Source organism: Cyprinus carpio, chromosome B6, assembly GCF_018340385.1.
Source record: "Cyprinus carpio isolate SPL01 chromosome B6, ASM1834038v1, whole genome shotgun sequence".
NCBI classification, from domain to species: Eukaryota; Metazoa; Chordata; class Actinopteri; order Cypriniformes; family Cyprinidae; genus Cyprinus; species Cyprinus carpio.
In genome coordinates, this window is record NC_056602.1 from 25133335 (window position 1) to 25277513 (window position 144179).

Consider the following 144179-nt stretch of genomic DNA (forward strand, 5'->3'; position numbering starts at 1 on the left):
TTCATGCAAACTTTATCAAACGAGACATTATTCTGGCCTACAGCTGGTAGTACATTTTAGCAATTCCCATTTGCAACACCTCACTAATCCTGCTTTGCAATAAATTCCTGTGAAAACTGCGGAAAAAAGCTTCATTAGATTATATGTTAGGTCAGTAACAAATGTTACCGCTATGCAGCTTTAAATAAAATCCATGTACAGCACCTGGACCTTTTGAAGTTAAAACGAAGCAGAATGATTCGCTTACCTTTTTCCCCTCCCCATAAATCAGTGGGAACTTGAGATCATCTTCTACAATTGTCTTATATGCCCTGAAATAATAACAGGTAATGATAATGAATGCAATAAAACCAAAGACTTTTATACAACTTTTATATATATTTAAATAAAATAACAATTTACTGTATGTTATAAAATTAAGCCTGCTTTAGAATTACCAGCCAGTCATTGTGTGGTCTCTAAAAAGCATCTTCTTGCCGAGTTCACTGTGTTGGATACGTCTGGGGAATTCAATATGTGTAAACTCATTCCCAAGCAGCTCCGGTTTGAGGAAGCCCTAGACAAAAACAGCACAAACGCAATGGAAGGGTTACAGAATGGAAGATCTAATAGAAATGGAGCACAGTAAATGAGTGAACAGGGTTTAGAATGAAGCTAGAAAAGGAATGGGAATTATATTAGGACAATAACACCAGATGACTCACCAGGTACTGTAGCCGCTGTCTTTCACTTTCTGGTGTGAATTCATAGGACATTGGGATGACCTCATTGTTTCGGACAATTATGGCTCTGTGGGAAAATTACACTGGGAATTTTACAAGTGTTTCTAAGTAGCTTTTTTAAAAAAGGTTGTATGATACAGTCAATAGCAAGTTCTATATGCTATTTTAAGTTCCATAAAGTACCTATTGCAGTTATTTTCTCATTTATTGCTAAAATCCCCAAGATTATCATTATGGGTAACTGTCACAGTAATTGAGTCATATGGCCAACATCTTTGGAAAATCAACATGGAATACAATAGAAAGCAGAAGTCTCCTTAGAGACATATTTATGTCATCTTTTCATTTCAGGCAACAACAATTTCCTCCATATTTCATTAGACAGACATTTCAGTGTTTACTGAGGCTAATATAATACAATGTCCTTTTGTAACAAAAATACCTCACACTCAATAAACTCTCATGATATACAAGTTCACACTTTAGAATTTGCATCTTGGTAAGATTATGGTCGACATTCAACCTCATTTATTTAGTATCCTTAGATTTTTACTAAAATATAAAGACCTTTTTAGATTGCTAATGTAACATGCACATTTAATAGCTGTATCTTTTAAGTCCTCCTACCTGCTGTCTCCAGCATTTGCTACATAGAGTTTCCCCAACAAGTGAATTGCAATCAAGGCACAACAGCCGCCAGAGATGCTGTAAGATTCCTTCTCCTTCTCTATCAGGTCGTCCTATAGAGTGGGACACACAGACACACACTCAGTTTTCTCTTCTGTTTGCTCACATCTGCACAACATTCAGCAAAATCACAATATGAATTCTATGTATAATGCCCAGTCTTGATGTTTTAACATCTGTGCCAGTAATACTGTATACAGATGTTAGGTCCAAAATACCTATTTAACATGAATTCATGTTTAAAATGTCTAAATCAAATGTTCATTTGCTGTGAACTGTGTGAACTGTCCAATAGCATCTTTTTAACTCAACTGGTGAAGAGGTAAAGAAACACAGCTGGCAAATGCTTTAGAATTATGCACTTTAAATGTTGCATTTAAAATTAAATACCAATTTAATATTTGCTGCATCTAACAACATGACTTCATGAATTCAATAAATTAAATATTTTTATTTTTTACTAATAAATAATTCAACAAATTGTTTTAAATATTTGTTAATTTAAACAATGATTATTTTTTTTCATAAGCATTTTTTTAAATAGATTGATCATTTATTTTATTATTTTAATGACACTAAATGCATAATAAATGTTGCACAGTTATATATAAATGTATTATTTGTTACATTTAATATAATTTAAACATGAATTAAATAATTGTTTCAAATGTTAATTTAAAAAAATGATTAATTTATTTATTTACAATTGTATTTTTGAATAAATTAATAATTTCGTTATTTAATTTTAAGTTTGGTACACCTAGTCCTCCATTAGAAACATCCACAGGCTTATCTTATCTTTCGCAGTTCTCACCATCTGTCTGAAGGCGGTCTCTATGATCCCCATCACCAGGCTCTCCACACTGATGTCTTTCTCCATGTGGAACCGCGGCTCATCCAGGAGCACATCCTGCTCCTCTCCATCTAGGCAGGCCCCTTTCTTCGCCTCAGCCTGAAAGGGGCTCCCATTCTTAGCCAGACAGATAGGCGGAGGGTTGTTTTGATTTTCAAGAAGATGAGTCACATCACAAAGCCGATCACGGATGATACGGTGGAGAAGTTTGGATGCCATGAGGGCAGCACCAGAGCCGGCGTGTCCATCAAACACTCCCCAAAAGTGCATGGGAATGCCTGTGGTGTCCTAAAGGGATGAGAAAAATGACAAGGTGTGTCATTTCTTTACCATTAGTGGCATGAAACAGAATTGCACACTATGTCATTGTTCAAATAAATAGGAAACTTGTCTAATGCGATTGAGTATTATATTAAACATTTAATAATATAGCAAATATAACAACAACAATTAAAAAAAAATTGTATATATAATTTAATATAATACACCCAATTGGATAAGTTTGGGACTGGCCTACCTGATTGATTAATTCATTGATTGATCGATTATTTATTTATTAGTTTGTAACAATTTATATAAACTATATAAAAATATAATATATATAAAAATGAATTAAATTATATAAATTATAATATAAGTAAATGTAAGTTAATAAAAAAAAACAACAACATAAAATTAGTTTATTCAGAATAAGTCAGGTAGCCTATCCCAAACTTATGCAAATGGGTACATATTAAATATTTGGTTATTTGAACAATTTATCTATAATGATGAATGAATTTATTTAGTTATTTATTTGATTGTTTGTGTATATAATTGATTATTATTAGTAATTATTTATATAAATATATAAAATATAATATATAATACATAAAAATATACTTTATATATTATAAATATTATATAATATAATATACATAATTATATATATATATATATATATATATATATATAATATATATATATTTGCCATAGCAAAGCTAGTAGTAGCTAGTAGCATTTAGAAAATGTTTGCCATAGCAAAAAAAAAAAAAAAAAAAAAAAAAAATAATATATATTATACCATATAATATAAATATAAATATATATATATATATATATATATATATATATATATATATATATATATATATATATATATATATTTTTTTTTTTTTTTTTTCAATAGACCAATCAGTATAAAAAAGCAAAGCAAGATGGCACAATAGCATGTAAACCCTTTTCAAAACCACATGGGGGCATCTGGACCCATTCCATAGCTTTTCTAGAAATACTCTCCAGTCTCAATTTCCTGTCATTACCTGTTGACGAGATTAACTCAGAGAGCTTACACTCACTCAGTCATGTAAGATCAACAGCCAGCTGGGAAGGCCTGTGGCAGCAGCAAATGTTTGTGGCTGGATCTCTGATTCTAAAGAGCAAGAGGTCCGAGTCAAGTGAATATATGGCCTTGCTATCCTTTTATCGGCCTGTTTGTCTGTATATAGACTCTTGCAGACAGGCAGCGCAGCAGATGACAGGATGATGTAATTGATTTAGAGGAGTTGAGAGGGGTATTAAGTGGGGGAGGGCAACATCACGTGATACAAGCAGAAGCGAAGGGAAGAGAGGAGAGAGGTCAGTGTCCTGGTTAACAACCTCACGTGAGTAAACACTGCTGGAGATTACCAGTCCATATCAGATTGTCGGAAACTACCTGTGATTCTGCAAATGAGATCTCGTCAATGAACTGAACTGTTTCTCGTACGCATTAATGAGATCAAATAGAGAGCAAATGTCTTCGCAACCATAACACAACATGATAATAAAAGTTCCTGGCTACCATACAGCATCATGATCAGAACACATTAGCAACACCCAAAATCTAGTTCTATACCTTTTACTGTCAACAAAACCAAATACAGATCAACCATTGCCTCATTTTTAAGTCATCCTGTGCAATTTTACTAGTATATTAGATACTTGAACACAAGTGAGAAAGGTCAAAGTGGTCCTATTACTTGATTTAGTTTTTTGGGGTGTATTATAACAGGTTTTAATGCTCAGCTGTTCCATAAACACATTAATTTTCATGTTTTACATTATTGCAGCATCCAGTCTGTCTCAAACACACCAATTACTTCTTGTTACGATGAAGCCACTCCCTCTGAAATATGAAATTTGTTCTGAGAGGTTAGCTGGCCCAGTGCGTTGTGATTGGCTAACCGCATAGAGTGAGTTCTGTAAATGTTGCACCAATGTCCACCATAGACTGTATAAAAACATGGACATAGTGTCCGTGACGTCACCCGTAGTTTTCTGAAGAGCGTTTTTTAAAGCTCAAAGTAGGCGGAGGCAGCCGACGCTATCTTGGCAGCGCGTCACTGTGTGACACTCCCAGATCATCGAAAATGGGCAAAAAGGCGGGAGCTGGTTACCGAAGCCACGCCCACATAGTTCGATTACAGTGACAGTAGCAGCAATCCACCTGTCACTCAAGTGGCCACGCCCTTAATTATGCTGAACTTTAAGGCTTAATATAATTTAAACGGATGAGTTCACCCCCCTCACAATTGTCATGAAGGCCAAAATTAGCTATATAGACCAAAATAATTTTTTAGTTCCAGGCTGTAAACATGTTATTATTGCTGTAAAGTTGGCCATTTTAACATGGGGAGTCTATGGGACTGACTCCCTTTTGGAGCCAGCCTCTAGCGGCCAGTCGATGAATTGCAGTTTTAATCACTTTCCTTGTTGGCTTGCTGCTTGGGAGCCACACATGACATGCAGAGGGAAAAAAGTAATTCCTGCACACTATATATATATATATATATATATATATATATATTTAAGTAAACCATGTGCTCTATATAATTCGTTCCTTCATTTTAAAATAAATTGTGTGCACAAAATAATAATTCGTTTCTACTTCTTGTCTCACCTCTCACTTAAAATGATTCCATGCAATTAAGCGATTCCAACAAATTATTTTGAGCAAATTATTTACTGAGGGAATGAAATATTAAATCGTGTGCATGATTTAGTAAGCTGAGGGAACGTATTAGTAAACCAAGGGAATGAATTAGTAAATAATTCATGCATATAATTTACTTTTTTCCTGCATGTCACGTGTGGGGCTTTTTACACCCAAATATGATGCTCATGACCTGCAAAGTAAAACCAAAACATCTTGATCGCCATCTGGTTGCTGACTGCAGTATAGATCATAAACTGCCCTCTCCATGTAAACGAATGGGACGTGAGCCAAACTAAATCATCAAATTACACTTCAATTACATTTTTCCCAAAGATGGTTTCGGTCATTTTTGGTGGTTCTTGCCATGCTAAAAAATAAGTTAAAGTGTTCATTTTTCTATCCAGTTTGCTTTTAGTTAGTTATTTAATGGTGTAAAAATGGGGTGTGGTGTCATGATTATGAGCTTGCGATTGGGTCTGCAGGAGTGTGGGCGGGACTTTGATACCGCGGCTCCACCTCACGATCACTAATGCGCAGAGTCAGGCTCCAAATGAATCACCACTGAGCAGACTCTGGCTCCAAATGCCATCATTTTCGTTTACTGTTTAAGAGAATATCTCTTAGAATGGACTCTGAGCTTTGTAACATTGCAGATCTTTTTTATTCTCAAACAGCAACATTAAAGTTTAAAAAAAGAGTAAGTGCATAATAAGACCCTTTTAAGAGAAAGAAATGTAACAGGGAGGATTTTGTCAGATTGCACAATACCAAAGCCTCTGAACAGACGCCACAATCCTCCTTTTTCAATTGTCACTGCAAGGACGTTTTCCACTTTTGCACTGGATTATATGTTATTATGGGGTAAGACGGTCGTAAGTGTCAGACTGAAGCTGAGGATCAGAGAGATCAGTTTTATGCCCACATACAAACACAAACACACTTTGAAGAATATAAGTCCAGGACTGGTGAAAACACTGCCTATACCACATCACATGATCAAAACTCTCACAAGGAAAAAAAAGAAGTTTCACTTCAACATGCTTGCTGAGACACAAAGTCCTTCTGAATGTCAGTGTGTCTGGTATTGCAAACTTCAGCTTCATTTATATCTTTCTAGATCAACAAATATGCAATGAAGCACAAGATGCTGTTCTATATTTTGTTGTAGTTTTGAATAATTGAGTTTCCCATGATAGCTATGAGCAGGGTACTGACCAATCAGCAACTAGAACCAGAACTATACATTTTATAACCTATTAGGGCACAAACTCCACTTATGCAACTGAGTTAGCTGATGTTTACTGGTGGATTGGTGCATTTCTATGGAAGCCTGTTTCTGCCACTGACTAAAACATAAAACAAGGTAACAGTGAATTTTTATCTCACAATTCTGACATTTTTTCTCAGAAATGCATGATGTAAATATAAACTTTCTAAAGTCAGAATTGCGAGATATAAACTTGCAATTCTACCATTTTTCTTGCAATTGTGAGTTTATATCTCACAATTCTGATTGCTTTTCTCAGAACTGTTTATGAGTTATAACGTCTAACTCTTAAGTAAAAAGGGACTATTTTCTTATAAATGCTAGTTTATAACATGCAATTCTGACTTTATAACTCACAATTATGAGTTTATATCACTCAACTATGAGAATAAAACGTCGGAATTGTGAGATGTAAACTAGCAATTGCGAGAATAAAAGTCTGAATTGTCAGAATGCTTGTTGAAAGCTATTTTACCTTTCATAATGATTACCAAGGGGTTCGGTTCAGAATTGAACTTTGGTAAATTTCAAGAACTTTATTGTTCTGTAATGTTTCAAAAGTCAGGCCTTCCAAGTACTGTATATCTGGATTTTCTTTACAGTTAGATTAGGTTTCAGCAACAGATGCCTGAGCTTAATGGGATCTCCAGGATCAGTCAGTTCAGTGCTCTGTCAGCAAGCTAAATCTTTCATAATCTTACCCGAGACCAGTTTTTCCCAGTTCAATTGATCCACAACAGTTCCATTAAAAAGTAGATTATGGATCTTTTTTATAGATGTTTCAGTGGATTCATAAATATTGATACCAATAATTGAAGCGCAGTGAAGACTCGCATTACCATTGATTTCAATAGAGTTTGGCGTTAGCAATATTTTCATGCAAACAACATTCTTCATCCTGCATTGGTCTTTTTAGGATGTAGTGTCTAAGACTTACTTACCCCACTGTCCTCCTGTAACATGGAGCAGCGCTGCTGCTTACTACTCATCTTCCTGATATACAGCAGCTCACAGGCAGCCTGGTCTTCATTCAGCATGCTCTTCCCAGCATTTATCACCCTGAAAAAATTAAATTTAAAAATGTAATTTAAAATATTATTTCAACTTAAAGTAACTACTTTCTATTTGAGTATATTTTAAAATGTAATTTATTCCTAAGATATAAAGCTGAATTTTCAGCATCATTACTCCAGTCTTCAGTGTCACACGATCCTTTAGAAATCAGTCTAATATGCTGCTCAAGAAACATTTCTTATTATTATCGGTTGTGCTGCTTCATTTTTTTTTTCGAAACCATTTTAATTTTTTCAGGAATTTTTTTTTTATGATGAATAGAAAGTTCAAAAGAACTGCATTTATTTAAATATATAATTTTTCATTATACTAATTTGGAAAGTGTTATCTTTAAACAGTCTAAATAATGCTACCGTATGGAGTTTTCAAATGTAAGGATTTCATTTACCACAGAAGAGAGGGAAAAGAGTATCCCAGAATGACACAGTAATCTGACCCACCAGGCAAAGCTAGCAAACCTGATCCATATATGAGGGCATAAAGTGAGAGATTAATGGATTTTATACAAGAGTATAAAAGAACAGAAGATGTCAGAGGGTTCATGATCAGTGCTACACTGCAATTCTACACAGTATAGTCTCATAAATTGTAGTATAAAGGGTGTTTGTTCTGTAATGATGAGAAAAACATGTAAAGTTTGCCTCATCAGCTGCATGAAAAAAGATTATGTTTTATTTACATAGAGAACAGTTAACGTATGATGCAGTGAGCGACACAATGACCTTCGCTGTTTGACACAACCATGCGTCAAAAATAAACAGTTAACATTCCATTGTCATAGGGATTTAGTAGTTTATAATATTTCAGGATCTATCTAATTTGTATAACTATTTGTAATATATATATATATAACTTTTTTACAGCTTTTTTTCATCCAAAGCAGAAATATTTATCGTAAATAACTGAACAATAAGCACTTGTCCCTATTTGTAGGTGCAACTAATTAAACAAAATAATAAAAAAAATATAACTTTCAGATCTGAGAACACCTATTATGCAGCTAAATATCACTTCTAGTATGACGGCAGTCTAACATGAGGAGAAGTTTAAAGCCATTTCCCAAATTTATTTCCCAAATCTGGATTATAAAAAGCCATTCTCTTCCTAATCTGCTGAGAGCAGTAAGACGCTTCAGGCCACAGTCATGACCCAGCAGACTTGACAAGATATTTAGAAATGTTAGAGGTCTTTTCTTCAAAAGCTTGTTACTATTACTCAATATTTCTTCTACAAATGTAAGCTCTGACAATAGAAAATCATCAAAAGCATTACCAGAAAGCAGGCCAGTCTTAGGTATACAACAGTACTTGTATCAAACAAGTTGACACATCTTCTAAATTAAAAATGCTAATGATTTTTAAACAATATAGCTACAATAAGTATATTACTGTTATTATTATAATGTATCAATATTGATTTTCTGTAAAGCTGCGTAGAAACACTATGTATCGTGAAAAGTACAATACAAATAAATGTAAACTGAATAATGCTACACATGGTTTTACATTCAGATTCAGCTGATAAAGTGCCACTATAAGCTCCTTTCAAAACAGGAAGCGTCTCCTAGCAGCAAGTTCCTCCTTGTGAAGTTACTTCACTTCTGCCACATAAGGTTTCAAAACAGTGCAATTTCTTTAAATGAAAGTACCACTTAAAATGGAAAATTGTGATTTTCAAGAGAAGCCAACCGTATGTGTACTGTAAAGGAAGCAGAACTAAAGTCACTGTCTGTGGAAAATACAGAGTAGAGCAATGAGCTAAAGCCACAAACTGAACCGTTTATTCGCAAGGCTCTTACACCAGTCAAAAAAAGTCACAACTATCATTTCAGTCTCGGGTGACTTTGGTAAACTGACAATGGTTTTCTTTCTTCAGAAGAGCAGTCAGTATTCCTCGTGCTAAGTCTTCTGAAGGATCCCCATTTCTAACATTAGAAAGGGGCTGAAGTTCATTTTTAGGAACATGTCAGCATGATGTTAACAGTTTGTGCAGCTCACATTTAGTGCAACTTGATTTGTGAACCCATCACAATCAAAAACAAAACAAAACAAAAATGGTTTGGTTGGTTAGCATGGGCCTGCTGGTGGAATGGTAGAACTACAGGAAAAATTATTTCTCTCCACTGACGACATTTCAAAATTAGTTGTATATTTTGCAAATTTTGGTAGATTTTTATTTTTTTTCGCTAGTGAATATATTATGATTTTACTGAGTGATTGATTACATGGCATTTTAAAAACTGAACCCAGAATGTTGTGCACTAAATAGCAAATTCCAAATGAGAACAATATCAATATCATAGCATGAACCAGTTATCCTGCTGGGGGAAAAATTATCTCATTGACGGCAATTCTAAATTAGACATATATTATGAAAAAACTAAATATTTCCTAGAAACCATCTAGGAAAATCATATTTTGGTAGATTGCTAGTGACCATATTATGATTTTACTGAGTGATTCATTACATGGCATTTAAAAAAAACTGAAGCTGGTTTTGTGTGTAAAAAACCAAATGAGAACAATATCATGTTTCACATCATTGATCTGACACTCTCAGAAGAGTTTCAATAATGCAGTGCATCTTCAGGCTAGACTATATGAACATAACGTCTTTATTTAACGACATTCAAATGTCCATTTTATCAGTTACATAAACTGAGTTAGCATAATCTTTGTCACACAGGAAATGTGTGCTCAACAAATATCCTTCTTAATGCGATAAAAACGACTGTAGAGTTTTCTTAATCAAACCCAATGATCACTTTCTGTGTCTTTTTAAAGTATGCGCATTATATAATTGTGTATAGTTTTATCTTCACATAGCTGTGAGCTCAGGAGAGGGATACAGCTTCAATATAACTCGAAAAACCTGATGAGCAATTCTTCACCTCCACCCACTGTGTTTAAGAATAGAGAATAAATGAAATCCTTTTTATGGCACTGTGTATCTTGACTTGTGCCTGCTGACTTAGTTGTCAAGTAGATTAAGAAATCTAATAGGCAGAGAAACGAAAGTATATCCCACTATTTGGATAATTAATATTGTTTGCACTGACCTTCAATAGCCACAGAAATGTGTCACGTAAACTGTTCAGGTCAAACTGAATTGATTTTGGAATTGATTCTTCAATGCAAAAGTGCATGTTTTCAAAACTGACTAGGTTTTACCATACAAATGAAACGAAGAGCAGTGTAAAATGCTAATTAAAGCACCGTCGCTTCAGATATCAAAACTGAAATATGAAAGGGAAAAAATCTAGATAAAAAAGTCTAACTCACTAATTGACTAGTTGGATGACTAAATGACTAGTATCAACCCATCCCTACAGAAAACCAAACATTATAATTTACTTGCAATTGACAGGAACTCATGTACTGTGGCGTGGGTGCTTGCTGCAGCATGAATCTGTTTAACTTTGCCAGCTTGGCAACACCATGTTCATAGAAAGCCAATCTCCTTGATCCACTGTGGATGACTCAGCAATATCTTATAGATAATAAGTGTGTGTGTGTGTGTGTGTGTGTGTGTGTGTGAGAGAGAGAGAGAGAGAGAGAGAGACAGACAGACAGGAGTTGGGCAATCTGAGGAGTCTACACTGCTGCCATTAATCTAAAGTCTTAAGAGTCTGTCAGAATTTAAAAGAGACTTTTCCCTCTCATGTTGTTACAAACCTTTAGGAATTTAATTAATTTCGGGAACAGAAAAGGAAAAATTCTGAAGAATTGCGCTGGCTGCAATTACAATGAAACTTCAAAAAGAGTGCAAAAGCACTATAAAGGTATTATAAAATATTATTTTGTGCTGTAGTCTTATGAAGTCTTACAATAGCATGTGTGAGAAACAGATATTTAAACCACTATTTGCTGGAAACTTTATTTAGACTATTTTGAATCCAAAGAAGCAGCTGATTCATTTTGAATTATTCATTTTTGAATCTAACTGATCTGACTCCCAACCCACTGATTCAATGATCTGGTTAACAGCTCATCTCAGGATAAGATTATCTATAGACTTTAGTCAGGATAGAGCCATATTTCATTTCTGACAGGAATGAAAACGAGGCTGTGAGTAACAGAAGTCCAGTGTATTCAGTGGTAATCTGTTTTTTAACAACATAATGAAGTTTGTTCACGTCTTTCAGAAAAAGCTTTCAGTTAAAATGACATGATCGAGGACCTTTATATAATTGGTGCCATTGTAAAAATGGCCTCATAGCCTCGTTTTCATCCATGTTAAATTCGATAAGGCGTCTAACCTGATTAAGGTCTATGAAGATTGTATTTTGGTGCATTTAGTCTGTCTTCAAAACATATCACAGAAGATATATAGAACACTTCCATGATACTTTTATGGTGCTATTGCATCTTCTTTACAGCTTCAGTTCTCAATTCATTGGAATTGCATGGAAAATGGCTAAGTATACAATCTTTTGTTTTTCTAGTTGCATATTTTATTCTGAAATACATCACATTAGAACTAAAATGATTTTGATGACTGTTTCATGTGGACTTAAACTTGCAGTTTAAAATGATCACTATCAATGTCTGCTAAAACCTTTTGTATTTACTTTTTTCTATAGCGTGTGTGAGCACATGCTAAAGCAACCAGCTACAAAGTCTGTTTGTTTCGACACTTGAGAGAATGCACTCAATTTCAAATGCTGTCATCACAAGGCCTCAAACAAAGTCCTCCTCTTGTACTGTAGTTAATAATAGATTAAATAACCAGAGGCTAACAGGGCTTATTTCAGTATAAGGGCCTGCTCTCTCTCAGTCTCTCTTCCTTCAGATAGCTCCTCCACACACTGGGCTCAGAGAAGGTCTATGTTACATAAATATTAAAATTTTTCCAAACAACCCAACATTATATTCATTACTGGCATGACTCAAAGACTGCATCATCATCCTGGCTTTAATCTTGGCCACCGTTTGCAAGTATGGCCTTGATCTTCACTCAACAGACCACGCCTGATGAAAGTCAGGGTTCCCATGTCTTTTGACCATGACTTTTCTGACTCAATACCTTTCTATGGCTTAAATAACACACACACACAAAAAAGAAAAATCACAAAATAAAATACACTGCCGTTTTTAATAATGTATCCACTGATAATGCAGTTCTAATTTAGCAAAAAATGTTTTAGAAAAAGTTTCTTTATCACCCATTAATGATATTCACTATACAGTATATCAACGCGTGACATGTCTTAAATACATTTTTTATTTTTCATCTTTAATAATTAATATTTAAATGTTGTATTTATGTTTTAAAAATCAACAATTATAAATAATAAAAATTATTAAAAATCATTTTTAAATAAAATAACTAGAAAATCTTATAAGTTGATAATTTAGTAAATGCATAAATGCTTTATACATTTATAATATAAGCATATGGTACAGTTAACATTCACCGTTACTTATTTTTGACCAGTAGCCTGCCAGTTTGCTTCCACCTTAATTTTGAATTATTTTATTTTCCCAACTAGGAAAGATGTAAAACCTACGATTTAGCTTTGAATTACAACCATAATAAGTGCGCTTATCACGACCAGAATGCAGTAATATCATATGGGGCCTTAGTGCCCCAATGAATCACTGAAACCCGGGAAAATGCTCCCAGGTGTCTCCCTCTGCTCTGACAACAGCCCTGAAGCTGAGCATAACCAGAGTAATGCACAACGACTAAAGAAATTCCCATTCAAGATTTACTTTTAGGCCTGGAATCAGACATCTGCAGGTTTTTAACAGTGTGTTCTCTCATCTGCACAGGCAGTGGGAATGCAATGTACTGTAGTACACAATGAGTGCTACAAAATCCTACTGATATAAGCTATGCGTAGGTTATAACCTGACATGTGCAGCATTTTCGTGTTTAAATGTAATGATTAGCTCAGCAAACTGTAGCCTAAGCTACGTCATCAGTGCAGGTATAACGCATTCCGGTGAAAACATTCCAACATTCCAACATTCCAGCTGACTCTAGAACGCTCGGAGGATGAGGATGAGCCATTGCCCTTGGTTAGGCGTGACATATAACCTTCCTGGGCAATGACGTCACTCCAGCCGTATAGTTTTTAACCCGCAATCGATTTATTATGCGCGTCTTAGACAAAAACGCACGACTCACTCCGCGTATCCTGTTCGCCAGGGCAGCCTGCTGTCTCTCTTGAGCGCGATGACCGGTCTGGACGCGTGCTCGGTGGAGTACTGCAGCAGCTCAGGTGTCAGGTCCAGAAACTCGGGTCTGCTGTAGGGGAAGCGCAGCGGCAGCCCGTCTGTGCCGCCGTTCTGCGCGGATCCGTGCTGCTGCTGCTGATGGTGGTGGTGGTGGCCGTGCGGGATAATTCCGCCCACCAACGAGGACATGGCATTTTTAACTTTGCTTATCATCGCAATAAAATATGTGACATTAGCGGCGCGCGAGGAACGGTAATCTTGACGATTCTACCCTATACGAGTCCAGCGGCAAAAACAAAACGCACAAACGCGTAGGCTACAGTGGTTCAGTCGCGATGCAGGAAGCGATTGACCCCATGTGACGATTTGACAGAGAATGTTTTCCTCATCGAGAAAAATCCTCTCCCTGCAGAGTGTGTATCATCGCCTGAGAGGCTTATATCCGCCTATAGCAGGGAAGATGGGAGTGCTGTATACTGTAGCACTCTCAGCTGACCATCCAGTGAATGTACACAGCGACCATTGAGTTATATCATGACTTTCAGGGGGGCGACTATTTTACAAGGATGTTCGTCTTTTCAATTAATTTTATAATAACAACAACAACAACAACAACAAAATATTATTAGATAATATACCAACAAATGTCTTACATGTTTTATTAATATTTACATTATTATTATTTTCATATTTATTCATTAAAACATTAATAAAACAAATTAATGTTCATTAATAAAATAAAACTGCATAAAAAATAATAAAAATAAAAATAAAATAAAAAAATATGCAAAAATATTTTGTTCTTGTAATATATATCAAAAATGTTTTACATGTTTTATTAATATTTACATTACATATAGGTTATATATATATATAGTTTATATATATATATATATATATATATATATATATATATATATTATATATATATATATAATATATATATATATATAACTTTGGAAAAAATTACAGTGGAAGCTTCAGTTTACTGGGTGATTTATTTTTTTTTTTTGTGAACTACCCCTTTAAGATAGAATACAGATACACCCTCTATTGCGGTAACACACTATAAAACGTTGGTTTCCTGCTTTAAATTTTGTAAAAGTATAAAGGGAAGTTGTACTTTTGTAAGGGACTGGATTAAAGATTTTAGATAGACAAACAGTCGGATGGACAGACCGACTTACAGACAGACTGACTGATTGATTGAAAATGTAAAAAAAAAAAAAATTAATAAAAAATGAAAGGCCTATAATGATGCCTAATGAAAGCAGAGTAATCGATGACATTTTTTTGTTGGTTTGTTTTTTAGTGTACTGTCCCTTTAAGACAAAATACAGGGTACACTCCCTTGGATGTGGATAGCAAATGTAACACGTTAACACATGATTGGTCATCATTAAAGCATCTTTGTAGAATCAAAGGTGTCTTTGACAATCTCTGGGACTGCAGAGTTTCTCACGAGGTGCCTTGAAAAGAAATGATGCACTAATAACTATATTTGAAACCCCATGGCTTTTTCTCAGTAACACAGTCACAGACAAGAGAAATATGCTTAAAGGGTTAGTTCACCCAAAAGTGAAAATTAACTTGTGTTTAACTCACCCTTGAGGCATCCTAGGTGTATATGACTTTCTTCTTTCAGACAAATCCAGTCGGAGTTATATTAAAAATTGTCTTGGCTATTCCAAGCTCTATCATTGCAGTCAGCGGGGTTTGCAGTTGAACAGTCCACAAGTCGTCAAATAAAGCCTGGGCATTCATAATAAACGTACTGTACCTCACACCGCTCCGGGGGGTAAATAAAGGCCTCCTGTAGTAAATCCATGCGTTTTTGTAAGAAAAATATCCATATTTTTCTGTCATATGTGGAAGCCGTTCTGGATTCGTCTGAAAGAAGAAAGTCATATACACCTAAGATGCTTCGAGGGTGAGTAAAACACAGTCTAATATTCATTTTTGGGTGAACTAACTCTTTAATCAAAGTTGCTCGCTATGCTCTCAGAACCCTGATGTGCTGCTTCTGAAGGATTCTCTCCGCTCTGTCTGATACTTTTATCATGAAAGCCTGTCAGGGTTTGCCACAATGGTTCTCTTTCATTTCAGTTTGATAGAGGCTAAACTGGGCTATTGCATAAACCACAATAGACAAATAAATAGTATAAAGTATAATAATAACAACAATAATAATAACAATAATAATAAATATTTAAATAACAATAATAATGTTATTTAAATGTATGTTATTTAGTACGATTCATTTGTTGCTTTCATTCCATTCACCCCCCGCCCTTTTTTTTACTCTCTCTCTCAGGTTCTCTTAATATACAAAATGAAGCAGCTACTTGAAAACAATAATTTTTGTGTGTTATCATCAGTATTATCTTTGCATTGATTGCCCATAAAAGTAATTTACATTTAGTTGCCTAGCAGGCATCTTAATTCAGGCTGACTGTGCTGAGAGCAGCTCAAACCTCTTCACAGTCATATATCTCTGTTTTCATTCATCATATTAGCTTTGGTTAAGGAAATGCTGCATAGGATGCAAAATGAATGTGGATACAGAAGGAATAGTTTACATAAACAAATAAAGATAGACAGAGAATCACTAATTCATTTTTAATTTGTTTGTCGCACAAAGCACTTTATTACAAAACTCCAAAAGACTAAGAGTCTTACTCATGCAATGTATTTAACTACTTTTATGGTGTTTTATGGTGTTGTTTGATAGTTTGGTGCTTTCTAAGATATCTAGGTCTTAATTCTAGGTCATGCATAGAGTTTATAATATGTAATAAACATTGTAGGCCTATAGGTTTGTAGGTTGTAGGTTTCTAATTAATCAACAACTTTTTTGGTTACATTTTCACTAAAGGATTGTTTCTTTCTTCTTTGATATCTGATCTGTATTTGAGTTCATATAACTATTTTGCAAAAAGCATTTTTTAAACCACAGCATGATTTTGTATACATATGCTGATCTATTTATGAGAGATGCTGAGGATAAGTTGGAATGTAACTACAAAAATTACTTTCCCTTTATTTTTTTCTTATCTTTTTTCTTTAAACTTTACTTTTAACACAGCACAGCATTTACATTGCAAACGAAAAGAAAAGAAAACGATCAAATCTTCAGGCATCACTGAAGGGTTCCATGACACTTTCTCATTCTAAGCTAAAGACTGACATCTTCTGGCTCTCACATGAAATTGCAGTTACTTGCCCATACAACCAAACCACCAATACAGGATTAGAATATAAACCTTATTGTACTGATAATTATACGATTCTTTTCCATTCTTTTAAAACATGAATTATGAAACATATCATTTTACCAACTAAAATATTTCTAGTTTCTTTTCCACTGGAAAACATAAAAATGTGAGGACCTGGATCGACCATACTGACCGGCTGCAGGTACCTTTTTTTATTATGAGAATCTTTTGATTATAGTGTAAACGAGCACACAGTAATGTGTACATATGACTCAGTGCTTGTGTGCTGTGAACCTGTTGCATTATGTTGGCAATAACAGGAGCTCGCACTGAATTATTGATTCACTGCTGCTTTCCCCTGAAACCATTACTTCCTCATTCTCTCTCTACATTAGTCTTCAGTTTTTTTTTTATAAGCACATGACAAGCTGGACTCATCGTATTCGCAGAAATGTCTTTGTTAGTTCAAGCTTTCTTATTTTAGACTCATTGAATATAGCTGTACCCTGTTAGATTACAGTACACTTCTGTCTGGATGTGAGGATGTGTAAAATCTTCAAAAAATAAAAGCCTATGGGTTTTGTGCTTACTTCCTGTTCTGAAAGGCACTTTTTAAGAAAAGGGCGAATGATGCATTAAATTAGTGAAAGGAGCTGCTTCAGAAAATGTTGAACGACCACCTCGAGGTCAAATTAAAATAAACTCAATTCATTTTCTATGAGGTATGCAATACTGTATGTAAAACCCTGTTTCCATGATTTGGGATATGTATAAATAAAACTGAAAAACCAATAGTTGTGTAATTGCATTGCACTGCATAAAATAGATTTTCTACAAAAGTTGGATACAGCTTCTACAAAAGTTAAATACAAATAAATACATAAATTTAAATAACACACATCTGAGCACACACAAAAAAAAATTTTTCCATCAAGCAAATTAAATAAAATTAAATCACTTCTTAATAAAAAAAAACAAAACAACAACAACAAAAAAAACAATGGAAATAATATACTTTAAAATAATTTACCTACAGTGTTTGAGAACTAAATGTGTTTTCAGACACTTAATTGCATGCCATTTACAATTAAATGAAAATATGTATTAAATGTATATTAAATGCAGTTGGTTAAATTTAAGATCACTTTTTGACCCTGTTTAATAGAACTTATTTCATAATTTGATTGACTTCAAAATGGGTGTACTTTTTAAAAACTTGACAAAACATTATTAAACATAATGATTTAAAGTGTATGAGTGTGTTAGTCATGGAAGTGTATCTCTTTTATTACATTATCTACAAATACAGTTTTTTTTTATATATATATACTTTGAAGATTACAAATACACATTCAATAGCATTCAAAAAATACTGCATTCACCAGTCAGCCTTCAACAAACAGTTGAAGTCTACACTCAGTGTGCTTTAAACTTTAAGAAAGCAAAGCAGTGTGATTGAATATTTGGTTCTGAAACAATAAAGGTATCGCAGAAAGCATATAACATACATTTCATCTTAGAGGCTTGAGTTTTACCCTTAAGCAAACGACTTAATGAAATACGCAAGTGCTGGCTCCCAATAAATAAGAACAAATGTGAGCAGTCCTTATCCACAGCATAATGCAGGGTGATTCTTTAGTCATCGGTGAGTCACTTGTCACTAGTTCTCATGTGCCTTGTGACCCATTTGAATTCAGTATTTGTGCAAATGCCCCAGTGCACGTTGTTATCGCACACATTCACATCTGTTATTTCACAGTCATGTCATGCATTGCACTAACCTGGATATAGCGGAGCTCTGCTTCAATTTTGTTTTGATGCACTGCCATCAATTCTTTGGGAATATTACACGGCCAGTGAAGATGAAGCACCTTCAGTGCAAAGGTTATATAACGCAGTGCCACAGACACGCATCCATCACTGATAATGAGAACAGATTACTCCACAATTCAGCTCCTTCATGTTCTTCATCTTCTATGCGCTACACCACCACAGCTGAGGATGCTTATATTGGATAAACTGCATTTCTGTTTACTAGTTTTGTATCGGTTTTGCTCATTAATTTCATATAGCACATATAACATAAAACATCAGTGTGGTTCATAAGGGCTGCAAATTTTGGAAGTTTTGGAAGTCTATTTGGGTGAATCATGAAAAGATTCCTGTCAAGAACATGTCTCGTTTATACTTATATACTTACACTATATAATCCTTTTTTATTTTTTTTAGCTGTTTTAAGTTCATTGTAAATCCATTTTTAAATCATTTAAAAGGTTTAATAATTCCTTGTTGTATTGTTGTGATTATTTTCTAAATAATTATTTTCTTTTCTTTTATGTAAAGTGTTTTGAATTACCATTGTGTATGAAATGTGCTATATAAATAAACTTGCCTTGCCTTGCCTATATGTAAAACGAAGACTATATTAGGACCATAAAGTTTTTTGTTTTACATTATGACAGTACATTACATTACATTACATCACATTATGACCGTACAGTAGCATATTCTTCCCTCATATTCCTCTATCCCCCAATTCTCATAATTGCACTACAATAATAAATAAATTATTTCAATGCAATGCAATGCAATGCAATATATATATATAATATATAATCTATATATATATATATATATAATATATATATATAATATACTATAATTATATATATATATATATATATATATATATATACATATATATAATATATATATATATATATATATATGTATATGTATATATATAATATATATATATATATATAAAACATTTTCAATATATATAATTATACAATTTATTTATTTATTCATATGCTGTTAATTTCTCATTTCTCAATAGAAAAAAAAAAAAAAAAGTGAAACAAACAAAAAGGGAAAGAAAAATAGATATTTTTATTTATTTGAAATATTTAACATCATGGTATTATTGTACTGTTAATTTAAGGAGGTTTAAATAATAATAATAATAATAATAATAATAATAATAATAATAATAATAATAATAATAATAATAATAATAATAATAAATTTTATTTTATATCAATAGCAAGAATCACCATTGATAATAATGGGAATTGCAAACACATTATGGTATTGAGAATGTATTTAATTGTCATGAAAATAATGTCAAAGCAAAAATCAAAAATGGTCAAAAGGCTTTTTTTTAAAATGCAGAATAAATATTTTGTCTTCATTTTTGGGGGTAAAATTGAACTTGAACATGTTTTTGTAAGAATTATCCATTGGGTACTTCATGTTGGCTTGCATTTGGGTAATGAAATGTTCTGATTGATTCATCTGTTTTAAAAAAAATATAATTTTAAAAGTTTTTAAAATGGACCAACATTATAAAAGGCAACAACAACAGCAAAAAGCATTGCATCGATCGGTTTTTGTGCAGGGCACGGCCCATCAGCGGGAGGGTTTGTTTATGATGCTAGTAGAGTGTCTGGTAATAAAGGTGCCACTAATGTACTGTGCATCATCCCTGAGCCAAAGCAATCACTGACCTCATTGATTATTCTTCCCATCTGCTTCTTATGGAAGTGGGAAGCCAGAGCAATCTGATGAAGTCATAATAGTACTGGAATGATATGGAACCATTTTATGAGTTTATTTTACCTAGAGATTAAGAGATTCTAAGCAAAAACATGCTTGTGTAAAGATGAACATTTCGCTTTGCGGCATCTTTGCAAAGTACATTCATTCATGGAATATCAAACTCAGTCGCAATAAAGCTTCTCAGTGCAAACCATGTTGGAATTGATTGAACAAAGTGGATTAGGAATAATAAGTGATCGAAGTTGTGTGCAATCTGGGGTTCATTAACAAATGTGTTTTCAATTATTCAATCCCATCATATGTGATTCAAGTTTAAGCCACACACTTAATGGCAAATTTAAACAAATCATGCTAGATTTTTCACATAACCACTTCTGAATAGTTTCTGAATTGACCCCCCCCCCCATTTTTTTTCCCTCAATGTGATTTTATGTATGGAATATTTCTCACTGATCACTTTCTCTGTTGTTAGATTTTTAAACCACACTTAAAATGCCTTAAAATGACTGCATTATATGCAAAATATCAAATCAGTGACAATTGCAAGTAAATTATTAATTTCTTAACCATTTTTTATTGTTATTTGTACCTCTAAGATAAAATCTGTAAATATGAAATAAAAAATATAATATGTATAGGTTATATTTAATATTTGTCATTCCTGTTATTCAGTAGTCTTCTGTCTTTTACTCTTAAAAAATTTATATGATTTTGATTTCCTTTGGAATTATTTAATAAAATAATAATAATACTTTTCTATTTTGTTTGTCCTACTCATAATAATAATAAAAGTATTATTATTATTATTTTGAGTAAGATAAATCAAATTGTACCTCTAAGATAGCACAAGTTAAATAAATATGTACAATATGTAAATATTAATTATTTGTCATTTCTGTTATTCAGTAGTCTTTTGTCTTTTACTCTTTTAAAAAAATAATATGCGTCTGCTTTCTTCTGAAATCATTGAATAATAATAATAATAATAATAATAATATAAACACATGCATAAAAGTATTATTATTATTATTATTATTATTATTATTATTATTATTATTAATAATAATAAAAATAATAAGAAGATAAACCAAATTGTACCTCCAAAATGACATATAAGTTAAATAAATATATAAATATTAAATATTTATAATTTCAAATATTAAATATTTATCAAAATAATAAGTCTTATTCATTATTAAGTAGTCTTTTACTTACTTGTTTTTTTATTTTTTATTAATATGTTAATGTTTCCCATTGGATATAGTTTTGTTTGATGTTTTGTAATGCAATGGCAATGACGTTCATTAATCACGTACAGCGAGTCAGAAGCCAGCAGGGGGCGCCATTTGACCACAGCCCAGCGCGCGCGGAGAGCTCCCATGGGTTCCGAGCGGATGCTTGAAGAGCTGAACACTTGAGAGGCGAGTCGAGCTCCTCACCATCCCTCTCCACACAACACAGCGAGCAGAGCAGCCATCCTGAACACAGGACTGCAGCAGCCAAAACCCTTACTCCAGAAGCGCATGCAAGCCTATGATGGAGGATAAAGGGATTTTGCAGATGTGAACCCTTCATTATAATAACTGCAACAAAAGATCTCAACACACACTCACACACATACACTCCACAGCGCAAAAATCACACACATCTGAAGGAACTAACTATAGAGAGAGAGTTAGTTTGGAGGACTCATTTGAGACTTTCTGAACTGGTGCAGGAATCGCTTTCATTTCATTTGCATTCTTGTTTGAATCTGTAGGTGATGCTTTTCCTGGGATCGTTTTTGCGCAAAGGGAAATTATCAGTGTTTGGCTCTGCTGGGGTTTTACTTCTGACAATGAAAAGCAAATGAAAGCGTTATCCCTTCACTTTTATTGACAGCTCAACGACAGGTAAGTCCTGGATTATTTCATATCATAAATTAGCCTGGGTTGTCTTATAAAATAAGAAAAATGCTTTGTACATCTTGCTACTGTTGAAGCATAAAACGTATATGTTAGTCTTCGATTTTATGTTCATTTCCTAATACATATTTTAAATTGTTAGAATTTTAGTTCCAAATTTAGAACACAGAAAATACATCAATTATAAACATTTCATAAAGCCTACATATATAAATATAATTACTATTAATATAACACTTAACCAGTAACATTTTATTAAAATAACACTTTACCAGTCATAATCATAGGAAATACCTTGAACATAATTGACTGCTGTTCTACCTTTGCTTGATTTAAAGTGTATCAGTACTAGATTTACTGTGCATTTATATCATTATTATGAATTATGGGAAACACTGGTTACAAAATGATGATATAGAGCTGGTATTATGAAGATGAAGAAGAAGATGGTAGTGATCCTACCGGATCTGATGGTGATGTTGATGGATTGGGTGGTTAATAGAAAGATAATGGTGCCCACTAAAGTTGGCCATTGCCTAATATGGTGGAACATCCAGCCGACTGATGCGAAATCTTCAGTGTTGGTGGGTTTGAAAGGAAAATCAGCTTGTTTGGACTGAATCATTGCTGATTGTTGATGGGGTTGCAGATCAATGTCACATTATCTATAATTACCAAACATGTATTATTATAGTCAGTCAGCATCTGTGCTGCAGGCCACAGTACAAGTGCACCTTTGTGAATTAATTCAACATCTGTGTCCGAAATCTTCAAAAATAATGCCTTATCCGTATAGGGATGTATGTTGGAATCCATTGTTTGCGTAAAGTTTCGACTGACATTCCTTAACTCCTTCCCCTAAAAACCAAACAGACAGCTTTTCACAATCCAGTCAATTCCCCAAATTAAGTCCTTCAACATTTTCATCAGTGAATATCCTGTTTCACCCGGAAGTACGTCACATTACAGGAGTAAAATGCATGTGCATTTCGAACATTGTTTGATGTTGATTTTAACATCATATCTTCAGATAATGCGCCATCTAGTGGTTATTAAAGGTTATAATCTATTTATCCTTCTCTGACAATGAATCCCACAATTGTGTGTTCACAATTCTAGTTAAGCAGTTGGTTCAAAGTATAAAAGTGGCATCTGACGGAACAGTTGAAAGTAAATCATTTAATAAATTCCATTTTCCCCCTTTCATCTTGAATTGTGTTCCTTCTAAGCATTGCAGTTATTAAATATTCACTTGGTTTTCTAAATCTCATTTACATTTGTTCTAGATCATCAGAATTCAAAGACTTCTAAGAAATGTTGAGTTTTGAAGTCGTAATTACGATATGATGATTCATGAATGATTTTGATGTGTGTGATAATTCACGAAAGATTTTTATGCATGTGATAATTCACAAGTGATTGGATTCATTGTTTGGAAGTAAATGGACATAGTTAGGCACTTTCATATAACTTTAGCTCTTTTCATATCCTGAATCTAGAAAGCTTTTTAGCGATATTGCAAAGTGGACAGCAAAGGTTGTACAACAGGAGTGTAACTGATGTTTTACGTGTGGATTTTATCATTCACACGCTACCGACAGAGAATGATGGGAAATTAAGTTTCATCACAAATACCTGTAGCCTCATAATCCATATAAACAAGTAATATTTTCTTGCATGGTTTTCACTACTTTTCATCAACATTAACCCAAATGCCTACAAATTTAAACTGCATAGTCAACATTTCCAAATTACTACTTAACCCTACTGTATCATATTAAATATATTCATTTCTAAGGCCTCTTGAATTATCAATACGATCAAAACTTGGCATCTTTTACATGCCTTCTGCCTTCTGATTTATAATTCATTTATACTTTAGCAAAAGACCTTTCAGTATGTTTTTTTTAAATGAAGTAAATGCAAGAAAAACAATTTTGAATTCATATTTCAAGACAAGCTATCAAAATGACAAAATGTCTCCTGTTTGATAAAAAAAACATCTGCACCGCATATTTTTGCTCACTTTAGGACTCTAAGTAAAACTGAAGTGTTTTCCCCCCTCAAGTGTGAGCTCCATATTCTCACTGTATATTAATTTTTCATTTTAGTTTACTCAAAAATTAAAATTCTGTCATCATTTACTCACCCTCGTATCATTCCAAACCTATATGGCTTTACTTCTTCTGTAAATCACAGATATTCAGATTATTCAATGAAAGTCAATGGGGTCCAAAACAACCCTTTAAGAGGTGTCATCAAATTAACAATGCTATTTGTTCAATAAGGTGAGCAGGCTGCCTTTGTTTTGAGAACAACCTGTATATTAGTAATCAAGACCGATAGCATAATCACTTATAGCCTGTGATGAATCCTAAGTGTAAAAATGAACAAGTATAAGTACAGCAGCTGAAATGAAAGCCAACACCCCGGCTTAGCTTGTCAGCAGGGTAGGCCCTGACTTCACCAACTCACACACAACTTCTCCTCCTTTTACGTTCCCCTCCTTTGTCTCCATCATTGTCATCTGCCCTTCATCTTGCTTTTGGCATCTCGTGTGGGGTCAGCTGTTTTTTGCAATTAGTGCTATCATCGCATTTCATTCAGCAGAACAGTGGATGTAATAACCTTACGGCTTTTGTTGCATGCTGATACTATTCGTCCTTGATTAATTGCGCTCCCGGGAGAGCGACTGGAGAGCCGCTGTAGATCTTCCCTTTCACGCCCCATGACAAGTGACCCATTACTGTGCTTTATAGATCGCCGTCAGCAGCCTTTGAAAACGCCTGTGGGCCTGTTGGGCGATGATTTTATTGTGCTGTGTTATTTGTGGGAATTGCTGACAGACGGACCAAAGGGCAGCAGGGTTTTTTTTTTTTTTGGGTTGTTTTACTGAAACGCGGCGCTGATCTGTTAGTTTAAGTCAATGTGTCTGCTGGGCAACTTAAATTGGTTATGCTCTCTGGATCACACAAACAAAGGTCACAGCATCGCAATCTGTCTCACGTCTCAGAGCATCATTTGACAGTCTGATGACAGATCACATTGCATTACTGAAACAGACGCTCGGTTTCACCCACATATTGGCATTTCAGATCATTTTCTGCAGCACCACGGAAAGATTTTGTTATTTTTCTTATTAAAGGAATAGTTCACCCATAAATTCTAATTCTGCAATTCATTATTTACTCACCACGCAAACCTGTATGAACTCATGTGAAGAGCTTGTGCAGAATATCCCCATATGGAAATGTATAATATAATGAAGAGTCATATGTTACCTATAAGGCGATATGTAATTTTCACATACATATATTCTCTTAGTAGATATAGGTTTATAACTTATATATAATATATAAAATGTATATATAAAACCCCCATAGTAAAATGTGTTTATAATATCTATATGATGATTTTTATATAGTATTATATGTAGCAACCATGTAAGTCAACTATATATATTTTATTTATATAAGCAAGTTTATTAAAACATTATATATATATATATATATATATATAAAAATCCTTATATTGATGGATTTTAAGATGAATGGCATATATGATCAAAAACGTATTACACAACATATTTTTAGGGCTATATATATATATATAAAGTTTTGTTTACATAATATATGTATGTGTATTATATATATATATATATTAGGGCTGTCAAATGATTAATCACGATTAATCACATCCAAAATAAAAGTTTTGTTTACATAATATATGTATGTGTACAGGGTATATTTATTATGTATATATAAATACACACACATAAATTATATATTTAGAAAATATTTACATGTATATACATTTATATATTTATATTCTTATATTTTATATTATTATAAATAAATAATATAAACATAACATATTCTTCTTAAATATATACATGCATGTGTGTGTATTTATATATATACATAATAAATATACACAGTATACACACATATATTATGTAAGCAAAACTTTTATTTTGGATGTGATTAATCGTGATTAATCATTTGACAGCCCTAATATATATATATATATATATATTAGTATTAGTATATTAATATATATATATATATATATATTAGTGCTGTCAAACTATTAATCAAGCTTAATCGCATCCAAAATAAAAGTTTTTGTTTACATGATATATGTGTGTGTACTGATTATATTTGAGTGCAGCCTTCGACACTATCGACCATGACATCCTCTTGAATTGACTTAAATGTGTAGTAGGGGTTCAAGGGACGGCATTGCAGTGGTTCACCTCTTATTTAAAGGGTAGGACTTTTTCAGTAAATACCGGGTCATTCACTTCACCTTCTGCACCCAACCCTTATGATGTTCCACAGGGTTCTATTCTTGGCCCTTTATTGTTCTCGCTATACATGCTTCCCCTAGGCTCCATTCTCCAGAAATATAATATTAACTATCATTGCTACGCTGATGACCTCCAACTTTACCTTCCAATCAAACTTGAAAATGACTCTTCTTTACAACATCTTTTCTCATGTTTTGATGAAGTGAAACAACCTCTAGGTTGTTAAGATCTTGTAATCAGCTTCTTTTATGTCCCTCGTTCTCTCTGTAAATCCAAAGATTTCCGAGCTTTTGCTGTTGCTAAAAGACTGATTTTTACACCCTTGCATTTGAGTGATGCTGTGTATGGTACTTTTGATGTTTGTTTTTGTGTATAAATTCATATTTTTATTTTATTTATTTTTATTTTTAATTTTGATCAAAATTTTATTTTGTTCTCTGTTGCTTCTTATCTAACCTTTTATTGTAAAGCACTTTGGATCAATGATGGTTGTGTTAAAGTTGTGCTCTATAAATAAAGTTTGACTTGATATATAAATACAAACACATGCATTTATATATTTAAGAAAAATATGTTATGTTTATATATTAAATATATTTATATGTAATATAAAATATAAGAATATGAATATATAAATGTATAAACATGTCAATATTTTCAAAATATATACTGTATGTGTGTATTTATATATGCATAATAAATATACACAGTACACATACGTATATAATGTAAACAAAAACTTTTACTTTGGATGCGATTAATAATGATTAATCGTTTTACAGCACTAGTTAATATATGAAATTATTACAGTTTCTAATTGCTTTCATATACTGTATGTTCAATGACTATTTAATATGTGGAAATTCAATGTGTTTTTAATATGTACATATATTACATTTGCATATAAAAATGATTGCAGCATTACAATTATACATAATAATGTTTCACCCATTCATGCTTGACTTAAAATTTTAAGTTTAGTTAACTTTAGTTTAGTTAAGTTGGATACTTAAGTTATCTCAACAAAGTTTAAACTGCTATAACTAATTACAGTATATGGGTCTCAGCTGCTTATTTCCATATATTTTCACTCAGAAATTGTTACAAATAACTACCAAGAAACTGAATTAAATGTAAAAGTTTTGCATAGAAAGACTGAAGTAGTATTTTCTTGTAAAACATACTCCTATAATCATTGAATCTTATAATCTCCATATGTTGATGCAAATACCAACATTTAAGCTATTATTCACTGAAATCTTTTTCATATTAATTCAGTCCTGCATACATACATTTCTAGAACATCAAGACGTGTCATTCTAGGTTTTAAATTTTTAGGTGACTTATTCCTTTAAATAGAGGTTGCGGCAAAACTCTGCTTTCATATATTTCAGAAGATTGCTCTTGACAAGATCCTTCCTCCTGCACAGAGCAATGTTTTTTCCCTCTAATCTTACACTGAAAATGACACCATTTTAATGAAGAGTGCTTTTGCTAGCGGTTCACCTGACAAGATAGTGAAAGCCAGTTAGATATGAACAGATGTTTCTCATTTGTTGCCGTGGTCAAGCTCAGGTACTATCCGTTTGAGAGTGTGTGACCTTCTGATCTGTGAGATATAGATAGATGGCGGTCTGGCACGTAGGAGGAGCTCTCAGACTTCCTCTGGAAGGCAGGTCAATGCAGCAATCGTTAGAGGTAATAGGATGACAAGATACTTTTTTACAGACGTTTGCGGTAGCAATTATACAGGACTTAACATTTGCTTTTAAGGTCAGGAACATTAGAACAAGACTAATGGATCTGTGAACTACACATGAAACATATCTTTATCACATTTAGTTTTTGTCTGCAAGTATAGGCCCTAAATATTTGTAAGAAGCAGGTGCATGAATCACTTCTGCTATTGCACTATGATTTCAGGAAAAGAAGTTTCCAGTAAGCAGGTGGTGTCTAGCAGCCTTTTTGTTTATTATTATGTCAGTGGTTCTCAACTGGCGTAGAAATGAGCGTCTTCTGCAGGCATAAAGAACAATAATAAATGCAAATTTCAACAAGTTAACAACAGTTATATTACACAGTTATTAACAGCTATATAAAATAATATTACAAAATATACTGTATATAAAATATAATAACAACATAATATATAATATAATATAGTAAAAAAATAATGTAAGTAATACATTAATTGGCATATATATTATTTATTATATAATGCATATATAACATTTTGTGTGCTTTTTTCATTTGGAACAAAAAATATAATTACACACACAAACATATATATGTGTGCACTATATAATAAATACACTAGCAGTATGTATTATACAATAATATATATATATATATATATATATATATATATATATATATATATATATATATATTGTCATCTGATTACCTATTACCATCCTATCTTGTCATCCTGTAACGATATAATATAATATATATATAATATATGGTGACGATATATATATATATATATATATATATATATATATATATATATATATATATATATATATATATATATATATATAAACACACACAATGTTTGTGTACAATATAATATACTTTATAATATAACAGTAAAGACAATATTAATATATATTTTGTGGTATTATTTGAATAGATAAGTAATTGCTTCAAATTTGTTCAAATGCTATCAAATCAAAAAATATACAACAACTGTTTTGGAAAAAGTAATATATTAAGTAATAGTAATAATAAAGTTATATATTATATATGTACTATACAATAAATAAAATGTACTAAATTGAATATATTATATAATATTTGTATATAATATAATTAATATAATTTATATAACATTATATATTATATTTTTTTACTAATTAATTATTTATCTATCTATTTTATCTAAATATATAAATCATATTGTTTTGGGGGAAAGGTTTATGCACACTAAGAAAAAGAAAAAGAAATAAATAAAGATTATGTTACACACACACGCACGCACGCACGCACACACACACACACACACACACACACACACACACACCCATCTATCTATCTATCTATCTATCTATCTATCTATCTATCTATCTATCTATCTATCTATCTATCTATAGTTGTTACATAAAACCAGTTGAGAGCCACTGCTCTGCATCTCTCATAACGTTCCAACTTATACTGCTAGCCACGCCGACCAATCATAGATCATCACTTGGGCAGATTTGTTTCGGAGGGAGGGGTGTTTAAGATCACTATACATGCATGAGATGGCAGGTGATTTATTGCGGAGGCGAGGCAGAGGTGCGTGAGGCCCGTCCAGCCTGTTTTGTTTCCTGAGAAACAGAGCGCTCTAGTCTTGTCCTCGGCCTTTAGCCTGTCAAATTCCAGAGGCTGTAATTTGGAGATATTGCTTTGCATGCTTGTGAGAGGGAACTGCAACCGATGCGAGATGGATTTGCCATTGTCTTGCTGCCTCAGAAATGAGGCTCTGCTCGGTGCAATCACACAGTTGCTGTGTCAGATTAAAATCATGCAGCCAGTCTGGCCTCTGTTAGCAAGAAACAGATGAAACACAGGCAAACGCTCAGGAACTATGAGGTTTTCAGTCAAAAGACCAATGTTTTATATGTTACTGTTCACATTTCTTGAATTCTTTAGTGTCTCATAAATGTTTCACTCTCTAAATTTAGCTGGACAGCCTATAATAGTCTGTTTAATAGCAGATTCCATTGTGACAGCTTACCCCATGTATTGTGACAACATGCCCAAAGCCTTTTTTTAGCAACAACTAGCCCCAATCTTCCTATTTACCGTCTTCGCTTAATGTGGATTCATTCATTTTAGCGCATCCACCTGCATGGTTTTTACATTCTTGCAGAGCTAGCATGGATAATGAAGCAGCGTTGGGGATTTTTCCTCCTTCAAATCCTAATCTTTGGGTTTGTAATTAAAAGTACTAAAGCAGTCTCAAAACAGCATGCTTGAATTACCAATTCAGAGCCACTACTGAATCTGCAAATATAGCAGCTACAGCACACATTGAGATGGATGTCACATTCTATGTAATGTGTCCAAAGCTCAGTTGCGTAGCCGATTGAGAAAGCTGTGATGCCTCATAGAAGCCGTGGCTTATCTCACTGTGTGTGTGTGTGTGTGTGCAAGAACAATGACAAAGCCTCTGCAAATCAACAACAAACAGTCGAGTATCAGCACAGATAGAGAGGTAGAGAAGAAGATTCCTAATGTAGGTGGTCACGGAGTTATATACATTAATACTTTTATGCAAGGATGCATTAAATTGAGCGAAAGTGACAGTAAAGACATTTATACAATTTCTAGTCATCAAATAATTCTGAACAAATGCATCACGGTTTCCACAACAATATTAAGCAGTGCAAATTTTTTCAACATTATAAGAAGAAATATTAGAATGATTTCTGAAGGATCATGTGACACTGAAGATTATTTTTGAAATACATTAAAATAATAATAATTTAAATGTTATTAATATTTCAGTAAATCGTTTTTATTCTATTTCTAATTTTAAAAAATGCAGCCTTGGTGAGCATAAGAAACTTTTTATTTTTTTATCTTACTGTCCCCAAACTTTTGAACAGTATGTAGTTTCATTGATTTCATCATATATGTATGTTTAAGACAACAAAATTCCTAATAAAACTGATTGTAATAGTACTTATTTTGCTTCGTTTCATTTCTATACCTATATTGTGAAATTAAAGGTGGTTTAATACTTTTTTCTCTGTTAAAGTATTTTCTCCTATTCCAGTTTAAAATGCAGAGACTATAAGTAAACTATTCATAGGTTGATTCTCCGGAAAAGTATGATGCTTTCGCAACATTATACCGTTTGCAGCCAGACATCCGCTGATCCAATAATGTGAGTCTGGGGGCAAGGCTTTTGTTTTTCCAACCAATGACAAGCAGGTAGAATGATCCAGAAACCTGTTTGAAAACAGTCATTATTTTGACTCCAGTGGTGCAGAAGTCACTTCACCTTTAAAATGTTTTAGGCAGAAACATCCACAAAACTGAATTGTATTGTTCATACATAAAGAGCTAGTTGGAAATCATTACGCTAAACTCTCACCATCCTTGATTATGCAACAGCGTAACCTTGCGGATATTTTGCAAGCGATTATTCCCTGTGCCGATGTGCTCTTTGTCGAATGCAGCTCCATGTGTGATTGGATTTAGCAGAGAGCAGGGCAGCTTTGTGAGCGCAGAGAATGTGAGTGGGCATCCTGGAAGCTTGTGTGCCACCACATAATGCTTGACTGATGTGTGGAGTGAGAGACAAAGAGAGAGAAAGAAAACCAGTTACTGAAAGAAACAGAGGGAGGGAAGAAGAGGGAAGGCATAAAGGGATGACGAAAGAAAGGGGGATACAAAAACGAGAGAGGCATGAGGAAGACAGGCGAAAGAGGCCGCATGTTTTATAGATGCCATTTAAAAGAGCGTGCTGGAGTGGAGGCAGACTGCAATGAACTGTAACCGCGACAAAACACCAAGACAATAAACAAACAAATTGGTTGCCTAGGAGTCGTCAGTGTGCCATCGCCGCCTCCCACCAGAGCGAGAACATCCCCTCATCCTGCACGGTGTGTTCCTTTGAGATTAAAACAAGAAATACATCTCTCGCAGACTCATTCTTTCTCTCTTGGCCACCGGGTCTGGATTGGACTCATTTTTTTCTTCTCTATCTCTCTCTCTTATGTCCCCAAAGGAAAATGTTATTGCTCAGCGGTTGCTTTTTCATGGCTCGTGAGATCTCAGTTATGTTTCATTCAAGTTTGAACTTGGTCCCAAATGTTTCCTCTTAAATTCCAATTGTTGCTGAAAACCTATTCAGTATATACATTTATTCGTTCAAAAATACAGTAAAATTTAAAATAACTGTTTTTGTATATTTAAAATTTTTTTTTATTTATTCCTGTAATGCAAACTTGAATTTTCAACATCATTACTCAAGTCTTCAGTGTCACATGATTCTTCAGAAATCATTCTAATATACAATACTGATTTCTTCTTATTAAAAACAGTTGCTGTTTAATACTTTTTTGCAGAAATTGTAATACATTTTTTAGGATTCTTTTATAAATACAAAGTTCAAAAGAACAGCATTTAGAATTAAAATACATTTTTCATGACATTGCAAAATCATTTTAAAAAATGCTAAATCAATTTAACGCATCGTTGCTGGGTAAAAGTGTTAATTTCTTTAAAAAATTCTGTCCTCACAATTTTTTACCATATTATACTGTATTATATGGATTTTTTCCTATGTAAAGACCCCAGTAAACTCTTTTTAATACAGTATATTACAATTAATAATTCTATATTTGATCACCATCTAACCTTTTAAAAATATTGAGAAGAAGTTGTAGTTAATGGTTTGTTAATGAGAATTGAACCTTGACATAAATTGTGACCGACGTTTTTCCTAAAGAAATAAGGATAAATAAAACAGACATACAAACCAAAAACCAAAAAACTCAAATGAGAAAGTTGTTGCCTTCTACGGTTGTTGATGGTATGGGTAGAGAGCTATACAATGAATTTAGTTTAATTCCACAATTTGATGAGAAATATTTGAGTTCACACTACAATCTCCTTTTGATTGCACACTTTTGTATCTTGGCAAATCTGAGCAGTTTGACATTTTTTTTTTTTTTTCTCCTGAAAGTAGAGGATACACGTGAGCTTACTGGAGTCTAGTTCTCCATTTAATCTCATTTGCACTGATCCCAAAAAGAGGACTCAGTTAAGATTTTGTTCTATCTCCACTTTCCATTTTTGTTCCTACATGCAAATACCCTAAATGCAATGGTGTATGTGCTATAGTAGTTGTGTTTTACTGCAATAACATGTGTTGCTCTCTCTATCTTGAATGTAATTCTTACAGTCCGCTCGCCAGTCTCTGTATGTCCACCAGTTGCCCTGGGCTCCATCAGGCTGAGTTAATGTGGCAGTCTTGTTGTGAGGCGCTGTGTAAACACAGTGAAATTGCTCAGGGCCGGATTCCTCTCTCCACACTCTCTTTTCGATCCCACCGGACTTATTTTCAATATGCCACTCTCAAAGCAAACCATATTACCATAAGCTCTCTCAATATAGCAGGGTTGTGCAGAAAAATATCGTCCCAGGCTGAAATTTTGATGATCAGCTTAGTGTGACTTTTTCAATTTTTCTTCCTACCTAAATTCAGATCGCACTCTCATTAGTTTACTTTCGCTTACATGCTTGGTAAGCACGGATGGACAAATTGAGGTGCGGCTGGCATTTAAGCGGCAATGATGTTTCTGGAACAGCCCTGTTGTTTCAATCACTGGGTCTAACAGCAGTGTGACTCGGTGGCTTATTATTATTCTCAAAGCCAGGGTCAGCATCGGTTTTGTTAATTAAACTGTGAAGACGCTAGATTAGGTTGCAAGATCTATTTACATCAAGAGCAAAGCAAAAATGCATTTCACTCATTAAAAATTAACCCTTGTGACAAGAAATTGTCGATTCTGGACACACAATCTACAAGCTTATATATTATTGGCATGTGTGTAATTGTGTGTGTTTTCAGTCAGACAAAGAGAAAAAAAATCCTACTCGCTGAAAAAAAAAAGTCTTGTTCTGTTGCCAGGCAAATTTCATCACCAGAAATGAACTAGATTATTGGAAATTAGGCATTAAAACATGATTCTGTAAGATATAAAACAATTTTGCTTGATATTTCAGCACAAGTATATATACACTGCCATTCAAAAGATTGGGGTTAGTACGATTTGTTGTGTTTATGAAAAATCTTTTATGCTCACCGAGGTTGCAGTTATTTGATCAAAAATGCAGTAAAAAACATGAATTTCATTGCAGTTTAAAGTAACTGTTTTATATTTAAATGTATTTTACAATATTTTATTTTTTTGATGCAAAGTTGAATTTTCAGCATCATTACTCCAGTCTTCAGTGCCACATGATCCTTCTGAAATCATTATTAAATGCTGATTTTTTTGCTCATTCGAAACATTTCTTATTATTATCCATGTTGTTTTTTTTTTTTTTTTACAAACCATTAGGATTAGTATATGAGAAGAAAATTTGGTTTGCATGAGAATTGTGTCCTTAAACTACCTGTAGAACAACTGATTTTCTGCTGTGCTCATTTAATGCAATTAGACAGAACATATTTATAATGATCATCTTATTTTTTTACAATGAGCACAACATATAATTGAGACATGAGGTGTTTGCAAATGGAGACCATACGCTGTAGAGTTCTGCTCCACCATTACAAGTCACGGATGTACCGCCCACGTTCCTGACAGCATAATTGTGGCAGAGCTGGAACCGGCCTCGGAGGATGCCATCTAAGCTGGAGTCATCCCACTTGCCCTCCCCTTCTGTGGGTTCCCGCTCCTGCCACACACCCATGCCACGCTTGTTGTAGCGTGTCTGCGTTTGGCAGCCCTTATTCCTTCCCATTCCTGTTTTCCCGAATCTCCATTATCTCCAATGCCGCAGAACGTCCTGAGGCCTTTACTGTCAGCTCTCGACACAGCGCTGAACATTCGGTTGGGTTTGCATTTTCAGATAAAGCGGGTGTTGCTCTAGCGTTCTGTGATGGAACAGAAGTTGTTGTAATTGGGTGTTTCTTCAACGATGGGCACTTTTGCCCCGTGGAAAATTAATTTTCCTCAAAACACTTTTCAAACTCTCTACTAAGTTTGTCTACTAGCAGTGTCCAGCAGTGTACACACATGCATCCCAAGAGAATTTCCTCCACATCTCAGATCACCATTATTTCTGGAAATGTCAGCAATGGAAATGGCATTCTATATATTTTTGAAATAAAATTTACCTTGCTTTGGATAATTTAACAACGATCATTTTATGAGTTCTAAATAAACAGAAAAATGAATTATAATATTTTTCACACTTTGACAAAATTGCAGCTTAATTAAAAGACACACAATAATTAATATTTTTAATATTTACTTATTTTAAAATAATACTGTGTATGTATGTATGTATGCATGTATTTATTTAGTTAGTAATTATTTTCCATCTCAAGGATGCTCTGCACTCATAGTGTTGTCTTACCAAGTACACTAACTTTTGAAAAAACTATTATTGGTGATGGAAATGATTATGATGATGATGATGATAATAAAAAATATTTATGTACCATGTTCCACTCCTTGTTTAGGTCATAGTTTTAAAAATGTAACAATTCATATTTTTATGTTGAATAAATAATGATAATAATAATAATTATAATAGAATCAACAATAAAATACGCACAATTTAAATATAGTACCATATTTCACTGTTTAAAAAAAAAACAATAAAAAAAATTGAATGCTTCATATTTTTGATGGAATTAATGAATGAATATGTAAATACATGCATACATAATAAATTAATAAATAAATAAATTTTTCACACATTAAATATCGTACCATATTTCACTGTTTAGAAAATCGTAGTTTTACAAATGTATGAAATATTTTTATGATGGATAAAATTAATAATAAATAATAATAGATTTTCACACATTGAATTAAATATTTATGTACCATATGACATTCTTTGTTTAGAAGATCACAGTTTAAAAAAATTAATAATGATGCATGTATTTATGTGTGTGACAAAAAATATATAGATAATGTATAAACTAAAGGATGAAGGCAGGAAAAAGTTTCCCAAGAAATGTATGCCTTCATAAAAAAATAAAAATTAAAAAAATAAATCCATACAATGAAATCTGCCTCTAGCTGAAGAAACTCCTCTCTTTGTCTCTCTGTTTTTCTCTCTCACGCTCAGGCAGCATTCATGCATCCCAGCAACCTCTGCCAGGTCCGCCCCACGCCTGTAATCATTAGGCTGCAATTTGGGGCTGAAAATCGCAATTATAGGCTACGGCAATCGGTTGTTATTTTTCTCTGATGCTTGTTATTTCTTTGTCGGGGCAGAAACGACCCCTCTCTGATTGTAATTAGGGGAATTCGAGACAATAAAGCACACAATTACGTGAAAGGTTTCCACGTTTTGCGCTTGTCAGGTGGGGCTGGGGGCGGGAGTCCCCGGGTGCAAACTGCAGCAGCGAAAAGTTGACAGATTGAAATGGGTGCCCCTGGCAGTTTTTGACCCTCTCATGTCTAATAAATAAGCTGGCAGAGCAGAGATCGAAAGATCGACAGAGGAAAGATTTCGTTCTCTTTTTCTCTCTCTCTTTCACCACCTGCTAGGGCACTTTCTTCTGACCTAACATAGAAAGTCTTCAAGTTACTCATCGTCAGACAATTCTTTGAAAGAACAGCGAGAACTTCAAAGGAGGTCTCTGATCATAAATTCATTCCACGCAGCCTTGTCTTGGCCTTGATCTGTGACAAAGAATATGAAACAGATATCGGAATATTCGCTTTTGTTATCTCCAAAAGCCCCCCCCCCCCCCACGAACCACACCCACGAGTTGGACTTTGAGCACATGGCCTTTTGATCAAGCTGTTTTCTCTCATATGTATATGTCAGAGTAATACGTTATAGCTACATACAGAGATAAGACTAGATTTGAGGACCGAAGCAATTCGGCTGTTGAAATGGAGCCGTTTGAAAACCTAATGAGCGTTCACAAAAAGATTCCATATCGCTGGCACGTTTTGCGGGGGAGGGAAGTCAAATCCTTCACGGTCCAATCGAGCCTGTCAGTTTTAGCAGTCAAACACAATATGGGCTTGTTTTTGGCATTCTTATGACCATCATGGCAGTCTAACACTGTGCTAAGATTTACAGGTCTTTCATTTACTCTTTTTTTTTTTTTTTTTGCTTGGGTGCTAAAATGGAACAAATATGGTTTGGAGCACAATCGGTAAATAGTTTCACCATGTCAGGACATTATTAAAACTCGTAAGTCATTGGTCTAGGCTATTGCTGTTGTTTTTTTCAAAACGTCAAGCCTGGAAAGTCAAGCCAAAGTGGGTTTATGTTAACAAAATGGAGGATTATTAATACATCTGTTTTGATGCAGAGATCTGCTTTTTGATGCTTAATCACTATTTCTTATGAAGTCCCTTAAGGGATGTGGTGATGGGAAAATAATATTAGATTGAAGGAAAAAATTGTATTTAAATGCTTTTGCAATCTCTTATAAAACTTTTGCTTTCCCCTGAGAAACTTTGAGTTAGCTCACAAAACTTTTGCATTCTCTTACCCAACTTTTGCTGTTCCTTGAGAAACTTTGCTTTCTCTCTCAAAACTTTTGAACTGGAATAATATGACACGGTAGGGAAAAACTATACTATAATGCTTTTTGCAAAAGTTTTATGAATGGATGTAAAGTCAATAGGACAATTCAAAATGTCTGTAAATGCACACGGCATTTCCATCCCAAGCCCATTGTTGGCGATATTGTTATGTAATTGCTTATGTTATTTTCCCTCAGTGATTAAAAAAAGAAGAAAGAAATATTAACACTTGCAAAAATATCTCATAATAATTAAAAAGACATTCGCTTGTCGCCATCTACTGGTTTAATCATGTAACAACACTTGTTAGTCGCCATCTGCTTATGCATTGACGTAACCAACACTCACTAATGATAAATTGCAGTATTGGCTAAAATATTGTGGTATTACTGTTAGTGACATAAGCAAAGTCTGCATGTGGTGCGTACTTAAAATTCATGGTGATCTGAGAATGATTTTTATGACTTTTAAAACATTCTGACAGTGTCTCCTTATTATCTTTTATATCATAGTACAAGAATGCAAGGCAATGTAAGGACATTTTGTGCCCTTTGCATATCTAAATTAAATGTCTGAGTTAAAATGAGGTTTTCTGGAAATGAGCCTGAAGGAATTTTACACTTTTTAACCTGAAAGTTAAATTACATATTCATCTCATTGATTCTGATTTTCTATGGAACCAAGGAGCTTATAGAACAGCATCAGCCAGTCCAACAAACTCTCAAAACACACGCACTCACATGCCCCCCCCCCCCCCAAAGTACAGTTTTTGTCCTTTTTTATTTTTTTTCTGACAGTGATGAAATATACATAATACTTATTGAGAAAAGGTATTATAGGCCTATTGCTTTTAAAGCAGTCAAGCTCATATTCATCTTGTGGTGGAAAAATTGGTGAAAAATCCCCATAGCTACCATCCAGAACAACCATATAGCAATGCACTAAAAAACTCATAACACCTTAGCAACCCCTGACAACCACATACAATATCTTAACATCATTAAGTCGAGTTTTGCAATATGAACACCAGAAAAAAACTAGTTCTGTCACATGCTTTCATTTTATCACATGCTCTCTTGTCTCTATAAATCACGTTCTTGCTGCATGCACAAAAATATTTGGATTCTTAATTTTTGGACACTCATTGATAGATCACCAGGCAACCAAAAATGCTGCTCTTTACAAATTAGGCCCATTAGGCACATATGGTTGGACATTTTTAAAATTTATGTCACAGTTGCTCTATGCGAATTTTTTTTCAGCTATTACATTCTCCGGATTTGCTTCAAGAACAATTTTAAGAACAGTCTCACATGTTTTACTTTTGATTCAAGGCATCGCGGTGGGTTGGATTTCAAAGCAACATTTTGAGACAGTGTCAAGAATTATTATGTAAGAAGAGAGAAGACAATGGCTTATCTGTAGTGCCTCTGCATCTGTGGAGGTGACTAATTTCTCCAAGCTACGGAGCCATCACTTAGAGTTCAGCAGGAAAAAATGCTAATGTGTGAGAGAAAGAGGCAAAGCCAAGACTGGATGAGCTCTGCTCTACTTTTCATAGGAAGGAAGAGCTGCCCACATCGCTGGAACCTGACATGCTCTCTATTCCTACTCTATGGCCTCCTGTCTGTTTGACAGCCTGATTCGTGTTTACTTCCTCTCAAAAAATGCGGACAAATCATAGACGGAGATGAACGCCCCCTCTTCCTCTCCCTCAATCCTTTTTCTGTGTGCAAGTGTGTGTTCGAGACGCCAACCCTGATGTTCCCTCTCTCCCTGCCGGTATTTCCACTTTCTCAATGCATGTCAGCCAAGTGGAAAAGACCTGTCAATCAAATAGAGCATGCACACAAAACAGTGTTTCGTGCAGAATTAGTTTTTTTTTTTTTTTGCAAAAACCAGTGCAACGCCTTTTTAATTGATCCTAACCTCATACATTTATTTATAAGTACAATTAATTTAACTCATTAATTCGGTTGCATTAAATATTGAAAAACCTTAAAAAATGCACCGTGATGAGTATCTGTAGTGCCATAATAAGGATTTTTTTTTTTTTTTTACCATCAGAGCAATTTGATTTCATGTTTGATTTATTAAAAGAATCCTCTCATAAGAGTCTGTTTTTTATTTATTTATTTATTTATTTTTCATTTTTTTGCATGCAGCTAGTGAAGCAAATGCAATAGAAAGATGTGTTGTCTACAATATGTTTTTCTATGCCATCACATTCAATTCAGACTGCAAACTCACAACTTGTGTAAAACATAATTTCTTTTGTAATGGTGCTGTGCTGGAAACACTGGCATACACATAATTAAATGTCAAAGAACACATGCAGATCTTTCAGTAAAAGTAATTCTGCACTTCCAAAATTACTCTGAATTTTGACAACAGACAGATGTTGCTATTGATTCATGTCCTCAACTGAACATGTTCTTCTGAACTTACATAAAACTCATTACACAAAACTTTCTAGATGATGTCTTTCCAAGAGGGACACAATTAAATGTCAAATATTTGTACACTACCTTTCAAAAGTTTGGGGTTGGTAAGTTTTTATGTTTTTAAAAGAAGTCTATTATGCTCACTAAGGCTGCATTTATCAAATACATTAAAAAAGCAATATTGTGAAATATTATTACAATTTAAAAGAACTGTTTTCTATTTGAATATCTTTTAAAATATAATTTATTGTCTTTACTGTCACTTTTAATCTCCAAACTTTAGAACAATAGGCTGGAATGATCCATAAATCACAATCAAAACCTCATGGCTTTTATTTTACATATAATGTTTTATCTGATTTTGTGGAACATTAAAAATACACAGAGAAAAAAACTGAGAAAATCTCGTCTTTAATGAACACAGTGATGAATGTGTCTCACAGAAATCTGGCCATAAAGTTGTACGATCTGCATAAATGGCCACTTAGAGGGTTTTTAGTGAGAAAAATCTTTCTAGGGCTAAATTAACTTTTAAACAGGGTTCTGACCTACAACCCACATCTCCATATCCACTGACATCACTGAAATAATTTTGAAATGATGCTTGGTTTCCAAACCAACTTGGTGTCCAAACGGCTTGTGTTAGTGGTGTTTTTACTTGAACAAACAATTCCCACTCACTTCCATGCACTATATTTCGTTCAATGAACTCTCTTGTGAAGCACAGGGCTGCTTTGGCCTTTTCTCACTTCAAAGACTGACTATAGCACATTATAGTAGGGACTGTGAAGGAACATATCATTGGTTGGACATACTGAATGAATATGCCATATACACTGAACGAGTTGGTGTTTTGCGGCTGAATGACTTGAGACAGCACTGAAGGAACCTGGACATGATGCTTGTGAGCGAACTAACCAAATGAGGTACACCGAATGAGAATCTGCTGACAGTGACTGAATAAACTGGATAACTAGGAAAGGAAAGTTGGTCAAGAAAAACTCTGAATGTGACTTGACAAAGTCTTCAAATTCAAAACACTTTTTTAAAAGCCTTTACATTTGAAGGTTATACAGACCTTACAGCCTGCAAGACAGACAAGCCTAGGCTATATAGATAGAGTGTTACCGATGGATTGAAAAACAGGGCCCCATTAATGCGCAGTCTTAAGCTCAAGGCCCTCAGGCTGAGCGAGTGTTCAGGTACTGGAGAAAAGTTTGAATTATTTTAATATATTGCTTTAAAAACTTTTTAATAAAAAAAAAAACTTTTCTATATAAGTTAGTTTTTTTCGCTACAACATTATTTCGCCTGCTGATATTTTGCAGTTTAGATTCGCAACCAGCGAAGCTGAATCAAATGAATAATCTTTCGATTGGCATAGTAACATTGTCTGAATCGGTTTTGGATTAAGTTTGAATCTTTCAGATAGTTCGCTTATGCACTGAACCGTTTCTGGTTTCTCATTCAATAAAACAATGTGCAACTGATTAAGCATCAGAGATTAAACAAGCGAAGTGAATGTTTACTTAGGCTGTATTCTTTATCTTATATAATATAATAACATCTTATAACATATCTTATTATATGTTATACCCAATATTTTTCAACGAAAAGAGTATCAAGAAAAACGTAAAGTAAACAGTACACAAAATCATTTACCATGATTTTATAGTAGGGTTGGGCCGATAGACGATGCCATCGTCCATCGGCGATGGCTGATAGACATCACGATGTTGCGCCGGCATCGTGTTGCCCCACCCCGCCCCTTTTTGAATGCATGATCGCTTTTTAGTTTCACTATCACTTTCAAGATTCGCGATCGCACGTACTCTGTTTATACTATGGAGCGGCAGTACTTACCACACATTTTACAAGATTATATGTTTGTCAGTGGTACTGAGGATCTGCAAATCATTTGCCATTGTCCTCAGTCATCTCTCCTTACACAGTGTCTACACCAGACGCGAAAGTTGTCATATGGTGCCACGCCAGATCAGCTAAAGACTGTCTACACTGGACAATGACAAAGCGACTGTTGAAAATCATTTGAAATTTGTGTCAACATGTCATAAATAGAATGCGGCAGAAGTGTACTGTCGGTGATTTGAGGTGTCATGCCGTGCCGCATCCAGTGTAGACAGCATCACTGATTATAATGAGTTCTATTGACTGATCTATATTTAACGAATCTCTATTATAGATCAGTGGTTCTGTAGTATTTTGTCACGCCACGCCGCTCGCATCTGGTGTAGACAAGGTATTAGGAATCGTTAGTTGTTTTCCCTTATAAGGATTCATGCTTCGGGCACACATCCCCCAATCCCCCGCCAATGATTCAGTTCGAATTCGAGCTCTTAGATACGGCAAATCACTCATTTGAGGTGGTTTGTCATTCCATAAAACATAAATAAGAAATGTTTTGAACTCATGTCGCAAAAATAGCGCAGGATAAAGTAGATAATTACAATTCATTGAAACTAAACCTGGAAATACGTATTATTGTTTACCAACGATGAAGAAGGCTCAACACCTGCACGCGCCACTCTTGAAAGGTAAGTTAATGTTAAATCCAAAAAGTATCAAAACGGTACGCAAAAAACCTAATGTATGATGGCATTACCATGTTTTTCAGACATGTAAGGTTATTGTGGTTCTTTATAGTGCCTTTGACTTAGAGTACCATGTAATTATTTGAGAACATAATAAATGGTAATCATTCTTTACCATAGTGCATAGCAAAACATGGTATTACCATTCAATGCAATCACTGTGCAGTGATACCGCTGTTGTTTTGAAGGGTAATTTGAGAAACGGTATCATGTGAATAAGATGATTTGTCTTTGACAGTGTGTTCACCTTGCATCTGGCTTGTTTGTTAACCACTCCTCACTTTCTCTCCTCATTAACACACCAGCTGGCAATACAGGTTTACTGGTGTAGCTTACTTTTAGAGATGCTTTTTGTTTTCTAACAACCAGTGGTTACTTTTTGTTATATTTATTTTTAAGTGACGTTACCCTATGAATTATCTTAAATGTAGTTCAGCGTATAGTTTGCAATATAATATAACAAGAATGGTGAACATTCGAAAAATACAAATCTGGAAATGCACAGCACTAGCTGCTGCATATGCATCTACACACACCCACATCTGTGAATTCATTTAAAAGCACTATTCTCCATTATTTATGGCCTTGTATTGCAGGCTTACAATTCAGACAATAGAAGAGTGGATGCTTGTGTGTGTGTCGATGAAGGCAAGAGTGCGTGTGGATGGACATGTCTTTTTGGCGCCTCATGCATTCCTCTCTAATGCATTCTCTTACCTTGTTCTTTCTTCTCCGTAAGCGGCCTTTGCCTTCCCCTGACAGGACAGAGCCGGTTCTCGACACAGGTGTGATGTTCGACAGACAATTTCCCAGCCTTTTTTCCTTCACCCTCTTTTTTTACCTTCATTCTCTCGGGTCCCAGGGAGCACCGCCCCTGTGAGATGGAGGGATGAAGTGAAAAGAGCAGGGACGAGATTGGGCAGGCGAGTGGATAAAAAGGCCGCTGTTCTTTTTCATTTGTGCCTTTTTTTTTCTCCCTCTCATTTTCCCTCTGCTCTCAGCCAGCTTTTTCTCCGGCTGTCCTGGTTTCTGGTTCTCCAGGGCCAGGGCCTATATTCGGCCGCCATCGGTGTGGGGCTGAGTTTTCTCTCAGATTCTTTGGTTTAATCAACATTCAGCAGGATGATAAAACAGAAAAATTCAAAGTGGCAATCCAGCTTTAGTTGCCGTCTTGCAGTGATGGACTGATATGGTTTTCAGTCGAGGATGCCATGTATCTAGATCACATGGTGGCCTATTGCTGATATAAAACCAATATATGAATACATTTGCAACTGGGCTGAGCCTGTATCAAATATTTATCATGTAGTCGTGATGATTTTGATGGCAAAGTAAAAATATGCAACATCATAAATACTGTAGTGATCTTAATGCACTTTTTATTTGGTTGTTAAGTTTCTTACAGAGTGTGTTCGTAGACTGTTTTGCATTTCTTGTCATCGTTTGGCAGCATTTTCACAGAGATATTTAATTAATTTCCTTAAACTTAAAAAGCAAAAATGCGTTGAGTTGTTGGTTTGATTCATTTCTGTGAATCATTTCAAACTCGTTTAATGAATCATTTGAAAACTCTGATTCAGTACTCATTTAGTTCTTATATTAAACATTATGAATAAATCATTTTGGCTCTTTGTTCAAAAATTGCAGTATATTTAAAATAGATTGTAAATGATAACCAACACCTATAATTAGTAGCTTTATATTGTAATTTCTTTTGATTCGTATACATCATTCACCTTGCTTCGTGGGATTATAGTTGATTCATAAAATAGTTTAGTACATTTGTCTTTTCTAGTGGTTTTCATTCTTCTTTTTAAGCTTCAAATCAAAGGTTGAATTATTGTGACTCATCTCTTAGCTGATTGGTTTGGTTTACAGTATGTTCATTATTAGCATCTCTGTATAGATGACTTTAAAAAAGTGGGTGAGTACTGTTAATAAACGACCCCCGTTTCAAAATGAGCCATCAGGGATCATGTGATCAAAAACCACATGATTACTTCCTTGAGGTGACCGTTGTATGTACATTTCGCTAATGGCCTTCAAATAACATTTCCTTCCCGCAGCAAATCTGCCACTTATAATTCGCACCATACATATGGAATGAGCAAGAATAAATGTGAATTGCAAGTAATATAGATTACTGTTTACACTAGGTTGCAAATTAGCATCTGCCAAACTTTATTTAAGAGGTTTCATCTAAGGTTTTGTATTAAGAGCTGTATTATAACATCTGTATCTGTAAACAAGTATAATGTACAGTGCCATAGTTCATTTACAACGTGGCTGTTCTCCACACTTATTTGCTAAATGACAATAAATAAACACAAGAGCAAAATGATCTCTCTTGCCACCTGGTTCTCTTCCAATCAGGCCATTATAATGAGAGTTAGACTTGCATAAGCCTTGGTAAATACCTGCAAGTATGTAAATGGCATACAACGAGGGCTAGTGCACAATGGCTGTCAGCAGACTCTGCAGTGAGAACTGTGTTAAACTTGCACAAGAAAATCAATTCGGAAAATATAGAGGCAATTATTTTGTCTCCCACACAGCCTGACAAAATAACTGCCAAGTTAAGCTGGGAGGAGAAATAAATAATGAAAGAGAGAGAATGAGAGCAAGCAGTGAGGCGACGCGACTACACAAGACACATTAAGAATCTCACAGCCACCCGCAGTTGCTCAAACCCAAACAGATGCTGGAACACATCTATAGACATACTGTATGTGAATGGCATTGTGGAAAGTTACCTTTAAAAAGTTATGTACTGCATTATTGTTTGTCCTGATAAATAAACTAATTATGTTGTATCATAACTTATGGAAAGTGATGTTATTTTAGCTTTACTTGCCTTTTGCTGACGGTTACGTTTTATAATTTAAAGGGATATTTTCTTTACCCTGAGACTATATTTTAGGGGAAAAAAATTATATTATGCATGTCAATGCAAAATCATACTTGATCCTATTTAGTGTCTTTATGCATGTTTCTTGTCTTATTAAAGGGGTCATATGTAGGGTTGGGTATCGAAAACTGGTTCCATTTTAGAACCGATTCCAAATTTCCAAGAACCGGGTATTCGATAAGACGTGTGCATTTCGATTTTGCTTAACAATTCTTGCGTTCGCATTTTAATTTGATTAAAAACGATTAAGTGCAGGAACGGAAAGAATTTGCGCCCTGTTTGTGTGCAGCGCTGCGAGTTCCCGGTTTGTGTCCGTTCTCGGACCGTTCCGTGTACTTCCACTGTAGAAAAGGTTGTTCCAAGCCGAAACTGACTTCTTTCATATTTGTCGACCAATATACAGAAAACTACATCAGTATATCATCATAAACACAGCCGTTTTTGTCTTACGTGAACGTAAACAGATGAGAAAGAAAACACACGTACAGTATTTTTGCTTAAAGAGACAACAGCCTAATAAACGCACTGCCTGTCATTAATGTAAATCAAAGACAAAGATCAAAAGAAAATCATTTATTTGGCCTTCCGAATGTAGATCCATTTAGGAATATTTAAGATTACATTCAGCAGAACAGCAACCCTTTTTATGGATGACCGTTTTGTGAACCTAGGAGAGGAGGTAATTCTGACTTTGCTACGACAATCTGGCGCTTCTGAATCAGCTATTGTAAGTATGTTTTGTTATTAGTTTAAGTATTTGCTATTGACTGTTCAAATTTGGAGTTTTGCGCGTGTGTGTGTGTGTGTATGTATGTATGTATGCGCACGCATGTGTGTGTTTGTGTGTGTGTGTGTGAGAGAGAGAGAGAGAGACAGAGAGACAGGGTCACACAGTGGAGTCAGCTGTCTTAACCGTCCGTGGCTTGTGTACTGCAAACACATACGAGCTTCATCACTGTCTGTCATGCGACTCTGTTCCCCTTTCGGGCTTGAACTGATGGTAATACAAAGGAAATTATTATCTGTCTTTACATTTATTTTGAAAGATGAAGCTCACGATTATGGAAAGGGGAGTTACATTTCCGACGAGTGCTTGCGGTGTTCGGCCAATCATAATCCACTGGGTCAGTTGTCCAATCAGAGCAGACTGCACTTGTCAGAAGGAGGACTTTGTAGAAAATGACGCGTTTGAGAGAGGCGGGGCATAAAGGACCTTACAGTAATGTACAGTATTTGAAAATAATGTGTTTTCTGAACATTAAAGCATGTCAACATATTCTGTTACACCAAATACACAAAATAATGATTAAAAAAAAAAAAAGCATCATATGACCCTTTAACAATTCATCACATATTATTCCAAAGATGATGCTTGCCTTTGTAATAATATAAATTGAGATAACCTGTCTTCAAAATATGTTATAGAAGCCATCATGATTCAATAAGTTCCTGATGGGAACTACATATTTTGTTCTTCATGTACGTGAAGAAAAATGTTGATGTCAGTGAATAAATGTATAGCTAGACACTGTGAATTCTAAATCTTTACTCAAACATATAAACACATTTTTTTTTTTTTTTTTTTACAGAAATAAATATTTAAATAATTTTAATAACAAATAATTAAATAATAATGCAAAATATTAAAAAATGTTAGCAAAACTTGAGTTAGGAGCTGCTTACCATGGAAGTAAATAGGACCAATTTGTGGAGGGTTTAAGTGCAAAAATGTGACAAACAAACAAATTTTATAAATGTATTATTTAAGCTGAAAAGTTGTTCTTGTCATTTTAGGTGTTACGCTCTCATTGCAGTGGAATGCTTGTTCAATATTGTCTAAATGGTGTTTGCAGTGATTATTATTTTTATTTTTTTATTCTCTTGGTGCTTGTTTGGAGGATGATGAGATTTGTCAAAGACTGTTTGCAGAGTTTTAAAAAAGACCAAGTTTAACGTAGATCTTTTGTAAGTGATAATTTATAATCTCTAAAGGTCAACACTCTTTCTGACCATATTTGAACAGCAAATTCTTGCACATCATCAAAATATTGTGAAGTGACAGTGGTTGACTGAAATTGTTTTCCGAATGGCCAGTATAGTGCAGTACATACATGGGAGTCATTTTTTTGTTGTGGATATTTTACAGACATACTGTTTTGTGACATTATGAAATGGCTTAGCTTATTAATATTGCTTAGAATATGCACAATTAATGATTAAAAGCTTTGATAGAGTAGTTTGTCTGATCTTTTGTTAACTGCGTTGAGTGGAGGATTTATTGGGCTTATTATTTATCCCTAATATTACTTTTTTTTCAGTAAACCAAGATTGCATTCATATATCACTGCATCGCTTTTTTGCAGCAGTTATCAACTGTAGTAAAATGTCCTCAGAGGACTTCAGTATTTATTTTATAGCGCGCATAAAACTTTTGATCTACTGTATACCTAGAAGCTCAGCAGTCCCAAGTTAAAGCAAGATAAAAACCAATTTTGCTTGGAAGAACAAGGAAATGGAGTTCAAAAGGGTTGTTTGTTTGCTGTGTTGTAATGAAAATATTCTTATTATCTTTAAGATATATATATATATATATATATATATATATATATATATAGATATATATAGATATATATATATATATATATATATATATATATATATAATTATTATTTTTTTTTTTTTGGTTGATTTTATTTAGTGTATTAAAGGCAGTGGACAGCATACTCTAAACAACAGGAACTGATCTGCTTTAACATGCGATTTCATTGTGTAAGTGAAAGCATTTTTGCATTGGTTAAGTGGATTTTATAATGTCCCTACCGGACTTAAAACAGAACCTACTGTATGTCCTTGGAATGAATTATGCAGTTTCTGTAGAATTTCATTTTGAAGGCATTGGCAATTATCAGAGAGCTTATGAGCATTTTGTTGGGTTGCTACACTTTTGGTAGAGTTGATGGAAATTACTTTGGGGTGTCGTGCTGGACGGAGAATGAGACAGATGAATGCTTGGGATCCATCAAGATGAACTCATTAACTTACGGTCTACGGAGAGCTGATGAGTGGACGGAATGTATGATTTTGGTGGTGTGTCCAATGGACTGGCTCCTCCCATTTTCACAGGGTCTGTCTAGCTGTCTGTCTGATGCTCCCTTGCTCTTTTTTTTTTATCCCTTTCTGCCTGCATTTCTGGCCCTTTGGGTTGGCTGATGTAACCGTGTGACAGAATCGTGCAAATAGAGGAAAGAAAGAAGAGGATGGAGGGATGAATTTGTCAAAGAACGAGTGGGAGTTTGTGAGGACAGAAAGATACCAAGTGGGAAGATCAGGTGATCTGATTAGACCAGGAAAGCATGACTAGTTCTCAAGGGCTAGACTGTGTTCTCAGGGGGCTGAATATTTTTGTCTACATTTTAATTTGACCTTAGTGGTTATACATGACTGGTGAACCGTTCATGCAGTCAAAGACAGTGAGGCGGACTGACCAAAGTGACAGTGGTAACTTAAAAAAACAACTTTTTTTGTTCACTAACCATCCACAATTCTACTTAACCAGTGAATTCTTCAGTCAGTAAGGTAATAAATCAAAGCAGAAAGTGTGTGCAAACAGAATATTGATTTTCATTCATGGTTAATTTTCACCGAAGTCGACATTTTGTCCTCCCACATCTGTGGCAGGTGTTTTATTTTGAGTGATTCAGGGGTGAAGTTTGAGTGAGGTCTCTTTAAACTCAAATCATATGGTGTGTGTGTTTGTGAAGGGTGTTATTTGATTTAATAGCCAGTATGTCAGTGATCTTTGAAATATTCATATTTTTGGTTATGACATCTCTGAGTGCTGGAATGTGGGTATGCTTGCGTTCATGACAGCTGACGCAGAGATAATGATAAAGGTGAAAGAAAGAGAGGCTAAGTTGGTCAATTTTGTGCCATTGAGTGACTCTTTTATTGACTTACTGCTGTTTTTGAATGTAACTGCTGTAGAAAACAGTTTGATATGTGAGTTACAGAACCACTTAGGGCTGCACAAATAATCGAATTTCTAATCGCGAATATAATCATGGATGCCACAATTACGTAATCGTTCAAAGCAGCAATTAATTATTCAAAGTCCACTTATGTTATTCTACATGCTTAAGATATGTTTTTTCTTTCTACATGTTATCTTAAGGGTTTTTCAATTTTTTTAGTTTTAGTATAACATTATAATACCATTCATATTTTTACTTTTTTATCATTTAAAGAAGAAACCAATCCAATGTATATTTGACATTTGAGGCTTAATACTATAGAAAAGCACTATAGGTTTTTTTTCATATAAAAATACCGGCATGCAGTTGCATCAAACAATGGTATAAACACCATTCAATGTAAATTGTGATAATCATAATTAATAATTGCAATTCAAATTTCAAGGGAATAATTGACAATTAAGATTTTTGTCATAATCGTGCAGCCCTGCTTATAATAGATACTAGAGCTGAGCAGTTAAGCTAAACTGGTCTCAGTATTTTCCAGCCTTTGCAAGATATATGGTTTATTCATATTTCGAGATGCTTATCTTGATATATAAATATTTTATTTAATATTTTTAAATCAATATTTGTTATTTATCTAAAGTGTTGGAGAGGTAGAATTTATTTATTTATTTACTTAGGAAGGTAGACTCTCTTCATCATTTAGCGATGAATGAGATTTTCAGAAATGAATTGATAAATTTTTTAAACTCTAGCACCGTTTTTGCTGTTGAGCAAGAAAGAATCATAAAGCTAATCTAAGCTAACACATCTTTGGAAACTTAATAGCCAAATAAATGCAAAAATACTTGAACATATTCAACTATAAAGTACATTTATACCTGTAGATGTGTGAAAGCATGATGTAATGAGCAAATGCTCTCTGTTGTCTGTTAGTAGACACTATACTTCCTACCACTCATCTTTGCAGACTCTCGTTTGTGTAGACGGGCATAGACATGTTCTTGGCTTATACATTTGAAACTGCAAACAGCAACGTGTCATGATAAATATATTATGTCCATTTTAACTGTAATACTGTCATGTCTTATGAATTATTTAGGGAATATGTAATAGAGCAGTGTTCACTAAATAAACAAATATTCTCAGCACTTAGTAGCAGGGCTTGAAAACTAAAAAAAAAAATTAAATCGGTTCACTCCGAGCAGAATCTATATTTTACGCAAACCTCTCTCATTTGGCACAAATCCAAATGTTTCCATGTTGCTGATGTATCTGGATGCTAAAATATTATTTATTAAATAGTGTTTGTACTTTCATCGATTTAAAACAACATCCTTCACATCAGCTATATCAGCCCAGTGAGGCGAGGTCATGCTGAATGCAACAAATTTTGTAAAACGGAGCAGTGTAACTTTTTATTTGTTTCTTTAACTGTATTTTATTTTGATAATGAACAGGCTTCAATATAGCAAAACTATGTTGTGTGTGCATGTAAGGCGTCGGCGCGATGGTCATACCAACGCAGGTTGGTTATACTGAAGCAAGACATTATTCAAAGCTGTCAAGCTTTTGCGAAATAATTAAAACTGTAAAGCTTTTGCAAAATAAAGAAAACTACTCTCTGCTGTTTCGTTTTCCTTTCCGAAAACTCTGGAAAGTGTCACAATGAACCGTAATTTAGCACATTTTTTCTTTCGTTTCGTTAATCTGTCAATATGATTTAAGTGAAATATATTTAGTGTATATGCCTATATTACTTTTTATGTAAGCCTATAGTTTTTCTGTTTTCTCCATTCACAGAAGTGCTGCAGGTGCGTGTGATCTGTTGAATTCATCTTACACTATCCTCAGATAAACTCTAAGGGCGGTGCATTGCCATTGCAACTTACCTATGATGAGTTCACAGCTGAGCAGACATTTCACTCGTTGGCTTCAGCGTCACATTTGCATAGGCCATACTACTGGAATTCGTGATTGGTTGAAAGCAAATTTCAAATATTAAATGGAATGATAAAATAACGTTATTAACCGGTTAATGGCCATTTCAAAATTTCGATTCTGTTCAGAACTATAAAATTTGATTTCGTTCTGTTTCTGGCTCTGTTCCTGTCAAAATTTAGTTCGTTTCTGGTTTATAGTTTTCGTTCCTTGAACCGGTTCAGAGCCCTGCTTAGTAGTGAGCTGCATTTGATTTGTGTGCCACAAAAAATATAGAATCAACTAACCCCCACCTCCAGTAAAATAATAATACTCTCATACTCTATGGGGGTTTGTAGGGCTAGGTCATAAATACATCACATAGTATAATATTTTACCATCCCAGTATCAAAGATTTCTTTCTTTTTTATAATGATGATAAATATATTTTGTACAAAGTGGAAAGTATTCTGTGACAGTCAACTGCACATTTTAGACTTGTTTTCACTCAGCATTATATATATTTTGTTTAATAGAATGAGTATTACACATACTTCAGATGTTCAAATCTGGTATGTAAGTGTACTAAAACATCAAAATTACATTTAACACTGCAGACCCTGTGAATTCTGGTATTTTGGGGCATTTTTAACAGGCATTGCCAAGCGTGTTCAGAACTGAGATGATTCTGCATCATATACTGTTGATCACCTCGTCTAAAAATACAGTAATCTACCGAGAAGTCATTTGTGTAGTGTGGATTTGCACAGCAACATTATTTTATTTGCTGTTATTTCCTCTGTTGTTTATCTTATATTTTAGCATTGTCTAGGGACTTGATTTGATCTTAATGATGTGGCATCAGATTGTATAATGATGTGTTCATTCCTCCGAGCCACTTTCTTGTTTTTCTTCCTGCACTGTAGAAGAAGAGCACTAGAGAGGCCACCCGGTAAACAAGGCTAAAAATAATGACTCCTAAGCAAGGTTTGATTCGGCCGGCTCTGTCTTCTTTTCCCACAGGAATTACTCTCTGAATGTGCACAGCACCAGTTTTTTTCTTGCATTTTTTTCCTTTTCTATTCCTTAGAAACATACAAATGCCCATTCAACGGCTTTTGTTTACTGAGCTAAGCACTGGCTTGAAAGTCCACCTGTACTTAGCTATAGGGTTCCTCTCTGTGTGTGCAGCTATGTGAGTATACATACTGTACACTCCAAACTGTTTCCAAATGTTTTCTACAATTTTGTTTCTCAAACCCTGTTTTTCTGTTGGCAGGAAAAATCTATTTAGTAGCAAAGCAAAGCCTTGTAGAGATGAATATGCAATAAAATAGTGGTTTGCGTTCTGGTGGTTTTCCATGCGATTCAAATAGTAGATTTAACAATGCTATTTATATTGCAGTGTTCATACCATTCAGAAGTTTGGGGTTGGTAAGATTTTTTTTTTTTATGTTCATCAAGGCTGATATTTTTGAAAAATATATTTTGAAATGGAATTTATTCCTGTGACGGCAAAGCTGTTTTTTTCCAATGTTACATGATCCTTCAGAAATCATTCTAATATGCTGATTTATGCTGAAACAGAGCACTTTAAGTACATTATGGAAGTGTACTTTTTTAAACCTGGGATTTATTTTTAGGATTGCATCGATACTAATTTTTGGCTTCTGGTACTTTAGTATATTGTATTAGTTCCTCGGTCAAGAAATAAACACCCTTGGGTGACTGATGAAATGAAACTATTACAGTATATTTTTAAGCGACAACTAAATAATGTTAGTGTTGAATTTGGCAATTAATTTAGATAATGTAGCAGAAAGAACTGGAAGAAGGCTACATATTACATAAAATGCACTGGACAGACCAGATGTTTGTACTAATTGATTTTACTTTTGTTGTTGGAATTGATTTTTAGATCCATTACAGATTAAAATGTCAAATTCAGTTTATAAATTAAAGCAATAGTTCACCCAAAAATTAACATTGTAATAATTGATAAGATATTTAAAAAAAAAAAAAAAATTGGCCATACAAAGTCAAATGTTGTTTGGTTACCATTACCAACACCCAGTCTCACGGCAGTTTCGTGATTTGGTCACGTAATTTAATCTATTTATTCGTGGCAGGGGCACGTTTATTTCATTATTTTCGTAATGACAGCACGTTATTTAAACTAATGCATTTCAATTGGATGCACTTTTCGTGCAACGGCACGATTCTTTCTGCCCAATCGGGCTGCAGCAGAGAAGCTGTTTAATCAACATTTTATTCACGAGATCTTATCACAGTTTTATAACATGTGCAGTGCTGCTGCTAGCCGTTTGGTGCCCTAATCATAATTCCTTTATCATTTTAAAACATAAAGACAGTTTGCCAGTCTTTTATATACCTCCTACTGTCAAAGTCAAACTTCGTAAGGTGCTGCTGCGCAAATTGCGCAATCCAACGGACCACTGGGCTTGATGGGATAGAGATGTTGGGGGTCACCATCTCTAGAGCAAGTAAATACTCTTGTTATGCATGTTTTTTTTATGCCTGAAAAGTTTTTTAAAAAAAATCAAATTATTTTATTATTTCAAAAGGGCATCAGAAGAAACTCCCTGGAGCTTTTAAAACAGCAACGTACTGTATTGCTTTATTTAATTTATTTATTTTGAATTTTCAAGTCCTTGACACATTACTTTTACACATTTTCACATTTAGTACCAATATATAGTTTAAATAAAAATAAGAAACTTATGTTAAATTCATTTAGCAGAGATAGGCCTGCAGATCTTTGGGCTTTTCAATTTTTTAAAAAACCTTAGGCTCTAAATATATTGTAAAGGCTGCTTAAAATGCGATAGGATTCTGTGACATGAATGTCCGCATTGCATTGTGGCTTATGAGCTTGAACTCCGCTCGGCCCGTGTTCTGACTTACTGTAGATAATATTTCACAGGAATATTATTACCAAAAAAAAAAAAAAAAAAAAAGAATGAATACAATGATAACATCTAAATAATGTTGATAGATGTAGCGTTATAGTTTTAAAAATATCAATCGAAATAATAACCGAAAAAGACCAAAATAATAATACATAAAAAAAAAAAAAAAAAAAATAGCCCAATGAAAAATCAATAATCATCGGCAATAATTATAATGCCGATATTACTTCATTATATATTATTAGGGCAACTTTCAGGCATAAAAAAAACATGCATAACAAGAGTATTTACTTGCTCTAGAGATGGTGACCCCCAACATCTCGATATCCCATCAAGCCCAGTGGTCCGTTGGATTGCGCAATTTGCGCAGCACGAAGTTTGACTTTGACAGTAGGAGGTATATAAAAGACTGGCAAAAAAAACTGTCTTTATGTTTAAAATTATAAAGGAATTATGATTAGGGCACCAAAACGGCTAGCAGCAGCACTGCACATGTATAAACTGTGATAAGATCTCGTGAATAAATGTTGATTAAACAGCTTCTCTGCTGCAGCCCGATTGGCAGAAAGAATCGTGCCGTTGCACGAAAAGTGCATCCAATTGAAATGCATTAGTTTAAATAACGTGCTATTACACTGAACACACGGATGAAGAAACAATTTTCACCGAGAAACTCCAAGTAAATTTCACAAACAAAAACAAAAAATAAAATAACACTGAATAAAAGGTTACCATTACCAACATTCTTTAAAATATCTTTGAAGAAAGAAATGACGTGAGGGTGAGTAAATGTGCTCACAAAGTAATGATATCATAACACGGTAAACGCTGGTACTATAAAACGGCAGCAATATCTATGCTAGCAAACTGCAGACGGGCTCTATTACAGGGACACCCTGGGTAGTGACATTTAGAATTATGATTCATAAGTGAGTACTACACACAAGTGTGTGGCTTTACTTTGATAACTGTAGCTTTTGACTCGAGCTTTTAAGGGCCTTTCAAGTTTCAAGACTTCCCAGAATTCTCACAGTAGACTGGCTAAAGCATTTCCTGTGATGTAAAAATGGAGCTGTAGGATGACAGAGTTTGCTTTTGTTGAGATGACGCTCACCTCCCTGTAGGTTTGATCCATTTGAGAGCCTGTCTCACTCGTGTTCTCCGCTGTCGAATTGAAACGGCTTCGTTTCCCCAAAGCTGAGACATCCGCAGATCAGGCCATCTCGCCTGTGTCTCCCCTGCTGGGCCTGGGCTCTTTCACAGCTCTGGCTGAAGACTCGACAATGGCACGCTGATGTTCACCTACCTGTCGTGTCAAGAGATAAAAGTATTCATCTTTGTGGCGTTTGAACACAGATTTTGGTGCAGTGACACTCTCCGTTCTCTGACCCCCTGCCCAGGCATCAGGCATGTTTTTGTGCTAATGAATTGCCTTTTCGTGATTAGAAATGTCACGTTCTTCTTGTAGACATCTAAGCCAAAATGACAGCTAATAAATAAAAGCCAGAGAAACCGAAAAAGCACAGGGTCTTCTGGATTAGAGAACAGATGCTAGGGCCGCTTGCGTTGTGCTGTATTTTTCCCGCACTTGGCGGAAGCCCGCGAGGAAAGTTGCCAACCGATTAACAGCTTCGTTTGGCAGATTCGTTGTTTTCGCACCCTCTGATGTGAAACAAAAAGGAAGTATGACATCACAGAAAGCTTGACAGGAACATGCAGAAACCGTGGCTGAAGGCTGGTTTTGCCCGCTTTATTTGTTCTAGCTTTGCGGCGTCTAATCTTCGCCCAAACTTTTGAGAAGAATGTCAAAGTTCATTGATCTCATATCCGAGTACAGCAGCGCAGTGTCTTGAAAGAAGAATCAGATCATTAAAGGTCATTGATCCTTTTTTAACTTGAGAAAGCTCACCTCCAAACCTCTTCAAACCTCCAGCATCATCTGGACTAGCTCTCCTTCACCACATCACTGGTTAACATTCAGTGCACCATCAGTTCTAGCCTGACAGGTCACAGCCTAACTTAGAATTAAAGATTTGTTTCCCTGCAAGGATGGAGTATCTGCTTTCAAGCTAATGAGAGGGGCTCAGGGCATTCCTGTCCTGTAGAAACATATTCAGCATACTCATCCAGAGGGCCAGCAGTGCCTGTGGTGTAAGCCTCGATGAACCCCTCGTGGTACCACCTGAACTTCAAGGCTGTCAAAAGCAAGCCTTGAGAAAGGCCTTTCTTCAGCAGCCTTTCTTCTTTTTTATTTTATTTTATGCTATTTTATTTATGCTATTTTTTGCTTTTTTGTTTTATTTTATTATTTTTATTTTGGCCATTTTTATCTTTAAATGTAATTTTATTTGACCAGTTTCTGTCTTTATTTTATTTTATTTTTATTTGTTCAACCATAAAAGTTTCATTTATTTTAGTTTAGTTTAGTTGTTCAACCAAAATGTAAACTGTCAACCTTTACTCACTAATTTTCTTTCTTCTAAGGAAAGATATTTATTGTCTTTATATATGATGTAATATATTATCAGGTTGAACAAATTCTGTACCATTGCAGATGACTTGCATTAATAATTTTTTCTTTTTTAAGTAAATTTGGGGCATTTCTATACTCTCAGAAATAAAGGTACAAAAGCTGTCACTGGGGCGGTACCTTTTCAAAAGGTGCACTTTTGTTCCTATTAGGTTCTAATATGTACACTTTAAGTACTAATATGTACGTTTTGAAAAGGTACCGCCCCAGTGACAGCTTTTGTACCTTTATTTCTGAGAGTGTAAGAAAGTAATACAGGTTTAGGAGAGTACAAATTAAATTACATTTTGGCTAAACTACAGGTGTTCATCTAAGAAGTTTTCTTTTTTGTTCTCAAATTGCAATAATTTTTGGGCATATCAGCCGATGCAGTGTATTCTTGGAAAATAAACCAAGAATAGATGCACATCTTTATATAATGTCCTGTAAGTTCAAATCAAGCTTCCTTTTCTAAAATGTGATAATTGCTGATGAATTAGTTGCTCAAAATGACAACAGTGCTGCAAAATACAAGAGAGATACTAATTATGCTAAAAATGAACCCATGGCACACAAACTGTTCACGGCGGGAGAATGCTAAATTTGCTGCAGTCTTTTGTTTATTTGATCCGTCAGTTTCCCCTGTTGTTTGCAGATGCAGTTCTGGAGGAAAAAAACCCTCCAAAATAGGTTGGGAATTTTGCTGCTATGCAAAGCAACATAATGTTTTGCCTCCAATTCCAAAGAGTTAGGTGTAATGCCTGATACATTCTAATGCTAGTATGCTAATATGCTTGGGGTTTGTTGCTGTCAGGAAATAAAAAACGGTTGGTCACACATTGAACTGTTCCCCTCACCTTATCTCTGAGCCTGGACACAATACAGTAATGAAAACCGCAGGCTGTTCCTTTCAGAGCTTGGCTTTCTTACGGTGATAAGGTAGATGTGAATACAATGTGAAAGGCTAATGGATGAAGATGTCCAACAGGTTCATGCCGTCATGCGACTGAATTAAATAATGCCACCATAAATCAAGGAACGCTGCTATCAAACCATAAGTCTTTGTCATTGCTCTGACACACACAACAGAAGACTATGAAGGCTTTCTGTGTATTACGTCTTCTCTGTAATCATCACCGTGATGAATCATCTTCTCTATGAAAAAGCACAAGATGCTCCTAAAAATTTTATTATTTTAAGTGAATCTTGCTAAGATAACCCTCACTATTATTTTTTGTCATAGTAGCTTAACTTGTAATGCACTGTTTTGTGCCACAGACATAAATGATACCTTAAATTTTCCTTAATGCTTTTATTCTACTTGAAGTGATCAGACCTGGTTGTCTCATGGCTGACATTAAAATGTTAAATCCTATAGACTTACATCAATATTTTTGAAACATCAAAATAAAATAGGACTTTATCTAAAGAATATTTGCCTGCTGTTATTGCATTAGACACAGCTGTGTCCTTGCATGACACAGAATAACTAATCAATGTAAGGGTATAGGAGGTAATATGAATTCATGTAAATTGGATTAGGGTTAGTCTAATTCTTGCATTTGTAATAATAGTAAAAAAGTTAAATGAAGGGAGGATTTGGGGTTTTACTCATCTGTTTTGTTTTCAGGCATGGCCTATCAGGGATTATGGATCTTAACTAGGTTTTTACTTTGTCAATATGAATGATCTTGTGCTATTTTGAGCATTTGCTTGACAAATGATTTGGGCATTCAATGAAATTCATTTACTTTATCTTTTGGATGGAAGGGCTTATCGTCTTCACATTAAATGTAAAATCAGATAAGCCCTCTGGAAATAAATCTGTAGAGAGCACATTATATTTATGGATTTTCAAAATACAATTTTATAGCTTTTGCCAGCACAGAGAGGAATTTACTTCAGAATTTATTGTAGTAAATATTTGGCTGTACTGTTTCATAGCAGGAGAACTGATGGAAATAAAATGACTTGCCATTTGCATTTCTTTAGACTTGATATTTACTCTTTGTGAAGTCAAGCACTTCTAGATGCACAAGATTGATTAAATACAAAGGTGTTGTTCGTAGCACAATTCCAAACTGCTCTTTTCCACACAATGAAAGTTACTGGTGGTGACTATGGATTTTCAGTGAACAGTGCCTGTTCTTTATGCAAAGCTCTTATATCTTTTCAAAGGTTTTGAAATGTAGTGCATAAGTCACAGTATTTATTTAGCTTTTATGGTGCGTTTTTGGCTCCGTTTCCATCCACTTTCATTGTAAAGAGCAGCATGAACATTCTTCACAACTTCCCTTTTTTTTTTACATAAGCAATAAAATTAAACAGGTTTGGAATGACCTTAGAGTAGGTAAATGATGCCAGATTACTAATGTAATGAGGTTTGTTACCACCACATGTATTAAGCATTTGTATCTTTGTTTGCATACTTGTGTTCAGGCCATATGTTACTTTCTTACTAAATCCGCTTACAATACAAGGTATTTGAAGACGCATTACTTATTTAACTTGCATTTAAGGGCAATGCAAGACATCTAAGCCTTGAACCTCAGTGTCCTGATATATTAGAAAACTCCTAAGGGCTGTCTGTGCACAGGCCAAATTTCAATGCCACTATGTTAAAGTCTGTGTGATATTGAAAATGATGTCAAAGCTGCCTTGGAGGGAAGAGGATAGGAACGGAGGATGTGAGGAACATGTTTCAGGACCACGGACAGCAACCTAAATAGGCACTACATATTATCAAGTGCTTAACGTCTAGACTCCGCTCGTTCCCCAGAATTATAGAATTGGGTGCAAATGGTTTATACTTTTCTTCAATCTGCTGGTGGCACTTGTGTTTAGTGCAGTAATGAGGCTCTGTTGACAGGGCCTTGTAGTCGAGCTAATAGAGCGTAGGATATATTTGACCAGCTCATCTCATTAATTGTGGCTGCGGTAGACACAAATGTGTGACATACTATTACCACCTCGACCCAGATTAAGTGGACTATATTTTAACATTCAGAGGTCAGCGGTACTAGCTCGCTTTCAGATTGTTCCGGTCACAGTGACTTTTTAAAGTCAATGTGAAACATGTTTGCAACCTATTTTGCTCCCATAATATGACATGTTTCTAAGTGAAAAAGGAAATTTAATGAGGAGAAAATGTAGGTTGATGAGTTGTTTTTATCATTTGGATCATGACTGGTGGTCAGAGTGTAGGGACTATAATGAATAATTATAAAATTACATGATTTCAAAATAATGAAGGATTATGATTATTCTTTGAAATGCTGGTGAATCGTTCAGGTATTTGTATGGAGCAAATAAATAGGGACAATTTTGATGTTCTCCCTCTGTTTTTGGCATGATCTAGTGCCCCATTTTTGCATATGGAGTGCTGAAAGGATTCCAGCCGCAGTATTGCCTTGAAGAGATAATTTATGTAGAGACAATTATGCAGATCAGTGTTTTGCATACACATATTAATAATTGTTCTATATTAAGTTTAAAAGAATGCTCTGGGTTCAAAATAAGTTCTATCAGTAGCATTACCACAGATCATTTTGTCCTTTAGTTTGTTAAATGCACTTACAATGGAAATCAAAGGGACGTGATGTTCTGAATTGGTTAGAAACAGTGTTTGCATTAGCATAATATTTTTACAGCAGTGTTACAATAGTCTATGGGCGTTAGGATTTGCGGAGAGTTTCTGCATGTGTAAAAGCACCTATTTTAATTATTTTTGTACAAAAATGGGATATGTAACTGGTATAAATCATTCTTTAGTTGAATTATACTGTTCTAGACAAAGAAATACTGACTTAAATCACCAATTTAAATCTTGTGGGTGGATATTCTCACCTTCAAATGGATTTGGAATGACATGAGGACGAGTTAATGATGACAGAATTTTAATTTTATGGTGAACAAATTCTTCAACAGTTTTTTCATGATAAACTAGTTCAGTTGTTTATATATATATCCTTGGTTCAGAAAAGTTACAAAGATATAGAGAATGAGAGTTTGAAATTGAGTAAATAAGAGGGGACTGACAAGTGGAAAAATAATGAGGTAAAAAAGTAAACAGAAATAAACAGACATTTCGCCCTCACCTGGGTGGCCCCTGGGCTACGCCCCTGAACTCTGCGCTCTTTGGAACTGCAATTGTGGAGGCAGTGCCCTGCCCCAGGCTACCTGCAAGGGGTTAACTGGCAATTATGTCTGTTTAATGCAATGTCAAGAGCATCTATTCACAAGTGATGAGAACGCTGTTCCCCTCCCAGCTCTTCCTTCTGTTCATTTTACACATAAGCAAGCACAGGCTCATGCAGATGGCTTGCCGACAGCACAATCTTTCCCGGATTCCCTCAGTTGTTGTCTGATATTCAAAAGGAATACATTTGTTAAAGGCGTATTAGCATTTTGAAGTCCATCAAAGTACAGTTTGTTAGTAAAAATGAACTGCATAGTGATGCCTTTTTTTTTTTTTTTATGTGATTCATGTTGGTATCTGCAGATAAGCAATTTTACCTAATATATAATTTTAACCCATGACTTAAACACTAAATTATTTACTTACTTGTTCCAGTACCTGTGTGACTTCATTTCTTATTTTAACTCATGACTTATACATGATATTCCAGGTTTTCTGAAACCATGCGATAGCTTTTGTGCGAGCAGAAAAAAAGTCCTTTTTTCAATCATCTTTTCCAGTGCTGCTTATTTGCATATATTCAAATATGGTATGTCAGAATGTGCCAAATGTCATTGGTTCTTATAAGTTTCATAACCAATCACGATGTGGAAAATTTTTATTGAAAAATTATTTAAAGTACAGTCTCTCCCAACAGAAAGCTACTGTAATATATGGACTTTTACGGTGCTTTTTTAGTCCCCTTTTCATTTTATTTTGTATTCGACGCTAACGCAAACAGATTTGCAACAATATAAGGGTGAGTAAATGATGTACTATTCTGATGTATGTTCAAACATGTATATTTGCATATCTGCTACATATACTTTTATCTTTATTTAGCACGTGGTTTCCCCACAGCTGAAATAAAGCCTTACGGTCTTAATTAAATCATGAATAATATATGGAAAGAGTGTTTATTTCTGTAGTCATGTGTTTCGGAATCATGGTGATAACAGCAAAACATTTTGTGTGTCATAAAAGCAACTAACCAATTTAGTGAAGCCCTGGTAAACACAGCTTTATGTAACACGTTAATTTATGATGATATCCAGTAATGTTTTTCCATGATGCTGCAGGGGAGTGTAAATGTGCAGCAAGACAGCTATAGGCAAAATAAATATTAAACTATGTGCACAGCATCAAATTCAGGACTATGTGCATAAATGTGGGTGGAAAACTTGAAAACTTGAGTACAAAAGACTTGAAATAAAAAGATAGACCCAAAATCTTTACAAAGGGTCTTTAGAAAAAAGAAACAATGCGGTTAAGAATTCGAATATGCTTTTTTCTTTGTCTGTCAACTCTGAAAAAACTGCATGCACACATAATAAAGGTTCTTTATTGGGATCTGTGATTTCATTAAGAACCTTTAACATCCATGGAGACATTTTTTTATTGCACAAAAGCTTCTTAATAATTGAAAAAAATTATTTAAGACAAAATGGTTCTTATAAGAACCATTCACTGAAAAGTTTGAGGAACCCCAAATAGTTCTGCTATGACATCACTGTGAACTTTTGGAACCTTTATTTGTAAGGGCATACAGTAAATGCCTTAAATACTCTCTTTTGTATTTTGTAGCTTTTTTGGATAATGATGGTATTTGTGATATGTGGTACATAGTGACTCCGTATCTGGCTTCATTCTTGTGTTGGTCTGGCTGAGGAGCTGATCTGTATGCATCAGGAGTGGTCTGTGAAAACTGTGTAATGATTTTAAAGAATTCCGGATTGTGGCACGTTAACAACTGAAATAAAGGAATAAAGGCTCAAAATTGCTCTGAGGATTAGCTTGTCTAAACATGCCAGAGAACTCAATTACATATCTAATTAATGTCAGCAGCGTCTCACAAGGCTAAGAGCTGGAACGGTTTTTATTAGCTGCCCTTAAAAGGAATTTCACATTTTGCAAACAAGCAAATATGTTGTGCCGATTTAGTACAAATTAATGTCATCTGCAAGGCTTTGAAAATTAGTGCTGCTTGCTAAGGAATATATCACGATTGCTATTGCTCATTTCTTAAAAAGAAAAAAAAAAAGGAAAGAAACACTCGTCCCCCTGAAGTAATGAAAGTGTAACTCATCCTGCACTATTTGTGCTCCAGACATGAATAATACCTTGAATAATAATTCATGTGGCATGTTGAGTAGAGTATAGCTGTGCTATTACATTTCTAAGTGGTCACTTTCACCTGCCAGATGATAAAATGGGTAAAAAAAAATCCACACAGTCTTAGAATGCTGGAGGGATTTCAACCAGAGACTCGGGAATGTGTTCTTTTGACTTGAATTAATTCAATTCAATTAATCAATGAATTAATTCAATTAATTCGGGATTGTGTTTGGTTGACTTGAATTAAGCAACCACCTAGAACACTCTAGCGACCATTTCAAACAACTGCATAGCAACGCCCTGGCCCTGTATGTAGATTTGATTTCAACATGTTCTCATGCAGTCTTCATACTTCAAAAAAAACAGGTTTTAAAGAAGTCTATTCAAGCTATAACAACATTTATCAACAACCATTAAAAAACAAAAACAACAAATTAAAACTATTTAAAATTAAAATATAATAAAAACTAATATCAACAAAAAAACAACTGTTTTCTAGTTATAATTAATATATTTTGAAATGTAATTTCCACAAAATTATTAAAACATTAAGCAGCAAAAACTGTTTATAACATTGATATTAATGGTCGACCAATAATAATTGATTGTCAATAATAATTGATGATAATTGAGCCCTAAAACAGCATATTCAAATATATTTAAATAGGAAAACTATTTTACAATTGTAAAAATATTTCGCACAAAATTGTTTTTACCGTTTTTAATAAAAAACTGTAAATGTATAGCCTTGGTGAGCATAAGAGACTTCTTTCAAAAACTTTTTTTTTTTGGTAATATTTATAATATTGACAAGATAACACATGCGAGATATAACTGGAAACCAGAAAAAATATTTTTAATGCAGAAAAACATGCATTTCAATGAAAGGTAGTGGTATTTTCAACTGGTAGATAAAAAAAAACAAACAAACATTATTGTTGATTTTGACTTGAGTGGTCATGGATTGCATACACGACTTTAAATAATGTGATTTTATTTTTAGTTAAAAATGAGGGCACTTTGATTGCACTCTATTTAGAGATTTCGCCAGAACAGAGAGTGGGCTGCAGAGCGAGGTGGATTGAGTGTACTGCTCTAGAAAACCATGTCAGTTGAATATGTTTGAGTCCATAAACCAGCTTAGGGTATCCAAAAAAACACACACACACACACAAAAAAAAAAAACACTTGAACAGGACAAACACAAAAAGTAAATCCTTTGCCACTTAAATTGTTAGTGTGTAATGACTTGCTGATGCCAGAAATCGAATAATCTTAGCATGGTGGCAAAAGTGTAGGCCGTTGTAATTCTTCTGCTTTATTTGTCGTTCTATTATTCCTTCTGCTTACTCATCAAGTGGTGTTTTTTTCCCATGGTAGAATGGTGCAAACAGCGCCTCTTTAAACTCAGATTATCCTGCTAACCCTTTTGTGGACTCTCCTGCTCTCTCTCCCTCCCTTTGCCTGCTTCCCCTTTGCAAGCTGCATTGGTCAATAATGTAAGACTGCATGCTCGCTGCTTCTTGACAGCAGGGCAGCAAATGGAGCAGCGAAACCTGTCTGCTGGTACTGTGAATAATGCAAGGAGGCTGTTCACCAGGCAGCGCTGGTCCAGGGGCACACCGTCTTCTCTCCGCTTGCTGACTAAGACTAATGTGAAGAGAGAAAGATTCCTGATCCTAGATCAGCTTTCTGGCTCTGCAGACCTTCACAGCAGGTGTTTTAAAGAGGCCTATTAACACAGCCCAAGCAGGGCTGAGAGTTCATGGTTTGCCTTCCCCACTTTCGCTTAAATTCAGTTCTGCTGCACTCAACCCATTAACGTGAATCATTTGTTTACTTACTAAAAGCTTAGTGTTTAATAAAACACAAGCTGATAGTAACAGTCCGCCAGTTTCTGGAGAGCAAGGTTACCCATGTAATGCTCATAAGTATGTATGCTTCAGTCATGCTATGCGGTACATGTGCATGTTCCTGTCATATTAGATAATTTTTAAAGGTCAAATAATATTAGGCAAAACAAGTTTATTTATAGCACATTTCATACTCTATGGTAATTCAAAGTGCTTCATATAAATAGTAAACATGGAAAGTGAATTTTTTTTGTAAATTAATATTGATTTGCAACCAGTGTGATAGTGTTAATTTGAATTACTATTTTGAATTACTTTATTTTTGTTCTAATAATTTTGTTGTATTTTTGAGTATTGTTTTTTCTGTATACTGTATATAGTTTTCAAGTAACGGAAATGTTTATTTTTAACAGATTTTAATTTTAGTTATCTATAGTAACCCTGGTTATAACAAGTAAGTAAGCACTACTTAAGTTTGATTTTTTTAGTTAAGTTAATTTAGTGCGATGGATGGACTGAGCTATGCAATAAATTGCTGGCGCAATTCTATTCTATTCTATTCTATTCTATTCTATTCTATTCTATTCTATTCTATTCTATTCTATTCTACTGTATGTTCCCTCCTGGTGGAATAACCTGCCCAACTCAATCCGAGCAGCTGAGTCCTTAGCCATCTTTAAGAATCGGCTAAAAACACATCTCTTTCATCTTTACTTGACCCTCTGACTCTAGCACTCTCTATTCTAATTCTATTCTTTAAAAAAAACCTTGCGCACTATTCTTTTCTTTTATTTATTAAACAATTAAAAAAAGCCTCTAACACTAGCATGCTCTGTTCTTTTTTATATTTTATCATAATAAATGATATTATATATAATTCTATTATATAATAATAAAAAACCTTTCTACATGTACTGTGTTAGGCTAACTGAGACTTGTTATAGCACATGCATATCATTGCTTTATGGTTGATTTTGATTGCTTCCATTGTCCTCATTTGTAAGTTTCTTTTGATAAAAGTTTAAATGTAAATGAATAATATATAGGTTCTTTTTTCTACCATGACAGTAATGAGAATTTGGAGGAGAAAATATGCTTATTGTCACAAAACATAATGTAAATATAAACGCACCAAATATATTTCTATTCTATTCTATTCTATTCTATTCTATTCTATTCTAGTCTAGTCTAGTCTAGTCTAGTCTAGTCTAGTCTAGTCCTTTTTGGCACTGTGTAAATAATCAAGTTAAAATTTTCAAGTAAATCAAGTAAAAAAGGAAGCTTGTTTCTGAAAATCTGATGTGCTCTATTTAGTTTAGAAGGCACTGCATATCTGATCCGTATTATGCAATTGAATTAATATTGCTTAAAATTTCCTCCCAGAAAACAGGAAAAGGTGCATAATTGGAGTGACATTGGCTAGTTAATTTGTGTGCCTGGTATATTGGTCAACTGCTAGGCCGACTTGTTAATACTCATGTGTTTAATTTGAATATATAAAGATATGTAGACAGGTGGAACCTGGTTGCCAAAAAAAAACAGTGTGTTTCAGACAATGTATGTCATTTATTGCAACATTCTTTTTTATCTGTGACTTACAGTAAAAATGTCTTGCTGTTATTGTCTGTACAGATGACAAGTGCAACAGAAAACACAATTATCGATCAAACTTGCAGTCATAGAGTAAATATCACAGTACATCATTCTGTTTTGGGCATTTTTCCGATACAAACTCTGCAGTGTCCAACGCTTTATGGTGGTCTGCTTGTGATGGGAGAGCATAGTGGCCTGATGTTAACTGACAGTAAAGACTGTTTCCTGTTTGAGTCCATGAGAGAGCCGTGAGGTGATTGACACTTGCAAGAACAACAGCATGATGTCATGTGATGCTCAGTCACTAACTGCAAAATCAACTGCTAATCATACACAAGTGTTATTGAACATGTCAAACTATAAGAAAGGGTTTTTTTTTTTTTTTTTTTTTTTTTTTTTTTACTTCATACACAACACTCACACAGGTCAAGACATCTTTTAATGCCTCTAAGCAGGTATTTATTTCAACTCTTCACTCTGTCTCATGCCAATTTATGGGTTTCTCTCATCAGCATTAGAGCTTTCAGGCTCCAGGGTTCACAGTTAGAAGGAGGAGTATTTTCTTATGACTGACAAAAACAGAAGCCTAATTTTCTGCTCAGGCAGACACAGTGTCAGCTGAAAAGCACAGGGGGAAGCCTGGAGATCCACACAGCATGCCTTTGATCGCATTACGGCTCTTCTGGCCTTCAATATGCTTTCAATTTGTGTCAGATTTCTCCCTCTTGCTTTAGCATTAGCATTTAGCAATCATCTGCTTAAGTGAAATCTCGGTCGGCGAAGGAGAGAACGGTTGGGCTTTGATGAGGGGAAAAAATACTGGTAGTTTGCAAACAGGGAAAGTGGGAAGGTTTTTAAAATAAGCCAGAGCCAAATTTTCAGATCAAAGAAACAGTTAAAAGCAGTCTGGGTCGCATACTGATTGCATACTGATTATTCAGAATGCACTTCGCTGAGGTCCTAGAGACTTTGGCTCAGAAAATGCACTACAGTACAAACTAAGTGTGATTTATTTATTTATTTTTGTTTATTTGTTTGTTTAATTTTTTCCTTTTCCATGATACATTTTTATGAAAATGTCTTAATAAGGTCAGTTGTTAAACTGGTAAATGCAAAATCTAATTAAAAAATGGGGGGATACATAATTGAAATAATAGGATTAAACTCTATAATTAACTGCTAACTTAATGTAATATTTGGTTTCAAATAAAATCAGGTCAGAACATAATAAAAGGGTTATTTTCTTTATCCATCTACCATTTTCATTTTTCAACATTAAAAAAATTAAAATATAATTCAGAGTATGTAATCTGAATGAACAACTTTGCTATTCCTTATTTAATTAATTTAAGTAATTATAGCGCTCCCTCATAAAATGATAATAATAATAATAATTAATTATTATTTTTTAAATATATTTTTAAAAAATATATATTTAAATTAATATATATATATATAATATATATTATATATATATATATATATATATATATATATATATATATATAATATTGATATGACTTTTTTTTGTACTGTATTTTTCACCCATAGCAAAAAAATGCCCTCTGATATGACATCATATTTGACATATTCCTCTCATATTCTCTTTGGAGTTGTGTGCTAGTCCAAAATCCAAAATCTGTGACCTCTCTTCCTCATCAGGACCTATAAGGAGAGGCCTGGAGAATAAGAGACACTTGCAGAATGAGTCAGATGACCCACTGTGTAGTCTGACACAAATGTGTGTGTGTGTGTGTGTGTGTGTGTGTGTGTGTGTGTGCGTGCATGCATGTAAAGCTTTTAATTGTAATTGGAGTATGAGACCCCTCCTATAATTACATGACATGTTCAACTGAGCCTAGGTTTAGCAATATTGGCTTATGAAGATAAGGCAACTTGATGCTAACATGTCTTTAGTTTCACCACTGCATACCAACAGGACCACATCACCTTTGCAAATCATTCCATTTCTCGTTTCAACAGACATTTACAGGTAGACTAAAGACAAATTTCCAGTGGCTCAGTGCAGAATCATTCATCTGGAAATGAAGAGTACAGGCGTATTTGTGAGGAGTTTCTGCTGTGCCATGAAGTGGAAAGACCACGCGGAAAAACAGAAAAACCCTTTGTATTCTCAGCTCGGTGAAATGCATGCAAGAAGGTTATCAGTCTGCGGTTTGACTTGTACAGATGAGATATGCAAGACTTCGACTTGCTTTCCCTGTATTTTAACAACCACTTCTTGAAAAGCCTGTCTTGAAGCTGCAAGGAAAATGATGTTCAGCTCTCACATTCATACAGGTGTGTAATCATGCAGAATTCTTTTCCTTGTATCTATATTGCATTCTCTCTCCTCTTTTTGTCATCTTTTTTTTTTAACAACAAATTGTTCCAGTCGCTCAGAGTATGACATACCTAGCTGTCAGTAAAAACCATTCAGCATCAGATATCGTCCTTTGAGTCAGAACCAGAGTACAAACTAAGACCATTTTCGATGAGAACAATCTTAGTTTCTGCATATTATGCATTTAATGTGAAAACAGAGGTCGGGTCATCTATAGGCTTTTATATGAGATGTTTAGCTAACTATGCTATGAACATTTAAGCCGAACAGATTGCACCACTTTAATTCCTTTAAAACATCAACAACTGAAAGCTATTGTTTTGCATATTGGTTTGAACTCAAATACAGTTGAATACATTTGTAAAAATCTTCACATATTTCAATTGATTTCACCAACTGCCATCAAACGCTGAGCTTTGAAGTTTCCATATTGGCTTTTATAGAAGTTTTCACAGCGACTGAACCAAAAAGCTTGTTTTACATGTTTGACAGTGTCAGAAAATGCGTTCTGCCCACCATATGTTGTCGTATTAACTTCAAGACAAAGACATTTTTGATGGTTTTTATTGTATTGTTGAGTCAAGGATGTCTGACTGTGCTCTCTGGATAAATAGATTTGTGTATTGTCCACATTCATTTACTTGTTCTTTGTTTGGAGCATCAAGAAACAAAAGATCTAGTATTTAAAAATTATTTGTTGCCGAAATCCTTTGAAGAAAATTGAACATTTGGTTCACAATAGACTAGCTCCTATGAAGTGAAAGCTTAATTTAGGCAAATTTGCAGCCATGTTATCCATTCTGGTATATATAATCCATTTAAAGAATTTTTTTTAAATGTCATCAGTTAATCTTCATCATGGTGTTCCGAGCCAGTAAGACTTACTTTCTTTTATGGAACATAAAAGGAGATGTTTTGAAGAATTTTGATAGCTTAAACGTTTTAGGATCCCTTTGACTTCCATGGGATGAATGAAATATGATGAATGACTATCCCTTTAATTATATTCAAATGCCCTAAATTGAAAAACAAGCTAATAGGGTCCCTCATAGAAAATAAAACAGCTAATGATTTGATGAACAACATGTTTTGAAGGTTAAGTACCTTGTTTGAGTGAGCATTTGTCGAAAAAGGAAACTAATACAGTACTTCAGACCCATTTTGAATCCTATTTGTGGAAATTGCCTAGCGCCCAAATGTCTGTTTTCCCCTCCTGGCTCTTGCTTGTCAAGGCCCATCAATGCTGCTGTGGACCCATAAATACACCTGAGGCCCTCCTTTCTTCCTCTGTACACTTCTATCCCTCTCTCTTTCCTTTCAGAGCTTCTCCATCTTTGATTCCCCACTTCACCCAGCAGATGTCTAGATCTTAAGTTGCACTCCTGCGGTTGGCGAGCTGGCAGACGTGTGCCTCGCGTGCCTGGTTCCTTCGAGCCCTGTGGGGAAACGCGCCTACCTGGGCGGCTCTGTAATTTTGTTTTCTATTCGCTTCTTGCATATGAGCGCACTTACATCCACGCAGCAAGGTCAAGCGAGTCTGGAGAACTTGTATGACTCTACATCTGCAGGATTAAATGCATTTACCGCCTCCGTTCAGACGAAGAGGGTGAGTTGGAGAACTGGAGAAAGGAGAGATTTGACATGAAGGACCAAAATAAATATGTCAGACATCTTGCCATCTGCACGAGGGGCATTCCAAAGGGACTAATTAGCCAGCCGTGGTGGGCTGGATTGCTCGTTTGAAAGTGATTCGCTCTTCTTGGGGAAAACAGGTGGAGGAGTTTTTTTTTTTCCTTCACTTGCTTTATTGCGTTTGAGTGGTTTGGCAATTGCACTTTTACTCTTAATGCGTGTTCTTGTTTGAATATTTTATAAAATATTTTATAAAATGTTTGAATATTTTATATATATTTTATAAATTGGTGTCTTTAATGCTGTCAATCAGCTGCTGTCGTTGGTGTCCTTTAGGTGTATAATGTTTTAAATTGATGATGAGTCAGGGGAGAAACCACTTAATAACTTGTTGGTTCTTTCCTCCCTCTGGTTTATGTGCTTTAAAAGTGAGTCATACTGCCTTAGAGGTAGTAGCAGAGAATTGTGGGTCCACAAAGGAAAGATGGGTTTTGGATCATTTGAAAAGTATACTATGCTTATTTCTCCCATATTTTCGTCTGTGTAGTGTATTATTATTATCATAATTTTTCTATTTGAATATATTTTAGAATGTATTTTTTCATGTGATGCAAAGCTGTATTTTCAGCATCATTACTCCAGTCTTGAGTGTCACATGATCCTTCAGAAATCATTCTAATATGCTGATCTGCTGCTCAAGAAATATTTTGAATAATATCATTGTTGAAAACAGTTGCGCTGCTTTATATTTTTTGTGTAATCTTTGATGAATAGAAAGTTGAAAATGACAGCATTTGTTTGAAATCAGTCTTTTTGTAACAGTTTGTATTGTCTTAGCTGTCACTTTTGATCAATTTAACGCGTCCTTCCTTGCTAAATAAAAGTTTGAATATTTTAGAAAAAAAGCTTACCGACCCCAAACTTTTCAACAATATTGTATACATTTACTGTTTATGCATTGTATATTATGTATACTATGCACAATATGCAAATTATTGTACAACTGTTCGAAAAGTTTACTGCTGCGTAATGCATGGCTTCACATATAATTTTTTATGTTATGCATAGTATTTTATTTGACCAAATGAATAACAAGATACCTCGATCATACCCATAATAAGACCACGTGTTTTGAAGCAGAGGATTTGATTGTATGACATGAGGGCTTGTCAAAGGCTACATTGTTTGTTTCTTAACACGATAAAATGCAATTGAAGGTTTGCTCTGCCCTTAAACCAAAACATGTCCACTCAGGAAAGGGCTGTTGCACACTTGGGTTTGTTAAAAAAACATTCTGACCTCTTTGGCTCCTATTTACCCATGTCTCTCTTCAATCAATACGCGCAAGCCCTTTGGGTGCATGCAGGGCGACGTCAGCTATTTACAGTGTGTGTGTTTTCAATACCTCAACTCCAGTGACTTGTCAACGACCTCATAAGCTTGTGAACCCCATCGGCTTTGTGCGGTTATTGCGGGCAGAGAGGCTAATTGTGCGTATGGGCGGCAGGAAGAAAGCACTAGGGAAAGAGAGAAAGAAAAGACGTTGGCTTGATGAATGATGCTTATGAGGCTCTGACAATGTGTGCAAAGACTTGCGTTTTCTAATCAAGTTTGAAAAAGCGCAGATTTCATTTTTTTGTGTTCTTCACTGTTATTGCTTCTCTAAGAAGTTTAGAGTCTGTTGTAGTTTTCTTATAGACATGAATGTTACCTGAGATTGTGTGGCGTATGCATGTTACTCAGGCTTGACAGTTTACACCCGGCAAACGTTTAACAGCATTCTAAAAGAAATCTTCCTTATCAACTGCATAACTACACCCTAGCAACCACCCAGAACACCCTACATTGTGGCAGTCAGTTTTGCATGTGTAAGCACCTCTGTAGAAATCTAATTCTACTATATATGTATATATTGATGTAGTGTTCATTAATATGTTTAAAGTCCTTTTTTGGCTTGCAAAATGCAACTCAGATTTCCTCAAATCCAATAGTACTGATTCATAAAACACCTGACTTAATCAAATCCTCAAATTGGGTTATTCACATGCTTCTGCTGTGGACACAAAAACCAAACCAGTGTTTTTTTTAGCGTAGAGTAATGAAGGACAAAGAAACCTCCAGAGTCAGACTGAATACTGAACATATGCACAGTCTCTGCCAAACATGCAGACTCACAGCCCCTCATTTGAAGCCCGCCTTTGCTGTAATTTGAGGAGGGATGCTGGCAAAAGACATGAAAAGATGGCTGTGATACTGCTGTTGTCCTCCCTCCACAAGTAGAACACAAGCTTGGCGTGGCGGCGCGATGATTGCTTTTGTGTGTTCTGGTCTCTCCGGACCCCTCAAAGACAGAGAGGGAATTACTGCCCTGCAGCCTCTGATAGTATATCAAGATTACTGTGTTTTCCAGACAAGAGCGGACCACCGGCAAAGAACGAGATTGTGTCACTCGCTAACGCATTTGAAGGATGGGTGATATTTGAGGAAATTAATGGCCGTTTGGAATCGTGTCTGCAGTGTTCTAAACGATCTCGCTTTTTGAGGATTTATGGATCATGTTGTGTTTCGGAGTCGTTTGTTTGACTGACTATACTGACTGTATTTCAGAATAAAATGGGATATATTTGGTTTGACATTTACATGGTAAATGGGCTATTTTCTGGGTGTTTGAGCCAATTAGATGAAACTATAAAATGTTTTGTTTGGCAAATAGAGTAAAATGAGAATGTTTCCCTTCAGAAAAGTTGCATGGTGTTACATTAAAGTGAACTAGAATCAAAATTGCCGTTTCATGACCTTTTGTTACAACATGCCCTGATAATTTACACAATATGAGGTAAGTTGTCACAGTGACAGGTTAACAGGTTTTTCAGTTAAATTTTGGACTGTAATACAATTGATGAAACAATGAAAATGTTAATAGAACATTCAGAAATATCAAACAACTGTTTTGGCTATCAAATATTGTGATTAATAAATTGAATGATGAATTATATAATTAAAAATTGTATCTGACAACCTTCCACAATTTAAGACTGTATGAAAAATTTGAGTAAAACCTACCTCTATTGCCTGAATATGTTTAGATTGTTAGCAAATATCCTGTTTTTTTGCATATCCAGATGGGTTTTTCAAACACATGAAATTGGATTTTTTCAAATCTGATTCAAACTACATTGGATTTAATTCAGAATTTTACAGATGCGTCTCATTCTAGATGATCTGGCTGCTCAAATAAGATTTCAAGTCGTCTTTTGCAACAGTTTTAACACACAATGATATCATCAAAACCGGTGACGGAAATGCCAGAAGTATTCATACAGTATTCAAACGAAGCTGAAGTCAGAACATTACAATATATACCAGCCACTTCCATCGCTGGGTTTTTCTTGAGTTCTGCACCGTGACTCAACAGGTGCTTATTTGGAGATTGCGATGATGCATCTCTGTTTTTCCCTGCATCTGTTTTGAAAGCCTCATCAAATGTAAGAGCACCTGCATCATAACCAAAGCAGCTCATTCTGATAAGTTGGTTATGTCTGGATAAATAAATCTGATTTTATCATTTGCACTTTAACATTATGGACAGTTTGACAGAATAGCTCAGATTTAAGAAAAAAAAAAAAATCATTTGCCTACAGTCTGAATACAGCCTTTGTGACAACTAGCCCCAATTTCCATCATATCAAGTACTGTAGTATTACCAATTGATAGGATTACAAAACCATGGTACTTATGACCATGTGTTTGATAGTGTATTTAAGATAAATTAGCTGTTTACTGACTGTTATTTCCCATATGTCATTGAATCGTATGTTAATTTCTTCTCTTAAGTATAAACACGTATGGTTTGTGTGTGTGTTTGTAGGATGCGGGAGCGGGAGCTGCAGCGTGTGGGCAGGAGATTGCTGCTGTTGGGCATCTGTCTGCTGTCTCTCTGGGGTCAGCTGAGTCTGGCCTCAACACATCGCAGCCATATTGGTGAGTTGCATGCAAACATATACACATTAACTATAATGGGAAGCATTAGCGGAAACATCAGCTGAGATTTTGCCCACTCGGCTGCTGTGGATGAGCTTGACCTCCAGTTTCTGAAGTCCATAGTATTTGCTGTTTGTTGTACTAGGGTTTTAAAAAACCTTGTGCCACTCATTTTTAAAACGATCCATTTGACCTTGTGGATAAATGATGTTCCATTTGGCTTTACCTTGAATAAAAACAAACAAAAAGATCTGCACTTGTTTTCTCATGTTGGACATATATCCATATGCTGCTCTTTTTAAGCTCCAGAGACCTTTTCAGGGTCTCGATTATGATTCTTTCTTTCAAATTTCTTTCAGAGAATTACAAAGAGACACAGATTGTTGACAAAACAAAAATATGAAGCTATAAAATGAAGGTGGATAACAGATTTATGTGAGATTTGTGTTAACAAATATATTTTTTTCTATATCATGCAGCCTATATTGACAATGTAACAAACATTGTTAATAAGGTCTGCATAATTTAGAGAAATAAATCTAATAGCAATTTTTTTAATTTCAGCTTTTCCTCACAGATTTTCTGTGCTTGTTTGTATTGCTGCACAATATTAATACTATTATAAAATAACAACAACTAATAAACAGCTATTATATTTATCACTTAAATTAATAATATGAGTAATAATTAATAAATGAAATAAGAAATATTACTATTGTAATATAAGTATATGAAAAACATTTTATTTTACAGTACAACTTCAAAATGACAATACTAATATTTAATACTTAATTTAATCTTTTTTTTTTTTCTAAATCATGCAGCCTACATTAAGACAGCCTATATTAACTTCAAAATGACAATACTAATATTTAATACTTAATTTAATCTTTTTTTCAAACCATAAAAACATCATGCTTCGATTTTGGCAGAAAGCCACAGGGAGCCCTTAAAGATTCTTTTTACAGCATATGTGTTTATTTAATTAAATCACAGCCTTTGTGATTTGATCATTGCATTAAGCCATATCACAATTATGGATTTTGATTAATCGTGCAGCCCTAAGCTATTGGAGAGATCTGTTTTTCATTTGATCTCCTTTTTAATCCCATCACTCCTGTCTTGGAGAAACCATTGAGATATAAAACACTGTAAAAAGTACTGTAAAAATACATTTTGTGATTTTTTTTCTGAAGTCTCTTGTCTTGATGGGAGGGCAGAGTTAGGTCAGTGAAGCCCAGTTTCAGGCCAACAGGGACGCCAGAGGAGAAGGTGTTAGGCTTGTCACAGAAATCTCATTGTAAGTAGAAAGCAGCAAAGTGAAAGAGAAGGAGAACCCTGGGCAAAAGGTGGAAGATGTGAATACACATCGCAATAATGAGCCCCATCCACAGAGGCCGAGTGGCAAACAGTAGCATGCTTGAGCACATACTGTACACACACAGACCTGAGTATATCCTTTCTCTGTGTGCCGAAAGCCACAGAGACCCATTGGGGACCAACCAAAGCAACAGCGACAATTAATCTCCTGTTATCGAGTCAAAGGCCGACTCTAAATAAAATCATGCAGCTTTTCAGGCACAGTGACAAAGATAGCAACAAGTTTAGGAGGCCCCATCCTTCTCCCGGTGGATGTGTATATGTTCGGGATGGAGGTAGAAAGGGTGATTGATTACAGCGTGAGTTGCCCAATCATTCACCCTGTGGTGGGGAGAGAGTGGCTTTCTACCCGACGCCGGTTCTTCGGCTCCAGGCTAGCACAGAACTAATCACAGAGTAACTCCCAGCGGCTCGAGGAGGTCAGGCCAAGGTGTTACCCAGTAAACAAACCTCTTTAGCCCTGCTGTTTAAGAGAAGTGTGGGCCTCCTGCTGCTTTAGAGAGTCAACCTCTCAGCACACCCTTAAGAGAGCACAGATCAGCCCAGTAACACCACAGGGACAACAGCAATGCCAGGACTCATTAGTTAGTCATGAGTGAGAGACTGGATAAGGTTGGGAGAAAGAGGGAGAGATATGGCAGCAGATGAAAATCTGGCAACTTAAATAAATAAATAAATAAATAATTATAATTAAGAACTAGCAGAAATGCCTTGAAGTTGTAGTTGTTTTAGGGTTCTAGTTAATAAAACATGGCCAATTTAAATGTGATTTTTTTCTTAGAAAATGTTGATCCTTTTAAGGTGTTTTTTTTTTTTTTTTTTTTTTTTTTTTACTTTGTCTTTAGCTTTAAAAAATGCACTGCAAAGTAATATTCTTAATTCTCTTTATTATTAAGTTAGTAAAATATATTAACTTGAAAATAAATTCACTTGAGAAACAAAAATAAATAAATACTGTACATAAAATTATTATATGTTATTTTTCACACAGTATTGAGATGACACAATATGAGTTAAATTATTTCTTACCCATTGTCATTTTTTTATTTTTTAAAGCATGAGTCTAACAACATTTGGTGAGGTTTATTTTCAGAACAACACAAAAAACAAATATGTTCAATGCACTTGACTGTTAAGCAGTGGCAAAAATACTAGTCATTGGAAAAAGTAAATTCTTACTGGAAAAGCAACACTGTTTTGAAATCAGTTGGGCTACTGTTATACTATTGACAACTGTACAGTAAGAACTGTAAAATTGGCATTTATATCATTAATAGCTCTGATAATTTGATCCTGGAAGAATATGTTGGGAAACTCCATTTGCTCATCAGTTAAACTCAGTGCTGTCTAGAAGAAACAATTGTGATAATATTTATTTGTCATTTTTTTGTCCTGTTGGTGATCTTGAAGGAGCCATTGCATCAATGTAAAATCTCTTTATATAAATTAATAGAGCAATAAGATCATCTCTTACTGTTGATTAGATGGAATGTTTCCCTCCTCGTCTCCTTAAATAGATGCGTCTCCATATTAATACACAGCAATCAAGCACTTTCTGATTTGTTAGTCAGTAGCTGCAGGGGGAGATTCTGCAATGCATGCTGGAATAATGGAGGCGTGAAAACCACATCGCAAGAGCTGATTATCAGATTTAATCTGACAGCTGGTCTCTTTTCTTCAGATACAGGGCTTGAAGTGATACACTATGCAGGTCATAAAGTTAGAGATGTAACTGGTTCTGGAAGAATGTTCTGTTGATGCTAAGATGAAATATGGCCCCAAACTGAATTGAATTATAAAGACTGAGATCATCAGAATACTCTGCAAGGTTAACTTGCACATACCCACCTACACTTTAACGCTTGCATTTGTTTAATTACCTTCTTTGTCCAAATAAATAATAGTTGACATCAAATTGTCAAGGCTTGTCTCTTAGCGTGATGCAGTTAGCCCCTGCTGGTAGATTTCATGACTACACCAGATCAAGTACAGTATCAAATATCTACACAAGAGGTACTTGATACTGTACCTCTCTGCAGGTATTATAGGTCTTCTTGGTGGATATTAAAAATTACATAAGGTTTCTTGCTAGCATTGTTCAGTTAAATTAACTTTTAAAGGTTTTAAGAGTCATCTTTAAGGTAATTTCCATATTGTTGTACATGTTGCCTGGCTTGACACTGACAGCTGAATTTTAACCTAGAGTGGGCTCGCATGTCTGCAAGGGAAATGATGCATGCCTCAGTGCTATAGCTTGTAATAGGGAAAGAGTGGAGGAAGACATCTTGACATTCGGACTGTGACATTTTGGTGTCTGCAGGGCAGGTCAGTGTTTCCTCTCGTACACCAGACTACGTGGAACACATTTCACAGCATACTGGGCTAAAAACATGATGTAATGTTTGAGGAGGTGGTGAAGATGACAGACAGATGAAAGATAGATAGATAGATAGACAGAGACTATATGATGCAATATATTAGATAGATAGATGTAAGATAGATATAATAGATTAAATGGATAGATACTATACTGTAGATAGATAACAGATCGACAGATAGCTAGATACTGTTGGAATAGAATAGACACTATAGTTTAGATGGTGCTATTTGGTGGATATATGATAGATACTATAATGTACAATATACTATAGATTAGATGGATGGATAGACAGATTCTATTCTATAAGATACAATATATACTGTAAAATACACTAGGAAGGTAATATAGATTAGACGGTTACTATTTAGATAGATACTATAGATAGACACTGTAGATTATGTGGGTAGATACTATAGATAGATAGACTGACAGATAGATATATGCTAAAAGATATTCTGAAATACAGTAAATAATATAGGACAGACAGACAGACAGACAGACAGACATTGCATAAATGTTTGACTCAAAGTCCTCAAAATGTTTGACTTAAAGTGGTTTGACTCGAGTACTGCATGTGACATTTAAGTAATAATTGTTTCAGTTGTCATAGATGGCTTTTGCCTTTGGGTGATTTTGACCATTTGTTTGACAACACGGACAAGGTGAAAGAAGTGAAGGGAAAGCAGCCAGCAGTTTAAAAAGCATCCAGAATTGTGCAGAGCTAAGTAGAGGGTGACTACTTTTTGAAGCAGAAGTACAGTATACTGTAGATATGTTTTGGTCTCTACATTATGAGCTTCCATGTTGTTATTTATTTTTCTGTAGGGCTGCTTTGAAACGCTGTCCATTGTAAAAAGTGCTGATATAAAAAAGACTATTCTTAAATGTGGGCAATAGTAATAGTTAAGCTTGACAAGGTGTGATCAAACTGGACTGAAACATGAAGTATATAAGCTTAAGCAAGCATACAGAAACAATTTAACATATTAAGCTTTTTTTTTGTTTTTTTTTTTAACTTACCCTTTGTTCTTTCAAATCATAGTCAGAGTAAGTGAGCTTGTGTTCCTCCAGCACTAGTTTCTTGTCATTATAGCTCATATGACTTTTCATACTGTAATCCCCGCTCATACATAAGACTTCACCCATGAGTAGCATCTCATTAGTAGCTATTGAGACTCCCTGACGGTCAGTCTGTGACTCCGAGCAACATGATTTTTTCTATTTTTGGCCAGAATAAAAGGGGATCATAATGATTTTAATTGATGGAGGCAATTAGCAGAGAAGTGCTGACAGCGGTCTAGCGGGCAGTGCTGAGAACAGCGTTGTTAACATTGCCATCAAGAAGCTTTTAAAATTACTCACTGCAGTTTTTTTTTTTTTTAAGTCTCACATTTATATGTTCTAGGACCCTGCAATTTTTGCCATCAATTTTGAGACGATAAGTGTGACAGGTGGGGTTTGTTCAGTCTCTGGCTGAATTACGGTAAATAACTCAGCTTTGGATTTTTTGGGGCTGAATCTCATGCAAGATTGACATTTCTGCATAAAGTTAAAGACCCAACTCTGGTTTGCAAGACCCACTTTGCATGAAACATATTTTATTGGACTGTCTAGCTTTTATTATTAGTATACAATATTTATGTAGAAAGTAAGATTTTTAGAGAAAAAATTATCATATGTAAATGCAAAACATATTGTACATTCTTAATTGTTGTATTTTTCTTTTTGTTTGGTTTTTAGTTTAGTTTAAGTGGGCTTAAGCTTTCTTTTCTTTATTGAAGAGTGCTTGTAATATACCTTTAATTTTAGTATACCATTTAATATATAGCTTGTCAGTTAGTATTACTAGATGCCAGAAATATTTATCATATTGAAAGCAATATTGCATAGTAAGGCTAAACATGGAAACAAACGTGTGATTTCGAATGCACACATATACCTTTGCATGGTGACATTCAATCACAATCAGTTTTGGATTTCACTCTGTTAACTGCGGCACTGATAATGCAGACTATTTTTTTCTCACGGTTCGTTTGCACACCTCCAGTAGAGTCGCATTTCATGGTTTGAGCATGGTTATATTTTCACCCAGCTGAGGATATATCAGGAAACTCAATATTTCTCTCTCAACTCTAATAAGGAATTCCTGGCTGTTATTACTAGAACAGATTGATGGCCCCAGATCGTAAATTAAAGATATTTGCTTTAATAACTGTCCCTTTGAAACTACCCACTCAATAAGTGCAAGTAATAATATGATATCAATCCTGGAAGACATTTACGAGCAGGCATGCTTCGCTAAAGAAGACGAGGCGAGAGATCTATTGTGAAAGATGCTCCGAAGGGTTTGTGGATTTCTTGGGTTGTTGGTTCCCTCCCTCTCTATATTAGTTTCCACTACACCTCACCCCAAATATGTTAAAGTTCTGCTAGTTACCCACAATAGGTAGTTGGTCCCAAGTGAAATTTAATGTTTTACTTTTTACTTGTACAGTTTTTTATAATGAATTCTATCAGTCGTCCATGTAGGCAGTTTATAGCATGCAATCCCTCAGCAATTCAAGCAAATTCTAGGTCTTATTGAACATAATTTATCTGTACACTTTGTGAAAGAAGAAATGTTTCTTGTTTCTAGTGAGTAAAACAATTTATTTTATTTTATTTTATGGTTGCACTGGAATGTTGACTTACATGAAAGCAACTGAATTCAGAAAGCAGTTTTTCAACAGTAATATTAGCACCAAATTTAGCAGTATCAACCAATGTGAAACCACAATAAAAAAATTATTATGTTTGTCTTATTTCCAGTGTTGATTCTACATAATATATCAATTTAGAGTCCTGTATCTATGAAGTAAAATTTATGTGCATATGCCTTAAATGGTTGTTACCCCTGGATGCAGAATCTTACACCATAAGCCTCTCAGTTTGCTCAGAGAACATCTGTATGCTAGGGTACTCCTAAAATAGAGCAGATATACAGTACCTATTTAAATTTTAAATGTCTTTCTCTTGCCAGGAAATGAACCAAAAATATTGATGACTCATCTTGTACACTGCAATTATATTTTACATTTGAATTACCATGAATCTACATAATAGCACATGATAGACTAACAATATTGCCAAAAATTTTGTCCCAACAAGCCTAAAAGAGTCTGAACAATTTCTTGTTGAACAGTGCTACAGATTGGTTAAGGGTCTGCAAGCTCCCAGCATGCATTACTGCATGTTATTATTGTTGTGCTGTTTGCTTGAATTTATTTTTTGACCTTGCAGTCTTGGTGTCCCTGAGTGAGACAATGGCTGAGTCTGAGACTGAGAATTCAACTCATGCTTCGTTCTTAACTGGACACATATCAGTTTGCAGTGATTCATTTAGCATTCATATCTTACATGCAGTTTAATCCCTGTCTGGTGACCCACAGTGACCAGTGTTGCTACTTGAAAAGAGATGCTGGTTAAATTATGCAAAACAAAATTTTCAGTGCCAGGGAGCGATGCGGTGTTCTCAAATGTGAATTAATTATGACCAGCAGCTACCATACAGTAGGTTAATGACTCTTGAACAGACCTCAGTTAAAGTAATTTAGACTATTAAGAATTCATAATTGTAATATTTCACCCCTGGCTGGCGGCAGCTTAGCTCAACACTCATTGTAATTTGGCCGATTAACAATTAGTACTTGCAATATTTCACCTTGACCCGAAATGGTGTAGTTGAATGAGTGGTCATGGAAGGTTTTATGATGGTTTTGATTGGCGATCTAATCTGGACCTTGGAAAAGTATTAACTTATGTGTTTGTTATGGGTGATTTAATAATTACAATATTATTTTTCGATGAACCATCGTAACATATTGCCTTCGGAGGTGTAGATCCTTCAAATCTAAAAGTTGCATTTGAAAACTTTTGAAAAAATAAATGATCATTTAGTACAGGCCAGGTAATGTTGTATTTGGATTATGCACTATATTTTATGCCATTCTGGATGGGAGCGAGTTTGTTTATTTCAGTTCATGGGCTGTTTCCTTTCCTCCTCAGTCTGTAGACGACAGCACAGGAAGCTGATTGGTGTTGTTTGTTACCACGGCAGCATGTGTGATGACATCTCCCCTGTCAGTCATGTTTTGCAGGCTCAGAGGAGAGTGTATGTGTTTGTGTGTGTATGTGTGCATATGTGAGATATAAAACACTACTGACACTTTGAGGGTGGGGACAGCATGCTATTTAGAGCAAACATGACTGTAGTGAGAGGCAGGATGCACTCGGAATGAACGAACTCGTGGGAAAACCACCCCTGATTTCTCTGCTAATGGAGGTATTAGACTGAATATGGCTCTAAAATGACAAAAAGCGCTATTTAAGTAGTATTTGTGCATATATGTTTCCTATGATATTATATGATAATTTCATTTATTTTATCAGCTTTGGGACTTTTGGACTGGCTAAAATCCATTGTATTGTAATATTAAACCTCAGACTTTATAAAGAATTTGTTTATGTTTAACACCGTGATTTTTTTTCTTCCATTATTTTCCAATAGTATCAGATGCTGTGATGCGAATACTATTCAGGAAAGCTTCTGACCTTGGATGCTTCTCTAATGGATGGGAAAAGTAACTAAATATTGAAGCTATCGTCTTAAAAGCAAAACAAAACAAGAACACCCAGACAGGCAGGTGTAATAAAAGTCTCAGAAGTGTGAAAAGTAGAATTCTCCCTGAATAAACTATGGAGCAGCCAGGGCTTATATATACAGTGGGTACAGAAAGTATTCAGACCCCCTTAAATTTTTCACTCTTTTTTTATATAATGCAGCCATTTGCTAAAATCATTTTTTTCCCTCATTAATGTACACACAGCACCCCATATTGACAGAAAAACACAGAATTGTTGACATTTTTGCACATTTATTAAAAAAAGAAAAACTGAAATATCACATGGTCCTAAATATTCAGACCCTTTGCTCAGTATTTAGTAGAAGCACCCTTTTGATCTAATACAGCCATGAGTCTTTTTGGGAAAGATGCAACAAGTTTTTCACACCTGGATTTGGGGATCCTCTGCCATTCCTCCTTGCAGATCCTCTCCAGTTCTGTCAGGTTGGATGGTAAACGTTGGTGGACAGCCATTTTCAGGTCTCTCCAGAGATACTCAATTGGGTTTAAGTCAGGGCTCTGGCTGGGACATTCAGGCCATAAACAGTCACGGAGTTGTTGTGAAGCCACTCCTTCGTTATTTTAGCTGTGTGCTTAGGGTCTTTGTCTTGTTGGAAGGTGAACCTTCGGCCCAGTCTGAGGTCCTGAGCACTCTGGAGAAGGTTTTCATCCAGGATATCCCTGTACTTGGCCGCATTCATCTTTCCCTCGATTGCAACCAGTCATCCTGTCCCTGCAGCTGAAAAACACCCCCACAGCATGATGCTGCCACCACCATACTTCACTGTTGGGACTGTATTGGACAGGTGATGAGCAGTGCCTGGTTTTCTCCACACATACCGCTTCGAATTAAGGCCAAAAAGTTCTATCTTGGTCTCATCAGACCAGAGAATCTTATTTCTCTGGAGGCTTTTTTTTTAGCAAACTCCATGCAGGCTTTCATGTGTCTTGCACTGAGGAGAGGCTTCCGTCGGGCCACTCTGCCATAAAGCCCCGACTGGTGGAGGGCTGCAGTGATGGTTGACTTTCTACAACTTTCTCCCATCTCCCGACTGCATCTCTGGAGCTCAGCCACAGTGATCTTTGGGTTCTCTTTACCTCGCTCACCAAGGCTCTTCTCCCTCGATAGCTCAGTTTGGCCGGATGGCCAGCTCTAGGAAGGTTCTGGTCGTCCCAAACGTCTTCCATTTAAGGATTATGGAGGCCACTGTGCTCTTAGGAACCTTAAGTGCAGCAGAATTTTTTTTGTAACCTTGGGCAGATCTGTGCCTTGCCACAATTCTGTCTCTGAGCTCTTCAGGCAGTTCCTTTGACCTCATGATTCTCATTTGCTCTGACATGCACTGTGAGCTGTAAGGTCTTATATAGACAGGTGTGTGGCTTTCCTAATCAAGTCCAATCAGTATAATCAAACACAGCTGGACTCAAATGAAGGTGTAGAACCATCTCAAGGATGATCAGAAGAAATGGACAGCACCTGAGTTAAATATATGAGTGTCACAGTAAAGGGTCTAAATACTTAGTACCATTAGATATTTCAGTTTTTCTTTTTTAATAAATGTGCAAAAATGTCAACAATTCTGACATTTTCTGTCAATATGGGGTGCTGTGTGTACATTAATGAGGAAAAAGAATGAACTTAAATGATTTTTGCAAATGGCTGCAATATAACAAAAACACTAAAAAATTGCCTATAAGAATGAATACTTTCCGTACCCACTGTATATTTTAAAACATATATTTAAGCACTAATGCTGTGCCTATAAGAACTTGGTATTACAACACCTCTCATAACTCACAACTTACTGCCACCTTAGGATGAAAATACTTTTTTATTTCTTATTTGCAAGTTACTTTGGGTAAATCTTCTAAATTAATAAATTGTAATATGCCTAATATAATTGCCAGAATTTGGCCATTTTGAAATTATTGGTCAATAGCTATATGCCTACTTGGGTGATAAACAGAAATATTAGCTCTTCATTGTGTTAGTTTCAGAACCTACCAACATCCTTATATAAAATAAAATATAAAAATAAATAATTTTATTTATTATTTACTTATTGATTGATTTATTTTAGTATATATTAAATTATATATAAAAGTATTTTTTTTGTTTATTTATTTAAGGAAATATTACTTTACCTTAATTTAAGATCAGCACACTGTATGTGATTGTCTTAAATATAATAATAAATATAATTAATTATAATAATATTTAAATTGTTTTATCCTGCATGTCATACAGTGTCCCACAGAGACTTTATACTTATTTGAATGTCTTTGTATTATATAACAAACCAAGTGTCATTTATCTTAAAAAAAATCGACTCTTGGTTTGATATCCTATTTAGTGCAAAGAAATTCATACATTTGATGTTTTCATTGTATAAACTGAAATTATAGTGACCATGGTTCACTTAGCTAGATTACTAGTTATTTGACATTGAAAAGTCCATATAAAATAGCTGCTAGTCATAATTAAACATAATCAATTTGCTAAATTATTATAAATTCAAAATTGCACCTATGAAAGCAAACATTCTTGTATGTATCTGCATGCAATTCATGAATTGAAAGTTCTGTAATCCCAACTCTTACTGCCTTTCTCCAGACTTAGTGCCATTTCTGAAATGCTGTAATAGCAGTATTCCTCACCTTTACTTTCATCCACCATTTGCCAAGTGCGTGTCAAACGGAGACAGCGACTCTATTAGTTTCATGGTGTTGCTCTTTTTCACAACAACTGAAATGTAATAACATTCAGAGAGCATTGACTGAGATAGGTGCGTGGTTCCTCAAGGGAGGACCATTGATCAGGGGCAGGCATTAATGGTGCAGTGTAGAGATGGATGGTGTTGGACAGAGGTTCATTTGAGCCCTTGGCCAATGTGTTCTGAATCTGTCAGCTACAGCAATCTGTCACCAGACCTTTGGCTTGACCACTATGTGCACCCTGTTGTCTGGAAAAGGATACAGCAGGGGAAGGAAAGAGAGCCAGGGAGATCTTTCAAATGGATACCGCTATGATGAATGATATTTACAGAGGGAGAATGGTAAGCAATGATCTGTGGAGTATTTTGGAATCACTATCCCTGTCTCATTAAGCGGTGCGGTTGCGTGTTGACCCAGATTGCAAATGTAATGTTTCTCAAACTGTTTAAGCATTCATGTAAATACATATTTGTTGATTATCGCATTATGGTGATCTCGCATATTAAGAAGAGATCACTAATTAGTTTTTAAAGAGAAACAATGGAAAGAGAAAAACTCCAGTTCTGTTAAATGATAATGATGCCACTTGTGATGTCTCGAGGCATCATCAGCGAAAATGGATTTATTAATAATGTTGAGCTTAAAGGGGTGTAATGTTTATTTGCAGAAGACTGTCTGGGAAATGAAAGGACTGTACCTTGAACTAGTTATTAGCAAAAGTATAAAAAAAATATGTATAGGCAAAATATAGAGGGTCAATCAAAGACCAGGAAAAAAGGAAGAAAAAAAGGGAAATTTACCAATTTTGTCTGTCAGTTCTACAATTTTGTGTTATAAATGCAAAATAAATAATGCAAAATAAAATCATTTGCAGTACTAATGGACATTCTGTGTGACAATTCATATAGTGAAATCCATTATTTAATATATTATTATATTTTAATAATTTATTATTATTAGATATTTTCCCCTCACAGGTGAGATTATCTATGATAAAAAAAAAACATTTTAATTAAAAATTGTGGCATTTTATGTAATTATATATATATATATATATATATATATATATATATATATATATATATATATATATATATATATATATATATATATATATATATATATATATATATTATACAGTTACATTTATGAATTAAATAACATGTTATATATTAAATAACAAATAATGAATGGAAATTCATATAGTGAAATCCATTATTTAAAATATTATAATAACTTAACAATTTATTATTATTATTAGTTATTCTTTCCCCTCAATTGTGAGATTTTCTATGATTTTAAAAAACTTAAATTTGAAAAAAAATTGTGACATTATTTAATTTTATTTTGGATATTATTTTTATATGCCTATTTTATATTCATATTTATATTATTTTATAAACTAAATAAAAAAAAAAAATTATTAAATTATAAAAATTAAATAACATATATAAAAAAATTAATCACAAAATAAACAAACTCTTTCATACTATACACCTAACAAAGTCTGTCAGACTAGACAGCTAATACACAGTACAGTATGGTTCCTACCATCAAAAGCAAACGTTATCATTTTCAGGTACTCATGCGTGTTTCTATTGTGTGCTTTTCAATTTCTGTTTACATCAGCATGAGGTTTTTGGACCTCTGCCCAGACTCGTTCCTGTTTGGGAGTGTTGACTTCATATTAGCCTTCGCTAACCATAGAGGGACTTTAGCTGTGTTTGTGTGGTGTTGTTGTTTTTCTGCAGAACCTGAACGGCCGTATCTTACAGGCGCAAATTTGCTGTCATCGCCCCAGCCTGGGCTTTCCACGGCTCGCTGGTTATCAGAGTGCGTCTTGTGTCAAGGAAAAACACAGTGTATTTGTGTCAAAGATCTGACCTGGTAAAGAACATTTGATGTGACATCTATTCATTTAGACTTTTTAGAGACCCTCTCGCCCCTCCCCACACCAAAACACCTCTGATCAGGTAACCAGTGCGGTGTTGAGACAGAGCGTTTGATCTTCCATTTCTGCAGCCCGCAGATGGCTAGCTCTCTTATCGCCTCATAACAATTTCATAAGTGACTTGCTGTAAATTGCCATGGCGATGGTATGGTAATTGGGTTGTCACTCTGCTTCACTTTCTCTCTCTGGTCAAAGAAAAAAAGGGAGAGAAGCATTTCTCTTTCTTTTCGCTGCAGTCACACTGAGTAATAAGTGTTAGGACAGACGGAGTGAAAGTGAGCTTGATCACAGTGTCGTGGAAAAAGAGTGCACTCATTTCTTGCAGACCAACTTGGAGAAAGTGCTAGTAATGTGCTACTCAATGTATTTTACTGAACGGCATTTTTCGCACTGTCTCTACTGACCACCCATAATCATCTACAAATGAAGCTTTTCTGTTTCTTTTTTTTTTATCAGTTGTAGAAGTTTGATACTTTGATGGGTCTTCACATTAAAATTTAGTCTACAGGCTTAGGTTAGATGCATGGGAAATTTCTGTGTGTGTACACTACCATTTAAATGTTTAGGATTGGTAGGATTTAAAAAAAAAATTGCTGACTAAAGCCTCGTGCACACTGGGACAACGCTTATTGCCAGCGTTTTTCGAGACGTCTTGTGTGTTCATAGCCAAGCGCTTTTCGCTGGCATTGGGCCGAGTGAACGTGCAAATTCACTCCTGGACATTAGTTGGCGCTTAATGAAAAATAGAAATACCCTGATACACATCAAATCCTATTTGATCTGCAAATCCTCTCCATAAAAACTCCCTCTTATCAAGATTTTTGTAGCGCTGCCACGTTTGTCATAAAGCCCTTTGTGTTTAGACACCAATGAGACCAGCAGCTCTACATTCATCTTGCCTCGATGCATCTTCTTCGTCTACTCACTTCCTCTTCATCGTTAGGTATCACTAATGTGTGCTCGGCAAGACTGTTTTGTGCTTGAGCGCCACCAAGTCGCATTTTACTGTAACTTCAGCAGCTCCAGACACATGAACAAAAGTGCCAATATCATTGGTCTGCCAGTTTTTAATGCGGCGTGTCAAACCAAAAAAACGAGCCCGAGGCGTTTTTAAAAAATGGCACTTTTATGCCTGGCGTTTTGCATGTCGGTGTGCACACTCACATTGTTTAGTCATGAGGCGTTAAACGTCCCAGTTAAAACAAACTTAAAGACTTAATACGTACAATAAAAAAAAAAATAAATAAAAATTAAAATACAAAAAAATTATTTCAAATTATGTAGAATATATTTCAAAATATAACTTATTCCTGTGATGGGGAAGCTGAATTTACAGCTTCATTACAGTATCACAGTTTTCAGCGTCACATGAGCTTTCAGAAATCATTCTAATATGCTGATATGCTTTTACATTTACATTTTTACATGCTTTTATACATTTCTTATTATTATCAATGTTGATAACAGTGTTGCTTTTTAAGCTAAGGTGTTCTGTGGATGTGCCCATGTGCACTGGCCAGTGCACCATTAATGAATACTTCATGATGTTATTTAACTCTCGGATGACTAAATCAATATTACCCTTCCTTCTTCGTTGAGCATAGAACATTCATGGAGGAACAGATGGTTCTTTACAGCCATGAAGAGTCAGTCCGTCTTGGATGTATCAGACTCTGTACATCATGCAACGCACACACAAAAAAAAAAAAAAACAAAAAAAAAAAAAAAAAAAAAAAACACACACACCATCCCTGCTCCATTGAACCGGTGAGGCTGATATTGTCTGTCAAGTGCCTTGGGTTGGAGAGACTACCAAGACTCTTGCGATGAATGTGTGTTTGGCTCCAGAATGGAGCTACCGACTTCATGAATGCTTTAATGAATGCTGTTAAGCATGTTGCATTAGGCATGTTTCAGGACAGGTTTAAACCTGCATCTTCCAACTCAGTATATGGATGCTTCAACCTTACTTTAAAATATCAGAAGTTTCTGCTTCTGCCTTCTTTTTTAAAAATAAACACTATATTATATAATGCAATGACATTTAACATATTTACATGGTTTAGTACTTTGTTGTGATACAGGATCGAATCTGGTCTCCAGTGGTTTATTTTTGCTCTTGGTTAAACAGACTCTGTCACTGTAGTTATTAGCTTTGAGGATGCAAACAGAGCTTTGCGTTTGAAACGTATGAGGGGAGTTAACAGATATGAAGAGGCTTTGTTATTGCTCATGAGTAATTGTTGCCTGTCACATGAAATGAAAGCAGACTGTACGGTTAAGTATCCCTTTATGCTTTTGTTTAGCATGCCAACATAATAGCTGTTTTGATGTGTCCTCGGCTAATGACGGTTTAATCATTTGTTTACTATGAGGTATATGGTGATATTTAGTCATCCTTTGTTTTAACGGTTACGCACCTCACTCTTATTTTTTCATCCAGCATCTCCATCACAGTGTTTCTGGGGGAAAAACAACCTTTGAATAGCAATTTTGTGAACACAAAGTCTGTCATCTCTCTCTCTTGCACCAAAGCAGAGGGTCGCTGTGTTATGCTAATTCAATAGGAGCTTAGTAGGAACATTTGATATGTTTTCTCTCCTTTTTTGTTATTCGTCAATATGTTCACTGACTATTTGTGGAAAAAGAGCTGCTTGGCTCCAAAAAAGCCCATCAATGACAGACTGAAAAAGCACAGAAGTAACGCAAAAGGGGAAAAAATGGCTTCTTAATGCTCATACTTGCATCTGAGGCAGCAATCTGTTCTGTTTTATTTTTAAAATGGCCTTTACCCTTGTGGAGAATGTCACACATCCCAATGTTAGATGATTTTACCCTTCAACTCACATTAATGAGAAACTGCATGGAGACTCTTAGATCCTAACCACATCTGACAACTGCCAGCAACATTTGCAAATCCTGTGAAATAACCATATGTTTGTCATTGCTTGAAAGACTATTTAGGCTGTTGTAAAAACCATATGTTTGGTTTTTTAGCTTTATTGTATTTGGAAAGGTATTTGATATTTCTAAGAAAAAGTATCTGGACAGTTTTTCAAAACTTAAAATATTATGAGTATCTTTGCATTAGATAAAAGAGAAGTTACTTTTTCACCGGTTTGCTTTCACCACAGAAAAGAAGAGGGGATCAGTTTCATTTCCCTCCCTTTGAGTTAAAAACACAAATAAATGCACAGCCATTTGCATCGGTTCTCTGCATCGAAAATATATGAATGTTGAACCTCAACTTTTAAGGCTTATTTTGCGGCATGTACAGTATATAAGCCTTTCAATGAGTTGCATCAAGAAGCTGTAAAAACCGATTACACTCGCTACATCAATCAAATAAATTAAGCAATCTCACAACTCTAACCAAAAAAAAACAAAAACAAAACAACAATTAGGCAATCTCACAGTTTGAAGCATGACTCTATCATAGGAAATCAACAATGCTGTCATGAATAATTAAGCGAAGCATCTTCTCATTGGATAAGAACACGCAGTCTCATGAATAATTATGAGACACCATTATGATATATTAAAAGAGAACACGTTAACACAATGTAATAATATTTCACAGTTTTACTATATTTTGCCTTGGTGAGCATGACACGCAAACACACAAATTTATGTTTTACACACATGTGAAAATATGTAATTTTTACAGAAACACTTTATACTGTATATCAAATAAGCTCCTTTTATTTTGCCTCCAACTAGTTCATCCATACCTTCACAGTCTTCATTGGGATGATGGTGCTTGTCAATGTGGGATCAATGGATGTGATTGTGGTGTTGAAAGCAGTGCCTAAGAGCCATGCCAGCTTCCATTACTGTTAGCGCCCGGATCGCACCCCCTCCTGCTGCTGAGGCAGACGTTCCCTGACTCTGCCAGACGACCAGCCTGCACACCTTAAGTGAAACATATCGATCGTAGCTATTGCAAGTCCATGGAAATTTTGCACAGATGTCCAGAGAAAGACAAAACATCTTCTTAGAAAAGGTCTCACATCAGTCGAGTATACAGAGCCAAGAAGTAGCTGTTTAATTCTCTTTGTTGGTCCCTGGGCACCTTGCTAAACACTGCCCACTTAATCTTCACAGGAGCCGATTGCTCACGTACACACACACATACTGCCTATAGATTTGGTTGACTTGTTTATGACCTTGGTGAAAGGGTTATGGTTTAATCAGTAGTTTGCACTGTTTCTCCAGGCCCTGCCAACCTGGCTGCTACCCTAAAGGAGAAGCTTTCCCACAGCAGGTCGAGGGCTGATCGGGGATCAGGTGCTCCTGTGTTGGTGCTGATCTCTGTGGCTGTGCCAAAAACATTCTGTTCCAGGAGCACGGCACTTTCTTTGTTTCACGAATTTGATTCGATTTCAGCGTGACCTCGAGTCAAGGAACAGATTTTGATCAGTGCCAAACATAGAAACTTAATTTTCACTGCCAAAATTAAAAGCTTTTGCATTTTCACAGAAGCTCTTGAGTGCATAGATAATATCATTTACATTTATTCACTTGGCAGACACTTTTAACCAAAGGAACTTGCACTTCACTTGAGGTAATTAAGTATGTGTGTTCTTAGGGACTGAATCCATGTCATTGGCATTGCTGGAGTGTTCCTTTTCTTCTTCTTCTTCTTCTTCTTCTTCTTCTTCTTCTTCTTCTTCTTCTTCTTCTTCTTGCTGTACCCATTATTTACAATGTTTTTTAAGAACAGTTTAAATGATTAATTTTAGGATTTTTATTTTTAAGAAATTACTTTCTTTTTATGCTTATTTTTAAGGATTTATTAATTTATGAAAAATACTACAATAGGATTACTGAAGAACACGTTTTTTTTTTTACTGATTTTTTTTTATTTTTTCATTTTTAAATTATTATATCAATATAAAAATATGCAAAATAAATATAAATTTCATTTCAGCAGTTGTTATACATGTGCTTTTACTTACCTTTGAATTAAATTGTGTGATATCATATGTATTGGCTTTATATCGGCCGGCCTGCTCAGATATCGGCATGAGCATCAAAAAAACACTTGTTAAGAAGAAATGTATTGTTAAAAAAGTTTTGTGAATCCAGCAGGTTTGTATTGGTTTATGTCTGGTTTTGTGTCAATATTTGGTTTTAAGTGTAATCTTAAAGTCATCCATCCAGGAGCAGTTAATGGTTATGCTTTTTACTTCTCCATCAACTCTGAGAGCATTAAATCAATCTTAATCAATCTGCACATTTTTAATATAATCATTTAATGGCTAATTTATGAGTAGCTACATTTTAGAACATTATGAATATATCATGCCAGTACATGTATGCAAATGTAATTTAGCATAGACTTTTTAATGCTCAAACCATTTTTCACATCGCTGCTCTACCAGAGAAGCCAAACACACATCATGCCAAACTCCAGCTTGTGGAGTAACCCATCCCAGTTTGTTTCTCTTATAGATTTTTACAAGCACTGTGCAGTTGGAAGGTACACAAATAAAGGCGGTAATGCACATTGAATGAGTCAAAGCAATCATTTTCTATAAGCTGTTGGAACAAACTCCACCATTGAATATTCAATTTGCATCCGCTCAAACTTTTTGAAATTAACTTTGGCCCTGGAGTGTGTTAGAGCTGAGATAATCACACAAAGGGGGTTCAGCCCTTCACCCGCTGGCGTTTGCATCGGTAAATCTCTGTTTTTCTTTCTCAAGCCCACAATCGGCCTACCGCTCGACAGAGCCTTTTGTGCGCACGTTAAAGGCTCTTTATTGATCGGAGGCAAAATGTTTTTAATGTTGTTGATGAGATTTTGAGATTGGCCAGCTAATGGGAAAATGGAGGCCCCTTTTTCAATCAATTTTTAACTCAAGTCTTAAATTGAAAATCTTTACCAATGCAATTAAGGCTGATTTGAAAGGTACACTAAAACTTTCAAAATGTTTTTATACTCTTTTCTTTTTTAAACTCCTCAATTTAGAGCTTCAAAGTGATGTGTGAATACACGATTTTAAATGCTAAGTAACGTTGCTCCCCGCTGTTGTTCAGTCATAGGTGAAGGATAAACAAAACAAAATGAGAATAAATAATATGCCTGAAAGACCTTTCTAGATGCATAAAGGTCCATGATTATCAATTAACCGTTTTACTTGTAATTACGAAAGTGAAGCATAAAACCCAACCCGTTGATCACAGGGAACGGTTTCTTCTGATTTCTGACCTGAGACAAATCAAACTGCTTGCATTAGCATTAATTAAACTGTATGCTGCTTCCACGTCAACAAATTCATTTCCATTGCAGCCACCGGCAGCAACAGAATATGCATTAGTGCCTCATCGTTTCCTTTGTTGGCGAGGAGAGTTTGAAACAGCTGGCTGATTTTAATAGACTCTGTGTCCTTGTTGTTTTTCCTTAGTACACGTCAAAGCGGGAACCTGTGAGGTCATTGCAGCCCACCGCTGCTGTAACAAGAACAAAATCGAGGAGCGCTCCCAAACTGTCAAGTGTTCTTGCTTCCCTGGGCAAGTTGCTGGGACAACAAGAGCGGCTCCTTCCTGTGTGGACGGTAAGACATTTGTTTTTGTGTGTGTGTGTGTGTGTGTGTGTGTGGTTGTGTGTGTGTGTGTGTGTGTGTGGTTTCTGATTTGATTCTATGAATCAAAGTAGTTTATTATTTATGTTATACTTGATAGAAAGATAAAATATTAGACTTTTATATTATATTTTCACTATCTATTTATACTAATTAGGATAAAATTAATATATATTTTATCTTTGTTTTGTTCTTGAATATTACAAATTAATTGTTTTATTTATTAGAAAAGAAAATGTACGGTGATGTTTTCAGTAAACATCAAGGAAAGCCATGCTAATGTAATGTTACATGTCTACAAAACATGGTAGTACCATGGTATAATTTACAGTAGAACACAGTAGAAAATACACATGAAGTAACTTGTTGCTTTTGCCTGTTATATTATTTTAAAGATTAATGCTCTTAAATGAAACCATCATTTTCAAGTCTAGCTGCCCCTCTTTATCTCAGTCTCATCTCTCTGGGCTGTCACTTCTGAGTCAGGGTCCGTTTGAGTGTGACACCGTCATCCTGCTGTTCACTCGAGTGCAGCGTGGGCTGCTTGTCTAATAACATGTCAGCAGCCCCCTCACTGGACAGGTCAATCGATCTTGATCTTCTTTTCTGCCCTCTAATGCATCTGACAGGTGCTGCCACCCCCTGCTGAGCACCGAGACCACAGCGCATGAATCTACCTGCTGTATGAGGACAAAAGCCACTACACTTAAGACTGAAAGACGCTTGACCTCTCTACACTGTTTTTATGCGGTAGATTGTGTCTACATACTGTGGGTTGTGAAAGTCTGACACAACATTGGAAATCTGGGATTTTTTCACTTATTTGTTGATAACGTAATTTGTATTGAAAAAAAAAAATCACTAGTGGTCTTAGACTTTTGGACCCCAAAAACACAATTAAAATTTTCAAAGAAGCACTTGTAGAAAATCTAACCATTTTAATTATAGTTGCTATGTTAAATACACTTGTTATTGCTTGAGAATGAGAATATCAGTGGTGGCCAGTTATACCATGTTTAATCATAGTAAAACTGCTATTTTTGTAGATTTATGGGAGTGTATACAGTACATACTTAACTATTTGCAACTGAAACAAAGTTGGGATGGAAGATTAAAGATTAAAAGGCTCATTCTTGGTAGCCTTAAAAATGACATCAAAGCTTTTTATTGCTAATTGCAAATGTTTTTTTCTTTGGAAGACAGGACATTCTCATTTTAGAAAGCATTTTATTGAGCCACAAAATCTCTATGTACAAGGTCATGAATATTTTTGGTCTGCTTTCCTAAATATATATCTGTTAAAAGTTTCACCCAGGATCACTAAAAAGTGTGCTTGTGATGATATTTCTGCAGAATGAAATTATGTTTCTGCTTGCATGTTTTGTGGCACTTTGAATGTACCAGAGGGGTCCATCTCAAGTGCAGAGCTGTACCAGTTGTGCTACTGAGCAAATTTGCTACATCAGAAAAGCCATACATATGAACCTGGTTACAGTATGTCATGCAAACCTCAAAATGTATTAGTTTACAAATCATGCAGTATGTGCGCTAATTTGAGGTCATAACATAATATTATGCAAGGAATCACGCAAATAATCTATTAAATCTATATCATACTAAATAAACTTATTAAACGGTGCCTCTGTAATCAGAATTTGTGTGAAAAGGAATAAAAGTTGTTGGTGTTTTAATGTTACTACTAGTGTTCATATTAGCTGGAAACTGCAGTGAATTTTATGTATATGTGCCTTTTTGGAAATTGTAGGTAGAGGTATGTTTTTCCATTGAGCCTAAAAGTTTATTTTATCATATAGTTGGATTCAGCTGATAGATGTGGACTTAAATCCACAAACTTAAATTTTGATATCCTGCGAATTATCCTCTCTGCCCCATATTAAAAGTTGAGGCCTCAAGCTTGACATTGTCTTCCTTCTGCTTCTCAATTCCCCTTCACCCTCAACATTGTGCCAATCCCCAGACCGCAACCCTTGTCATCTTGACATGAAGGAAGAACAGTGAGCGTCGAGCCCACATCGGATTGATGGATTCAAACCGTCAGCTTTGAATCAAAGACCTCCTCCCTGACTAGCCTCATTGTTTTCAGGAGAAAGAGATACAAAGATGTAGTTTCATTTCATTTGACAGTGGAAGTGAGCGAGATCTTCTGAGGGTTTCTCCTCCTCTCAATCTTCATTGCTGCATCCTTCAAAATTTTGGATGCGTGGTGATTTGGGCTTGTTTATTTCTCGTTTTGGCAGTTGCCACAGAGTGAGCAGAGTGTTGAGATTCTCACTTCTTTCTTTCTTTCTTTCTTTCTCTCTGTCTGCGCAGCTTCTATCGTAGCACAGAAGTGGTGGTGTCAGATGCAGCCGTGTATGGAGGGCGAGGAGTGTAAGGTGTTGCCGGATCTTAAAGGTTGGAGCTGCAGCACGGGGAACAAAGTCAAGACGACCAAGGTGAGAGGGAGCCCATCCAATTACAGCACAGCACATTATAGCCATCATAATAATGCCAATACCAGCTTGGAAAATAAAAAAATAAAACAAATAAAACATACAAACAATAAAACAAAAAAACAAATAAAAAATAATAATTTAAAATTAATAATTTATATATATATATATATATATATATATATATATATATAAAAAATTTAAATTTAAAATATAATATTATTATTAATTACTGAAAATAAGTATTTGAAAATAATAATTTAAAATTAATAATTTATCATTAAAAATATATAAATATGAAATAAAACAAATATAATATATATTATATATACATATATATTAATTATATTTACATATTCATAATATACAGTATGAATATAAATATATTTATTAGTTAATTTATTAGTTAATATACTGATCATTTTAAATTGGATAAATAACATCTGATCAGTATTCAGTATTATGATATTATAACAGTATTATAATATATACCCCACATTTATAAAACTAAATACTAAAAACTTTTTAATTTACATTTTAAAATCATTTTTTTTTATCCTAATAATTATAATAATATCAGTGTATTGTAATAAATATACTGATCATTTTAAATTTGATAAATGTGACCCTCGACCACAAAACCAGTCATAAGGGTCATTTTTTTTATTGATATACATCTGATTTATAAGCTTTCCATTGATGTATGGTCTGTTATGGTAGGGCCATATTTGACCGAGGTACAACTGTTTGAAAATCTGGAATCTGAGGGTGAAAAAAAAAAAAAAAAAAAAAATACACTAAGTAATGAGAAACTATTGTCCAAAAATTGTCAAAAAGAAGTTCTTAGAAATGCATATTACTAATAAAAAATTATGTTTTGAAATATTTACAGTAGGAAATTTACAAAATATCCTCATGGAACATGATTTTAACTTAATATCCTAACGATTTTTGGCATAAAAGAAAAAATTGATAGTTTTGACCCATGCAATTTATGATTGGCTATTGCTACAAACATACCCATGCGACTTATGACTGGTTTTGATATCATTTGATATCTGAAATGAAAAGGCTTTTGCTAACTAGTGTTAGCCATTGCTTCAGTTCTTCCTCAGAATGCACTAGCTTTCTGCTTTCCTCGACTGTCATGCTTTCAGGTTGTTAGTAGTCCTTGCATTTGACACTGTCTTTAAATAAAACACAATCTGGAATCTAAGTCAACCTTTATTGTGCAACAAAAGCCTAGACAAAAGAAACACAATGTGGCATTGCATTTAGGAAAGTCATTGCAAGGCAATGATGCGCTTCCACAGGTTAATGTGAGTTATTGTTTTTATGTTTGCCGCCACATGTTTGTGAGCTGCTGTGTATGTACGGTTGACACGCAGGGCTTGTAGCCATCCATCAGACTGAGAAGTTTGACTCACCAAATGCCTGCGCTTCAGTCGAGTCCTCCATTATTCATGGGGCAGAGGGGCCTGCGTGAGGCAGAACTTTTTTTACTTTAGCCCTTTTAATAATTCATGCGGCTGCACTCACGTTAACAGCAGGCAGACCTCTGAGGTGTTGGGAGCTACTCTCCAACCTGGGCTTGATTTTTGGGGCCCTCCAGGCCACGTGGACATGCAGTATAACCGCAAGAAGAGATCCCAGGAATGATGAGGGCATGATGGGATTGTTTAATCTGAGGTCTGATCTCTCTGATCATTACTTTTGAACTTTGCACCACATACCTTGATTGAATTAAACTGGACATATAATGCATTTTTTCCATGTTCTGAAGTGCTAATTATGATTTATCTTTTTTAAAATATATACTCAAAATTATAAATTGTGGTTGACAGTGGTTTGTTCTGAAAAAAAAGTGATGAGAATTGTTGCCACACTGAACTTATGAGTCTATAACAATGACATTTTAAATTCTTAAAACCACAGCAAAAAATTAAGATACATGCTAATTTGTAAATGGGGGGAAAAAGGGAAAAAAGTTATTAAATATAACATGCACTACCATAGTTTGGGGCCAGTTTTTAAGAAGTTTATACTTTTATTCAGCAATGATGCATTGCATTTATCAAAAATGACAGTATATTGCAACAGTTTTCAATTTCAAATAAATCAAGTTCACTGAGATTTCGAATTTTTATAATGTATCACAGTTTCAATTAAGCAGAGCAACTGTTTCTAATATTGATGATAATTATTTTATTTTTTTGCCTGAATTCAGCATATTAGAAGGATTTCTGAAGGATCATGTGACACTGAAGACTGGAGTAATGATACTGAAAATTCCGCTTTGCATCACAGAAATAAATAATATTTTAAAATATATTCAAATAGAAAACGGTTATATTAAATTGTAATAATAATTCACAATATTACTGTATTTTTGATTAAATAAATGCAGCCTTGTAAAGCATAAGAAACCTCTTTTTAAAAACATAAAAAAAAAAAAAAATTGTACCGACCCTAAACTTACCCTAAATACTAAACGGTAGTGTAATATAGTTTATTTTATTGTATTACGTTAACACAAAGTTTTGAATAAAGTTTTGTGCAGTATGACAAATTTTAATATACACCCAGAAATATCCTGACCTGATAGGAAAGATCATATTCTCAGTAGCACAGTCTGAGCTTGTTTCTGTTGAATTGCCGGTCTAGTGAGTCCATGTCTGAAACAGAGAGGGAGGTAGGACGTGAAGGAGATGGCGGCCAGGACACCTTCCACTTCCTCTGTGTGTCCTCCGGCTGCCTGCTGGCAATGACCTGAAGGTGTAGATTACACTGGGCTTCCCTTAGCAGCCTGCCAGTCTGGCCTCATCCACAACTATAGAGACCTGCCCTACCCTGGCCTCTGAACCCAGAGCCTTGCGTTTGTGTTTCAGAGCTGGAACAGGACCAGACTTGCATGCTAAACCCTCCCAGATCCAGAGGAGTTAGCGGTTCCGGTCCCTCAGTGTGGTGCTCTCTATTTCGGGCTGCTACCGCTGAGCTCATGCTGGTTGTGTGGTTAATGACACTTGTAGGTGACAATAAAATGTGCCTGTGTGAGCATGTGTCAGTCCCAGTATTAACACCCCATGCCTTAGAGGAAACTTCTAATAGAAGAATTTTCCATTTGTATAGCGCTGAAGGCCCTCTAATGATCAAGAGATAATTAGTTAACACTCTGTGATTGTTGTCGTTGTTTTATGATGATAAATACTGAAGTGTTGTAATGTTTAGTCTACAGCGATGACACCTCACATTAACATTTCAGTGGGCGGTATGAAATCATTGTAGAAATGGCACAAACAAGCAAATAAATAAAAAAAACAAGTACCTAAAAACCATATAGTTACATTTTTACCATGATATTGGGATGCTATATGTGTGGTTTTATCATGATCTAAATGTGTGCCACTTTGGAAGACCAATGGTTAATTTTATATTAGAATAATTAAATTTCACCATGGAAAACTGAGGGAGTTTACAGCTTTTACAGATTTTACTTTTTTTTCAATAATGAACATAAATTTACGTCTGCGTCAACTCAACTGCTGTCAAATGTGCATTTCAAAGAGAAGAGAAAAAATTGACTGTTATTAACATTGTATCTTGCACTACAAACTGTGCTGAAGATACACGTCATCAAAGTCAGGCAACACAAACCTGTTTTTATGATTTGAAACAGTATCACTCAATAGAACATGCAGAAACAAACAAACAAAAAAATAATAATTTTTCTATTAAGACTTTTTTTGTTGTAAAAAAATGACTGGACAAGTGTAAGAATTCAAAAATGTTTGTCATGTTCTTACCATAAAGAGTAGTTTAAAACCAAAATTAACACTCTGTTTTCTACTTTCACTTAAGTGCAAAAATTTGCCTTTAAACTTGAAAGAAATAAAAATGTGAAATTTATCATGGTAATTATTAACATCGACTGATATGAAATTTAGCGTAAAGGTAAGGATCATTTTTTGGCAATATTGCCTAGTCAAATTTACAATTTAAGTGATTATTATAAACGAATATTAAATAGATTATAAATAGATTATAAATATAAGCCAGTCTTCAGTATATTTCCAGCCATTTATTTTACATTTTTAATTATATATGTAAATGCTGCTTGAAATTCACTTAAAATTGTTTATGTATTATTTTTTTTGTGGATTATACAGCAAATTAAATACTTAACAAATGAAAGTTGCATTATTTGACTCTTTTTTTTTTTTTTTTTTTTTTTACTTGTTGGATGCAAAACGAACGATATCACAATATGTGAAAGTTGAATTAAAACTATTATTATACATTATATTTTGACTCTAATATAAAATAAAACAAACCCCACTCGTAATGTAAAACAAAACAATAAAACAAAAAAAACACAATATAAAAAAAACAATAAAATAAAATAAAATCAAATCAATAAAAAAACAAAACAACTTGTCCTGCACATGCACATGCAAATACTGTATATCCACTGGTATAAATGGTATTGCAGTGGTTTGAAGCTGATTTTTATCCAGTCCAGCTTTGCTGAAATCACATGAAGACATGAAATGATAACTTGGACTCCTCTTTTTCAGGTCACACGATAGTCTGGGACCGATATACATTTGGGACTAGCAGCTTTTTTTTTTTTTTTTTTGATCAAAGCAATGGAAATTAAGATACATTGACTTCAAACTACTTCACAACTATTGGGATCAAGTTGTTGGACCTCAGCTGAATACTAATATCACTTGGAATGGACCATTTAAACATGGAATTTTTCTCTCTTTTTTCACCCCCTCGTCTATTTTCGCTCTGCCAAACCGCCGTCTTTGCTTTCTAACAGTGTTGGACAAGATCATACACCATGTAAAGTAAATACTCCATAAAAATCAACATGTGGACCAGTTCAGAGACGATTCTGCGATTTCAGAACAATGGATTACATTTCCTTTTTGAAGCGAAAGTGGACTTGAAAGGTTGGCTTATTACTTGAATCATATGTTCCAGAGGCACTAATATTCAGTCCCCTATCCTTTGGTGCCAATATTTTCTTTCTTCTACTATGGGCAGACTTTATGATCATTGTGAAATGTATGCTTTTTGGGTATGGTTTTGGGGGCACTCAGCTCCATTTTGAAACAGACTTGTGCAAGAGCAAGAGGCAAATATGACGCTAAGAATTACCACTATTAATAATGGATGAAAAAGTTGAAGTGGTCTATGGAAGCTTGTGAAAAAGAAGATAGCAAAAAGATTTATTGTTTGTTTTTAAAAGCCTCAGTGGCCAATATTGAGTCAAAGTGTCAGTATTATCTCAAATAAAAGTATCTCTATGGGAAATCTCGTCCAATTGTAACTTTGAAGCATGATTACTCTGCCAACATAAAAGAAAAACGCATTTAAACGTAACATCCACCCACCAACAGAACAAAAAGAATAAACAATCAGACATCTTTCATTATCCATCTGTCACAATGCATTCGCCAGCTTTGATAAAATCTTCAAGAGCATCAAGATGTCACATGACTATGCTAATGTTCGCATTGAAATTGACATGTAGCCACTGACTTTGATATATAGATTTATGTGCAGATGCCACGTTATTAGCATTCAGTCAGTGAGTCACGTAGCGCTTTTGCAGCTGTCACAGAACACTTCAGACTGACTTGCGCAGGGCAGGGCTAATGCTATTAGCATAATACCATTTGCCAGCGATTTTGTCTGGCTAATTTACCATTAGCAATATCAACAGCAGAACAAGGAGGGGCACTGTGAGGTTAGTCAAGATGTCATTTACTTTGAGAAGTAAGTCACACAAAGGCTTGCTCCGAACATGTCATAAACATAATGTTCAGACACTGGAGCGTTCATAATGATGGACTAATGTACTAATGTGTTTAGCTAATTGCAGACTGAGCTTTCAACTGAAAGAATGTGTCATTAGCCAAGACTAGGAGATAAAAGCATTTAGGCTTGTATGTGTGTGTTGAGGCAGTTTTGAGTGCTTTGACTGTGTTTTCAGGACATTGTGCTACAGTTCATGGCATTGGGACAAAGGGTCGGTCCTTTGAAACGGAGAACTCAAAGACCTTTCTTGCCCTTGAATCACGGTATGAATAACACAGTGACACTAGAAACGTAACCACATTTTTAGTAGTCCACCATTAATAAAGCATTTTTTAAACAAATATTAGCCTTAAAAAATAAACTCACCAATTAATCAAAAAAATCTAACGTATTTTTTTTAATAGTTGAATGTTGCTGTTTGTCACAGTTTAGATTTTTTTCATTTTGGTTGTATTTAGTATTAAAAAAAAAAAACTCATGAACAAATTGTTCTTTTGAAGCACTTTTTTTTTTTTTTAATTTGAATCAGGACTGAATGATTCTTTCTTAAAATGACCTGCTCAGATATGTGTATTTTGTTACTTTCTGGGTTTGCTGAGTCAGTGAATTTCTGACTGAACCATCTGGATGATTCAGTCCAATTTTTGAACAAATCACTGAGTCAGTTTGTTTATGAATCAGAGATTGCTATTTTTTTGTTCCTTCATTGATTGTCAAAATTATGCTCTGTCAGTGATATATGTGACCCTGGACCACAAAACCACTCTTAAGTGTCAATTTTGGAAATCTGAAAGCTGAATAAATAAGCTTTTTGTTGATGTATGGTTTAGTAGGATCGGACAATATTTGGCCGAGATACAACTATTTGAAAATCTGGAATCTGAGGGTGCAAAAAATCTAAATACTGAGAAAATCGCCTTTGAAGTTGTCCAAATTAATACTTAGCAATGCATATTACTAATCAAAAATTAAGTTTTGATATATTTATGGTAGGAAATTTACTAAATATCTTCATGGAACATGATCTTTAAGTAATATCCTAATGAATTGTGGCATAAAAGAAAAATCTATAATTTTGACCCATACAATGTTTTTTTAGCTATTCCTAAAAATATACCCAAGCGACTTAAAACTGGTTTTGTGGTCAAGGGTCACATATTTGAACGTTTGGCCTTTTCAATTCATCCCCTAAATAAACCGATCATAAAAAAAAAAACTAAATCAAAATCAAAAATCATATAAAACGTCTTTGTCAAAATCAAAACAATTTTTTTTGTTCATGATGTACACTGAGTCAGAAATCAATAGCTAACTTCTTTTTGTTCCTTGATGTACACTGTTTTTATATAAAGAGAAAACGTCCTATACCTCATGGAGAGACCAAGACTGAGAACAATACCAGATATGGGACAGCGATGATACCTCATGGAGAGACCAGGATTAACCAGACTTCTCCATGCTGGGTCTCTCAGCTGTTAACCGTTTCGCAGCAGCCCTTTAATTCAAAGGCTTTCCTTGACTATAATATCACGCCTAGCTTGCGGAGTGCGCTCCGGCCTCAGAGAAGCTATATTGAGTCCCCAGCGTATAGGCTCATATGCAGAGTAGCAATCATGTCGCATCGCCCAAACTAGCTTTCATCCATGTAATATAAACCCACAATACAAAGGTTGGAGGAATGGAGTGTGTGCTGTAAGATGACGGGTTTTATGGTTTTAAATATTTGCCATCAGATTCTAATTGAGACACATTTGCATAATGTTTATTACAAAATATGGATGGTGTGGAAAGCGATGATACCTCACCCTTGGATGATGCCAGATGACCAGTGAAACTTAGACCATGTAAATTAAGATTATCATATCTGTTTATAAAGTGCATCCGGTCTCAGTTCAGAACTGGATTATTCATGTGCATTTCTGTGGCGTGTGGGGATTTTGGCACAGGCCAAGGGGTATGTCGCAGCAGCCCTGTAAACGTTCACAAAGCCAAAAGAACTTTCACACAGCTCTTTGAAGTATCCCGATAGTGATCTCATCCCTTATCGAAAAATTATCAATTAAAACTATTGCCTAGCATCAAACTTATCATTTCACATGCGGCCTAAAAACAATAACAACCATTTTCACTCAGAAATTGCGCAAATTTCGGGCTCATTAGGGTTGAGGGGGATTGAGTCCACAGCGTCTGGGCTCATTAGGGTGCAAATAGGGTGACTCAGGAAAGACACAGGTAGGAATCGGTTTAGTCAGCTTTCTTGCCTCATGTCGCATACCCCAACAATCACCACCGCTTTCACCCGCCAGATCGAAGCTCAACACTACATTTACCTCATTGAGCAATGTAATTACGGTATAACTGTCTGAATTTACTGGTGAAGCACCGAAAGTCATTTTGGTCCAAAAAATATTCAAAAACTTAACGGGAATGGCGCGTTCCACATTAGTGAATACAGTCACAATACGAAATCACTCGTTGGAGGATCTTCTTGAATGCCAGAGTCGAACAGTGAATCGGTTTGCTGTAAATAGTTAATCCACAAATTGACGGGTTTTATTTAACATTGACGCTCCCGTTTTAAATATATTTGCCATTCATTTAAGTATTTCTGACTGAACTTGTGAAGACAAGGATTTGACATAGCCATGATATCAACAAAAGCCTCAGTCAATGAGGTTAAATGGATGGTGTGAGAACCGAGGACAGATAATGTAAGGAAACTCTGCTGGTATTTTTTGATTGATTCTGAACCCGATTCTGTGCCTAATGTTTATGACCCGGGTTCTGAAAGCAAGTGGCATTGCCAGCCAATGAGTCATTACGGGACGCAAAAAGAACTGGTGAAACTGGAGGTTAGAAAACTGAAGAACCGCGTTTATTCCGAAATCCTAGAAAAGGATTGCATTCATGTGCATTTTGCACCAAAAGCACATGAATTTGGTAACTAACATCCAACCATTCCCGTAAACACTACAAAACTATTACAACCATGTTCACTCTGTGAAATAAAAAAGAAACTTCACACAAACCTTTGAAATGATGACATATGTTTCAACTCCGAAGCAGCATGTTTAAAAAAAAAGTTAGACAGCTTAAGTCCCCTTTGGGATTAATATATTATGTGACGATTTCAAACGATTCAGTTCGAAAACAAATTGGTGCAATCGTTCCAAGAAGATTCCGGTTACTTCGAGTGATTCGTTCGCGAACCGGATATCACTAAACTGCAGTGTTGTGAAACGCGCTTTTCACATTAATAAATAACAGATGAGAATGTCAATGTATGAATAAAGTCGTAGTTTTTTTTGAAATTTTTGGACCAAAATGTATTTTCGATGTTGCTTCAAAAAATTCTAACGGACCCGCTGATGCACATGGACTACTTGTGAAGAAGTGTTTTTATTACCCTTTCTGGAAACGTGACAGTATACCGTAATATACATTCTCAATGTCGGGACAGAAAAGTATAAATCCCTGTAACACTATATATTTGTACTGTCACACTATCTATATAGATATATATATATATGACATATGCTATAACTATTATATATATATATAATATAGGCCTATATATATACATATATATATAGTAACAGTTACCAAAAAGTTAGGAAACAACTTTTACTATTTTTTAATGTTTTCTTAGAAATGAATCAAGAAGTTTGTCTTCTGTGATGCAAACAAGCCTGCATTTATTTGATCAAAAATAACAGAAAAAAATGTAATAGTTGTGATATATTATTTACAATTTACAAATAATGTTGTTTTTAAATGTGTATTATACTTTAAATTATCATTTATTTCTTTGTGATGCAAAGCTGAATTTGTTCAGGAATCATTACGCATAACATGATCCTTTAGAAATCATTCTAATATGATGATTTCATATCAAGTCTGGAAACAGTTCTTGCTGCTTAATATTTTTTCAGAACATGTGATACTTTTTTTAGGATACTTTGAATAAAAAGTAAAAAAAAAAAAAAAGTCAGCAAGAAGCTGTTTTTTAAAATATAAATATTTGTAATAACAATATACACTACTTTCGGTCAGTAATTTGTTGAATCAGTAATTTTTTTTCTTTCTTTTGATTGTAACGCGCATAAAGACCCGGAGAGAAGTCAATACTTTTTCTTCAGCAAGGATTTGTTAAAAATTCTCATTGATTAATGAAGTGATAGTAACCTTTCTGAAAATATACATATTAGAATAGTATATTATTAGAATTTTTGTAAACCACTTTTTATTTATGAATAAATGCAGTTCTTTTTAACATTATATTCATCCAAAAAATATATTAGACAGCAGAACTGTTTCCAACACTCATAATAAATCAGGAATATCAGTCAATGTTTCTATTAGACATGTGATAGACTGGATGTTACATTAATGACACTGAAGGCTGGAGTAATTAGATGCCTGAAAATCATATGCTTTGCATCACACGTCTGCGGCTTAATAAAACAGTTATTTTTTTAAATTATATTCAAATAGAAAACTATTATTTTAAGTTATGTATAAATATTTCACAATATTACTTTTTTTTTTCTGTATTTTTTGATCAAATAAATGCCGGCTTTTTATGAGCTGTTAGAAGAAACTAGTAAGAAAATGTCTTTCAAAAACATTAAAAAATAATTAATTTATGAATAATGGCTCCAAAGTTTTTGGTCTGTACTGTAGTGTATGTAACTATATATAGAATATATATAATTAGATACGTACATATGAAGGCTATATATAGTATACATATAAAGTATATATATTCAAATATATTATGCTGTTGTAAAATAGATCACAATTGCGATTAATAGCAGGCTTGATCCTCTTTCAAAATAAAGTTTTTTACAAACTTTTTGGTCATTGAAAATATTTACATGTATTTACATGTAATTTTTTTATTCATATCAATTATATTATATATAACACACATACCGTACAATATATATTTTGAAAATATTTACATGAATTTACATTTAATCATATTAATCATAACAATTATATTATATATAAATAAATATCAAAATCAAAACATAACTCATAAATACACAAACATACAAAAAAACACATACTTATACTAATAAAAAAAAAACTTTTATTTTGGGTGCAATTAATCATGATTAATCATTTGACAGCACTATATAGTATATATATGCAATTGAGAATATTTTGACTGCAATTTTTTTATTTATTTATTCATTTATTTTTTTGTGTGTGCATGTATAAGTTGCTAGTGCATTTACAAAGTCTCATATGCACATGGAAGTTTAAAGTAGGTGTTTTGCTTTTTGTACACCCGTAAGTGTAATTTTTAGGACTCTATAGAGTTGCAAAATTTCATGTGGCAACCATTTTTTTCTTTGGCATTTTGCTAAGTCCATCTAGCATGCATCATATTTACTTATTGGTGTCAGTTGGCGATTTTGTAGATCCATAATCAAGAGTGAAAAAAGCAAACAAGGTGTGCATCATTGGCACACTGAGTGGTCACACATATGGTGCACAAGGGCCACAGCAAGGTTCTCCAAAAAGCCATTAGATCAAGGAGACTCTGTAGTGGCATGAGTGTTGCAATTTGACTTTAATATGAACGCTGTCTGTTGGCATTTTCTACTGAGCATGACAGCGCATTGATAAGCATATCGGCATTATGCTTTGAATATGAAATCACGCATTAGAATGAATGCTACACACTGGATGTTTCATAATCCTTGGACATCCTGATTGAAATGCACAAGCTGTCATTTGAAGGATACATGAAGAGGCAGCTAATATAATCTATTGGAGCTGTCATCTCGCTGTAGTTTTATAGTCCAAATTAACCCGTCCTCATCTATAGCATTTCAGCCCACATGCAAATTGTTATCCAAATCCCCTCATAATCCTTAGATTTGTGCCTTATATCACGTTTATGGAGATAAGCAGTGTTGCTGGCGCCTTTTGATGGGTGCTTTGAAGTGAATCGTGTACGCAATTATATGTTATAGCGGCGATAATGTTTCTCTTATCAATGGAATGACTCACGCTCAGTAAAGCGCAGCTCTCAATTAGGTCCTGTGCTGAAACAGTCCAATGTGCGGAAGAGTTCTTCACAGAGTAATAAATAAATAATTGAGCTCACTCGGTCAATAGCAAACTTGAGCCCCTTTCACACTGCACATTGGTCCTGGAAAATTGCCGGATCGCCTTCTGTGTGAACGCAAACACATCCCAGAATCAATCCCGGGTTGGGGACCAAGTAACATTGCCGGGTTCAGTCCCAGAATGAGCTCTGTGTGTACAAAAGCCAGAACCAATGTCGTAAAGGGTGTGTCATAGTGATGACGCACATTATGGTGAGACTTTTTTACCGGGTGTTTTGAAGGCAGATCAACGTTCGCGTTGAAAAAATATGTGCAAACTGTAATGAAGCAGAGGTCAGTTCGCTCCTCACTATCCGTGCTGAAGCTGAGATCGTTCACCAGCTTAAGTGAAAGTTAAGGTGCCTAGCGTTTTCGACTCGTACATTACACGTCACATCCTGATATCACGTGTCATTACGGGACCTTTACGGGTTGTGTGTGATTTCGGGAAATCACTGGCAGTGTGAAAGGGGCAAAATCTAGTGACCCAGGAACAATCGCCGGGACACATCGCCCGTGTATTTTCCGGAATCGCATTGTGAAAGGGGCTTTGCAGAATCTATAGCAGAGCATTTGTCAAGGCCTTTTTGTATTGTTATGTCAGTTTTCCCATCGTAATTGAAACCGCGCTCTCACCACAGGGTAGTCCTGATAACGAACATAATTAATTAAGTAGAAATTAAGGAGACATACTCCCAAAGATCAGACCCTTGGGATGCCAGGGAGGAGGGTTCGGGTTACGCTTAGTAATCTACACCGCAGTCTTGTTTGGTTTAAAGTCATTAAATTACAGTAATGACTAATTTCTTATTCGTGCATGCATCCCGCCAGAGACCGCCGTGAGTTTTTAATAAAGGATCGCGACTGAATGAGAAACATTGCGCTGTGTGCGAGAGAGAAGGAGAGGGAGCTTTGTAATTGTGCGAAGTAATTCAAAAGCGCATTAATAAAACAATACAGAAACATTCTGAAATCGCTTGAGATAAAGCACATTTGCATAATTCATTAAGATTAATCAGACCGCAATACATTCATCTGCTTTGTGGTGGAGATGGCAAACATGTGAGGCCCGTTCCCTGGAAAGCCCTCTTTAATCTACAAACAATGATGTAAATCTAGGCTTGGATACTGGGATTAACCTCTCTGCACCTCCTAACCCCATTAATACTAAAACAAACCTTTTGTGGTTCACTTTACTTCTATAATAATGCATTAATATTAAACAGTTTATTCATATGATCCCTCAGAGTGTTATCTTATGTTCTTTGTAGTTGAAAGAAGTAAATTAAGACCATATTAGATATCTGCTGATTGGGTATTTGACATCGTCTCATCAGTTAAGATGATTGTTAAATATGTCCTTTATGGTCTATTTGACTGCTGCATGATGGATTTTTTTTTTTTTTTTTTTTGCATGGCATTTCATCACAAAAAACACTGTCTTAGCTAACCAGCCATGCAGCTGATATGCTTCCCCCCCCATAGAACATGTAATTTAGTCGAATGCTGAAAAATGTATTAATAAATGATTGTGTCAGTATTATTTTTGTATTATTTATATACATTATTTATTAATATTTCAAATTTGCTTTTATTTTTGTTTTCATTTATTTATAATAATTAGTTTTCTATAATTTCTTTGTTAAGAAAACTAATATTATTAATATTATTTTTTATTATTGTATTGTTCTTTAATATTTCTATATAGCTTTAATTATTATTATTATATTATTTCTAAATTTAGTACTTCAGCTTATTTCATTTAGTCACCATGGCTATTTCAAATTTGTGGGTTGTCATCTATTTTATTTTATTTTATTTTATTTTATTTTATTTTATTTCATTATTTTATTTTATTTTATTTTATTTTATTTTATTTTATTTTATTTTATTTTCCAAAAATGTTTCATTGTTTGTTAACATTAACAACACTGGTTTTGGAACATTTTCTAGTGATCATGGCTGCCATAATTTATCAAATGAGTATCATTGAGAAAAGAGAGTTATAAAAGACATGTGGACAATAAAACGGCTGAAAATAATAATAATAAAAATAATAAAAAAAAACATAGACTGCTATTGAAGAAGGGAACTGGGTCATATCTAGGGCCCTTCACAGAAATTTGAGTGGGCTCTTTTGACCTGAGCCAGTAAGCAGCCACCCAGTTTATAACCTAGCAACCATCTTGAACACCTTAGCTACTACTAACAACACTTTACCCGTGACTTTTGGACAGACATGCACCAGTCTTTCAAACCAGTTTTAAAAATAGTACTCTAGAACAATCAAAAAACAATCATATAAAATTTGCTTTGGCATGAAATGAGACTGGAAGATCTCTAGAACAATCCAACAACACTTATGTTTGTTTTTCTTCTTCTGGCATCAGTGAAGCAGAGAAAATTTGCTTTGGCATGAAATGAGACTGGAAGATAACTGTAACGAAGAGCAAATCTCAAGGACTGTTTTTTTTGTAGGTAATGGCGCCCTTTAAGAACCTGGTGGGCAAGTAGCAGGGTTTCGTCTTACGCAAACACCATCTGGTGGGCTTGTCGAGCCTGCACCTTGACAAGATGAATTAGTTTGAAATACTGTCAGATACACAGAACCAAATTAGATTTTCCAGTTAGTAATGAAACCTGACAGAGCTTAATAAAAAAGCATTGGGTAAAAAGTCGGACACAGGAACTTTGCCGACAGATTGATCTAATTGCTCAATATCCGGATGGCTTTCATCTTCAGATTGTATGTTGTAACTTGGTTAAGGGTGAATTTATTCTTGAGTGTTGTTTTTGGTTGCATGTCTCTGCCTGAGCTGTTTGTTGTGTGTGAAAAGGCTGTTTCTAGGGCTACTTTGCCATGACTTCGAGCAAAATGGGATTCTATGATGAGAGACAGAATTTTAATAAAAGTTTTCGTCTCCACCAGAAACCTCACCCGACTCCTCTGCGTGTTATTTTGCAGTGACTCAGAGAGGTGTTTTAGACTAAAATAAAACTCAGAATTCTCTTAAGTCTGTTAAACCAAGTGCAACATGCTATTGTTTACACCTTTTAGAAAATCTAGCAAAGGAATTATTGTCTTTGTTGGGGAAAAAAGCCAGAAAGGTTTTTGTCACTTGTGATGTGCTGTGTTGACTGAAAGTTGTGAGGTTGCTCAGGTCAGCCTTGGGGTGCAACTGATTAAAGCTGTAAAGGTTAACTTTGTTGTCATTCAGTATTTAAACAGATGTATAGGGGAGAACCAAATATAGTTTCACCACTGGAACACAGAATAGGGCAATAATTTGAATTAATAGTGTTTTTATAAGCATGGCAATAACCATGATTTAGTTATTTGTAGTATTTTTATGTGTTTAAAATTTTGATTATTGATGCATTTAAGTGCATTACTGTTCCAGCTATATTCAGTTGGTCTTAAAGTGATAAAAAGTCTCTCATTTATTCAAATCATTTACTTACAATTTTTGCACAATTTAAACGCCCACAAAATTGGTAAAACCGAGAATAGTATTTATAACCTCTGTTGTTGCAATGTTTTATCACAACTCTGAGGGCCAGCATTAACACGGATTAGTCCACAATCAATCAATTTAGGTATTATGAAAGTGGTCTCATTTTAAAGCATTTCAGACACCGTGCTTTAAATGAGTAGCAGCTTGTAGTTTGGCGAACAGCATTTTATTGGTTCCCATCAGGTGTGCGGGTTTGCATCCTCTGAGCCAGTTGCCACTCTCTAATCAGATGTATATTTTTGCCCCATTTATGTGCACGCCACACCAGCTGTCACATACTGTTTGAGAACATAACCCTTGCATGCCTCTGAATACTCTTCTTCCTCGATTCTTTCCTATCAGCCTTATTTCCGTGGGTAATGAATGCAGTGTTTTGTTAGGTTTCCGCCGGCTGGTGTGCCTGAGGAAGTTATCCTCAGAACCTCATTCTCCGCTCCCTCTCTGCATTGCCTCAATGCCCAGGGGTCAACTGAGGGGGCCGCAGTCATTTGAAAAGGAAATTATCTTTTCTGATTCTTACCAAAAGAGATGGAAAGCGGGACCGCGAATGAGGAGGAGAGACAGAGCTACTGCAAGGGGTAGGGAGAAAAAAAAACACCTCCTTTCTTTTGCAACCTGTGAACAGGTTAATGGGAGCTAGTGCTGGAATGAGTTGATACCTATCTACTCAAAGAGAGAGGGAGAGATACACGTAGAATGACTATTTGATGGCTTCCTAACAGCTTCTTTCTCCTTGGCCCCATTTCTCGATGTGTGCGCATTTATTTATTTATTTCTTCTGCTGTGGTAAATAGCTTCTTGGGGAGAGAGCCAATTTTGCCTAATGGGCAAGTTTCCATAAGGTGGGTCAGAACATTGATAGCAAGGCTGATGAGTTGGCAGGAAAGGTGAGTGCTCTCATTCGACAAGCCTCTCATTATAAGGCTCCCTCAAGAGAGGAAGTTGATGCTTCTTGTGAGGAAGGACGAAACGTTGGGATGAGAGTACTTTTTGATGACTGTCAGAGTTTACATTATCCTTAATGTCACTCGTCTCTGCATCTTATTTGTCAAGATATAAATGTACATATATGTTGTGTTTGATGTGTCTTTGAGCTTCTGCTTTGTCATCACATTATACCAACAGAACGACCCTCGGAGGAAGTATTATTTGCTTTGGTAGAACACAAAGGGAGTGGAGGAATGTGCAGCATTCCAGATTGAACTGAAATTGCCTTTTTAAATTCCAGATCAGGTTTTGGATTTGAATTGCATGATGCAGGACTGCAATTTGAATTTGAATGTAAGAAAATAGAATTAAAATGAGTAGATTCAGAATTCTTCAAGACAGACGTTAAATGATGGCTTGAAAAAGGCTGGTTTGAAAAGCCTTGAACTTTGAAAGATTATAGGCATTACAGAGAGAGAGATTCTGATAAATTTTATTAGATTTAGCAACAATATCTGTTTTTTTTATTCCATGTATATATGCTATATGGTATTTTATAAAATATAAGGTATTAAATTAAAAAAATACTTTCAAGATATTTTAGCTTTAATACATAAATTGGTCAAATTGTTTATAAGTGCAATAATTTTATACCTAAAGAAATGGTATGATAGAGAGATATAAATTGGTCCTAAAAATGGTATGATTTAGAGATAGTAGATGATAGACATAGATAATTAGATAGATGTCAAATTTGGGAAACATTTTTTTATAGATAGATAGATAGATAGATAGATAGATAGATAGATAGATGGATAGATGGATAGATAGATAGTCAATTTTGTCAAATTTGGGAAAAAATTTTTTTCAAAACATATAATTATATTCTAAAATAAAATATTAATCTAAATTTAAATCTTAATTTTCATTTTACCTAAAATACTTTTTTACAATAAAAATACTTTTTTTATATATATTGACAGACACTTCATTTTCAGGAATACATTACCTGTGTTGAAAGTTTGTGAATTTGGCCACAAGAAGATCCATGGGAAATAATGGTGAAATTATAACATTTTTAGATCTTCACCTATAATAGCCCTATTCGGACGGTAATTGTTTCTCAGGGGGACGTAAGTGATTTTCACCATTTACAAGGGGTAGTCTGTGATTTAATTGCTGTCCAAATCCAGGATGTCAGTGTTTTTCTCTCACCACCCCCGTAAAAATCCCTGGCTGAATTACCTACTGTTTTTTGACAAAAACCAAGGTTGTGTGGTAATTTAATTGCCGTCCGAATCCACACCTCTGAGTTTACAAGAAGAAATCGATTCAAAATTCATTGCTTAAATCCTTTTTGAGCACTCCCAAACACCGTAAAGTACGTTAACTGTTGTATTCCAGTGTAATTTGCACACATATTTATTTCTGAAATGCTTGAAAGTATTTAAATTACCAATACTTCATAACTGCTCACAGCGACTGGGAGCAGAAAGAGAAGAAAAGCAAGAAAAAACTTTCGAAATGGGTCTTTATTATGGTGGCAGCAGGTATGCAATACAGTTTTAAAATGTGTATTATAAACGGATATATAGGCTACATAACTATATTGCGTATAATTATATACAAGTGTGTCTTTTTAAACAGGAGATTTCAATAATCAAATAATAAATATGATTATATATTATAAAATATACTTGGAATAATAAGAATACATTTTACATAATAAGTATTTTTAAATGCATTCTGCACAATAATAAGTATACATTTTGTAAATAAAATTCATTTTATTTACAGCAGACAATTATGTGACTGGTCACGTGAGCAGCACGTTCCCAGGTTCGTAGGATCACAGAACTCACTCCTCCTCTGTGAATAGATCGCCATCCGAATCCATGAGTTTTATCACTGAGGTGATATATAAATGTATTTTTACAGATGTCCACATGAGAAACAATTACCGTCCGAATCAGGCTAATGACTTCAAATTGTATATCTTAAAAAAATATCTTTACTGGCATTGAAGGTTCCATAAAGAACCTTTAACATCCACAGAACCTTTTAATTCCATAAAGGGTTCTTTATAATATAAAAAAATTTTTATATATAATAAAAACACGTCAATCACACTAATAAAAAAAATAAAGTTTTTTGAAAGGTTCCTCGATGAACCTAAATTGTTGTTCTGTGGCATCACTGCAAAACTCGTTTATATCTACAGTTGTACTGTTAAATCTGCTGAGATGCACAACACACTCAAGGACAAAGAATCAAACCCCTTTCATTCGTGCCCCACTTCTACTCTGCATGACGCTAGTGTCTCAACACACAGCAGAACATACTTGATCTGTATTCGTTGCCATAATCACCGTCAAGTCCCTCAACAGGCAACACAGCACAATTCATCATCCAAAGCAATAAAGTGTACGGCATCCACCGAAGGCCAGAGGCTTATTCAAGCTCTCCAAGCCCTCTGAGTTTGGAGGAACCTTCTAGAACAGATGCTCCTCACTAATTATGTGTTGTAGTGCAGTACCCAAATGCCCACTGCTGCCTTCTTGCGAGAGACCTGGTCATCCATGTCTCGTATGCTGTCTCCAGTTACCGGAGGGCACTCCCCTCCATCTGTGTGGGACCAGACGAGTGCCAGCGGAGGTGCCGAGCCCAGCCCAACCAGTGCAGTCTGGGTCTCTCTTTAAGCCCAGGGCCCTTGGTGCAGGGAAGGGGATGGCTGTTAACATTCATGGGTAATTAGCAGATGAGATTCCCATGCCTGGAGCGGCAAACACTGCTGGCACCTCCTCCTCATCAACAACATGTTTTTCTTGTTGTGACATTGGGTTAGTGTCATTACAGAATTTTTCCTCCACCATCAACTCCACAAATACACGGTGTAACAGAAAATCACAATACTGTTAATCCAGACGTGATATTAGTGATATTAGTAGTGGTTTGCTACTGATTGGGACATACAGTAAAAACAGTGCAATCAGAATTGAGCCCTAATCAATAATCACCAACACGTCAGTCAGTGCTGGTGATTATTGCTACGTCTGTGCTATAGGATTTAGGGCCAGTTTTACTACACAGGGCAAATAAGCACGAGAGCGCAATTCCAAAACAGCGCTGATGGGAGAGGAATTTTTTTTACTAACAATGCGCAAATGAAAGAACACAGACGCAGACGCAGATCTCATTTGCATATTGACCAACGCAATATACCAAGTGCAGCGTAAATTATCGCAGTTGTAAATAAAGAAATAAAGAAGCCACAATACGTTGACAAGAACTGGAGGACAAAAAATTAAGGTTTGCTAGAAACTTAGATAGACCTGGTATTGCGTGACTCCTAGTTGAGGGTTCCAAGTCGTCTTTTATTTCCTGAAGCAAATTAAAAATAACATGTCTTGGCAAACTATATGTTCCGATAATGTGTTCTTTTGGCATTCAAAATAAATTAATAGTCTACATGTGGAAAGAATCCTCTCCCTTATATAGCAACAATAATTGCAGCCATTTCAAGCGCAAAATAGTTTAAGACATGCTTTTTTGGGTGTTAAAATAATGGCGCAAATGCCAGTAATTTGACGAGTGGAAACGTTAGTAAAATGCGTTGCGTGATTTGTTTGAATACTCTCCTTCCATAAATTTTGCGTCTGAAGGGAAACTCCTAGAAATGCATATTCAGTAAGGTCGAATGCAAAAAAATAATTGTGTCCACACCTTTTCAGTGCTAATTCATCACTACGCATCTTTAGTAAAACCTGGCAGTACAATTTTAGCAGAACTAAACATGTAGCGTGGTCCCAGAGCTCTCTAAGAATAGACATCTGAATTTAAACCTAACACCAGCTTTTTCTGCTCTTAACACTGCGCTCTCTGCTGAGGTTGTTAGCTCATTTAGGGATGTGAATAATTCAAGAAAAAAAGCATTTACATCCCCAGCAGCTAGTGGGCTCATATGCATATGTGTGTTTAACAAAAAGAAAAAGCATAATAAGAGAGAGCAGGGGGTGAGAGGAGGTTGATATGGAAAAACTGCGGACGATGTGTTTGTCGGTCTGTGTGTCCATGCATGTGTGCAAGCCCAAAGCTAACAAACATGCTATCCAAAACCTCTGAAGGCATGGGTTAAATAAGGGTGGGAGGAATTCACAATGGCAGACCTAAAGCTGCTTACTGTATAATGCCAGTGAAAACTCAATGGACACAATGTCAGATGTTCTCCTTTTCAGTGTGAAGCAGTAATATAGTGGTCAGAGGTGGTGAGAGAGCCAGCTGACAAGCTATTATGATGACGTTAGGAGAAATGTTAGACCTTCTATTGTCTGTGGTTTGTGTGTGTGTGTGTGTGTGTGTGTTTAAAACTTTTCTACAAACAGGGTACAGTCTTGAAGGCTTAGCAGCTGTTCAGTGAAAGAAAATGTTTTACCTATGAAAAAATATAGTTTGACCACATTTGGAAGTCAAACTAAATATTATTGTCTATTCTTAGAATTGTCTATTCTTTTTCTATATCTTGTGCAGTTATAATATTTGGGGTTAGTAAGGTTTTTTATGATTTAACAAGGACACATATTAGATTGTTAAATCAATTTCTGTTTTAAATTAATGCTATTATTTTTAACTTTCTTTCCTCTCTCTTTATTTTCTATAATGGTTCATCATTTTGTATCTTCTTTGTAGAAAGAACCTTTTCCTCTATGTGTATGAGAGAGAAAGGGAAGCAGCAAAAAGATAACGGCTGCCTTATTTTTGGCTCACACTGCCTCAATTCAGCCTCGAACACATTCAGCATGACAGTGTCCTTGTACTGTCAGTTGTTAGTGAGGAATCCAGCGCAGACAGGATGTCCTGCGATTCACAATGCAAAATCGCAGGTAAACACGTTGCGTGACATGGCTACATCTGGCTGGCTGCCGTTTTGTAGAGCACCTATTACAAAAAAAGTCAATTTTCAGATATGCTATTCTTCTTATTCATGACCGCCTGGACTACTAGAAGCCCCCTCATCCTTCTTTTCTTTTCTATAATGACCCGATTACTCATTAAATCAGATATTTGATCATAATGTCAAATATCAACGTGATCCAAATGACGATTACAAGTATATATAGACTGTGTTTTCACGGTACACATGTGACATTCAGTTTATCAGGCTGAAACATATGACAGGAGCTCTATAATGAGTGGAGGCCAGGGCTGTGGAGGCCTGCAGGAAAAATGATATATGTGCCTTCAAAGTCTCAAATCTATGTGACCAGACTGGGATCCCACACTGCCGAATGGCTGCTGCTGTATCTAATCACATCCTGTGGGACAACATAGACAGAAGAAAAGAGTAAGTGTGTGTATGTGTGTGTGTATGTGAGGAGGCAGAGGGAGGAAGAGCAAGGTGTTTTTACTGTGTGTGTGTGTGTGTGTGTGTGGGTATGTGGGTGTGTTTGTGTCTTTGAGATTTTGCTCTTGCTTGGCACGATTCAGTATCGGTAACCATTTTTAATTTCCCATTAGACCCTTTGCGGAGATCGATTTGTGCTCACTACGCAAGTCATTAATTAGCTATGATGCATTTGTGACTATGAGGAAAGGCCAAATGGTGGTTTGCACAAATGTATGTATATTCACGGCAGAGCAGATGGTCACATGAAGAGAGGGGGGAAAATATTTTTTTTTATATCAGAGGTAGCGTGGGTGTGTGTATGCCAGTTGTGACCAGGACACTGAGGTACACCTTGCATCATATTATGCATATCAAGACTAATTATATGCAAAGGAATCACTTACAAATGTATAATTGACATCTTACATATTTTGTAAAAAATAAAATTGGGAATATATAGTTTTATATGAACTATATATTGAGCTAACAAATATATACATAAATAAACTATGTATAAAATACATGAACTCTTTACATGTCTATGCCAAATATATTTGCATATTTTAAACAACGGCACAGGTCATTATGTCCCTTACTGCATCATATAGCTATTAACCAGAATCTTGGCATAATATAGTCATTAAAACGCCACCTTTCACAACGCATTCAAACCAGCACTTCTCAACTAGGGGCCTCTCAAGATATGTACAGTATTATATACCTGTATTTTTATATCACATATTTGAGAATGCTATTTATTTTAGATTTTAATCTTTCCTACACAGATTGATAGAACACAGTTACAGATATTCAGTATTTTGAGTCTGTCCGCATTGTAAAAAAAACAAAAAAAAAAAACAACAAAATAAAAACAAAAAAAAAAAACAACAAAATTCAGATTGATAGAACACAGTTACAGATATTCAGAAACTGATGTTTTATATACAGTTGTCAGGAGCAGAATTTTAAACCATGGATAAATAGCATATTATTTTTGTTTACACTTTGTGTGATTAGCATCTATCAGTGTTTAAAATTAGTGTAAACAAGATGCTATTTGTTGCACTTATGCTTAGTGCAAACAGTATCTACCACAATTTTTTTTTTTTTTAACACTGTGCAAGTGTAAATAGCTGCTGCTGAAATAGACATCATGTGATGAAATGACCTCATTGGTTGTGCTTACAGCAGGCTAGGAAAAGAAATCAGGTTTATGTTGGAGAAACATATTTTATTACTTGTTGCAGATCTTACTGCTTTAAGACGAGGTGTTAAATTATGCATTATGCTGCAAATTTTTTATATATTTTTTCTCACTATTTGCACCTAATTGTTAATTTTGGACCCTCCTTGCACATACACTCTTTAAAAATGAAGGTGCTTCACGATGCCATAGAAGAACCTTTTTTTAGTCTAATTGGTCCCATAAAAAACCTTTAACATCTGAAGAACCTTTCTGTTTCACAAAAGGCTCTTTGTGGCGAAAGAAGGTTCTTCAGATTATAAAAAGGTAAGAAAGAGATGGTTCTTTAAAGAACCTTTGATTGAATTGTTCTTTGTGGAAACAAAAACGGTTCTTCTATGACATAACTGTGAAGAACCTTTTAAGCACTTATATACAGGACCCCTCACACAATTTTGTTTCGAAATTTAGCGCAACTTCACTTAAGTGGAGGGTCACAAGATGAGCTGCATGCATTACAAACCAGACCTCTTCAATGTGAGGCTCAACACCACTAACAATTATGTTGACTATTGACTTTTCTCTCAGAAGGTGTGATCAATTGCTGTGAAAGTAATGACATCGCTTGTTGTTGTGACCCGTTCAGTGAGCAGGCAATTTATTTTTGGTGACAGAGGACTCATGAGAGAAGACAGGTCGTCAGAGGTTTGACAGCGATCAGAGAACAGAGAAATCTCTCGGGCCGAGCGACGAGGCGCACCTATTAGACACAATTACTTCTTCTGATTGACTTGCTGAAGTACACTCTTCCAAGCACAGGCATTAAACACAAGACTACTCACATATCTGTGTGAATGGACAGTCTGGCACTGCACCACAAGAGCGGTATGAATTAATAAGTTCAAGAATGAAAATGTCTTGAAACCCATATGTATTATTTGGGCCAATTTAACATTATCTGACATTATCAATTGGTCAATTTAACGTTTTTTTTGACTATAGAAAAAAATAATGCAGTAAAAAATTAATGCACACTAAACATTTAAGGAAAAGTTCATGCTAAAATGAGAATCTACTCACCCTCAACCAAGATGTACTGTAGATAACTTCATGGGAACAGATTTGGAGAAATGTAGCATTACATCACAATGGCTCCACTGCAGTGAATGGGTGCCATCAGAATGAGAGTCCAAACAGCTGATAAAAATATCACAGTGAATAATCCACACATAATCCACACGACTCCAGACCATCAGTTACCAATTGAAAAGCTGTGTTTTAACTTTATATTCACCAGCATATTTGTGTAGTACTGTTTTGGTCTGTTTTTATTTGTAAATGGTGTTTGATCTGTGCATATTTCTCTCCTGATTCAGATGAGGCAACTTTTTCACTGGAGAAAGCAACATTATGGCTAGAGAACTTGTATTTTGGCCAGAGCAAGAATTTAAAGTTAAAATGCAATAATGATGGATTTGTTTCTTACAAACACATAGATTTTAACTTCACAAGACATTAATTGATGGACTGTAGTGGTGTGGATTACTTGTGGATTATTGTGATGTTTTATCAGCTGTTTGAACTCTCATTCTGACGGCACCCATTCGCTGCAGAGGATCCATTGCTGAGCAGGTGATGTAATGCTCAATTCTCAAAATCGGTTCTGATTAAGAAACAAACTAAACTACAAAAGAAACTACATCTTGATTGGCCTACAGATGAGTAAATATTCAGCAAATTTTAATTTTTAGTAAACTTTTCCTTTAAAATGAAAAAAAATAAATAAAATCCTTCAAAATGTTCCGCAAGCAGTCGATAACAAAAATGAGAGAACATAAGAGAGATAAAAGGGACTCGTACAGCAACACGGCCTTCATACGTGACAAGGAAAAGGTTGAGTGGGCGAAAAAGAATTTTTTTTATTTCATCAGGAGATTGTATTTCTCCGATAACTGGCTCGGAGTAAGCGGGATAATAGATTAGATTGATGAGCACTGAGATACAGATTTTCCTCGCTGAGAGCCGCTTTAAAATGAACTCTTCTCTCTCCTTTCCCCTCTCACATCTGCGTCGGACTGTGACACAGATGAATAGGCCGGTTGAGGACAGGGGGAAAAAGTCTCCCTTAGTTCTCATGCAGCTCCAGAGAACAGAAAACAATCTGTCTCGCTTCCCACTCCCACCGTCCCCTTTGCTCAGACAACCACTTGATTCCTTCATTTTCTGTCTTTTTACTCCTTTTCCCTGTTGCCCTTAGCACACTCGTGCAGTGGAAGCAACTTTTAGAACTTTCTATTGTGATTGTGCAGTGATGTGACACTATACCGTATCAGCGTCACTACGAATTACCTAAGTTTAATGTCTATGGCCGCATCCTAATTTGCATACTATGCACTCTGAGTCAACAGAAGTGACATTCATAATCCATTTCAGTTCATGTTGACTTTAAAGTATAATTTTATTTAACCGGTGATGGCAACATACACTACTGTTCAAAAGTTTGGGGTCAGTATTTTTATTTATTTTTTTGAAAATGTTTTGAAAATGTATTTTTGAAAATACAGAAAGCATCCATTAAATTGATCAAAAGTACCAGTAATGTCTTTTACATTGTTACAAACTATTTTTTGCAAACTATTGTAAAACCAGCTACTGAAAATGATGGTATTAAGACAGATGTCAGTTTCAGGATCAAAAGTAATAACACTCTCGTGTGATTTTTCATGTAGCTTTTTCATTCGTATGACATAATGCTGTGTCCTCATCATCAGCTATTGTAAGTAACGCAGGAAAGAGTGAAGTCTCAGCATACCATGTTTTTGTTTTAATTAGATATCAGGAAGGCACAATACGCAAGACAGGAGAGTACAAAAGATGGGGGCTAGCATTGAGAAAGTGTAGAGGAGCGGCTAAAAAAGGAGGTTTTGTTAATTCCATCGCTGTCTGCTTACATTTTTATCCTCATTACTCTGCGTGAGAATACGTGAGTGCGCACCCTGTTGTGTTCACGAGCTGACAGGGAATGTTTCGGGTGAGAACGCAATGGTTTGTGTGGCTCTGCAGAAATTGCAGATGCTGTGGTGGTGGGTGAGAGAACGAGAGAGAGGAGAGGAGAGCGCCACGCTCCTGGAATGCTAACGACACCTCGCCTCACCCTCCAAACCAATGTTTCAAAACAAAAAAAGAGGAGTATGCGGCACTTTGGAACGCTGGCAAAGGAATTGAAATGAATGGTTTGCCCCAGAGCTCTTAAGCTTGTGACCTTCAGTGTTCTGTCATGTACTTTTCACATGAGATGGGCTTTTGAATCCTAATATTTGAGAATAAAGTATTGTGCTTTCTGAATAAAAATTAGGACGGGGAAAAAAATCTGGAGCGGATGGTTTATTTAATTTTTTTTGTTTGTTTTTTAAAGAGGTTGTCTGACCTTGTACTAGTGAAAAGGCATTTCTGAAAACTATAGTGTAGATTTTATACTCTTCGTAGCAGGACGCAGTATCCACAAACACAGAAATGCCGATCCCACTCGTAAAATGAACATTAGTAGTAATAGTTCACCTAAACTTGAAATTCATCCTCATTTACTCACCCTAATGTTCTTTAATAATTTTAAATGATGGGCATCTTTTTTCTCTCTCTATACAGTGACATTTATTGTGACCATGGCTGTCAAGCTCCAAAAAGGGTATAAAAGCTCCATAAAAGTAAATGGTAATTCAACTCAACTAAATTACAAGTTTTCTGAAGTCATGCATTAGCTTTAAACAGATCAGAACTGAGATTGTTATTCTGACTACAACAATTGCTTTTTGACAGCATTTGATGCCAAACCTGTCTGATTAGTGGTGTCATATTTCAGAGATTATTTTCACAGGATATTGCATGTTTTTATTTTTTAGGGGATAGTATTGTGTAAAATATTTATATCTAATTTCTGTTTAGTCTCCTATACTCACCAAAGCAACATTTATTTATCAAAATCACTGTAAAACAGGAATATTGTGAAATATTATTACAACAAAAAATCATTTAAATGTAGGTTTCTCAAAGACGTTTCCACAGTTCTTCTGGATTTAGTCTGTCTCAGTTTTTTCTGTTTCGACTGAATGATGATGAGATCAGATCTCTGTGTGGAGCACTCGCTGTAGCCAGACTCCTTGTACAAACAAAAATCATCAATGGCAAAATGAGAGTTTGGAAATGTAAACTGATATTTATGACACACTACAGCAAAAGATAGAAATAACCGAATTAAAACCATTTTTTTAGCTGGGAAAAATACTAGTGTTCCAATAATTTTGGCCACTCCTGTATATGTATGTATGTATGTATGTATATATATATGTATACAGATACAGAGTTTGAAATGAACTCCCGCCAAATGTGGGTAAAGATCAGCTGTGGCGGGTCACATTGTCAAATCACTATCCAATTTGGCGGTTACTTTTCTTCACTCGCAGATTTAGCACAAATACTGAACTCATGAGTCATCATGATTTATTAAATTCTTTTGCATTGAAATGACTGAAAACTCAGACACTCTGAGATTGTCTTACTGTCCAGCTGAACTTTTCTGATAGCATGCACTTTGATCCCACCAACATCTTAAATTTTATTATATCAAATTTAAGGCCAAAAAAGTCTCAAATGGTACAACAAAGTCTTAATTATGATTTCAACAGGTCTTAAATTTGGGGACGGAAAAACAAAAATTGCGATATGGCTTTATGTGACAATTAAACTTCAAAAGGCTATGATTTCATTGAATAAAAATAAGCACTGCACATTCAAAGTCAGCTGCTGCACTGTACAGCCATTACTGGGGAAACTGCTTTTTTTTTCTGCCGCTCCTAAAGTGCCTCCTGCTGGTAGAGAATATGAATGTGCATTTTCAATGAGCCTTCTGCTGTTTTTGTTCAGAACATTGCGAAATCTATCCATATTTTTACGCAGCAAACACTCACATTAAAAATAAAAAACAGTATATACAAAAAAATAAAACTAAAACACATAAACAAATAACAAATAAAAAATAAAGACCAACCATATATATATGTTATTAAATTAATAAAAAAATTAATATAATAATTAATTGGTAATAATTGTTTAAATTAATGTAATAATTGATACTTTTGACTCAGCCCTATCTTTATAAATGTTTAAATGCTGGAATGTGTGCTGAAAACTTGTTGCTTGTGAAAACCTGTAACTGAACTATATAGTATTAATTTTATTTGTGGAGGTATTAAAAAAAAGGTCTTAAATTTTAAAAAGTCTTAAATTTGATTTTAAAAAATCCTGCAGATACCTTCAATGGAATAGGCATACGTATTGGAGGCCCAGGCCTTATATGAAGGTTTTTTTTTTTTCTCTAGTGAATGGCCGGTAACTTAAAAATTTAGTAGCTAAATTGGCTGGTGAGTGAAAACTTATATCACCTGTCGATACGATATAATTCCGATATCGTATATGATATATATAACAGATATATATATCATAAATATTTGATATATATTTAGCCTTCATACAAACAATAAATGTGAAATCACTGTCATATTTATATACCTAATATAATATAATAATACTTCAAACTGTATACCAAGCCTGCATTTATATCCAAATACAGCATACATTTTGAAATATTTTTACTATTTAAAATATGTTTTATATATTTGGAAATATTTTATAAAATGTAATTTATTCCTGTGATTTCAAAGCTATGCATCATTACTCTGATAAAAAAATGAACAAGAACTAAAATTTCGAGTGTGAGGAAATGACTGCATACCTTCACCATTTGACCACCTGACTGGCCCACACAAAAGAGGGTGAGGAAATGACTGCATACCTTCACCATTTGACCACCTGACTGGCCCACACAAAAGCTCAACTCTCTTACACAAAACAGCAAATCAGGATCCCACCGCAGAGATCCAAGAGAGTAATGAGCCGAATCTACAAGTCTTCAAGCTGTCAAAAATATTTCGCAGTACTTGGATATAGCAGCGCACAGTATAAAGTCACAGAAAAAAAAAAGCATCTACCTCCTGAAGAACTGTCGATACATCACGCACACATGCCCAGATGCACCCTACCCAAGGGGATGGCCACAGCGCCGGACCCAGCTGTCACCTCTCCACCATTAATCCACTGCTCCGGCCGACAAAATCCATCTCCCTCTAGCAGGGGTTTGACAGAGGGTAAAAGCACCGCTGAGATAGCCAGGTTCAGATCAATCGCTTCGATCCCAGCTCCTATGCCAAGACCCATTCATCAGCCTCTGGTTGTTATTGTATGTTTCTTGCTTTCCTCAACAACCCGTCTCTGGAGTTTTAGAAGCAGCAGGTTCGAGGTAGGGAGCAGGGATGTGAAAAACTGTGGCATGAAGTCAAGAACTCAAGCCCTTGAGCTTTCACTTCCTTAGCTGTCTTTTAAGGGATGTTTGAGAGATGAGAGAGAAGGGATTTACCAGGGTTGTGTATAACGGTTGACAGGTATGGGTTTAACTAGAGATGCTGATTTCTAGAGAGCAATGTGGTGCAAATGTGTTTCTGTGAATAGAGATCTAGAAAAAAAAATAGGCACAGAACATATATCTGTTTTATTTTAGACAGAGGGTTAAAAGCACCGCTATAACTTGTATGTATAAAACTTGCTATTTATTTACATACTTAAATTTAATTCATTTAATTGAAATTTTGTTTATTTATTTATTTATTTATCTGTCTGTTATATATAAGTATATGTATGTATATGGTGCATAAATTATATGTGTGTGTGTAATGCAATCCAATATTTAATATTTATAATATTTTTATATAATAAAACATTATTTTAAAAAATATTTTTATATAATTTCTTATACAAAATTTTATATATACACACAAACGTGTGTGTGTGTGTGTGTGTGTGTGTGTGTGTGTGTGTGTGTGTGTGTGTGTATTTTAGAATATACATATATATTTATATATTAATTTTAACATATTATGTATGTCTCTGAGTTCAGTTTTGATTGGTTCTTTGGTTCATGTGACATGTTCTCATTGGTTGTCTTAGTCATGTGTCCTGTCTCTCATTGGTTGGTTCTTGTCATGTGACCTGCATTGTTTGATACAAATAGCCCTCATGTTGCCTTTGTTCCTCTTCGAGTATTGTCTGTGTAACCTGCTGTTGGTGAGTTTTTCTGTTCATGCCAAGTCAAGTCTGTTCAAGTCAAGTCTTTGTTTGTATTTTGGATATCACATTTGTTTAATAAAAGCTGCACTTGGGTTCTCACTATGCTCAGCTCCAGAGGAAGCATTATACAGTTATTTTTGACAAAGGGTGTTTTGAAATGTAATTTATTCCTATGATGGCAAAGCTATAATATTTTTGGATTCTTTCTTTGATAAATGGAAGGTTCAAAAGAATACCTTTTAATTTGAAATATAAATCATTTGTGTTACAAATGTATAATAAATGAATAACATTATAAAAGGCTGTGCTGTTACTTTTGATAAATTTTTTAAAAACCTTCTTGACCCCGAAGTTTTGAATGGCAGTCTGTATATTTCAGAAATTGAAACTTAAACCAGAGGGAACTTTGGCAGGGAAAAAGATCAAAACCCCTCAGTGTTGCCCTGAAGAATCTGTTAGTTTGATCTCACAGCTGAACCCTCACATCTACTGTATTCTCTCTACAGATTAAGTGTTTGGTTGTGTTTGTGTGGACTGCTGTGTGGGCTTCAACAGGATCATTCTTTGCTGTTTTCCTCTTCCTGATCTGAGCTCCTTGTGTGCTGCAGTCTTGGCAATTGGAAGCAGAGCTGATGAGAGCTGAAGTCTTGGCGGAAGTCTTTGGCAGCAGATTGTATGCTGGGATCATCTGATGTGCCAATTCAGTGCTGAACAATGAACCGGCGTAGCCACTGTGAACAAGGTGAACATTACTTATGGTTAATGAGGAATTCAAAAACAACTGCTGCACAAATAGTGATTTGTGTATTGTTGTTGAGGCGTCTGTTCATAGTTTAGCTAACTTGAAAAATGTCTTAAGTGTTTGAGAACGCTTAAAGAGGGCTGATTTCTCCCAGGATATACTGTTGAAGCCATTTGTTGATAATAATGAATAGGGTTGTAAATGTTTTTTTTTTTATATACATTTAAAATCAGATCCTATTTGTTAACATTAGTTAATTCAATAGGTATCACTATATAAGTAGTAATGATCACCCAAAAATGTACACACCCTTGAGGCGGTCACACACTGGATGAGAAGCGCAAAATGTGTTTGCATTATAAAGAGATGGCGTGGCATGCCATGATGCGGTGCTGCGCTTCACGTCCGGTGTACGACCGGCTTTAGGTTATGTAGATGAGTTTGTTTCTTCATCAGAACAGATTTGGAGAATTACATCATTTCAAATTACATCACTTACTCACCAATGAATCAGTGGACTGCAGTGAATGGGTGCCATCAGAATGACAGACCAAATATCTGAGAAAAAACGTCACAATAATTAACATATATAACACGACTCCAGTACAATTAATGGCCTGTGAAGCGAAAAGTTGCTTGTTTCCAAGAAAGAAATCCATCATTAAGAGTTTTTACCCCCAAATTGTTGATTCCATAATCCATAATAACACTTCCTCCTGTGGGAAAGCCCATCACCTGTTGTCCTCTCATTAAAATCCACCAACCAGCTTGTAAACATGCATGGTCTGAGTATATTTCTCTCTTGATTCAGATGGAGTGACTTTTTCACTGGAAAAAGCAATATGGATAGAGGACACACAAACAATGGTTTGAAATGAAAAATGTCTTGATGAATTTTGTTTATTACAAACACAGATTTTTGCCTGACAAGATCATTGTGGATTATTATGATGTTTTTATCATCTGTTTGGACTCTTATTCTGATGGCACCCATTCACTGCTGAGGATCCATTGGTGACAACTTGATGTAAAGCTTCATTTCTAAAAATCTCTTCTTTGTTAGTTGCTAATTTAACATAATCTAATGCATTAAAAATGTTAACTAATTGAACATTATTGTATACCAATATAAAAATATATATAGTCTTGATAGTCCTAGGAAAGACACAAAGATCTAGATCTTGAAAATAGTAAAATTTACCAAACCATAACAGTTTTAAAAATTACTAATGTCAGAAGATATTTGCTAGCCAAGTCTATCTGTCTGTGTGTAACTTTAAACTGTAACTTTTCTAAACCTCATTCAAACGTCAGAAAAGAGAGAATATTACAGATAAGAAAAGAAAATAGAGAGTATATGTTCTAGATATAAGTGATGATTAGGCTTTGATGTGAATGTGGGTTCTGGTGATAAGTGAACAATGACGTCTGGTCACACAGGCCAGAGGAAATACAGTCAGGCAGTATGATGCACAAGTTGGAGAGAAGTTTCCTTTTCTCCTATTAATTTATATGCTAAGTGTGTTCCCCAGGGCTTCTGTCTCCCCTTTTTAATTTTACTTATCTTTTTTAAATCAATTTTTCTTTTATCTCAGAAGTTATTTGAATGCTGCTATGTCTTATTTCCTCCTCAGCAAGAGTGCATGGGATATCAATTATTCAATGGAGACAGAGAGCATCAAAATATGCTTTGCACCTTGGAGTACTAGTGTAGAACGACTGAGGCTCCCTGCCTGCATTTATCGCTCTGTTCCAAAACTTTTAAAGGAATAGTTCAGCCAAAAAAATGAAAATTCTTTCCTTTATTTACTCCAACCTGCTGTTACCCTTTCCCCCCATGAGCATTGCTAAATATTGCTCCAAGTAAGTTTATAATTAGTCAAGACAAGTAAACAGTCAACAATGAAATGAAGAATTAAGAGAATTAAGTAAAACAAGCATGTTTTCAGCCAACAGAAGTATCATGTATTGAAATTAAACATTCAAAAAATAAAAAAGTTATGGTGATAAAATTATTAGTTAATTTGTAATGTATGATAGTCTTTAATGCATGTTTAGCCTTTTATGCCTACTAGAATCAGTGTTGTTATTGTAAACAAGTAACACAAGTTACGTAATCAGAAAAGAAATGCGTATATATATGTGTGTGTGTGTGTGTGTATTTTTTCTCTCTTTATATATATATACATAAAAACAAATATATATATATATAAAAGAAATGCGTATATATATGTGTGTGTGTGTGTGTGTTTTTTTTCTCTCTTGAGATTACAGTACATCTAAGTTTTTCTTTTTTTCCCCCTTTGCTATTTAATTGAACAAAATATTTAATTGCTCATTATGTGGAAAAGTGGAAAGCCTATAAAATGAATTTTAAGAGCTTTTCTACTAAACAAAACCAAAATTCATTCATTGTTGAAAATCTGTGGGAACCTTGGTGAAAAGACAGTTAAAGTAAGCCTGCAGTGGCGGCCTTCTTTTATGTTTTACTCTCTGTCAAGAAAGACATTAGCCCTTTGAAGTCTGCTCCACAATTAGTCTCATATTATGAGACTTTATTGGTTCTTTTCTCCGTTTGTTTGATGGAAGTTTGCGGAGGTCTAATCACACTTAATGGCAGTACACGGGGGGCTAATACTGCAATGCTTCTCCAGAAAGCTCTCATCAGCCTATAGGCTAACTCTCCTTTTTTGTTCTCTCTTTTTCTCTCTCTCTGGACATCTCCCCAATCAACATTATTTATTTAGCTCATTTCATTTCATTTATTTATCATAACATATGCTCACCCCTGCAGCAATGGAATTAGTTTCATTAATAATCCTGTCCTACCTGTTTTTGCCTGTCTCTCAAAGCTGAGTTTATATACGCACACACCTCATACAGCCATTAGACGTGTCATGTTGCCAGTGCTGTGCTGGGATATGCTATACTTCATCTCAAGCTTCTTATTATGCATGCTGTTTTATGAACATGAGAGACTACATGACTACATTATGAATTGAGAGACTAAATGGAATATTTGTACTTCCATAATAATAATAATAATAATAATAATAATAATAATAATAATAATAATAATTTGTCCATAATAAATATGAACTGCCCTTTTAAATTTAAATAGGGCAGCTTAAGAAAATAAGATTTTTAGAAGTTCTTAAGCGTGTTACATATTTTCGGAAAACTTACTTTTATGGTGCTAATGTGTTATAATGGTTGCTAGGGTGTTCTGATTTGTTGTTAGGGTGTTGCTAGTGTTTTCTGAGAGTTTGCAGGGAGTTAAATGGTTGCTAGGGTGTTACTAGGGTGTTCATTGATCACTAGGGTGTACTACTGTAAATGTTTGCTGTTCTAAGTGGTTGTAAGGTTGTTGTAAGTGGTTGCTCAGGTGTTGCTAGGTCATTCTAAATACAAACCCGATTCCAAAAAAGTTGGGACACTGTACAAATTGTGAATAAAAACAGAATGCAATGATGTGGAAGTTTCAAATTTCAATATTTTATAAAGAATACAACATAGATGACATATCAAATGTTTAAACTGAGAAAATGTATCATTTTAAGGGAAAAATAAGTTGATTTTAAATTTCATGGCATCAACACATCTCAAAAAAGTTGAGACAAGGCCATGTTTACCACTGTGTGGCATCACCTCTTCTTTTTATAACAGTCTGCAAGCGTCTGGGGAGTGAGGAGACAAGTTGCTCAAGTTTAGGAATAGGAATGTTTTCCCATTCTTGTCTAATACAGGCTTCTAGTTGCTCAACTGTCTTAGGTCTTCTTTGTCGCATCTTCCTCTTTATGATGCGCCAAATGTTTTCTATGGGTGAGGCTGGCCATTTCAGTACCCGGATCCTTCTTCTACGCAGCCATGATGTTGTAATTGATGCAGTATGTGGTCTGGCATTGTCATGTTGGAAAATGCAAGGTCTTCCCTGAAAGGGACGACGTCTGGATGGGAGCATATGTTATTCTAGAACTTGGATATACCTTTCAGCATTGATGGTGCCTTTCCAGATGTGTAAGCTGCCCATGCCACACGCACTCATGCAACCCATACCATCAGAGATGCAGGCTTCTGAACTGAGCGCTGATAACAACTTCGGTTGTCCTTGTCCTCTTTAGTCCGGATGACATGGCGTCCCAGTTTTCCAAAAAGAACTTCAAATTTTGATTTGTCTGACCACAGAACAGTTTTCCACTTTGCCACAGTCCATTTTAAATGAGCCTCGGTCCAGAGAAAACGCCTGCGCTTCTGGACCATGTGTAGATATGGCTTCTTTTTTGACCTATAGAGTTTTAGCCGGCAACGGCGAATGGCACGGTGGATTGTGTTCACCGACAATGTTTTCTGGAAGTATTACTGAGCCCATGTTGTGATTTCCATTACAGTATCATTCCTGTATGTGATGCAGTGCCGTCTAAAGACCCGAAGATCACGGGCATCCAGTATAGTTTTCCGGCCTTGACCCTTACGCACAGAGATTGTTCCAGATTCTCTGAATCTTTGGATTATATTATGCACTGTAGATGATGATAACTTCAAACTCTTTGCAATTTTTCTCTGAGAAACTCCTTTCTGATATTGCTCCACTATTTTTCACAGCAGCATTGGGGGAATTGGTGATCCTCTGCCCATCTTGACTTCTGAGAGACACTGCCACTCTGAGAGGCTCTTTTTACATCCAATCATGTTGCCAATTGACCTAATAAGTTGCAAATAGGTCCTCCAGCTGTTCCTTATATGTACATTTAACTTTTCCGGCCTCTTATTGCTACCTGTCCCAACTTTTTTGGAATGTGTAGCTCTCATGAAATCCAAAATGAGCCAATATTTGGCATGACATTTCAAAATGTCTCACTTTCAACATTTGATATGTTATCTATATTCTATTGTGAATAAAATATAAGTTTATGAGATTTGAAAATTATTCCATTCCTTTTTTACTCACAATTTGTACAGTGTCCCAACTTTTTTGGAATTGGGTTTGTAGTTCTAAATGTTTGCTAGGGTGTTACTAGGATGTTCTAAATGGTTGCTAGGGTTTGCTGAGTGTTTGCTATGGTGTTCTTAGAGGCTGCAAGGGTGTTGTAAGTGGTGGCTAAGGTGTTGCTAGATTATTCTAAATGGTTGCTAGGGTATTACTAGGTTGTTCGTTGTTCACTAGGGTGCATTACATGTTTGCTGTTCTAAGTGGTTGTAAGTGGCTGCTCAGGTGTTGATAGGTTGTTCTAAATGGTTGCTAGGGTGTTACTAGGATGTTTTAAGTGGTCTCTATAATGTTCTAATTAGTTGTTTGGTTGTTTTTAATGTGTTGTAAGTGGTTGCCAGTGTTACTAGGGTGTACTGAGTATTTGCTAAGGTGTTCTTAGAGGATGCAAGTGGCTGCTAAGGTGTTGATACATTGTTATAAAAAGTTCTAAATGGTTTCTGGTGTGTTACTGGGATGTTCTAATTGTCACTAGGGTGTCCTACATGTTTGCATGGGTGTTGTAAGTGGAAACTAGGGTGTTTTAAGTGGTTGCCAAGGTGTTGCTAGGATGTTTTAAATAGTTAAAGTGTGTTCTAACTGGTTAGAGACCTTGTAAACAGTGTATAGGGTGTTCTTGGAGTTTGCAAGGGTGATAAGTGGCTGCTAAAATGTTGCTAGGTTATTCTAAATAGTTTTAAATGGATGCTAATGTGTTACTAAGATGTTCTAAGTAGTTATTCAGGTGTTCTTAGTAGTTGTGTAGGTGTTATTAAATGCTTGCTTACTGGCTTCATTCCAGTTTTTTTTTTAGATAGTTCAATTTCCTTGATGAGGCTTGGTTCCACCCTTCAGAACAAGGTTTTTATTTTTATTTTTTATTTTTTTATACTTGTATTGTTCTATAATCTCAGCACAATTTGGGATATCATTCAACTGTCCCTACATGCAGATATAAAGAAAGAGTTACATTAGACCAAGGCACCCAGAGTGACTTCCAGCCAGACAGGGTTTGAACCGCACGCTTCATTAGAGCTACACTGACAAACAGCTCTCTCTGTCAAAGCTCGGGGCAAGCTTATTAAAGTGAGAGAGTCTTGCAATGACAATCAGAATGAAGTGTAAAAACTCTAATGAGTCTGAAATGACAGCTGAGCTTGTGAATAAGATTCAATTGGGTGCTCGTAACAACTGTGCTTCACTTCTTACAACAGCGGTTCACAGTACGACTCAAATTAAGACAGACCTAGAGCTGTAAAATGGAGATCTTGCTCCAACACAAGGATCCCACACACAGGGTTTTGTTATGCAGTGGTGGAAGGGATGGAGTGATCTCACTGACCCCAGAACAGTTGCCGACTGCAGGAAGGAGACTAACACTTCCTCTGAGGGGAATACAGATCAGACCATCATGAATCCAGGGCCTGTCTACGAATCCAAAACCAGACAACCTCACTCTGGGTTGAGTCGTGTCACCATGTTTTCATTCACCAGCTTTGTCGTCGCTCTACTGTATATCTCTCTATGAATGCATATTTGTTTCCATGAAAATAGATTAAAATCACTGTCAATACATAGTGACAGCATCTTTTAATTTTAAGTTTTTCTGTGTTTGGGATCAAGTGGAACCACCTTCTGTTGACTGTATGTATCCATACATAAGTGGAAATAATACAGTATGGCATTCCTACTAATATATGCACAAAGAGGAAGTGTTAAGATTATGTAGAATTCCAAGACATGAAAATAAAACAGATGATAAATATTAGTACTATTATACATTTTGTCAGTTTGTCAGTTTTCACAGACAGACAGACAAAATGCATCATAATTAATGTGATGTGACCCATATGCCAGTGTCTCCCTTTGTGTTCTCTGTGTAAGTAGAATACTTGAATTTAAATACCACAGCAGCATTTATTACAGTGAACACATCTCTGTGTGTGTATGTGTGGAGATGCAGCCAGCAGAGAGTGGTTCCACCTGACCCCAAACACAGAACAACTTCAAAATAAAACATGCTGTCACTATGGATGGAGAGTGATTGTAATACATTTTCATGGAAATGATAGAAACAAATATGCAGGAGAGAAGGAGAGATGGAGAGCAACAAAAAGCAGGTGCACTTTATGAATTATGCATTTCATTGGTAGAATGCCAACATCCTTGAAATTCAAAAGTGGGGCAAAAATGTGTGATTTTCGTAAGTGCTTTTGCTTTTTAATTATCCGATGCCAACTGGACTTAATCATGTTAAGGGTTTGAAAATAATATTAGGGAGACCCTGGAGCTGGTTTAGTTCCCTCAAAATGCATTAAGAAGCCAACCTTACAAATATATTGGGTTCATGAAATTAGTTACCAAAATATTAAACCAAATGGCTTTTATTTTTAAGAAAGATAGCACACACACACTTTTTGAGCAAGAACTTTGTTAGGTTGTAAATTATAAACTAAATTTGCATTTCTCCAAGGAAATAGCAGTCCAGCAAAAATAATTATACTTCAGCTTGGTTAATACTAATAAAATATTGTATATACAGTTTACAGTATATATTGGATATTTCACATTATTATTCAGTGGTCAAAAGTTAGGAGTAATTACAATTTCCAAAATATTTTTTAAAGAAGTCTCATGTTCACCAAGGCTGGATTAAAATACAATAAATCAGTACTATTGCAAAATATTACAATGTTTGCTAACTGTTTTCAAGACTTGAGTGTCACATGATACTTCAGATATCATTTATAAAGGGAAGTTAGTTTTGAGGATAAGATTAGCAGCCTTTGCAGATACCACTTGGTTAGGTTATTCTTAGTGAATGAAATTCATCCATATTTAAGTCTAGATTAAGCATCCAAAACATACACAAACACATACGGTTGTTGGCACAGTTTACAGCCAGACTGATCTTTCTGTAACACGGGGAAAGGTCTCATGCAAATCTGCATGCCTCGGGCCCTCGGCTCTCTGGATCTCCAGTCAGTGTCACTGCGAATGAGACATCGCTCTGCACTGCACAGTCATAACACTCCACATAAATGTCAAGAGAGAACCTTTGAGCTGCGGCTGTTTATAACAGCAGATAAATCGTTAGAGTGGTAGATGTTATATAGATGTGACAAAAGCATTATTGCGGTGTCCCTGGATCTATCTATTATTCATCTGAGGAGAAAGTGACTGTCAGTGTGTTTGTGTGTGTGTGTGTGTGTGTGTGAGAGAGAGAGAGAGACAGAGAAGGAGAGAAAAGTAGAGAGGCTCTATAAATGGCAGGTGTCATTTTGGAAATGTATTTCCCCTTGTCTCACTGCCAGTGATGTGTCTAACATTATCTGAGTGAAAATAAAGATCAAGTACTATGCACCTACTGGCTTATGGGTATTGATGGGTCATTCTCAGGCAATTTTTCTAAAATGTTTCCCTGCACTTTCTGTGACATTTCCTCCTTTCAAAATCAAAAGAATATGATCAATGGCATCATATATTGTATTTAAATAAGTGACATCATACTTTTTTGATCACATATTTCACTTTTTAGCATTTAGTATAGTATTAGTATTTGCAGTTATATTGGCTCTATTATGAAACATTATTTAATATAGACAAATATTTCATTTAATTTATATTTTATTTTTTACAGAAACAAATTCATTAGAATAAAGAATAAATAATGTGGTACAATGATATTTACTAGTTATTAGGCAACTGAAAACAAACAACATTCAATTCTAAAACATTGAGAAATGTCATGGGTTATTTACTATAGTGTGTAATTTATTGAATGCTGCACCAAATCCTAGTTGTACTACCAAACTTTATTTATCATTATGATTGCAATGATTTAATTATAAGTATATGAATTTCTGAGCCAAAATAGAGATTTAGGCTTGGATTTTGTAACAATAGATTACTGTTGTTACTGCAAGGGTTGCATATGATTCATATATGCTTGTGATATTTACTGGGTATTTTTTTTCTTCATGAGAACAAATTTGGAGAAATTTAACATCACTTGCTCAGCAATGAAACTTCTGCAGTGAATGGGTGCCTTCAGAATGATAAAAACATCACAATGATCCACAAGTGATCCATACAACTGCAAAGCTGCATGATTGTAGGAAACAATTTCATCAATCTATCATATTCATTTTTGTGGAAACTGTTCCTTTAATGTCTGTGATCCTGGTGTTTTGAGCCTGAGGTAGAAAAATATGATTTCTTTAAAGTTCAGCAGTAACCCATTCAAATGGAGTGATTTAAAGGAAAACCCTGAATTTTTCAAGCACAAATGGCACCGTTTCCTTAGAATGACCCACATAAAGACTTACTATGCGTCTCTAATAAGGCTTCAAGCAATCTGAATATTTTCTAAAAATGTGAGCTTAAGGCCCTGCATACTTCAGCACAAACACACATAAACTGTGTCAGAAACCATGGCTTCATTGTAGTTTTATTTTTGTTCATCAATTTGTTTAAAAGGGACCGTGACCAATCAGGCAGTTGCACCAGAGTTATGCAGATAGCTAATTTACATGTGTATTCCCCAGACAGGAAGCACATTAAAATACATCACAACAGAGTACAATGAAGAGCAAATAGCTCATGCCAGACCACAGCAGAGTCCAAATAAAATTAATGTAATGCAGGTAAAAAGGAAAGAGGAAGTACAGTAACATTTGGTCATGATGAACAATGTCAAAGGAAGACCTTTGACTGGACAGTAGATGCTGTTTGTCTGCAAGTTACTGTTAATTTGCACTAATGAGTACTTACTGATGACATTTCCATACCACCATACTACTTAGATATAGTTAAAATAGTAGTAGTATGTGGTTTGAGAGTGCAGGTTTTTCTACATTTTTAAAATAATTTTCTACTTTAAATTAAAGTTTCCAAAAACCAATAGAAGAACTATTTTGGGTTCCTCAGAGAACCTTTCAGTGAACAGTTCTTAAAAGAACCAGTTCTCCTTAATGTAAATAACCCTTTAATAATCTAAAGAACCTTTTTCTACTATAATGAATCTTTTTTTCCAATAAAAATGTTTCAAGAATCCTAAATGTTTTTTAGATGCCAATAAAGAACCTTTATTTTTGAGAGTGATATTGTGGAGAGAGAAGCATTTTAAAATAAGTATTGTTCTAGATTGTTCTTTCTTTTCTTTCTTTCTTTCTTTGCTATGTTGCTATGTTACTTGTCAGTGATAATAAAATGCTTACTTAGTTGAGAAAATGTTCATTTTTATAATTGTTAATAATACACTCTTTATTAAACACTGGTGTCTTTGTCGCCATTTTATAAAAACAATAAACATCTTCAGTCGTTTTAGGCCACTTGAGAGTTTTAGGAACATCTCTTATTAAATTCTGTAATTGGTGCAGTAAGTCATTGTCATATCTCAGTATGATTGATCTTTTTACACCTCTAGCTAGTATCTAATGAACAGCATGAAGGTCTAACCGTAACAGTTTTCTATCCATATATAATAAAAGCCCAGTGTGATATTCATTTAAGATCAATAACCCGTTTAAATCTTCAGTCAATCTGGCAACCCAGCTGTCAAACGTATGGAGCTCTCAGTATGATCAGCTGTATGAGCTACAGTACATGAAACCCAATGAGAAACACAAGATCCCTGCTATATGCAAATGTAATGTTAAAGTTTGGTGAAATCAGGGGTCGCATTTTACAGTGAAAACGCAAAATGCAAAACATCCCTAAAGAGGTTACTTTGCCCTTTCTCATAATAGTATGGCTCCTGTCTCCCCTCTCTGCCCCTCTTCATAGATGTTGTGATAACGCTGTTGTTGTGTTCGAAGCCTTAGGACTGCCAGGGTCCCTAGAGAGACGTTTGTGCCTTACATTTGAATGAGATAAAGAAAAGAGCCTCCAGGGCTTTCCGTTCAAAGGTTTTGCTTTCCCAACGAATTTGTTTCAGCTTGGCATAAAGCACCGCGTGGTGTCCATGCACAAAATAAGATTAATCTGTGCTACTATATGCTTGTCCAATAAAGTAACATATAATAATAAAAGTGAGGACTGGAAAATAATAATTGCACTGGAAAGGTTGAGGTCATGTTATTGCACCATTTATCTACAGTCCGCTAAATGTTAATATTAGGGGCCATCAGTCGATACAAAATTTCAAAAACAAATTACTTGATATTCCAACTGATTAATCAAATGAATCAAAATGAATTTCATATATCAGTATTTGCTGAGGCAATGCATTAGGCATACATTTACCAACTTAGGCTCTTTGGAAAAACTTTTTTAGCAACTCCACATCACAGTTCACTGCAGCTGAAATGAACACTAGTTGCAGTAAAACAACACTTTTATTTATTTTCATAGAAATTAATAATGACAGGTCAGATTATTAATTAATATAGAATTATTTTCACACGGTTTCTTGCACAATGCTATGTTATGACCTCAGAACATTTGTAAACTTTTGTAAACTACTACATTTTCACTTGCAATGTGAAACACTCGGGTATGAGTCCCATGAAACATGAGTCATGATAAAAGAGCTCAAAGACTTGTAAAAGCAATCCAAAAAAGCATGGTTGCTTCAGCAAATGTGTTTGCTTTTGTTAACACTATTGGTTAGGTTTATGGTCTGGCTTAGTGTAGGCGGTACTTTATTTTCAAACGCGATAGAGCATTAATCTCTTGGCGTCACTCACTATACATTTCATTCCTGAACTGCTGTGATATTTAGCCTATAGATAGATAGATAGATAGATAGATAGATAGATAGATAGATAGATAGATTCCATTTGAATATGCGTGGTGGATTGTAGACACCCACTGGTGTGATTGGCTAATAGTTGTGTATGTTTGACAGCCTACATCCTTCACAGATGGACGCTGCTGTTTTAGGTTAAAAATGCATAAATACTCTGTGCATATCATACAATCTGTAATAACAGACAAAATAATAGTGATCAAAAACAGTTACTCACACTTGTGTGGTGCGACATTACTGTCGGATCAAATATAATCAGCACAGCATCATCTTTCAGTTTTAATCTTTCTAAAAACATTGCATCGAATTGTGCCTTGTTTGTAAACGAATCCGCAGTTAAATGAAGTGAACAAAAGGACCAAGTTCTTACTGACGTGGGGTCTCATTTATAAATGTTGCGTACGCACAAAATAGGCATAGAAATTGCGTACGCAATTTTCCACACACAATTCAGGATTTATAAAAAATAAACTTGGCGTAAATATGTATGCTCCCTACGGACATTCTAGAGTAGACCATGCATATGAACTCTTTTTCCTGGCGTGAGACAAGTAATGAAGTAAGCAACGATTTTAAAATCTGTTTTCATTTTGATATACACTTACATTAAATATTCCACTCTCATTATTTGAGATAAGCACTGAAAATACATGAAGTCATTACGTAGAAGTTAAACAAAAATTATATAAATTTAGACATATTTAGTGGAATGAGCTTCATCAATTTTCCTGTGGCATGCTGTTTTAATAACAGCGAAGAGTGCTATAGGTGCACGCTAATTCATCTTTAAACTAAACTGCAGATCTCATGCTATGCAAAAATATTTTAGTGAGAACAATGATCAGTGATGCTCACTTCGATATTATGGCAGACACTGCTGGATTCAGTGGTCGAACGGTCCATTGTCCGGTTTGAATAGGTCCAGTGATAATAGCTTACTGTGCAACCCCAGCTCGACAGAGGTGTTGATGTCGTGTGAAGGCATCTGCACAACATTATGAAAAATACCACTGTATTTGAAGGATACAACTTGAAGAAAATGGTAATTTGCATGTTTTCTTTTTAAAATAGGTTACTTTGTTAGACAATTCTATTTACACTGCAATAAATATAGGCTTAAAATAGCTAAAAGATGTTCACCTTATCAGCAAAACTGCATAAATTAAATTTGATTTTGAAATACTATTTGGCCAATGGAAAAGAATGAAACCAACTCTATTCTAAAATATTTATCTGAGAACTATTTTAAACAGTTTTGTTTTTATGGATTTTTATTTTTATATATTTATGCTAAAACAAAACAAGGATACTGGATGTTTTTTAGCAATAAAAATTGTGTAGGGCACAAATGGCATTTATAGTACATACTGTATCTCTTATCTCCTTCGTGTCTTGTACCTTTAATGGTGTTAAATATGGTGTCACGTGGATTGGGAATATGCTTGGAAATTATATGCAGATGAGGTTATGCATAGTAAAACTAGGCGTTGTAAGCTACATATATGGTGATTTCGGGGAGGAGTCGGGGTCTTCCCCTGACTGGGATTTTGAAGGGACACCTACACATTTAGGATGAAATCTACATAAATCTGAAAACGTTTGTGCATACGCAAAATCTAGCTTTTGTGCACACCTACTCTTTTAGGATGAAATCTACGGAGAGTTTTGTAAATGAGACCCGTGGTCTGAAACTTCATTAAAAAACAAAGTTCATCAAATAAAGTTTATCGTTTGGTTTCTGCATAGACCTGTGTTTGCCTCTCTCATTACATACACTACATGTGGGAATCGGTGGGCGGGGCTAAACAGGCAGAGCTGTAGAAGTAGGCGTTCAGTTTGAGCATGCTCAAATTGAATACAGCAGCTTCATGTACTGTAGGTTTAGCATGTTAGCATAAATAATGATAATGGACATACATGTTCTGCTATTGTATGTTGTATGTAAATGAACACAGAAATCTGTATGGAAGCTTGACAAATTACATGTTAGATAATGGAGCGTGATTAGCAGGCATCCTGACATTAGCTTTGACTGAGAAGCTAAAGACTAGAAACATCTCAGTCCTCTCATGCATAATTCCTGCTGCTACTTTTCATAAAGTATGTTTTCCTTTCTGTTTATGTGTCTAAATATAGCACTGTGAGATGATTGCATGATTGTAGCCTTTGGCAATGCAGAATATTAAAGCTAGTCGCTAGTTTCACTTATATTGAGTTTGTGGTTGTATCTGATGCCAGGACAATAACTTTATTATTTGATTATGGAGCATTATGCATTGCTCATTTGAATAATCCGACGATGTACAGCCCTTGACTGCTGTTTTATAAAATTGAAGCATTACAGATAGAGAATTATGAGGAGATTAGCACTCTGCTAAATATGCTAACTGCTGATTTGTCTGCACAGGAGTGTGCTAAAGGACTTTGAGGTATTCAAATAGTCTACATAAACATGAAGTGGTGATGGAGTTGAAACGCTGATTTGTTACATTGTGTGGGTGTGTGTGTATGCATTTTAGTTTGTATTCCTTTAAAAACTGTAATTATAACTTAATATTTTCAGTTTTTCTTGTGTGCATACATATTTATTTAATATAATTTTAATTGTATTCTTTTAATTTACTTTAATTTAATTATTTTATTTTATTTTATTTTAAATACCAGGTTGAGGCTAACTATGCTCTGTGTCTGTATATTATGCTGCATGGATACATGCAGTCAACATCATATGTTTTTTAATAGACTAACAAATGATTGTGCTTTTGGCAAGTGAAGGTTTAGTGTGTTTTGCTCATACGCTGTCATGGAGATTAATTACAGCTAACTGTGTAAACAGAGGTAAATGCAGCTCTGGCTAAAATAATTTATTTATTTCTTTGAGATATCATAGCTTATATCTGCCTACTCCTCTGTGCGTGTTTCAAGGCGCAGTTTGCCTAGAAGATGAAATGTGATAATTGCCATCATTTTTCAAATATACAGACAGAAATAATATACGCAAAGGCATTTTGGTCCTTTGATTATGTTTCTGTGTCAGCGTCAATCATGTTCAGCTGAATGCAAAGTAGCTACAAATAGTTCACGCTGTGAGCCGATATGTTTATGGTGGGATTTCTGATTTCCCTGACATCACCACAGTCTGATTTCAAGACTTTTAGAAGTCCAAAATGCATTTCAAGTACATGAAATACACTTTCATGTTCACAACAAATGTTAGAGGGTAGAGATTTATTTAAATACACCTTTAAAAAACAGGTTCCTAAAGGGGAGTTTTGTAGAATGTAAAAAAGCCTTTATGATATTCAGATCCCTACGACTCAAGTTTCTATTTCACTGTAAGTTTTTCTCATGTTTTTTTCTAAATATTTTTATCATTTCCCATGCCAAAAATCAATAATGTACTCAAAAATCTGCACGAATTGAGATATCGTTCATGCATGCACAAACAAGTAACCCTAGGGTTATAATTTGAAGCCATCCCCTTTGGCATGGGGTGAATTATGTTAACCTAAATTCTTAAATAAGAGCAGTAGTAGCATTTGTTTTGCCATGCACCTCTAATAAGTAATCTTTTTTGGCCAGGAATTCCATGTTTGACCCGTAAGGTCACCTGTCTAAATGTGTTCAAGAAAAGCACAGTGTGATCCTATGAGTAAAGCACAGATTGTCAGTGAATGTTGATCAAGGTGGCATAAGGAGGAATGAAGAACACGGCTGACAGAGACCCTGAAGTCTCTCAGGCAATCTGCTCAGTTGCGAAAGAGAGAGCGAGCGAGCGAGCGAGCGCACACACAGCTCATAAATCCATCATCCACCACATTGAATGGAGTAAAATAAAGACAGAGTAGTGCAGATGTCCCCGGAGTGACACCAGCATGACTGATTTGGCATTCCAGGGTCTCTGACACACTCTTAGACTGAATAATTAGATATTGCCACATGTCTCTGCCAAACTCTAAAGAGTCTAAAGCACAACGCGCTGATGAATGCAAGCATTAGTGATTCAACAAAGTGAAATAATGTAACTTGCTTATAGCGGCATTATCATAATTACGACCATGATTAGGAAACCATAAAAGCATTCATAGTGATTTATGATGTGCTCACAAATATATTCAGTTCTCAATGGTTTGTATATGAAGAATGCAAAGCATTAGATATCCATATTCTGTTGGGTAACAGCGAGTCAACATAATGAAACCACACTGGCATAAATTAAACAGTCAATGCAGATAGATACTGTATGAGCTAAAAAGTTAAACTGTGTTTTAAATACAATGGGGTTTTTATTTCAGGTTTGTGTCAGGTTGTCACAATTTAATACATTCAATATTTAATATGTCACTCGAAAAATGGTTTATATAGTTTACTACACACACATACACACACACACACACACACACACACACACACACACACACACACACATATATCAGTCTTGTCAAAATTAACACGTTAATGCAAGCGATTAATATTTACAGTTTTCTTCAAAAAAATTATGA

The 144179-nt window shown here is 35.1% G+C and overlaps 2 protein-coding genes across 2 annotated transcripts in view; one reads left to right on the forward strand and one right to left on the reverse strand.

The window, feature by feature from the left end:
- LOC109087820 (protein phosphatase 1H-like) overlaps window positions 1–14242 on the reverse strand; it is a 17019-nt gene extending 2777 nt beyond the window's left edge. The window contains exons 1-7 of the mRNA XM_019102017.2: window positions 13692–14242; window positions 7427–7544; window positions 2224–2550; window positions 1350–1462; window positions 705–789; window positions 438–556; window positions 248–311 (exon numbers count right to left, since the gene is read on the reverse strand). Coding sequence (XP_018957562.2) covers window positions 248–311; window positions 438–556; window positions 705–789; window positions 1350–1462; window positions 2224–2550; window positions 7427–7544; window positions 13692–13954 — 1089 coding nt within the window. The 5' untranslated portion in view covers window positions 13955–14242. The remainder of the gene's footprint in view (window positions 1–247; window positions 312–437; window positions 557–704; window positions 790–1349; window positions 1463–2223; window positions 2551–7426; window positions 7545–13691) is intronic.
- A 7940-nt stretch (window positions 14243–22182) lies between these two features.
- LOC109087827 (chemokine-like protein TAFA-2) lies at window positions 22183–102412 on the forward strand. The gene is made up of 5 exons (XM_019102024.2): window positions 22183–22409; window positions 74844–74956; window positions 94454–94603; window positions 96962–97086; window positions 101658–102412. The coding sequence occupies exons 2-5, from the start codon at window positions 74845–74847 to the stop codon at window positions 101667–101669; spliced, it is 399 nt and encodes a 132-aa protein (XP_018957569.1). The 5' UTR covers window positions 22183–22409; window position 74844; the 3' UTR covers window positions 101670–102412.
- The last annotated feature ends 41767 nt before the right edge of the window (window positions 102413–144179 follow it).

Excerpts from the sequence above, each read along its gene's own strand:
- LOC109087827 (XM_019102024.2), top strand. The coding sequence starts at position 74,845 with ATGCGGGAGCGGGAGCTGCAGCGTGTGGGCAGGAGATTGCTGCTGTTG. Across the intron at positions 74,957-94,453 it reads AACACATCGCAGCCATATTG|TACACGTCAAAGCGGGAACC; the intron begins GTGAGTTGCATG and ends GTTTTTCCTTAG. Across the intron at positions 94,604-96,961 it reads GGCTCCTTCCTGTGTGGACG|CTTCTATCGTAGCACAGAAG; the intron begins GTAAGACATTTG and ends CTGTCTGCGCAG.